Source organism: Atractosteus spatula, chromosome 3 (genome assembly GCF_055471065.1).
Source record: "Atractosteus spatula isolate fAtrSpa1 chromosome 3, fAtrSpa1.hap1, whole genome shotgun sequence".
Taxonomy (NCBI): Eukaryota; Metazoa; Chordata; class Actinopteri; order Semionotiformes; family Lepisosteidae; genus Atractosteus; species Atractosteus spatula.
This window is the reverse complement of record NC_142708.1, coordinates 54,348,108-54,467,260: the sequence shown is the minus strand read 5'-3', so window position 1 is coordinate 54,467,260 and position 119,153 is coordinate 54,348,108. Positions and strand designations below refer to the sequence as shown.

The following is a 119,153-nucleotide window of genomic DNA, read 5'->3' as shown; positions in this document are numbered from 1 at the left end:
ATTCAGTCACAGCACCAGCAAGCAAATGAACTCCTCTGCTAGATGAGTTTTCCCCATGCCCCTTGCTGCCATCACTTTCTTTCATGCCCAGCCAGGCTAAGTACAGTACAACACCCCTGCAGCTGCCCGCATCTGCCTCATGTCTGGCCAGCCTACAGTATTTACAATGCAGCTGCAGCCACCATGCAGTCAGGTTGCTGTCACTACAAGTGCAGTTCTGTAGCTACTTGACTTTACTTGGGCTCTACATCGATTGGAAACTTGGCCCCGGTTTGAGTGTGTGCCCTGCGATTAACTGGTAACTTCCTGCCTTGCACCAATTGCTTGCTGGGATAGGCTCTGGCTCCCTCTTAACTCTATTGGATAAAGCAGTTAGAAAATGGATGGATGTTCTTGTTCTCTTTTATTTATTTTTTTTACTTCATTTAAAAAAAAAATAAACATGGGACACATTTTGTACTAAGCCAGCCTGATTTCGTGGCACATCTATATTTTATTTTGCCGCTAATGCATTAATCTGTTCAACCATTCATTAAGTCAATCATTCATGCATGGTCAATCAATCAATCCAGAACCAAGAGCACATTCTCGGGCCCACACAGACTCTTTATTCCTTGCAGGGATTTCTTCTTGAAGAAGGTAATCATCTTTCTGTAGCTTGTAACCATGCTTATTGTGGCAGTCGTATAATCAGATTGCACCATTGCATTTATGCTCCTCAAGATTATAGGAACACTCGAGGACATAAATTCTCCATTCCTAAAACATAAATTACTCTGCATTACCCAATTTACCTTATTATATTTTACTGAAAACATCTCAGGGTACTGTGCAAAAATTGGTATTACAATATATAAGGAAATTCTGATTTATTCTGACTAATGTATCAGCTGAGTAACTGTGAAGAAAATCCTTAAACAGTTTTATTGAACAAATAACACAGAAAAGTATAACTCAAAAAGCCTTTGATTACAACTGTTCATCTCTTTTATTTACTGCTTGATTTTTGTACAGATACGTCTACACTGATATACTGTACAGTATCTACAGAAAGTCATTGATCATTTTCAAGGCTTAAAAATAATTTCTCATCAGATTTTTTTTCTTAGAGAAAATGTTAACAAGCCAAGTTGTTGTGTATCAAGTCCCTCTTATTAACTGGATCCTTGTGTTATTTTGCAGATTTACTGTATACTCCTGAAAATGCTGTATCCTTTAGCACATATACAGTATCTATGATTAAAGAAGAAAGTGTCCTTTTAGGACCAAGTAGACAAAGCAATTGACTTTGTCAAGGCGAGAGCAGGTGGGTGTCTTTTCTTTGTCATACAATAACATACTTCTCTGACAGCAGAACTCCATTAAGAAAAACCATGGGCTGGTGCACAAGGCAAATGCTTTGAGAAGAAGAAAATGGTGTCAGTACAGGGACCACTGAGAGGAGATTTTTACACTTGAATAAGCACCATAGGTCATATTAACAATAAAGCTCAGTAAAGCCTTTCAGACACAGAAAAGGTTCATTTGTCAGCAGGATGGCCATTTTTTATGGGGGAGGGTGCCTGTTCTCAATGGTTTTATGTCTCTGAAAATGCAGAAGTTCAATTGCATTTTAAATGTTTGAATAGGTATCTCCTGAGAGACATGCCTGGCTGCAGGGGCTTTTATTCCAATTATTAAAAGTTACTAAGGTTTTGAGTGAAGGTGCACTGACATAAGCATCACAGTTAATATTCCAGAGGGAGAACCCAAATAAAATCAAAATGCAAATGTTGCAAGAAGAATCCCTCACTACCAGCACTATAAACTCACAACTGAAGCTATAAAAGTTATTGGCATATTCAATAACCTTCCCAATAATTTATCCCACATAAAAGATACTCTCATGGCAATTGCTGTCTTTGCATATTTATAATCAGATTAGCTCAGTTTTAAAGATTTTCAGTTCAGTTTACCTTTTAATTCTAGCATAGAGAAAATGTATTTTGTAGATCATTTTTATTGAACAACAAGCTCATTTAAAAATCAATAAACTAGTCATCATATTCTTGGTAATGCTGTGAAACTCATAAGTGATATTACAAGAAAACTTTGTTTGCGAAGCTAATACAGTACATTTAATCTTACAGTATGTTTCTTTTAAGTATTCCAGAGAGGTGTTTGAAAAGTTATTCAGTTTTCATGTTTACATTGTGACATTTGTACAGTTCATATGCATTAATGCATAATATCAAGTTTATATCATCAACTGTGGAAGAACAGCAACCTTCTTTTCTTATCACAGTCATTAAATTATGGACTTTTCTTAAAGAAAAGTCCATCATTTAATGGCTAGGCATCTAATGTTTTTTAACAAGGCATGCAGCAAACACTGCAATGCAAAGCAAGGTCACTTATTTTCGGTGTTGGAAAATGTCTGCTGCATCTATTATTCCAATGTAGGAGTACAGTACATGTGAAGTATTTTTACTACAGCATCAAAGAAGACTTTTTGGACTACTCTAAAATGTGACCCAACCCAAGTACAGCAATATAACAACAATGTCTGATTGCTGAAAAAGAAGTTGTTGAATTAGTAATACAATATTTTGGAATTTCTACTGAAAAAACAATTAAACCATTATATATTAATGAATTATATTAGTTATATATCAAATGTTTCTACCATTATGAGTATAGATTACTCATAACGTCATCTTGCAAGATCGCCAGAGCAAAAACATATTGATTTGAGGGTTTTTAAATTACTGAAACAATTTGAAATTGGAACAATAAATTGAGAAAGTGCTTTGAAGGCTTTTAGGTAGCAAACATAATAAGAACCAGTCTCACACACAGATTCTAAATATACAATATAGAATTTATTGATACAAACTAATCTTGGATAGCAAACCAATATATTATTAAAAATAGTTTATTGGAGTAGTAATAAATAATGTATATTTGTGAATCGATATAAAAAATAAGAATTAATAATGAAAGATAGGAATAATGTCAGAGTTAAAATATCTCAACTATAACATTTGTAATTGTCTACCTTGTAGAGCTATATAAATCTCATATTGTTAATCACATTTGTATTCTTAAAGACAAGTAAATATTATTTTACTATTGTGAACTACATTTTATCAAATGTGTTTGGAATAACAGTTTCATTCTCAGGAATTATAATGTGACTACAAAAGTTTTATACTCAAAGATCTGTTTCAAGAGTTTTGAACCTTCCACTGAAGACAAAGTAACAGAACAGCAAGGCAACAGAGAGATTATTAGAAATCTTTAATAAGACTTAGTGTAATAATATGCTTTACTTGTCACGATAGTAATCCCTCCCCCTTAAGGGCGCTCCGGCTCTTGCACTTTTTAGTTGATTTTGCGCACCTGCTCCCTGTTCCTGCCTTTCCCTACAAAAGCCAGACGCTCACTCTGTTCCTGGCTCTGCTACGAACACAGACGCCTGGAGGCCCGCCTACCACTGAGTCGTCCTACATCCGCAGCTCGAGGGCATTGGCTTCCTATCGGTGTTCCAAATCAGCCGAGTCCGGGACCTGGAGCGCCTGGTCCCGTTCCCCCTTTTTCTCCCCGACCCTTCGCCGGATCCCACTCCAGTTTTTAACTTTGTCTTGTCTGTCTTCGACCCCTCGCCGGATCCCGCTCCGGCTTTTAGCTTTGTCTTGGATTGGACCACCCGGCTCTGGACTTTTGCCTGTACTGGATTTCCCTTCGGACTCCCTTTGGACTGTTTGCCTGGACCATGCCCCTTCGAGCACCTTCATCACGCCCCCCTGTTTGTCTACCAGCCCAGTTCCTCGTCTCCTCCCTGTGTCTGTTCACTCCCTTCCAGATTGTGCTGTCTGCATAGGGTCCTGAAAGACGCTTCGTAACATTACTGGTATAAAGGAGGTCCAGTAAGCTTCTCAACAATGATCCAGCAAAAGGTGGATCTCATATGGTTGCAGGTGATGACATGCCATGAGTTCACCACTGGAACACTGATGCAAAGGTGAAATGATACAGTGAAAGCACTCAATGTCTTCTTTCTTTTTGAAAGTGGTATTCTCAGTGGCCTCAATAGGCAAGATTATATTATTTTGAACATACAATCTGAATGATGATGGTTTCATGTTTAGCACTTCCCAGCACTCAGTATTAAAAGCTGTCACAGTAAACAGTATTAAAAGCAGTGTTTCAAGGGTAATGGCTCAAAATAAAAAAATAACAAAGGCTGGATAAAGCAAAAGAGAAGGGGCATAGTCCATGTGCTGTTATTCATATAATTTCTACAATGTAGAAATCTAAGTCTTTAAATACACTACACGTACAATATATCACCAATATCGCCATTAAGTTAAATTGTTGGGATGTAGTTTTGCAATGTTCCTGGTTCTGTTTGTGTAACTGTCTTGTTTCCCACCAAAAAAGTCTCTTCACAGTAACATAGTGAAATATTAAGATATTTGTCAAGTAATACATGGTATTTTATTCTAAAGAAGTACGTCTGATAAGATTTGTAATCTACTACTTGGCAGCTGAGTAGCATAATAATGTCTTAGCCAATAGATATTCCAATCTCTATTCTCCCTCAATATAAACTGAAGATAGATTTGTCATACAAATTGTTGCTGGTCTTCCAGTAGTCAATCATTGGAGCATATCGCCAAAAGAAAACAAAGGATTCTGTCACACGGAGAACATTGTCACTACAAAAGCACATAGCAATTATTAGATTACACAGAGATGTAAATCTCTAACAAAAACCAACTAAAATCACAGATTTAACATGGAGAAGCCTAAAGCCATTTCTACAGTACATGTAACATTTCAAGATAGTACCTAAAATTAAATATAGGCTTAATTTAAACCAGCACGAAATCTTACCATAGCATGCACTGGCTGCAGAAAAACAAATGTTTTTTTTTGATAGTGGAGTAATATCTGCACTGCCAGGAAATGCCCTAAATCTCATTGTGACATCATTCACAATGTCATTATATCAGATGAAAAGCCATCTGGTGAAGTCTGTGTGACAGCAGCACATTTTGACTGCTCATACCTGAATATTACTTCTTCTTGCAAATGCCATTTTCCAAATATGAGAATTACTCACCAGTAACTCTTGTAGACATGACAAATGGCCTTCTGTAAAGGCAAAACAAAACATTGAAAAAGGCAACATGGAAACACATCACTCTTTTTAGTGTATGCATACGTGCTTTTAGAAAAAATAAAATGTATGGATTTTGGATATCAATTAAAAGGTTTGGTGTCAATTTGATGAATTGGTAACTCATGACTGACCATGATACACTTGATTGACTTTGATGTTGCATAAGCACTAAATCACCTCATTAGTGAGACAGTTGATTGAGCCCAGGAAATGACCTTCTTATCTGATGAATGTCAAGCCTGGTGTAATAAAGAAATAAATAAATAATTTTTCAATAAAGAAAAGCACATAAAGAACCAATATCCAATATATCCATTTATCAAGAGAACATCAGTATGAAGGGTCAAGTTAAGTAAGCAAGTGTGGCCCAGGCATGCACAAAGATACGTCGGCTAATCATATTGTAACCAATCGATGGAGTGTCCAAGAAATGTCTAGTAGCTACATTTGCAGTGACTGATAGTAACCTGGCTGCAAGGCATTGCATTTATCAAGTTCCAGCAGCGCAATACAAATCCTCTTACTGCTCATATAACAACAATTTTCTAGAGAGATGAGAATACACTAATTAGATCTTTGGGTTACTATAATAGTTACAGCCTACCAACATTTATGACATGCACGCCCTACGTATCAGACCTGTGCCCCACTGAACATTTGTGGGATCATTTGTGAGATGACTTCTGGCATCTAGGTTTCAGAGAAAAGTGAACAGGCACATGTCCAAACTCTAAGAGAAGAATGAGACAAAATCTGACAGTGCAGCATCTGTGTACATTGCTTCGAACATTATGGTAACACACAATTCTAACCTGGATATTTTACAGTAGACCCCTCTATTAATTAGCCATGGTGATGACAAATGCTAACTAGTACAATAAACGAATCTAAATCATGTCCATTCAAAGACATGGCAGCTCACCTTTTACAAGAAAATTGTTATCATTTTCCTGGTAATGACAGAATTTCATGCATTCTTATAAAGTACCACATGTAGTTACAGTAGCAAACTCATGGTATGTCACATGGCAACATGTTTCTAATCTATACAGAATGAAAAATTCATAAAATAGTTGCCTGATCTGCAAATGTTGCGGAAGGCTACTTACCTACCAAACAAATTGAATCTCTACCATTCATTACTTCTTAAGAAGTGTTATAGGGTGAAGTGGTTCCATTCAGCGTGCATACAGTAGCAACAGTGTATAAGGCATTTTTAAGAGCTTGCAGGCAGAATTCTGCTTTGGCTTCCTTTTATACTTACAGTAACATGAGAGTAATCCATCATTAAGCACCTCAGAATGAAGCACACTTAAAGTGATCTATTTAGGTATTCACAACACTGATATAAAACCAAGGTTGAATGTGATTTGCAGTTTATGATGCATATTAACCAAGCACAGTGTAAATAAAGTTTATGGTATGTGTTTATTACTTGGAGACTAGGGCTGTATTTCTGAAACAAGACTCCGCCCATCAATCAAATGCCCAAATGCATATTGTCTATGTCACACTCTAAATCCACACATCACTGCTGTTTCATACCCTCTCCCTGCCTCACAGTTGCACAGCACAGCTTCTAGAAGCAAGGCATTCTCAAGTGTGAACTCCTCTGCCCATTGACTTCCATTTTCTTTTCATTTTCATGCGCATTGGTTTTATTGCACTGATTTAAAGAGCAGCACAGTGTTTGCCAACAGGCGAAGACCATGGGCCAAAATATATTGACATTTCTTTTCAGTTGTGGGAGTCACCTTTCATATAAAGGAAGCACATACTGTAGTATCAAAATTCAAGTGATTATAGTATTACTTAATATCTGTACAATAACAAGGGAAATAAGGGAATTCACTCAGTGACTCAGTGCAAGAAAACATACTGAGCTAGATCCGATGAAGGATAAGCAAGAATAGAGAGTGTTTTTTTTAAGTATTCTAATTAAAAATACACCCACTGGGAGTAGTTGAAAAATTTATTAGAAAGAGGATCAGCTCTTTTAGTGTTCATGACATTTTCAGAGTGAATTAAAGGGCTGCAAGGGGTAATGTTCTTAGCTCAGTAAACTCCTTTCAGCCTAGCTTTAAAAACTATCCGTGATGATGTTTCTTAAGGTTTTAGACACCCATCATTTTGTTAGTATCTAACCTTGAAGAATTTGGCTTTGAAAAACTGTTAGTACAGATAAAAATATAGATCATAAGATATGAGCTTAGTTAAGGACAGCTTCGTTTTTTATTTACTAGATGCAAGCTACTCTACAACCACAACTCAGATCCCATTTATAATCTGTAATAGCAATTATGTCATTCATTTAGGCAGTTTAAGTTGAAAACTGAAGGACTCCAATGGGACTAAACTTATCCAGATCTCCTTGCTTAATTTTACTGAAAACCCTTAAAGCAAAGAAAAACATTTATAATTTATGGTCTGATTGTTCATGTTTAAATTAGGATGTTCAAAAAGATAATCAACTGTTTAATATATGTTTAAATTAATCTGTGTTCTAAGAGGCTTATGAAGCTTAATTTAATTTCTTTAAATATTTTTAAATAAATATGCCGCACAACTTACTTTGTGATTTTAATTTGAGATGTGTTTTTCAGAAGGTGTGAAGTTTATTCAATTTACAGGTATCACAATAGGTAATCATCAAAGGATCAATATTTTTTCCTACTTATTATTTCATTTACTAACCCATTGGAAACATCTCCCCACTAAAGCTTAACAGAAAAAACAGCAATCACCATTTATACTTGCTTTTTGAAATCAACAAAACAAAAATGTCTTCAAGCAAAATATGGAGTCAGGTTATCAATTGTATGTGAGTTATATCTAACACATTGGATCAGTAAATACATTGTAAACTTTTTAAAAATGTGTTTTTAGAAAGTGACCCTTCTTTTTAAAAAGGTATGCAATATTAGGCTGCTGTGATAAAGAAGAAGGAATGAACAGCTGCTGTTTTATGACTTAAAGAAGATGACACATTGCTTCAGAAAGCACACAATATTAATAATAATAATAATTAATAATAATTGCTTACACTTATAAAGCGCTTTTCTGGACACTCCACTCAAAGCGCTTTACAGGTAATGGGAACTCCCCTCCACCACCACCAATGTGCAGCATCCACCTGGATATTAGAATGTCAGATGCATTTTCTAATTCTGCTTTCAATGTATTCTTCAACACCAATAACTAATCTTCAAGGCTGTAATCATTGCTTTTGGTGCATGACTTTATAATAGCATTAGTAGTAGGTGTCATAAGATACTTATAATAGTAATATGAGAATGGTTGCAGATAAGATAAGGCTATTTAGCCCATTTGGTAAATTAAATATAGGTCCATACCGATCAAACACTTTAAATGGGTGTTATTAGCACCCACTTATAACCACTTGAGCTAACCAGCTATGGATTGGTGGCTCATCAGGAAATTGGTAGTACTTTGTAATCATTTTTTTTCTTTTTTATGTTTATAACAATATGTAGTTTGTAAAAATAATCAAAAATGGGCATCACCATTTGATTTAAAGAGATAAATATTAGCAGTAAAGTGATGGCAAACTATATACAGTATAGAGCATATACTGGATTAAAAACATTGATGTTTTACTTTATCACTTGCTTTTATTTATTAAGAAATTAAGCACAATGCCATTTCATCCTTTACTTTAATTAAATAGTTGTCCTGTCATCCTTGCTTGCTCCAAATTCATAAGATCTGTGCCATACCAGCAGTTCATCTGTTCACAGTAATTATGGTACTATATTGGCTATGTTTTGAGATGTTGAATCTTATAATACCTTATAATATAATAGCTTATAATACCATATTTAGCTATCAAAAGCTAATAGATTATGTGTGCAATTTCACATAACCTTTTCTAATACCAACAAAAGTTGACATATATTCATATAATGTGTGGCTAAAATGAATCAAATGAATTTTAATGCTAGAAAAACTAATGTTTTAAGTATAATGCTAATACTCGCTCTTCTCTTCAATTTTACTTTTACCTCCAGTTCTGCCATTGGAGATTTTAAACATTAATTTGGAAATTTGGAAGAAGGGTGACTTCTAATCTTGACACTTTTTCATCTTTCTTCCTGAGCACCATTTTGCACATCTGTTCTTGTTCCCCTCTCGTCACCCCATCTTCACCTTTTCAGCAGCTCCCTGGCTCATTCCCCACGAAGGGACAAGGGGTCCTGTCAGCCATCTCACATTCAGGTTGCCCTTTCCTCAGTCAGGTGAGCCAGGCTATTATGCCAAATAAACTTTAAACATGCTCTCCCTATAAACTTTGTCATCATGTTGCAATAATAAGAGTTTGATTGAACTACTGAATTATTATTGTTAATGATGATGTTATAACTGATGTGCAGTTCAGCACTGTAGTATTTTTGAGTCATTACAACCATCCTTTTATTACCACTAATGTATTTAACGTTGAAATCTCAGGAATGTAACGAAAACCATTGTTATGATCAAAACAGTTGTTTTCTAGTCATTGTGCATGCTTCACATGTATTCACATTCGCTTTTAAGGTATTTTATGCTTTACTTGTACATACTGTACCTGTGTGGTTCAAAATGGTTTTGAGTGCAAAGAACCGTTAAAATCATGAACGAACTTGTATCAGGAATGAAGGACATCAACCAGGCCCGGTTACAATGGCAAACCACCAGCTGCATGATTGAATATGCTCTAAAACCCTCACATCACCAATGCAGGTAAGGTATGTCCTCTTGCAGTACATTAAGTGAAATCTGGCTATTTTTTAAAGTGGTTTTGATCTTTTGAGACTTACTTTTTACTGTTATTGTTTTTTTAAAGCTCCTCACTTGGATCTTTATTGTAATAGGTGAATTCAACGCAAAACCAAATTACAGTTGCAGAAATGGTTTCATTGATTCACTGGTGTCAGTGTATGGGCACGTCTTCACAGATCCTCTCATTCCTGCACTCAGATTCTATGAAGACCCATCCACTTTTTTTTTACCCAGAAACTACAAAACAACATTCCTGCATGGCTCAGGTAAAAGCCTTGATTGGTAGTGTAGAATGAGGACAGCAGAGGTTGCCATTCTAGAGCAACAGCACAAATTTGGCAAAACAAGGGACTGAATTGGACTACACAGAAACCATAACTTGTCCTCTGACACTGCTACTACAGTGACTGGTATAATTTGAAAATACATCCAGCTGGCACCAAAACCTTCAGATTTTCAGTCTGAAAGAAATAATCAGACTAACACCTTTCAAAGGGAATGCATACTGTATTTGGCGTTTGTTGTGCATGTTCTTGATTTGACCACTTAACAGCCTATTACTGCCGCTCTCATGTCTCTGTTGCTGGCAAGCCCTTTGGGGACTTGGCTACACTTCGCCAGCACAACATTCTCTGAAAGATTTTACTCCATGGCCAGGTGCCTTTATCTTTCATTTACTTTGGGACTGAAAACAAAAAGTTAAGTTTATCAAAAATGAAGAAATGAGATTCCAGGACCCACGCCTGCACATGGAGAAAAGTGGACTGACAGGCAGCCAGTTCTCCGAGATTAGTGAGTGCATGAGTGCATGTATGGTCAGTCATCATGAACAGCACTTTGGGATTCCAAATTTAAATTAAAAAGGAGTAATATGTAAAGGAGTAATATGAAACAAACAAAGGATTATAACAATCCATATTATTAGACTCTGTGGTCTGAATGACCTCCTATGTGAAATACTGTATAACATTACACACTTTCCATCTTGCACACCCCAACTGTACAGTAGAAATGCAAAAAGAGGGTGCAAATACAAAGAATTCTATATACAGTATATAGCCCATAGGTGCTTAAATCTTCATTGCTTCCAAAAAGGTCTTAAGCAGCAAAGTATTTTAAATGTGGGGCCTAAAGAATTTTGTTAATTCTAATGAAAAAGGCCTAGAAATCTTAGGTTATATTTTACCCTATTAATAGCTACTGTACGTAAGTCATCAGCAGCTTTTTATTTTTTCTGCTTTTGCTAAGGAATTCTCTTTCCGCAGGAAATAAAATACAAATATGGAAATGTCGGCATCTGAGAATTTATATGCAACTGGTAAAAGTACTTGTCAATATATTGAATGATGCCAGAAGGAAGTAGTTTCTGTATTCAGTCCATTTAATATATTGTACCTGACAGAATCCAGAGAAAGGAATGTGAGCCAATTTCGGGATCAGTGCTGCTAAAGGGATGTGGTGTCAGTCTTCCATAAGGAAAAAAAAAAAGAAATCTAATAAAGAAGGCAGATTTCTGGCGCTTTAATATTAATGTACATACAAGTGAAAATGGAAATCTAGACTGAAAGTTGAAGTATAGGATGTATAATTTGATGTCTATTATGAGTTATGTGAAATAGGCTAAATAAGTGACGAAAGAATGCCCTAGATCTGTTTTTCTTGTGATCTATTGCTCTGGGAGCAGGCATCCTCAGTGGATAGTATTTTTCTTAATTTAAAAAAACTGAAAACAGTTCATGGAAAGCAGATTGGTAATTAACTGATAAAAAATATAAGTTGATTCTTTCTTCTCTATTGAACGTACAGCATCACACAGAAATGTTTTTTAAAAAGTATTTTCTAGACGATATTAATTCCATTTCAGAAGAATCAGATATGTGTCACGCCCTCTGCAGCCAGAGGGCGCTCCTACTCTGTTCTGTCCCTAGTTTCCTGTGCTTTGCTGTCCTTCTGGTGTCTCTCTGTCTGGGGCTATAAATTTCCCCTTCGCTCAGCATTGACGTTTGGATGTCCTGAGACTCGCATAGCACCAGGTCGCCCCTTGTCAGCTGCCTGAGGGCATTGGTTTCTATACGACTCCTAAACTGCTTAGCCCGGGCTAGTCCCCCATTCCGCCGCTACATATATGGGTCTTTTTCTGCTCTCCTGCCAATATGTTTAAATTAGGAATTGGGTTTCCTGAATTTCATATTGACAAAATCATTCCTCTGCGAGTTGCAATGAGTACAGCTGTTGATATCTCAGTACTTTTTTTAAAGCTGTAATAAATGAATGTTTAAATGACAAATGAAAATCTCGACTCACAAGACAAAATCTTTGATATATGTAAAATAATTCTTTTGATATAGTCTAATTAATGAATCCCCCTGAAACACAGATTTAGATGGGTACCATCTTTTCATAATTGTGATGTCAGTTCAATTGTTCTCAAAATTGGACTAGTTCAACCAAGTGCATGTGGGAGATAGAACTTCACTTCCCACAAATAATAAAGCCTAATTTATAACACAGAATGTCAATTAAGTGCTTGAAACTGATACGCAATAACTTCTTAGTCAACTTTTATGACAGAAATACAATATACAATACAGTATATTATATAAATTCTTAAAATTTAAGAAATATGGCTGAATAGGCAAGGTACTGTAGAAAGCAGCACCTTGTCTTGGGAAAACTGAATTGGTATTAATTTTGGCTAAACTTTAGTTTGGATTTCAAGGCATTTCATACTGTATATTCAAATATTGTATTCCTACGCTGTTGGTCATATGTGAGATTTTAAACTAAAATGTCTTCATATACCACAGGTTTGGTCAACAATTACATATTTCCTGTGGCTTTCTATAATATCGCTTATTGCTGCGGGATTGGTATAAAAATTTACATTTCTTTTCATTTAGATAAAACAGGTAATTCATCATCTAAAACTTTGCTTTACAGGATAAACTTGCAACACCTATGATGCTCATAGTTATTCCACTTTGTAGCCTCAAGTCATTTTAATTTTTATTATTACCAATCCACTCTTGTTTGCAAATAATGTACTGCACATGAAAGCAGAATAAGGAATTTAAACTACTCACATCTAGAAATGCTGAAGCCTAGATTAATTAAACAACATTTTAAGGTCTTTTAGACAAAGTTGTCACGATTATAGTCCCCCCTCCTTAAGGGTGCTCCAGCCCTTTCACTAAGACTTTATTCTCTGCACCTGTTCCCTATTCCCAGCCCACCTTAAAAGCCAGGCGCTGACGCTCATCCGGGCTCTGCATCTGATTTCCATATCATGCGAGTCCGGGACCAGGAAGTGCCTGGTCCCGTTAAGGTTTTAACCTCTGTTCCCGTTCCTGTTCCCCGTCCGCCGGTTCCGACCCGGCCTTCGTGGTTTTTAATCCTTCTTCTGATGGATCTCCTGGTTTTGGACTTACTCGTGTGTTTTGGATTTTCCCTACGGACTACTCTTTTGGATTGTTCGCCTCGGCCACACCTCCCCCGTGCACCAGCGCACCTTGGACACGCCCCCCTGTCTTCAGCCCCGTTTTCCTGCATGACGTTTCCCTAGTGTTCCCCCCACTCCGTCGGACTGTGTCGTCCGCATAGGGTCCGGAAAGAACTGTTCGTTACAAAAGTGTATCTGAAGCCAGTATTTATCACAAATTTCCTGATACACAACATACAATCTAATTATCTGAATTGCTTTGGTCAAAACTGCACAAAGCCCACCACAGAGACAGCTCTTGATTCCTCTTTGGGTTTTTTTTTTTACCTCTGAGGGAGAACTATTTCATGTTGCAATATTTTTCCATTGCTTACAGAGCTAAATGAATCATTTAAAAAAATACCAGATGACAATATGCAAACATGAATTGTAGAAATTCAGGTGTGTTTAACACATATTAACACATACTGTATAAAATGAACATCCTTTAGAGAAGGAAATCATTATATTTCATATAGCTACATAATGCAACTATCATGTAAAAGTGAAGACAAGTTTCCGTGCCATCTACAGTATATGTACTGATTTATCCATTTAGTAGCATCTAGATTTTGAGCTATCATTAATGCATTCTTACTGGTCAAGCACTTTGAATGAACAGTTTCTTTCCTGCATTTTCTCTTCCTCTGACAATCTTTCTTTCCTATTCAGTTAAAACAATTGGTATTTGGTCATTCAGACCATGCTCTAGCTTCACAAACAAATCTATTTAAAATATATGATTATTGTCCAGCTTTTCTGAACATAGATATACAGTATATGAAAACATAATTTTCAAACTGATATTACAGAAATAAAAACTCAGTGCCAAAACAGCTCAGAGTTTGTGTCAACGTGTCATCAAATGAACAATATATTGTACATATTATCCATTTAGCAGTGTACATGAAACACAATACATTACAGTAATTTAAATAACATATACAACAATAGGTTAGTAAATGAAGTTTGATTGTATTGTTACAAAAATAGAAAATGAGAGAAACATTCTCAATTATCCATTTAACTGAGAAACTAAACATACAGTAGATGTGATGTTGAACACGTTATTTTAAAATGTTAACCGCTTGATTCAGTTCAATTTAATGTCTGTTTTGTGACTGTTTCTGTAAAAGCATACAAATTGTGTAACAACCAGATTTCAAGCAATCAATTACCATCTAAAAATGTAAGAAAAAAGTGGTTATTTAAAGCACGTTTGCTTATTCTTCACACAGTATGTACAGTTTCTAAGCAGGAGAAACTGGGGATCTATTGATTTCAGAAAGGTGAAGTCAGCTATAGTTAATGTCAAAATCAGTATCAAGTCTGCAGCCATATTTAGGTTCTTCCTACCAAGAATGAACAACAGTGTAGACTAGAACATGAACTTTGAATACACACAGCACATTAAGTCGTACTTGCAGTCCGTATCACATAAATTGGTAATTTTTTTTCTTTCCATGAAGGTACATAATATATTTCCTCCTATTATTATTAAGAATAAACGCGAGCGATGTAATTGTGCTCAGTATAATGTATTTGCCCGTTTCTTTATGATGTTCTAACTGAATGCGTGTTGGAATGCTGTCCGTAATGTGTCAGGCCTCAGTTGTTATGAACACCTCCTCAGCGGACACAGTTCTGCATGACCGTGAGCAAAACAGCTGTCATGTTTTCAAAACAAACCCTGCTCATCTCTATCCTCTGTAGAACAAATATTGTCTATAAAGGTTGCGATATAAACCTTAACAGCTGGCTTGTAATGTGTTTTATCGAGCCACAAACACAATCTGTGGTTTTCCGTCCAACTGCAGTCCTCTTGAGCTTTATGGCCATGGCTTATGACTTTGCTTGAAGTCTTTTGATTGTGCTGACTGGCACACACTCATAAAAAACTTGGATTAAAAAAAAACATGCAGTATCTTCCCTGAAATGCAAAGGCAGTTGCCAACCTACGACATTTCATACTAAATAGAAATTCTATTCATGTTTCAGAAACACACTAGTTCCTACTGTAAAGTAGTCTGAGAAACAATGTTAATGCCCTTGCCTCATACCTTATTGGTCTGGGTTAGATTATACAGTACAGGCGGAAACAAAGACAGTCAAGCAGACATGAGCTTTGCATAATCTATACCAATATGTTCTTTGCCTTAAACAGACATACTGTACATTTGACAAATTAAAGGTTAATACTGTAATTAAAATGTTATCATGAAACACTGCGAGTCAATATCTTGGAAAGTAAATTAGAAACCATGGCCCGGGAAAATGGAAATTGAAATTAAAGCTGGAATCATATATTATTTTCCTATTATTTTCTTTTGGTGTATGAACAGCAACTATTTTGGAGCTGAAGTGGGTACCTTCATGGTGTTTTGAGCTTTAATTAATAGCATGAATATGTACTCTGTAGTTCACACAAGGCTTTAGTTAAGTAATTTTATTTGGTTACATAAAAAACAAAGTAGTTATCATCAGCTATCAAACTCTTCTGAAGATTGCCTCCATCCTGATCAAATCTAATTAACACAGCAGCACTTCAAATCAGACTGCATGATCTCCATAGAAAATACCTGCGTGCAATCATAACACCATATGTGACAATAGCTGCAGTATGTTAATCTACTGTATAGTGTGACTAAATGTGTTTCATATTTATTAACAAATGTAGCTGTAAAAGAGGTGTTTTTCTTCCTATGATTGATGGGTACTAAATATTAAAATGGTTGCTGAACTGTTATTTCCGTACATTAGCACCTTTAGACATGAAGTCACATGCAACAGTCAGTTGCAGTTAGTGTTTCTGTTCTATGCCTATAACGGCAATGTGATAATGTAGAATTCATAAGATTCATAGGTGTAAGTAAACAAATGGAAGAGATCCCTTTGAGAGCATTGACGTAGTTATTTTGAAACTTAAAGTGAAGAATTAATGCAGACTGATGTGTTGACATAATAAATTTGTGCTTTCCTGATTTTAAGATAAGTGTGATTATAAACAAAACATACACAAACTGACTGAATGGCCTTCTCTCATTTGTATTTTTATGTTCTTATTTGAATGTAGCCAAACATTCAGCCCACCATAACCTGGGACTCCCGGAAGACAGACTTTGATCTGCCATGTGTTAAATTTACAAATACTGGATGATGTACGGCCTACATTTAGTGTTTGCAAGAAATCCAACCACAGTGCATTTGACCTAAGCCCTACAAGCCCTATTTCTCTAACGTTAGAGAGAAGGAGATAATACTGGCAGTATGCCATTAAGAAATTATATTAAAGCCAGTTAATAGTACTCAGAATTTAAAGTTAATAAGATTAAGAATATTGGTTTTCCCAAAGTAAATCTAGAAATTACATTAATATAATGGTGGTATAGGGAAATTCTGGGAGAAAGTTAGTGATACATGTATATTTTTAGACAAAAGAAAGAACATCATGTGTACTGTTCATCCCTAGATGGTTTTCAACTTGCCATATCTCAAGCTTTTCACAATACCCCAAAGCCAAACAGTACACAGATAAAAGACTGAATCTGGTGAGCCTGATTTTACAGCACAGTGGGTTGTTTGTGCCTTAAAAAACTTTTGAGGACTAGGCCACTATCATAGTGGCTCATTTTACTGAATGAGCCTAGTTACAAAGGCACAGAAAGGAAGCCATCTTAATAAAGTCAAAGCTAGAACTAGCTGTACTGTATTCCATTAATTCTGCAGTATTTCCTCTAAACATACATACAGCAACATCAAACTAATATAAAATAAAATTAAAAAACAGACTCATATTTCACCATTAAAAAGCTGCTGCCTTGGCTACCTTCCAAACTCCATAATGGACCTAAAGTTCAAGACCTTACTTTAATGCAAAAAGGTATGAATGGTCCTTATTCACATCTTCAGTCTTATACATTTAAAAGATTAAAAAACGTCCATTCGTAACAGCTACATCTTGTACAGCAGGGATATCTGCAATTATGTTTCTGGAGCGCTGGTCCATTTGCATGGTTTTTATTCCACCTTCACTTTTAACAAGGAAAATCGGCTCATTATTTGACTAATCGGACCAGTTTAACAGTTACTCCTAGCTCTACAGGTGCTGCTGCTTTAAAGAAATGTTGAAAACATGAAGACACCCCTTGTGAGGGTAGAGGCAAGCTGGAGCCTATAACCCAGCAGATACAGGGTGCAAGGCTGGAGGGAACTGGAACCGGAATCCATCACAGGCCACACACACACACTCGGACAATTTAGGGACACCAATTAAACCAAAGGAACATCCAAACTCTACACATGAGGCACCCAAATCTAAAATCTAACACAGGATTTAAGTGCTGTAAAATAGCATTGCTAATTGGCAAGCCATCATGCTGCCCCCCCCCAAAAAAAAACAGATGAGTCTCAATTGTTTTTTAATTACTTTGACAAATAAATAACTCTTTTATAAATTAGCAAAGATGCTCTAAAATGTACAGTGGTAATTCGATAAAAACTTTCAATGAAGTAGATACCAAAGGATTTGTTGACTCGAAAGATGTCTGAAGCATAATAGTAAAGACAGAATAAGTATTAGTTAACATTTAATTTTCACCCCATTATCATTAAATTAATTCAATCAACAAAAAAATTAAGAATACATTCATGAGGCTCCAGTACAGGCTCCTTTAAATATCACTGAATAGACACAAGAGAAGGAAAGAATAATAATTATAATATAAAGACATTTATAACATAATAAAACACAGATGGCAGATGTGCAAACTTTGGATCACATTTCAAAGGATCTATTTTCTATATTTAACTAAATTAAAACATGTAAGAAAGAGAACAAAATTGTCCAAGAACACCGTATAATAAATAATTTTCACTGATGTTGTGACAAAAATAGGAAGAAAAAAATTTTTTCTTCCTCGGACACAGCTGAAAAACCGTAAACAAATTTTACAAATGATTGTAGTTTCACAGCAGTTATCACATATTGAAGGAGAAATAAAAGCCTTTTTGCCTCAGCAGAAAGAGAAAGAAGTAGTAGTTCTCCTAATGCTGGGCATTAGAAAATTTCTAAAGGGCTGTTGCTTTTTCTCACCTACAGAAGACTCTTTGTGAGAATGATCAGTTCCTCCAATTAAATCCAACTTGTCCACAGGATAAACCAGTCGAGGGCCTGATTAAATATCATAGAAAAACTCAGTTCCTTTCATGTTTAACAGGGTACCTTGGCTTCTGGAGATTAAAGCAAACATTGTGAGATGCGCTTTTCAAGACAAAATCCTAGTTTCATTATAAAGACAAATAATTTTGGTCAATTAAATAATCCTGTTAACAAAGCATCTGGGGCCATGATTTTGTGGAGGACCTTCACTCATTCAGGTTGGACAAAAACTGCTAGAGATTATCTCATTGGTGGTCTGAGCATTTTTGGATCAACTATATCACAACAGAATTAATCAATTAAGCTCTCTAGGCTTTTCAAAAAAAAATCAATAACAAGCTCTTTTCAGGATTTCTCATGGTTGTGCAGTGACGTTGCAGTGTATGATTATGTAATATCATGGTTTCTGAGATGCCGGTTATTCCTGTCATAATAGCTTTTTGGACAAAGCCCACACACTGCAATCCTCATGAATTGATAACAGCTGAGAGGTAAACAAGCCGAGAGGACCTATTCATTTTTTCGGCCATTCAGAAGGCCTTTACAATCAGAGTATTGCTGTCTAAGAATCAATGCTTATAAGTCCTTCCTTTATGATGGAAATACATCATGCTGTTGCTGCTGGTTAGAAATGTCTATGAAGCACAAACAATTTCCATTGCATTACCATAAATGAACAGCACACCTACCTGGCACCTACTTAAAATGTATATTTTCTGTGATTATGCATTTGCTATGGTGTAATCTTAGTATGCTGCAATAACACTTTATCTCTCAGTAAGGTTGCTGAATGAAATGATTTTTTAATCCATAAGAATCCAGATATTAACATTTTCATATTGCAAACAGAAAGCTCTTATGTATTTTCTTTATCTTATACAGAAATATTTGATTTAAATACTTCTATTGTTAATGTTGTTATTCCAGTTCGGACTGACATTAACTGGACAATAGTAGACATGCAAAAAACAATTTATAAAAAAGAACTTTAATAAAAATAGCTTTTTAAAAACAAGATACATTTTATAAGTATGTATATAAGGACACCTTTCTCGATATCTTCATAAATTCCGTATTTAGTCATTTTGGATAATGGGTCAGGAATTGTACAGTATCTTAATCAAAGGTGAGAACACTACTGAAACAAAAAATGACTCATAATGTAAAATGAATAAATCTGTTATTTTTATCCACAAAATAATAAATCCATGCCTTGAAGAATAATATGATTTATTACAGCTGCACATACTAAGGCTTCAGAGCTTACCATGTTTTTTTGTACTTGTAATTCCCAGAACAGAAAAATAACTTCTGCACACTTCACAGCAGCACTCAATGTAAGTTTGATAAAAAAGGACTCACACTATATCGTTGTTTGTATTTGCTGAATAAATATTTTAAAAATTCCTACACCTACACATTTTTTGCTTGCCTTTTTTTTTGCAACACTCTGGTCTAAAACAGCCAATTTATCTTTTGAAAATGTCTTGGCCTGCTACTGTACTTCTGTTTCCACAAACGTCCTCTCTGGGTATAAAGCCCTGAATCTAGAATGAAGTTTAATCATTTGAAGGACGCAACTTCTTCAAGATATGAAAAGAAAATGCTATCCAAACCCAAGGCATAATGAAAAGCAATATGTCTAGGCTCTCTTGTCCATAATTGAATGTGTTTGATAGATCACAGGTTCTCCCAAGTACAATCTAAGATTGACTTCTCATAAAACTAGCCTGAAGGAAGACACTTTAATTAGACTTACACTTAGTTTATACAATCAAATTTATTTCAATTTTATACATTAATAAAAACGTTTTACAAAATAGTGACAATAATTGTTCACTTATCATCAATTTAATCCATACCCACATTTCCAAATATGGTCTATATATTCTATTTGCTATAAACATGTATATCACAGTTAATGGGAGACTAAGTTCAGTGGAAAAGCAAGTAAAGTATTTACCAGCTATTTATTTAGTGTCCCGGCAAATTATATTCCCTCTGATCCATGGTGATAGTGCAGAAACACTAGACATTAGCAATACATGGGTTTACAACTGAATTACAATGTGCTAGATATTAAAAGGACTTGTCATTTTATTTTACAAATTGCTGTGAGGGTAATGAATGGGCTGGGATGTGGAAGCATCCGTGTAATTGTTTTTCAAGAAGCTTCTTGCCATGATCATTAAGAATAAAGGCAATTTATAGCTCAGAACATTGTTTAGCTATAGACTTCATGTTGACTGAAGTTGCAGTTTTCATTACAGTGGCTTGTCTGCTTAATGAAATTAAATGTGAAACAAAATACATGTTTTGTGGATCAAACCATTCTTGATGTAAATTATGTCTTTAGATCAAGATTGCATCATTGATCATAAGTTATAAGAGTATTTTATTTAAAGTATTTATGCATTATGTATTTTTAACTACTCTGTCTTACCATTTAAAAGCTATGATTTCTAGGATAAAAATGGTCATCATATAAATTATATTTGTTAACTGAAGTTCGAATAGGATGTCTTAAAGTGTTAGAAAACAAAACAAGTTGTCATCAACAACAGAAAAAATAAATGTAAAGGTTTAATCAAAACAGGACTTGTATTATTAAATGTTATTTTTTGGAAACATTTTTACATTTGTTATACAATGTCACCATTTCCAAGCAACTTTATACTGGTAAAACCTACTGTAAAGATAACAATGGAAAAATTCTACTTGTACATGTACATCTGTGTTTCAGATAAAAAAGTAACTGTTCTGATCGTTAATTGTTCCTTACATTTTTAAAAATGCTTTTATCCTATCACAATCCTTGACTTCAAGGTTATTTGTCTGCAAAGTAACAGTTTTTCACACCAGTGATTAGAATCTGCCTGTACCACATTTTTCACTCGGAAAACTGATGACCCCGTAGGGTGTGAGATTTAGTCTATAGAATCTTGGGAAGTTTTAAATTTACATATCTCTCAGCCATGTAATCCAAGCAACTATATTTTGAACACACAACATACAAAAATCTGTGTGGTGAATCTGATCACTTCATCCATTCAGCAGGAGGAATTTTTATGATATGGGAAAAATTGCTGGTGCTCTCCATTCAAATCCGAAAGCTGGGCAGAAAAACATTGACACTAGAGTGGAGACATTAAAAATATATTAATTCAATTAAGATGTCATTTTTTTATTCATTCTTCTTTTCTGTTGAATTGTGTCAAGAGCAGCAGAGACTTTTTTTCCCCACAGGATACATCTAATCAACGAAAGATATTTATTTGCACTCTCATTAAATTCTTTGTCCTAATCTTCCCAGTAAAAAGGCTGTGTATGAGGGTGATCTCCTTGCCTGATGTTCAGTTCTGTGCTGCATGCTGAGGACATTTATTTAATCTTCTGCTACAGGGTAAGTAATAAATCTGAAAACTACATGACAGTTCAAGCATTATCCCAACAGGTCTTAAGCCTCTTAAAAAGATATCTCAACAAGGCACTTCATAACACACCTGAGCGTGTCCTGCTTTGTTTCACAATACTGGACCTACTGTATATAAGTACTACCTGTACTTAGTTATCTCTTATTGAAATATTATTCCTCTTAAAATTCAAGTAAAAATTATGTTTACATACTGTATATTTAAATACAGAAAATATCATTTCTTTCTCTCACAATATTTTCATAAATAAAACTTGTGACTTATCACCAATCACATTTGATGAGTGTGAGATTTATGTACATAAGAAGTCTGGTTCTGAGAAAAATAAAACTTACTAGATGCCCTGGTGCAATTTGCTATGAAACATTAGCATGTTCTTACATAAAGCCAGTTCCAAATATGAAAATATTAGAATTTAAGAGAGGGTACAAATGAGATGAAGCCTTTCAACCTGTATAACTCACTGGTTGCTAACCTCCTCCATTCTCCCACAACCCTTTGTTTAAAAAACACGCCTCTGTTTTGAGTATTAAATTCACTTCCACATATCTTGCATTGGGGTTTTCTGGTTTATGTTTCTCTGTCAATTCTGAAGAAATCCCTCATTGCCTTCTCTGTTCAAGACCAAAGTGATACAGTTCTTTTAGCTTGTCAATGCAGAATATTCCTTTAAGCCCAGGAACGCATTTTGCTGCTCTTCTCTGAATCTAGGGCAACAATTTCTTTTTTTGTAATATGGTTAAGAAAGTTGTGCATAGTATTTGTACACAGGCAGACATATTCTGGTTAAAGATCTGTGGTCCTAATACAGATCATTGTGGTACACCACTTATTGCATTACCCCAATTTAAGCACACATCCTTTATCTGTACACTGTTTCCTATCCATTAATCATTCTCAATCCAAAGCCATACATTACTGTCAATGCTTTCAATTTAAGAATAATCTTTAATGAGAAACTTTATCATAAGCCTTCTGAAAATCTAAATGTACCTTATCAAGGTATTTGTATCCATTACTGATGTTGCTTGAATGAACAAAACTGACAAGTTAGATCTTGTTTAACTATTTTTTTTTAAATCCATGTTATCTTCTATGTTAAAAGAGAAATATGCCATTATTCCATATGAATATATGATTAAGTTTTATTTAGAAATTAATTAACTGATACTAATAGAAGCAAGACCATTAGAATTTGGACTGTAATAAATAGATTTGATTCTATGTTCTTTTTACAGATTTACAAGATTTACGCTATATCTGTCATTTTCCAGTCAACAGGTATTATTACCCAATTTAAGTGATTGCATGTACTGTAGAGTGTTATAGTTCCAACATCCCACCACCAGAGGACACCCAAACCAAGAGCAAGTACTTCATCTACTCTGGGGAAGCGTAGGTTAACCACATTGCGTTAAGTCATCACCACGCCTCCCCTCCAGCCTATTTAAACCCTGCTTCCTGTTTATTCAGTGCTCAGTATTGGTTCAGGTTTTGTGAGTTGTAGATATGCTGTTGTGATATTGTCTCTAGAGTTCTTCCTGGCTTTTGGACTTGGCTACCCTTTTGGCTGTGATTTTTGGAATTTGTCTTGGACTCCTTTTGTGAAGTTTCTCCTAGTATTTTGGCTTCTTGACCCTTTTGCTAGTCTTTGACCATGACCTTGGATTTCCCTGTTGCTTGGTTTGTGATACAGTACCTTGCCCACATAGGGCCACCCATTTGCTAATTTCTACTCTACAGTGTAACATAGTTAAGTTAATAGCATATAAAAAGCACATCTCTGAAAATAATTCCTAGAATACCATCTGGCTCTTTAAGTGTTTTAAGTATTTTTTACACTTTTAATACATGTCTCTTCTATGTTAATACTAACTTTCTCTTTGCTTACAGTGAGGTATTTTGTTGATTTATTCATTGGTAACATCTGGGTGATTTCCCATTGTTCTCTCTGAGGCATTATTTGCTCATTTATTTGTTCACTGTCACTAAGCCATTTATTCCCAGTTAGGGATATGACAAGCCAAAGGCTATTCCATTAATTCATTCCTTTTCTTTTACTGGATTCTGTTTTTTAATTATTTTATATAGTACTTTCTTTCTCCTCAATTTTCTTCATTGGTTTATTAAATAATATGGAATACTGCTCTCCTGCCTTTGATTTACTTATGGGATAAATCTTAAGTGTTCTGGCATACTTTAGATCTTATAAATCAATTCAACACTGATTATTTCAAATGCATCCCATTGTACTTCTCTTTAACACTGTCTCATTTTTTCATAATCTGCTAATCTTAAATTATAAACCTTGGTTTAGTGTACTACTTGTTTTTTTTTACACTTTAGAGAAAAGATATTGCTCCTGTGAAATCAGACCACAGAAGAGCATCCAGACACATCTCAGGACATAAATGAGTGTCCTACGCTTTCAGGCTGAAAATATTTCATCTTTTTTGAACAGAGAAAATTATGAGGGGACTTGATAAAAGTATACAATTTCCTCAAAGCTGTTGACAAAAACAGTGCAGTGAACTCCCTCAGAATAAACAGTAAATACATGAACCAGAGGACACAAATTAAAATTATATGGAAATGCATTTAAAATGGAGAACAGAAGGCTCTTCTTTAAACAAAAGGTTGTGGGAACATTGCTGAAGCTAATACACTGGCCTTCAAGAAACTGATGAATGAGATCCTCAGATCAAGAAACTAATAATTGCCAAAGAGGTAAGTTGAGCCAAATGGCCTCTTCTTATCTGTGACCCGTATTATGTAATGTTCTTATGTTTCAGACTCTACCTGTTTTTCTTATTGTTTCTTGGTTGTTTGAAAAGCCTATACTGTATAATACAGGCACTCCCTCTAGTAGGAGCTCTGACAAATTTGAGGAAGAAAACAGTGACTAGCCATGTCTGCCTTCAGTCATTCTGGTTCCTTTTCCACAATGTTCTGTTTGAACTATAGGACTATGTCTCTTCAAGAAAATGTATCTCCACAAATATTATATTCTTTATTATATCTCATTTAACATTTGCAGTTAATCTGTAAACACAACATATGGCTGATTGGAGGTTTCAGCCTCTGGAGATCTTTCTAAAGCAAAGGCTATCTGTACAAACATGATGGATTACAAGGTTACCACTGGCCCAGTTAAGAACATCCCACATATCGCAGTAAAATTCCTTTTGTTTAGAAAGAGACAAACTGATTTTTTAGCAGAAAAACAGTCACTCTTGACTCCACAGTGAACTGCTATCAATTGGAAAGATTGTTATTTTGGATTGAACCAACACAGAGTTGAGGCACAATTTGCACCCACCCTAGACCACTAAAGGGGAAAGATAATTAGTCTTTTGGTGTCTTTCTATTGTCTTTTCAAAAGGTTATATTTAAATTAACCACTTGCATGACACATGGAGGCTTAATGGTGATTACTTCTTTACTAAATAGGATTTAACAAGTTTTTGTCAATTATCTAGAAAGCTTTGTGTAAAATGGCTTTCACCTTGCATCTCTTGAACAAAAGAAAAGTGAAATATAGTTATATAGCAATGTAAGCCTACTGTATATATAAAATGACTGACAATGAAAAGGAACCACAGATGTTTAGGGATTTTATATTCAAGACTACCCGGCATGTCATTTCTTTGAGGACAAAGTTTAAACTTCATTTCCTGATTGGTTGACATAATAAAATGTCAACCAGCTCAACAAAGCCATGGTCCATTTGAAAGGTGCAAAATCAATTATACTTGCTAATAAAATGCTATTGCTTTAATTGTAATTCATATTATTCACAAGTGGCTGAAAAAAAGGAAAGAAGGCGTGAAAGGAGGTGTTTTGTTTTACAGTGCAGCATTTGGACTGACAAACGGAGACACTGCACAGTCTGTACTATAGTCAATGTAACAAAAAGAATCCAATACTGACTTAATTCTGAGCCCCCTTTTCAGTAATTGTTCTTTGTCAGTCAGACTTTGCTGGCCACCCTTTAGGGATCATTGGATTTCCACATCAGCTGCTTCCATCAATACATTATCAATGGGAACAATTTTTAGTATGCTCCTACTTATGAAGGGTGGCTGGCTCACCACTTTTTTCTTTTGTCACCTATAAAGATTTTATTCCTACTCTAACAGACAATTGTTGAGCATATTCCTCATCTTCTACTCTGGTGAACACAGTGTTTGCACTGTTCTTGTTAGCACGTCACACCCAATACTATTTATTTGTACTCTGAGCATCACTTGCTGTATTGACAGTTTGAAGGCAGCCAATGATATAACTTAAAATTAGCCTTAGCAAATTACAGCGGCATCCCACAAATGACAGGTTCATGTGGGTACATTTTTCCAAACCACCAATCAACTCCAGCACATACTGTATGTCCTACTGTTCTGTTCAATAATGTAGCCCTCTTCACCTCTTCACAACAGATCTCAGGAACAAGTATCTGAAACAACTACTGTACATCCCCTACATCTGTATAACTGTGTCACTAAACCATTATTTATCAGGATAAGTCAATTGAAAATTGATTTATGTTAAACAAAAGTGCTATAAACAAGAGGCCCATACTGCCACAAAGAGATAAAAATCATATCTTAATAAAAAGGGTGACTCACATTAAAAACATTAAAAATAACATCCACATACTCTTCCTGGAACAAAGTACAGTAATATATCTTTACCCTGATTATTACAGGGTACTAGGACTCAAATAGACAAGCTGTTAAATTTGGGGTTCTATATTATGAAACACATGTCAAATATACTTAATATCATCCTATTTTTTACAGGCATTGACAGACATGTAAAAGATACATATACCCAATCTTAAGCACGATCACTGATAGATTAAAAAATATATTAAATAATCAATTATTAGGTTGTAATAATCTCTGTGTTGCATGGACGATCACTGTTATGCTTTTTATCACAGAATTATAAAAGTATTTTTTTAAATCTTCAAGAGACAAGATTAATATAATAAGATTTTGTTATCATTGCTTTTTGAGCTTGATACAGTAATGCACATGCAGTATAGGTTTTGGCTCAGACATGCTCTGAGTCAGAGACTAATTGCCTTGCTTTTACGGCTTTGTAACTAAACCTTTAATCAAAAGGGTTGTGGGCTGGAACAAGCAGTGTCAATATCTATGAGCACCATTGCTCATCAGTTCAAAAAATACATTTTCAACTCTTTTGTTATGGTGATTGCTACAAAGTGAGCTCAATCCTTCAAAGTCAACATTTCTTCTTCTGAAAAACTCGCAACATGTAGAGTTTGTCATTTCAGTCTTCGGACATCTCTACTTTCATTGCTGCATAGTTAAGCTAAACATTTGCAAAACTTGAATTTAAGTGAACTTTTAAACATTTAAAATCACAGCTATTATTCCTACTTGCTGTCATAGCTGCAGTAATCTGAGTATTTACAGTACAAATGGACTAAAACAGTTTTGCTACCTCGAATAAGTGGAGAAAGGAAGCAAAATAAAGAGAGGGAGCTTGGCGACCATTTTTGTTTCTGAGCGACAGAAATAGCTTTTCTATGATTTTCCCCACTGTTCACAAGTCTGCCTGCCACCTATGATCTAAAGTCTGCACCACAAGTCATCCATCAGGCTTCCCGTAGAATGCTGCCAAAGTAACCTCTGCACAGCTGCTCCTTTTGTCTCTCATTCACTTACATCTCCAGCAGGTTTTCTGTAGATTTCACCCTTGAATAACGCTAACAAGAAGATTAAACTATAACTACTTATCTTGGTTCAGTTAAAAAAAAAACTTTAGTCGGAGTTCAAGTTCTTTTTTGCTGCAAGTGGTACGATGAGACAAATATTACTGTAGGTAGAGATGGATTTCTAAAAGATTTTAAAAAATATCCGTACAAATATGAAGTACAAAACTGCAGTATAAAACGGTTACGTTTCCGCTATAATCATCTGCTTTTCAGAATGAAAAAGTTGGAACATTACTGAAGAGCAATGGAGAAATGGTTAATAATAATTTTCTAATCTTTACTTTTAAAGTCGTTATCAACACCAGTGACATAAAAACTGTTGCATGACGTCTAAGATCTTACAATGAGAAAGAGAGTATAAATAGCAATAAGAAAACAAGCAAACCTAAACCGGTACACCGCATTTACAACCGAACTGCGTCCCTCAATCAAAAGTCGTTTTAAAAGTGTTGAGGGCAGCTACTCCTAAATATTTTGTTTCTAAAATTGCAATATGTATGATTACTAATCGTTCAATATCAAGTACTGCACGTTACTGATTTAAATTCTTAATTTAACGTTATTTTACATAAATATTTGCATAAGTGACATTTATGGAAGACAATAGAAAACGTCATTGTACAGAGATTTCTTTGCGGAGAAAAGGTACAGCCTGTTCCAGTCCTCTTAGTTTGTTTTCTGTAGATTTCACCCTTGGTGTACAGATGTCTGAGAAGGATACCCCTATCACTGTGCAATTCTCCAAAGTATTTCAGTACCGCCACAAAGGACAGCTCCACTGCATCAACACTAGATAGAAATCTCATTCTAACACCAGTTAATGACTCACCTCCGAGCGAGCAGAGATAGATGTAAACAAGCAACAGGAGCTGTAGGCAGCCCAAATCCAAACCAGGATCACCCAGCTTCCACATCATGGCACACTAAATGTTTACTTCCAAAAACCACGAATACGATTTTATATCACTATGCTTTTCCACATTTTCAGTTATTGCAACAGACCAGCTGTTCATCCATGACGTCATTTAGATGGCTATTCCGAGAATGCTCCACCCCTCTTCACACTGATTGGATACTGGACACAATTGTGTCTTAATACATTGGATAATGTTGGTGTCAGTCAAGAAGTGTTGCAGAGGCGGCTGCTTGCTTTTCCTTTGTACAACTGCTTGCAAGTGCGAGAGAAACCGGTGTTCTTTGTGATTTTGTGATGGACAGAGGAAAGTAAATTATTTCCCGGTAAACATAAACATATGCATGTTCTAAGACTGTCCAAAAACACCAATAAAATAATAAAGCTGGTACAACTCAAGTATAGCCGTGGATAAAGACGAACGTACTAGTAGTAGCAGAAACACCTTTTCACTATCAACTTGGAATACTCACGTGTATGGTATAATTCATAGAGGAATGCGAATATCGCTACAGTATTATAAACTGAACGAAACAAAATACACGCTAGGTGTATTTATATACACACTCAATAACTGCAAAGACTAGAATTCTTAGAATAGTTTAAATTAAGGAGCGTGTCAATAAACGGAAAAAGTCATGTACTGTATTTACAGTTTTTATATGAGGAACAAGTGAGAAAGTTATACCACATCATCACAGTGGAAACTGAGTGTTCTTTATTTTTAATTCTGACATTATTTCCACTTGTTTCAGGATCAAACACCTCCCTATACAAGGGGAAATTCATCACTGAAAATCCTAAATCCATCCATCCATTGTCTCAGCAAGCGCTTTTTGCTTGGAGGGGAAGTGTATTGCTCCAAGTCTTCAATGGCCAGACCTCGGGGGAGGTTATAGGTCTCTTTTAAACGACCAACAACCGAACGTCTTCGAAAAGCGTTAAACTGATCTAATTAAGATAATGATCAGTTCAAGCAGGTCTTTCAGACCGGAGATGAGACGAAAACCTGCAGACACTGCGGGTCCACAGCGACTGGCTCGATGCACCACTGCTTCAGAGCAGTGCCTCCCGACCCTATAGACTGCTTCGTTTCATGATAACATACAGTAGCTCGTAATCCCTGGTGCTAATTGATGCCTTTAATTAATCTGCTTGATTATTCATACTTTTTTTTTACCTGTACGTAAGCCCTGAATTAAAAAACACTCCACTTCATGTGTATTGTAAAACTACACTCGGTTTCTCCTCAACTTCATAATTAAGATTTTGCTCCCTTACGTCCTTCTAAGCGGCTCTTAAAAGACGACCAATTTATGATGAACTGCCGCGGGTGAAAACGACAACGTATTCATCTTTTCCACAATGATTTTTTATGCAGGTCTTAATGGTCACCTGAAAGGTCTCACCTGAATGAGGATCATTCTGCAAATCAGAAATAGGTACAGAGTGCATACCAGTTCCATCCCCATTCAAGTACTGTATGTAAGACCTGAAAGCAAAATTGAAAACGAGTAGCAGATAGAAATTATACTATAATGAAGAACTCGCTTGGAACAAAAACCAGGAGACACAGGGATCTCAAAACCCTGTGTTTTGAGATCCCTGTCTCAAAACACAGGGATCTGTCCCTGTGTTTTGGCGCTGCCCAGATCGGTTGTGGGACTACAGACGGTAATTGTGTATCCTATGCAGCATGTCTTTTGACTGTGGGAAGCGCGAACACCTGATCTGTAAATTCTGCACTGGCATAGCCGGATTCGAACCCTGCACCCTGCAGCTGTGAATCGACAGGGCTACTCACAACCTTACCATTCTCACTGTACTGTATATGGTCGAGACCCCTACAGTTTATACAGTGACAAATTCTATGATTAAGAAATCAAATTGCGTGAGATAACACCCATTTTTTCTCCTTGTATTTTGTATAATACTGTGCATCGCTCTGGATAAAAGTGTCTGTTCAGCAAGGATTATTTGAATAAAAGTATAGAAAAAACAGGTATATGAAATGTTGATCCTAATCAGGTGCCCAGAATCTTTTTACATTTGGAAATTATTTTCGAAATTAATACGAACCCCAAATTGTTACTGTTTCCTAATGTTTTTGTTTGTTTAGCTGTTTTAATTTCACGGCGTTCAAATAATATACTGTATTAACACCTACAATATGTGCACACTTCAGTCATATGTAGATTCCTATTTTAATATTCAATAAAAATATATAGTCATATGTCCCGTCGAAGCATTATACTGTAACATGACTCTTTTAGGAAAAGGAAAGGGTGCCCTCTTGTGAATATTATAAGAAAACACTTCACATGTTTAACCCAAAGTGCAATTACGGGAGAGAGAGCTGTTTTTCTGTACGCAGAAAAAGTTGTTTTTTATTTTTTCGATTTAGACTGTGCTATGATATTTTAGTGTATTATTTTCATAACGCTGCTATTGAATGTGATACGTTGAGTATTTTTCAACTGTTTACATTTTACAAATAGACCCTTTATAAGAAAGTCCTAAGAATTCGGTTATTTAATCATATTTTCAATATGTTCAATATGAAGAAGTCTACTGCACTGATGTTGTCAATGCCTATGAGGATTTTTAATATTTAGATCAGGTCTCCTCATAGTAAAAGGTTTAGTTTCCTTCAGCTTGTAAGTGTAGGACATTCCTTTAAGATAATAATGTAGTGTAACTAGATGCTTTTCTCTGGACTGATTCCCAAGCAGTAGTAAGGTAGTGAGCTCAATTGTACTCAATATTGTACTATAAATGTCTTAAAGTGCATTTAATCATTTTAAAAATAACATCCCTTAATTTACCTTCTATGGTTTTAATGATATATTCTCATATTTTGTTTGTCTTTGTATTTTTTATTGATGTAAATTACAGTATGTGATAATATTGAATAACACTTATGTACCATGTGCAAAAACAGACCAGATCAGATTCTTTAACAAAAACTCAGTTCTTTAAAATTGCTATATACTGTATCATAGTTACAGTAGGTAAAGAAGAAGGTAACGTTTCATCTGTTAAAATCTACTTGCGTTTACAAAATGTAAAGCTCAAAATATAAAAATGAGATCACATAAGCCTAAATTGGCCTTGTTTCAAGCAACACATTATTCATCTCAAATGAAATTAGAGCACTTGTCTTTGGTTACTAACTTGGCATTTTTTGACTGTTAACATATTGCTATTCGACTGTTTGCCACTAACCCTCTTCAGTGTTTTGCCTGAAATATTCTGGATTAATATGAGCTCTTATTTCTCAGAGCAAATGTAACATTGTGATTGGGCATGGGACACAATAAATCAACAAAAACAGGAGGTAAATACAATTTTAGCAAACAAATCTTTTCAATAGATTTGTCTTACCTTAAAGCAAAATCTAAACAAAATTGACTGGAGTGAGATTTTATGCTCTACTGCCACAGATAAAATCTCACATAATTACACAGTCATGACTAGCAATTACTGTACCTAGTGCTCTTAGTGGTGGTGAGGAGATGGACAATATTAAAGATGCATAGCTAGCAATTTCTTAGCTTTTCTGAGCAGGAAACCAAATTATCGTTTAGAGAGATTTCTACATACCAAAATTATCTCTTGATATTTCTAAATGTTTTAAAGATAACTGCAAATTATTTAAAGATAGCTGAATTAATTAAGTAGTATCTCTTAATGTTAATTTGATTTGTCATGCCTTGTGGGGGAGCTTGATGTGAGAAGAAGGTATAATACCAAATAAAGAAAATTATGTGTGTCTAATTGTACTCTTCAACACTGAAAATGTCGACCTTCCCAAGTTCTGATATTTCTATACAATGTTTCATCTATGCCTTGCGAGAAATCTTTTAATTTCTTTATAGACAGTTGATTTTCAATTAATCCATAAGCAGGTAGGTTGTCTTTGTACTGTACAGTATGTAATCTGATCTGTTTAGAATAGAAGTATAAGAAATGGAAACACTTTGGCATTCTTCAACACCATGTACTGTTCCAAATATCAGTCCTCTATAAATATATACAGTATTTACTGTTACTCCAGCCTTTATTCCAACTTGGTTAGAGTAAGAGTCAAACCTCTACATCTAAAGTTTTCTGTAAAACAACGTATGACAAGCATCAATCCAGCTGCACCAGTTATCAGCAGAACAGTCTTCAAGGGATCTAAATGTTCCTTTCACATGGCACTGTTGTTAACCACATGCTTCAGGTTTTCTGCAGCAAACCTACCACACAGCTGGAGCAAGGTAGGTGCCACCATTCACAGTAAATACAGAGTATTGTGCGCCGATTTCCAGACTGCTTGTTTCTATTTATTTTGTTTACTTCCCAAGACACCGATGCTGCAAACAGATGAAGGAAGGTACAACCAAGAAGATATATACAAAGTATATTATACAGTATATAGTTTATATGCTCACCCTGTCTGAAATAAAATATGCAATAAAAAACACAAATGAAGAGGAAACAGTAACATTTTCATAAAACACCAGCATTGAAAATATCAAATATTATTGTGACCGAAAGCATCACTATTCCTTTCCATGCTGCTCACATATTCTTGGGTTATTACATTTTATGTTTCTATGACAGCAGCTTTCTCCCCATGTCACCTGTCAAGTTCTCAGTGGGGCTGATGTCCGAGAATGTGTTCTAGCCAATATGGTTGCATACCAATCGTATCCAGTTTCTCAATTTTTCTTCACGTATAGTACCAATCTTCTGGTCTGAAAACACTTGAACACATCTGGGTATTGTCTGTTTGATGAGTAAGATGTAAGATGAGTACCTCTCACTTCCTTCAACCATTGCTGGGGTTGGGTTGTATTTGTATTATAATGATTCAAGACATATAATTATGTACTGTAACTGTTCTGCCATCTGCTCTGACTTCATTCACCCAGTGCTAGTTTTCCTTTACAATGCAATGCTTGAGAAGAGCATTCAGATGATAGCTCTCAGAATTCTGAATCTTTGGTTTGCAACTGGACACATGCTAGATCTCTCTCCACCCTCAATGCCATCCCTGACCCTGGAACACCCTGACTTACCCTTACCCTGACCCTTTGGGCCTATACAACTACCATCCAGGAGTCGCAATGCTGGGTGAGGAACTGCACACCCTCATGTGCACGGTTTTTTGAAGCCCATTTAAAGCACTGACGGACGCACATTGTGGAGGATATACACTACATACAGTATTTAGGAATCATTTTTTTTTTTATTTATCACATTCTGTGCAGTAACATCACAAACCCAAAAATACAGTACCAGTCAAAAGTTTGCGTACACCTCCTTGAAACCAGGTTTTTCATGATTATCTGTGCTTTAAACTGTAGAAACCTGTCTATAAACGCTTAATATTTAATTACATGATATGTTTACTTATAATCTTAAGTGAACTGTGTTGAAAATGTTAATTTTTTGTTTTCAATAAAATGAACACCCAAAGCAAGAGGATTCCAGTGAAGCTGGCCTACCAGGAAGAATTGTTGCAAAGAAACCATTGTTAAGAGTGCAGAATAAGAGAAAGAGACATGCCTGGGCCAAGAAGCATAGAAACTGAACCTTTGAGACCAGCTTCACGCAACTTCCTCTGAACAGTTGATGTTGAAACATCTGTACTGTACTTCTAGCTGCATTAAGCTCAGCTTGTATTTCAGGGGCAGTTAGTCGCCGGTTTCACAGACTTATGATTCTAATGAACGTATTCTCTGATTCTGAGGTCATCTTTGGCCTGCCTGACCTTTTTTGGTCCTCATGAGTGCCAGTTTCTTCGTATCATTTGATAGTCTTGGCCACAGCAGCTACTGGCACTTGCAAAGTTCTTGTAATTTTGTCTTAAAGATTGACCTTCATTTCTTAAAGTAATTATAGACTGTTTTTTTTCCTTGCTTACTGAGCAAATTTTGCCATGTTCAGTCAGGAATTACAAACTTTTGCCCATGCTCCTTATATTTATAGTAATCGTGGACCTCACCTGTTTACCAGTAATTGCTGACAAAAGGTAAATGAGTTAATGTGCTAGTTAACTGTAAGAACATCTGACAAAGACAATTTTAAACTTCTTTTAGTGTTCTAAAACCATGTTATACACATTTCTGACTTTTTAACTAACCTGGGCTTCAGACTGAAATCCGCTTGTTTGGGTGTTCATTTTCAATGAAGTTCACTTAAGATTATAAGTACAAATATTATGTACAGTAATTAAATATTAAGCATTTGTAGACAAGTTTATACAGTTTAAAGCACAGATAATCATAAAAAACCTGGTTTCAAGGAGGTGTACTCAAACTTTTGACTGGTACTGTATGTTTAATACTCACCCGTGTTTCTTTTGTACTGTCATTGTTACTTTGTCTGTCGTCTCTGATGAAACACATTGTCTTGTTTTTTATTGTTAACCATATTTTGGAGTTTAATATATTACCATATCGTTCATATTGTAGAGGTTATAGACCCTCTGTCTGGTGTCTTGTAAAATGTTCAGAATACTATATGAGATACTATTAAATATAGACCTTTCAGTTTGTTCATCCTTAGACGTTTCTTTCTCGATAAACAACACAATGAAATATTAAGTTATTAGCCATTTCCCTTTCACTATGTAAATCTAAACATCTAATGGTTTTCTGGAGTACCCATGAGATAAGTTTACCTCATCCTTTTACCTGCGAATGCAATGTTTTTATTGTACATCTCTTTTTATCTGTTAATGAAATGTATTGTTCTCTATTTAACTGAATCCTACATTCTTTAATCATTTACAAAGTGTTTCCCTAGCATTCTCCCAACACTATGCTTGTCAAAGATTTTTTTTATGCTGACTCATAAAGAGTAAGGCCCTTGATTCATCTACTGTAGGTTATGTATCTGAAAACAGTTTTTTTGACGTACAGTACTACACCTCCACCTCTTCCGCTTTTTCTGTCTCTCCAGAGACCTGTGTATCCACTAATGTTGTATTCATCACCATCGCTCTCTGTTAGGCATGTTTCACTAATTCCAATTAAATCATAATTGCATGCTAGTGCAGTAGCGTCTGTCACTTACATTTGGTTCCAAATACTCCTGACATTTAGGTATAAGCGTTTAATTACTTGTTCCTCTGACATTTTGTTTATCCCTTGAGTTCTCTTTTGTGACTGTACTCCGTATGTACAGTATCTCATATAGTAATGGGGGTAGTAACAGTACATTTTATTTGAATATGTAAACACTTCTATAAATATATAACACGTGTTATCACTTAAAACTATATAGAACTTATAAACAAAATCCGAAAGGGCTGCACTATAAAACACAGATAAAACCGAAGAGAAGTAAAAGAAAATAAAATAATAAAGTGTAAGTACAGATAAAATAAAGGTATTGATTAAAAATGTCCTCAGTGGCAGAATCACTAGTGGATTTGGACAATGAGTACAGTGATTGTGGAGTAGTACAGTGGAAAGCTTTGTGTGAAACTTGGTCTTGGGTGGAACAGGGAGACCCGAATCCTCATATCTGAGATTAAGTGCTACCCATGCAATAAAATCAAAATCTGATTTGGAGCTAGATGATTCAGTGCCTAGCATGTGCCTAGCAGCGCTGAGTAAGCAGGAAAACCTCAAGATCTGATTTGAATCTTACAGGGAGACAGATTTTCAGAGAGCTAGAGTTACAGTGCACGTTGAGGCAGAGCAGTTTTCAATAGCGTTGGAGCTACAAAACTCTGGACATACTGAAGCTTATTTATCACTTTACTATATACAGTACCCCAGTAAGTAAAGTAGTAGTATTGAAGTAGTCTCATTTTGATTGAGCGTGAAAAAGCATGAATCAATTTTTCAGTATTTCATTTCAGCACCATCAACTATGACACTGAAATCTCCATCTTCACAGAATGATTGGGAACCAGTGTAAGACTTAATACAGTTTGCTGATAGATTGAAGATTTTCTTTGGATTATTTTAACATTTCACACTTGCTCTTATTCTTGGTACTTAAACTGATACTGATTGATGAAGCAATGTTGTCATAGCTCAGGATGTGATTGAGGACTGTAAGAATGCTTTAATCCAATGGTCAGGAAAAGCCAAAAGGCCCAAAACAATTATAAAGTATTGGCTTCTTTTAGCATAATATACAGTATCACATACACGTACCTTTCATTTTATTAATAACATTCTAGAAATTAACTGCAGATAAATCACTCTTGTGATGAAGCCATGGACGATCCAAGTCCCTTTGTGAGGAGGTAATGATTTGAAACTAGATCAGCTCTCCCTCTCTACCTCCACTTTTTAAATTGGAAACGCTTTTCAAAAGAAGCTTGTACAAAGATTGTACAGTGGTTTCCACAACTGGCAGCAGTATCACATGCCTACATGTGCCTGGGGGTTTTAACTGCTTGAGTTGGACACCTCTGTAAAGTCAGATCACAGTGCTTACATTTGCAGTATTCCCTCAGGAAATACCAAAAGAAGTTCTGCTCTGGTAACTGGGAACATTATGCTGTAGGAGATGCCTTCTTTCATTTGAGGTATTAAGGGTCCTAGCTGCGTGTGGTCACTGAACCTGCCATTGATTATGAGTGCTTACAAACACTGCCTTGGGTCAATTCCACTTTAGCCTTCCAGACATTTACAGGGTCCAACATAGTGCAGAGGAATGGAATTAAATACTTCCACGCTATGAGTAACTGACAAAATGGCTGCCATGCATCAATTAAAAAATACTGTATGTTCACTTATGTGGTGAATGAAACAAACCTCTTAGATGAATAGTGATTTGGTGTTTGTTTTCAGTAAAAAAAATTATGGACCCTGATTAATTAACCTCACATGAAATCAATAAGTAAAAGGGTCATTGCATTTTTCCCGCCATAATTTATTAAATGGAGAATACAAGAAATGTTTTACTTTCTCCTCAAGGTGAATAGGTAACATGCATACCATCTTTCTTTTAACGTGGTTTATTAATCCCTCCATCCTCTATCATTTTGACCTAGAAACAAAAAAAGTGAACATTATACAAAACTAGTCCTAAAGAAACTTCTATCCTTATGTCTCAATACACATTTTTTTTTCAGAGACAAAACTCCACACACATACAGTATTTGAAAAATAGATCAGAATGATAGGCCCTAGAGCTTTGCCCACTAGCATGTGTTTTTATTGATCCTAAAGCTGGCATAACAAATGTGATCAAAATTTCACCGATTGCAATGAACTACAGTATAACTTGTCTGTGACAGCCACCTTCTTTAGTCTCATCTGTCCCATAACTCTACAGGTTTATTTATTTACTTTTTACCAAACTGTAACCTGGCCTTTCTGTTTTTTAAGCTTACCGGTGGTTTGCATCTTATGGTGAACCCTCTCAGGTTATGCTGGTGTATTCTTCCCTTTATGGTAGTCTTTGACACATCTATGCCTACATCCTGCAGAGTGTTCTTGATCTTTTCAACAGTCGAAAAGGGTTTTTTCTTCACAATTGAAAGTATTCTTCGGTCACCCACTACTGTGGTCTTCCATGGTCTACAAGGTCGTTTGCTATTGTTAAGCTCACCAGTGGGTTTTTGCTTCTTAACAATGTACCAAACAGTTGATTTTGACACACCTAATGTTTTGGCTATGTCTCTGATTGATTTATTCTGATTCTGATATGCTTTATTCTGATTCTGATTCAGCCTCATGATGGCCCGTTTTACTGGCATCAACATTTCTTTGGTCCTTATGTTGAGAGACAACAGCAACAGACTCCAGATGCAAATGCCACACAAAGAATTAACTCTAGACCTTTTTTTAGATCTCTTGTGCATGAACTAATGATGCAACAACACACAGCTGGCCAAGAAACAACTGAGCAGCCAATTGTCCAATTACTTTTGGTCCCCTAAAATGGGAAGACTATGTTTAAAAAGGGCTGTGATTCCTATATGGTTCACCCAATATAGATAAAAATACCCTCGAATTAAAGCTGACATTCTGCAGTTTAACCTCATAGTCATTGTTTCATTTCAAATCCAATGTGCTGGAGTACAGAGCCAAAACAGCAAAAAATCTCTCATTGTCCAAATACTTATGGACTGCACTGTATATTCACAGGGTATTGTCTACATTGTTGATGAGCAGTTCAGCATTTTAAAATCTATTGTACAGAGGATTTACTCTTCATTCCTTCATATTTAAAAGGCAGACCACATGGGTTTTTATTTAGTAGACTAAGAGCCTTGTGGTATGCGAGACAGCTGGACTTTGGTGAGGTTTCCAAAGATATCCAATTCAAATGTCCTTTCTAACATTATATTTATAGTAAAATAAGAAGTCGTTCATGGCTCTCTAATTTATAAAAAACACACAAATGCCTTTGCTTAAGTTCAGCTAATGAGTATACATTGGTATCTCTCTGTTCTGCTTTCTAGGGGCTTCTACAATAAACTTATAACAAAACTGCCAAAAACAGTCCTGTGATTTTTTTGCATCCTTGTACCATAATCAGCTTACTGCTCTTGTACACCAGGAAAATAGCAACATTGGTTTTGCTCTTAAAAAAATGTGCCAGCCAGCTTTTAATACTTTTACTGAGATGAACAAAAAATCACGTGAAGCTATTTTCTTTGTATTAGATACTTTGTTGTTTTTTATGGGACCTTTAGAGCTTATTGTACTTACGGTTTTAAGTTGGACACTAACAATAGTCAGTTTTGACCAGCTCCCCTTTGCAGGACCCATTTGAGAGACCCTCAGTATTGCAAATGCGAAATCGGGTGCGACGACCACCTGCACAAGCAGACCAGGAGGACCAACACGCCCAGTTGCCTTCCTGGACAACTGGACCCGCTGTGAAAAAATAAAAGTTTCTTATTAACACACCCGTTTCTATTCTTGATTCTGCACCTGACAGGCACAAAGCCACCAGGTAAAAACCACATACTTGATTTTCTTCCAGAAATCAACTTACAGTCTATAGCCTCACTCTTTCTGTTCTGGCAAGCAATTCCCTCAAACTTGGGTGGACACAAACATAGACAGTCTCCATCTATCAGAGTTACTGTGCCTCCATTTTGGCATGGCTTGCATTTGCACACATTGTACTCCTCAATATAGTCATTGATGGCTGCCTCCAAATTTGCTTTCTTTTCATTGGCATGGGTCATCGTCAGAGGAACCAAATTATAAATTGCTTCTGGCTGCAGAGAGATGACAGAATGACAGTTATCAATGTATTATATGAGGCTTTTACTTCAACAGCACTCACTTACTCTAAAGAACTAAAATCAATAGCGACGGGTCAAATATGAGGCATGAATCCCATGACACGAGGACGAAAACCATTACTGATGGAGCCTAGTACTTTTCTTACAATATTTCACTTACTGATACACTGCATTATCAACAAAACGTAACAGGGCTAAAAATGTATGTTTTTGTTTCTTTACTTGTCTTGTGCTCATTGGTTTGAAATACATTATTTATGTCTAGTATCATTATTTTTTTTAAAGGTTCTATAAATTAATTACTACAGTATAGATAATTGGGAATAGTTATTTTTAGATTATTGGGTGGTCAATAGAATAAGTGCACTTTGTAATGTAAGAATTGAATCAATTAACAAGAATGGCTATCTTATATTGATCAATATAATATTTTTTATATTATTATTATTATTGTTATTGCAATATTGTGTGATTACTTAATACTGTACATAATAAAGTCTCTAAGCTGTCCTGTTCCTTTAAATGCAATGATTATTTGTAGCAATTAATTCTATTTTTTTACAGATTGTACTTGTTTCTACAGAGGTGATGTCCTGAGTTCTTTAAAATGAAATTTAAATGTAACCAAAGCTCCTCAACCATAGTATGGGCCATACTATCCTCAAAAATAAAATGGTCTGGTAACAGATAATGGTCAATCTAATGTACTGTAATTAAATATTATACGTATCTATGGACTTACCTTGAAGGGGAAATATCGCTATTCTATACAACAGATCTTTACTGAACAGACATTATTTTAAGAAATAATTATTTCTGAAGACGTGATTAACAGATGAATGTCTTTGCAGTTTTATAGATACTAGAAAAACTATAGCAAAATTATAAGATCTGTAATGTTTGTCCATCACATTGTCTATCTTTATCTTGTTACCTGAAATATGCAGTTGACTCGTAAAATTATAATTAGGATTTTGAGTAGCACATAAAGTCAAAATCGCGTATAGTCAAATTTTATCCTATTATCCTTGTGGATTATAATATCTTTGTGGTATATACTGTATATGCTGATATATTGTAAGCTTTGTATATGCTTTCCTCAGTTTGCTATGTTGCAGTTTCATTCAAATTTTGTGTTCATTGCCTGCAACGGTAAATCCAGGATCAATATATAAAAATATATTATTTGGAAGCTTTTCAGAGGAAACTAGAATGTCCTGAAATAAATGTGCCGCCAGACTGCATTGCAGAGTATACACTTTCAGCGACAAACAAGCAGCCTGACAGATAAAGGAGGCATGAAATTAATGAACCCATTCCTTGGTTATATAACAGGCTCTAACTGGGTATCACAACATTACGAGACATAAGATCTTTAACATTTATTTGATGCAAGAAATGTACTTCCATTAGTAATTAATTTATCCGATTTTTTTATCATGTGTTGATCCAGTATTTGAAAAGATGAGAAACCACTGATCATCTGTACTGGCAGTCTAGTGCTTTTAACACAACAAAAACATATCCCCAGCAAGTTCAAAGACCTTTTGAATCAACGAACTACCCCTGCCACTTGTATTTTTGTTTTTTTGATGGGTAACCCTTATCTATTTTCTACCTGTGAAAATCTAAGATGATTCCTACTGTATAAATGAGATTTTCTGAAACTATGAGATTAATAATATATACTTGTACAGTACAGAGTACAACTTTCAGAGCACATCAGAAAGATTCCAAAGTGGTTCTCTTTATGGAATTAATTTAAGTGATGGGACGGAGGTTGTGGTAGTTCTGAAGATTTACTGTAAAGTCATTTCGTACATAAAAAATAATAGTTTTTATAACTGAAATATTTAACTGGAAAGAGATATGTTTTCTGCTATTTGGTCAGAAAGAAAATGTGTTTAAAAGACATCTAAGGCTGGCCTTAATAAGATAAAGAACATTAAAAGGTGGGGCTTTCTTAAGTAATTTCTGCACTTCTAAACTCATTTTGAGTACATTTTGATTTTACTCAATTCATCTCATTATCGTCCCACAAGAAAGCATCATGATAGGCATGAGATTAAGAAGATTTCTCTCTAATAAAGTGTCTGACCTCCACAGATCACTGAAGATAACTGCTGCAAGAATAGTTTAAAACAATGTCGAAATGAGTAGAATCATTGTATAATGATTTCATAATACTCCCTGATCAAAACCTAATCACTGATGTTACTGGAAGTATTAGTACCTACATTGCTACAGTACTCATAAGGATGAATCAATATTCAATAAACTCTAAACTAACTGAAGTAGTGAATATCACAGTTTAAATTAAAGCTTGTCAACACCTTGAACTGTTTTGCCTAGGCTGACCAGACAGAACAGTGTTTAGTAATACTACAGAAGGAAGTTTCAAAGCTTACCTTACTCGTTATCAGTACAGGTGCAGCATCAAGAGACCTAGCCCATTCCACATATGCATTTACATTCATCACACCCTCTTTTTCTATCTGTCTCTTTAGAGCTGCAGTGGATGCAAGAGTCCCTCCATTGACAAAAGATATAACGTTTTCTAGAAGAGCTTTGCTTTCGTTTGTAGCTGAAAAAAAGACAAAAGTCTTTAAAAAACATTCTCACCCTACAGAATTGTAGGACAGTGTTTCTGAAACATTTTTACATTAGTAGAGATAAAGTAAGTCTGAGGTTTTTTTTATAATTTGAAATATTAGTTTATGTCTTTTTTAATTAAAAGAATTAGGATAGCAATTGGGATAGCAGAACTCATTTTCAAAAATGATCAAGAAAATAAAGAGGAAATCTTGTACGGTTGCATTGTTATCAAATTAAATAGACAAAATCAAAGGCTGAAAGGCTGTAGAGCAAGACTGTGACATTATAAAAGTTTTACTGTAAGCATTTTGACTTTGCTGAACTTCAATATATTTGCTGCAATTCATATTTTGACCACCATGTGTGGCTGAGTTGTCTGCATAGTTGTGATCTGACATGAATATTTATATATGGCCTCAATGGATGTATGTGAAGCTGCTTGAAAACCTTTGCTGAGAAAATGAAAGGCTGAAATTGGCAGCAAGAATCAAAAGCTTTGAGATGACTGTGTGCGAAAATGTATCTTACTTTGTTAGAAGTAGCACTAAGACCCATATATGAAGCTAAGTCAATATCAAAATTGTTACTGGATTACTGTGGCTATCTTGCAAAGGACATACCCTGGGTATCTACAGTATAATGTCTTCTGGAGAGGGTAAGCCCGGGCCTCAAACGCTTCTATTAAGACCAGTTTTTCATACCTTGTTCAGAATCTGGCATTCAGCACGTATTGAACTTTATTTCTCAAAGTAATCAGCTTTCATCTCAATGTTCTTTGTCCCTTTGGTCTTCCAAGTGCAAATTGGACAATGGAAGTGTACAGTATTTAAAATAAGAACAGAAGGCACTTTTTTATACAAAGTTTTTGGGTCTTTAAACAACCAACCCAGCCAAGCTGTTGAATCTGTTACCCTGGCTTCTTTCAAGAAGCAGCTGGATGATATCCTGAGATCAATTATCTGCTGACAATCAAGTGGGCTAAACATACTGTATATTCTAAGACATACTCTATATTTCTATGAAATTCCCTGATACTAGAAAAAATCCAAATTTGCAGTGCATCATCAAATCCTGTCTTCCAAATTTGATGATTACGCTTTGCTTTTAAATTTTGAAACCTCCAATAGTCTCTTTGTCATATTTAGGGGAAAAGTACACAACACTCCGTTTGTCATTTTACAAACTGGTGAGGTATTAAAATGCTGCAAGTGTAGCTTACAAAAAGATGGAGGTTTAATGCAGAAAAATACTTCAGCAGATCTCATGCACAACACCTGGAGAAAACAAACAAATGCGCAAAGACACATGGGAGGTAAATTAGATGATTGGTAGCATGAAATGCAAACAAATTTGGGAATGAGTGTCACCTGTCAGCCATATTTTCTTCACAAAAAGAGTAGACATAATTAGCAGTACAATCAAGAAGACTAACTTTGTTTCATAATTATTGAATTAAAAAAATTATTGAATTTCTGTTAAAAAACAGAAGCCCTAAATGTAATGCATGCACCTTATTCATGATTTTGTTTCTACATTAGACAAAAAAAATAAATACATTAATGCTATCAGAAATACTTGCCAGTTGAACCAGTTTTCAGATTATCACAAAATTTGGGTTTTGCATGTAGGTCCAGATCTACACCAGACGTTTTGAAGTCCACGGATACATCAAACCCCAGGCACTTCTTAATTTCTTCCTCCTTCATTCCTGAAATATATATAATATAGAATACTATGCACTATCTGGTTTCAAATGAACACACTGTGTCAGAAGGATTTTGGTAAGATTACTATTTCTGAGAGATAAGCATATTCACATACATATACTATGCACATACTACACAGGTATGTGTGTCTACATAATTGACCTCTTTGGTATCACTAAAGCATTCTTTTACTTAAAGAAGTGGACAGCTTTGAGTTTTTTATTTAAAAAAACATTTTTCATAAAACTTTTTTTTTAAATGTACAAATTTTCCAGAGAGACTGGACTTAAAAGCCTACTCTTTTTTGTAACCTTAAAATGTATAGGAGTTTAATTTATTGTGTCTTTGTTAAGTTGTTTTTCACACAGGATATCCTACCATGTTTGAGACAATAATCAGTGTGTTACATTTGGAATGGTGTTTTAGGAGGGTGACTTACTAGATTTCTTTAAGGTTTCTTTATCCATCACATATACAAGATCATATTTGCCTCCTGCTGTCCCAGAAACAGTGTAGTGGGTACCATAATCTTCAAGAAAATCAAAGTATCTGCTCTTTGAGTACTCCAATGGCAAATCTATTAAATCGTCCAAAAATGTATCAGACAGACGAAGGTCTCGGGATCGCATTCTGAAAGTGCTTAGTTGGATTTTTCCCTTCACCCGCATGAAGCTTTTGGTCTAGAATTCAACAGAGATGAGCAAAATCTGTTCACTTGTGTCTCATGGATACTCTAAACCATTTGTTTGCTCTCAAACAAATGTTCCTGCCTGAAAACGAAGGCAAAAACGTAATAGTTTTATTTATTTTCCTATTATTATTGTAAAATTCTAATGTACTGTACAGTAACACTCCGTGGAGTTTGTACTGTATGTATGCTTCGGTTTTTGCCTGGTTCTCCTTTTTCCTCTGACAGTCCAAAGATGTACTGGTATGTTAACAGTCTTCTGGGAAAAAATTGCCCCAGGTGTAAGTGTGCGTGTATTTTTTTTCTGTGATGGACTAGTGTCCCATCCAGGGTGTATCCTTCCTTGCACCAATTGTTTGCCAGGACAGGCTCTGGCTCTGACATGTATTGGATAAGCAGTTAGAAAATTTAGATGTGGGACCAATTTTTTGGGGCCTTGCAGAAAAATGCAAACCCTTCCAATGATGTCCTGTTTTGCTGAATTACAAATGGCACTGTACACAGTTTTTGCAAAGTGAATACTAAAATTGATTCCCAACCCAGTACTGACCTGGCCTATCCTTGCTAAACTTCTAAGATGAGTTCTGACTCTAAAGTACATACATGTACTGTACATTTGTAATGGTGCAATAAAAATATGAATTTCTTCACATTCAAACACAGCTCACAAATAAATTTATAAAATATGACATATCAATCTTACTTTTGTTCAACTTACCTTAACAGTAGAGTATTCACTGATGGTCTTTATTTTTTCACTAAATTCAACATTAGCTCCTAATTTAAATCCACCACTTGTGTTACTGTCAGCACCCTCTTCCTTTGGACTTTCTGTGAATTTGAAGGAAAATCCTGCATCGACTGACACTGACTTTTCAGTCAAAATTTCTCTCACCAGAGAGCTGGCTTCTTCATAAGTCTCCTTGGAGTATGATTCTTCTGTAAGAGTCTGACAAAAGAACACAAGATATAAGAACCTAAGAAAGTTTACAGATAAGAGAAGTCCAGGTGGCCCATCTAGCCCACTTGGTAGATAGTAGTTACTAACACAAACTCTTGTAGAACTATTTGACAGAAATCAGTAATACATTCAACAAAAAGAACAAAATGCATATTTTTCAATACAAACTGTTAGCTATTCAAACATTTATTATACAAGCATATTGGTGTAATAGCTTGCTGTCTATCTGGTGTTCTTCATTTTTTTTTTAAATACAGTGCCATCCAAAATTATTGGATTATGGATTATAAGGGTGACAATAGTTCTGCAGGGCACTGTATAAGGATAAAGTGGTTATGTTCAATATGTGCATGATGGGCACAAAAGATTGATTTAGCACTAAAGATATCACATAATGGATTTAAATGACAAAAATCTAACTATGCTATAATCAATTTAAATAGCATTGTTGTTTGGAGTAAAATAATTGTTTAAGGACAGAGCAATAACAATAAAGAAAGAAGGAGAGAAAAGAAAAATATAATAATCGAATATTTATTTCTCCCTGCATTGTTAAAGGTCCTCCTAGCTTTCTACACTGTGAGAATTTTACTGTTTATAACAGTTTAACCTGCAGGTGGCATGGTAGTACAGTGGTTAGGATTGCAGCCTCACAGTGCGGAGTGTGGATTTTATACAGTATGTTCTTTCTGTGTTCAAGTGGGTTTCCTCTGGGTGCTCCAGTCTCCTCCCACAGTTCAATGACATACTGGTAAGTTAATTGACTTCTTTGAAAAATTGGCCCTGGTGTGAGTGTGTGCATGTTTGTGTCTCTGAGTGCCCTGGAGTGGACTGGCGTCCCATCCAGGGTGTATCCTACCTCACGCCCATTGCTTGCTGGAATAGGGTCTAGAATCCTCCCAATCTTGGATAAAACAGTTAGAAAATGGTTGGATGGACAGTTTGAACTCTGTCAAACATGAGAGACTTACTGCGTATGTTAAAGCCACAACATTCCAAGGAATGCGATTATATTCCCTGGTGCTTGGATCTCTCACCCTGTTGCACACTCCATTAAAGAACTCATTATTAAATGGATTGGCTCTGGGATGTGACCCTAAAATATTGATGCTGTGAAGAAAAAAACAGTATTTTCATGAAAAGCAGTACTCTAACATAAAATAAACTTTTACACACAATTATGAATACTGTAGCTCTGTTGTTCTTAATTACTTTAATGGGCAAAACAGATACTAGTTTATCAAGTTCATGCTTAAACTATAATAATGCAGTTTCAAAGTATTTATTGAAAACATACATGAAGTCCATTCTAGGAAAACTATATTTCTGTATAACATAACATAACATCACGTTATTAGCCCTATACAATTTCTTGCATTAGGAATTCATCTTTTCGCATACCCCAGCTTGCTCTCGATGAGACACAGACATATCAACAATGTATTTTATGACTAGCGACTGCTGTTTGTTTTGCATAAGAGCTTTTGCCAGAAGATGATGAGTCCTTGCTTTCAGGCCATATTGACTGTAAAGTAAGCATACCCATATCCTGCTGTTCTTCCTAGTTCTGACAAATCCACAAGTGATTTTCCACAAGGAGGGCGATGTGGTTCTTCACAGTCCTCATCAGACAAATCCCCACAGTCATTGTCTCCATTGCACTCCAGCCTCTTTTTAATGCAGGTGCCTACATAAAACAAAGCATCTATTCATTGGGAAACTACAATAAGACACAATGAAAAGACTTTGCAATCCATATTTTAGTGCTACACCATGTTTGGTTTGAATAATCTCTTATGTCCAATTAGGGATTTTAGAACTAATTTTTATTATGGTAAGCGTGCTGCCCATGCTTCAGGCCCTACTCACCAGAGATGAGGGGTTATAACTAGACTGACCTTGATGTTTAGGTAACTACTTCATTTCAAGGCTTATTTTAATGTCACATTGTACACTTTTAAATTTTAACTCTATTTATAGGTATGGAAAGACATATTTTGTTGCTTTCTGTGTCTATTCAATATTTTTACATACTGTACATTTTGGATTTCTATTTTTGCTTTGAGATTAAGAACACAAATGTAAAAGGAAATGAGGAATTCAGAAACACACAGGAGAGCATGTGGTCACCCTCAAAAAGGAATACCCCACTGTCCAAACCCATTCAGGAAATCCATCCAACCACTGTCAGAAAGCCACTTGTTCTGATAAAACTTTAGGCAACCTAAAGCCTATTCTGGAAGTTTAGGGTGCAAAGAAGGATTGAGAACACCCTGTATGGGATTCCAGTCAGCCACAGAGAAAGGAAAAAATATTAAATAGCTAAATATTGCCAGCATACCTTTAGGAGGTTGGAAGATTCTGGAGGACCCATAGAAACATACAAAGAATAACATACTGTACAAACTCCATACAGAAGAACTCTTGTCCATAATTGGAACCTGGACTTAAGCGCAAACTTCTCTTTAGCATATTTTTGCAAAGGACATTTGTTAGAAGTTCTGACTTACCTGATTCACACCTAAATTCAGTTTCTGAACATTCTGGCTGAACTCTGTCACATGCATCATCGGTTGTGCAGGCTTTTTTCTGCCCCAGTGGTTCAAAGCAAGTCTGTCCTCCAAACTGCCCAAACACTTCAACACTCCTAGCACGAAACTGGCAATAACAACAAAGAGTAAGGCTTCCCTGACCATGACACTCTAAAATTGTTGACTGCAGTTTTGCTTATTTTTGTAATGACATTTTTACAGTACAAGCACAAATACCCAAAAGGCTGGTTCTCGTGGTATGATGTTAAGAGGAAAAGACATGAATGAATATGGTTTCAGATCCATTATTGCTTCTACCATTGTACAGTTTACTATATTGTACATGTAATTTTGAGACAGTACTACAAATCACACATTTTCTCTCTCTCACCATTTGTTTTGAACAAGGGTCACATTTGCTCCATGATGACCAGGTGCTTAATTTGCAGTCCACTTGAGCTGGGGCACCAACCTCTCTTGCCATCCGCTGTAATGGCTTGGAATTGTCTCTGAAAAACCGAAAAGGCAAATCTGTTCATACTAGTGTACATGCATCTAAACACAAAATACACCAAGGATGTGGCCTGGTTTAACTGCAGAATGAAAGGACAGTAAAATATCAGAACAACATAAAGTACTGTACATACTCCCAAGATAGTATTTAAACTCTATTAACTATCAATTAAAATAAGAAATAGTGTCTATTAAAAATATATATCTTATTCAAATAATAGAAACTTTTTCTTGACAGTTGTTCACTCTTGAATAAACTTCTGTAAAGTGCTATTGGAGAGTTTTATATTTCCATTTAATAAATTATACATATAAAATGAAACATAATCAAACTAACACATTTTATGTATTTTCAAGACCGAACTACATACGTACATGAAGTCACCTCCATCAACAAGAATAATGCCTTGTAGAAGGCAAAGAGTTACACTCAGAGCAGCCAGGGTCTTCATATTTTGCTTGTGTCTGCCTGCAGCACACAAAAGGTGTCTCTATATTTAAAGAGAGGAGCTCTTGGAATGATTAACCATTCTTAAAGATCAGAGGTAAATATTGCAAAAGCAAATCAACCAACATGGTAGTTTTTGAAAACCTTTGGGAGTTGGTGAGCACACTGAAAAAAAGTAAATTAAACAACTGAAAGTGGTTCCACGTTCAAAATAACTGCTAATATCTTCAAGACAGCCATCTGATATTGGCTGCATGAAATTAGTTTTCATGATGATATTGAAAACCAATATCACGAAAAAAGCACAATAAAAAATGAAAAAAATAATGATCCACAAATTTAACAAGAACCTGTTCTGTAGTCTGATAACACACTTTTGACCTTTTGGGGTCTTAAAATACTGTTGGAAAAGACAAGAAATGTATTACTGTTTTTCATCTTCAATAGTTTTTCATGTTTTGGACAAAATTGGGAGGCACCCGTTTTTCAACTAAAGGTTCATCTTTTGAGCCGATGTATCTTTCATTTTAATTTTCTAAAGAAATTATATAGATTCCATTTGGAGATTATGGAGCTGTTAATTATAATCTCGTGATCTCTGTTTTAATCTTTTCCTCAGCTTTATTATACATTAAATATCTTTAATACTGTAAATTAAAGCAAATAAATTATTTTTGTTTTCAATTTAAGAAGATTTTTGCCCAATTTATCTGATGTACACATTTACCATGGAGTGTAATTAAAAAGCAATTTACAAAACCTTTTGAAGGTGGGATTTACCTATTATCTCCATTATAAGCTGTTCACCTCCACCTTTAGTTATGGTTTTCATGGAAAAATACCAGAAAATGAAAGTACTAATGTGACAAGAGAAGCCACTGATGGTTGCACTCGTAAATGTGTATTGGAAAGAAAAGAAAAACAAATATTTACTTTGTATGTAGACGCTGCTATTTTGTCAATAGTTTTATCCAAAAGACAAAGTTCTGTTACACTGTCCACAAAACATTTTGGTCTTTATTCATTTTCAGAATGCTTCATTAAAGAAATGTAGAGTAAGGGAATTCTAAAACAGGACTTAAAAGTGCTGACTGACTTGCAAAATCTAATCTGGGTTTGGTAATTATTCTCAACTCTAGGAGTAACAGAACAGAAAGCAAGGCCTCCACCTTTTAGGAGCCTCAAAGCTAACTAAAACAAGTTCAGATTCCAAAAAGTGCAAACAATATGTAGGTGTACGGGGGTAACAGTTCACTCAGTAGTCAGGAGACAAACTATACCAGCCCGAAAAGATGAACTGCAGTATTTTAAATTTTATTCCGAAATCCACTTAGAGTCAATGTAAGGAAGCTGAATTAGCTGATACTGTAAATACAAAGATCCATGCAGCTGAGTTCTGAACATGGTGCAACTTGTTTAGAGCATATCTTTGAATGCACCAGAAAGCACTGCATTACAATTATAAAGCTTGGGAAAGGAAAAACATTAGCTTTTCTGCATCAGATTGTGTAAAAAAAGTGAGATCAGAAAGAAACAGACACATTCACACACTAGTGAACATGAGCTACATAAGAAAGGTTGAGATCAAAGATACTGTAATACCAAAATTCCTGACCTGGGTAATTGGACTAGTTTCAGAACTATCAGTAGTCAAACTATAGACAAGGAGTGCCAATCAGCATGAACGTTAAACCATTTTTTAGTATCATCTGAACAATGTGACAAGGAAGATAGTGCTTGATATGTGTGCTAGATCTTGTCACCAGCACAAGAATGAGTAGTGAGGCCACACAGTACCTATGAAGATGCAAGATGCCAACTTCGTGAAGGAGAAACAATAACCAAATTAGTTTCTAACACTCTTCTATAACATTTTAACCACAATAAAGCACTTCCAGTAATAACGACTCGCCAATCTATTCAGCAAGATGGTACTGTATGATTAAAAGTTTCAAAGGCAGCACTAAGTTTCCAGCAAGACAAAACAGATAAAGAATGGATAAGAAACTAGGGTTGGCTGCCATTTATTATCATTAACAGATCATATGCAACCTTAAATGAGTTGTTTTTTTATATGAACCCAGGCTGATATGACTCATGCAACTTATTGGCAGATACAATAAGTGAACTTGAAGATAAGTACTGTAGCAATAGACAATTTTCACCCACATGCCAGAATTGGGAAGCTACAGTAGACATTGGCCAATATGTACTAACCTCGGTGGTATGTAAAGTTTGTAATAAACTTTTTGTGATTAAGCCAAAACTATTTATGACAGCACAAAAAAAGAACGGAGTGCAGAGTCAACATTGATATCAAATCTATTACAAATTAAGGTCCTTCTTAAATCAGGCACAAGGGAATTAAAAAAATATACAAAAAGGCCTATGTAAAAAGCACCATTGTTAGCTTCAGTGCCATGCATTCAAATTATTTAAAAATTGGCATGGGAAATAGTATCAAAGAAGTGTTAAGTTGATTTACAGCTACCTTCCCACCTCCTCGATCAGATGCACAGGGTTTCTGTTAATAAGGGTATCCAGAGGGAGGAACCTAATTTAGCAATGTCATTTTGATGATGCCAAGTTTCAGTTCAACATAAAAGGTCTGGACTTTTCTCAGTAATCAGTTTGCTCAATAGTAATGCCTTGTTGGTCATGGAGCGAGTACTAAATAATGCTGCTTTAACAGAGTCAGAACTGGCACATGATAACAACATTAGAAAGGCAGTGTGAATGCTTAAATCAATACCACTCTGTTCTAGTAAATTAAAGGACCTACAGTAGCTGTCTAAAAGGAACTGATATTACCATTTAACTCTGTATTGTAATAAAAACCAGAGCATTTAAGCACATATCTAAACTTGCATTTTAACAGAAAACAACATTCATTTTATACTGAAAATGTAACAATTTAGTAAGACTGAGGCATTCCACAGTCAGAGATACTGTATATTGTACAGTACACCTCTGCACCACAAATCTCTGATATACAGGAATCCACGGTGGCATTCATATACAATTAACAGATCTCATTCCCATCGATATGAATTCTTATGTAGGTGAAATAATCTCAGAATCACGGTCACCCTTTTGTAATTTAAAGATTGCTGGTCTTAAACAGAACTGGCTGCTAGTCATTCATCTATTCTACTGTTATGAACAGAGGACTTTTCTTCAGATTTCCACAAGGTGGCAATGTGGGCCAACACCAGTACTATCAAAGTAATCTCTAGAATGTGAGACCGATTTAGCTCTTGAAACTTTGGACTCTGTTTTATGACAAGTGAAAGGGTTTAGGTACCCAAGGATAAGTTGCTTTCCATACCAAAAATGCTAATGCTGGGCAATTACAACGATGGTTTTAAAGAGACACAAAGAAAAATGTACAGATTAAAGATTTTAGAATTGGAATAAAGTTTTAGAACCAAGATCAATAAGTTTCTGATTAATCCAGTTCTAACTACTGTGTGCATATCATGTCTAGAGCTAATTAAAACAGAAGGTGTAGTTCTGTATAGTAGTTCGCAATTCTTTTCTTAAGGTGTACCGTGACATTGTACCATGTATAAATTTAGTATATTTAGTGTTTAACTCTAGGTTATGATTAAGTGGATTAATCTCTTCTTCATGTAATCTTTTGGCCACATCAATCTTCAATCCACCATTTTAAGACTCAAAATTACAAAGTATAAGTAAAAGGGGTAACTATTTTCTATTTGCAATAATCTCCTAAATTTGTCCATTCTGAGTATTTTGTTCTCTCCACTCCTCACAAACCACACTAGCTGATGTGATCAATTTTTAGAAAATTCCTTAAGATTCCTAAACCCTGGCTACTTTCAAGATGCAGCTGGATGAGATCTTCAGATCAATTGCTATAGTTACCAACAATAAAGCTGAAGACCTAAATTTGCTGAACATCTTCCTTATTTGTAGCCCTTATTATTTAAATTTTCTTATGATTTCCTTATGTAGCTGCATCTTGACTGCAATACCAAGTGTAGAGATTAGCCTCATTTAGAACAAATATGGTTTAAATGTCTAGTGTAGAGAAGGCATCATAAACAATGATTTTTTTGAGTGAATAGTTGATTCTTGGGAGGAAGGGTGGAGTGAACATTATGTTGGTTGTCTGGGAGTGGGGGATATTTCGTCTTTCCTGAAAATATTTTTTATACAAGGGAAATGATTTCTTTTTATAAAATGGTAGACACTTCATGGGGGAACAAACACTGGTTCCATCCATTCCTTCCATATTGTAATAATTTCTTCCAATTCAGGGTCATGGAGGAGTGGGAGCCTATCCCAGCAAGCCATGAGTGCAACGGAGGGTACACCTTAGACAGGATGCCAGTCCATTGCAAGGTACAAACAGGCACACACTCACACCTTGGGCTCAATTTCCCTGAAGCCACTTAACCTACCAGTATGTTTTTGTGGGAGGAAACCAAAGCAGCTGGAGGAAACCCACATGAACGTGGCAAGCACATACAAACTCCACACAGAGAGCACCCCAGGTCCAGAAATGAACTCAGGGCCCCAAGGCTGCAAGACAGCAATGTTAACCACTGCACCTCTGTGCCACACTGCACTGGTTACCATAGATGTAAAATTCATCTCACTGGAATCTTGACCAAATCTGGTAATCATATAAACATTAACTTTATAACTTGAAGTCATTTTAATTCCCTGGCTTTGGTGACTGGTAAGATTTCACATTTACTTTAAAACCCTCACATCATATCACTTACTTATCAATAACTGCTTATCCAAAAAGGGGTCACAGTGGCCCAGAGCCTATCCCAGGAAGCATGGGGCACATCAGGGTATACACAGATACAAAAACACATAAATTGATCAATTTTCACGGAAGCCAATTAACCTACCAGCACATTTTTGGACTGTGAGCGGAAACTGTAGTTACCCCAAGGAAACACATGCCAAAAAGTGGAGAACTTGCAAACTCCATGCAAATAGCACCCCAGAAATTTAACCCATGGGCCCAGACCTGTGGGCAGCAATGCTAACCACTTCGCCATCTTGTTGCCCACTTTCTGCATAATTCTGCAAATTTATGCAGGGTCTGGCTTCATCATATCTGTCTTGAAACCTGGATTCCTTCCCCATGCTTGAAACCTACAGATCGTTGTTTCCTTTATAATTCCAACTAAAATTCTGGAACTCTAAATTCATTGGTGTTTTTAACTGCAGTTTAAAACTTATTTTTACTCTCTTGCATTCTCTAATACTGTTATGAAGCCTTTTCTTCAACTTGAGTACTAATTCGACACATTTATCCTGCATATCCAGCATAAGTACAGCACAGGACATAACTAATGCAGACGTTGACAAATGCAGTTCCTATAGAGGTTTTTGGTTCAGCTGTACCACCTTTTCCCAAACTGACCTCAAGACCTTTAAGGAACCAAGGACAGTAAATGTATAATTTGGCCAATAGTAATACACTGCTGGATTAATGAGATTTAAGGGCAGAAAAGAAAATAGCTAGATGAGAACACCCTACACTCATCTGCAAACTTCATTGTGTTTTTGAAAATAAAGTGTTCACAGTGGACGTAGTTCCATGATTACCTCCTTATGCTTTTGCTTTCTAATGAAATGTCTTCATAAATAATTGACACAATATTTTAACCAGAAATGTTGTTTTCAGTTAATTGCAGTGTTAGTGATTTTTACACTACTGGAAAAAAAAAACAGTTCATGCTTACAATTATCATGAATTGGGACCACCCTGCTGGCTTACAAGTTGATTCAGCAGCTTTGAGCTCCCGATTATTCCCTTCTCAGCTGATGACTGCAGGAATAGTATCTGAAAACAGGAAAAGGCATTTGTCATTCTGCTGCTGAAATGAAACATATAGTTCATATGTGCTAAAGGAAATGTGAAGGTAAACTTTCAAACAATCTTGCTTTATAACTACTGTATAGTAAGAAGAATCTGACTTCATAATAAGTAATTTGCAGTCTGGTATGGTATGTGGTATTAGATGACAGATGACTATAGGAACATTTACAAAATTCCACGTAGTAATTATTTTAAGGTTGTTGATTGTACAAACATGTTCCTAAAATACCAAATATCAGGCAATGTGTTGTACTTTCTTGGGGTTATAACACAGAACATTTTCATAATGGGTATGTCATAGACTAGCAGATGTTTAATGTGGGGCATAGGGAAGATTTTCATTCAGCCTGTAACTACCAAATTAAAAAAATGTACACATCTACCAACTCATCCAACAGGTTAAAGATCCACCAGCTGGGTGAAGATCTGAATACACAGTACAGAAATAAGTCAGAAAGAAGCAGAAAGTCTTTTGTGACCCTTGTCATGCACAGGCAAGTATTATTATGCTGAATTAATAGAGGATCATATTTGCTTTCCTGTTGCTGCAACAATGTGTGTGTGGTCTCAAGATGTTGTCAAAATAGCGCTTGCAGAGAGATTACTATCAACAAGCAGATTCCTAAAGTTGGTATTTAAGGCCCCTACACCAAATAATTACAGAGTCCTCAACTAGTATTTCGTGGTTTTTACTGCATACACATTCTGTACAGTATATTCATTATCAAGTGAAACACTGAAGAGCATTTTATCAAAAGTTACCACCTTCAGTAATATGGAGAGGCTCATTGTCTACATTGGTGGATAAACTGCAGTTGTTTAGGGTAGTGACACTGAGTCATTCTGTTACCATTGTAACAGTGCCTGCAAAAGACACTGGAAGGTAGTTATCTGTAGGCCAGTTTATGAATCTTCTCTGATGCCCAGTTGTGTCAGACTGTATAGGATGGCTCAGGTCTCATCAGTCTTCCGCCAGCAGTTAGCATTGCTAGAAAATAGTTGGGGGAGGTAAAAAGGAAAATTGGTTACCTCTTAGTACCACCAGGCTGTGGCGTTTTTGAGATGTAATTTCACACATATTATCATTTAATTCTCAGTAGGCAAAGAGGAGAACAAGAAGCAGGCATGAGCAATTTTGTACATTTTATGATATCAGATTTGCTTAGTATTGTGTATAGTTCGGATATACAGTACAATATGCAATGGATTTTAATGTATGCTACTGTAAAATATGACCCACACAGCAAAACCTTGACTAGATCAGTAATCTGATGGTATACTAAAACCACCAAATTCTGGAACAGATACAGTGAAATATAAGGAAGAATTCATTTTTCAATGGAAAATAATTAACAAATTCATCAAAATATTACTTTTATGCCTTTCAATTAATCCATCAAGTTCGGAGAAAGATTTCTTATACTTAAGTAATAATACTTCTATGTATAATTATTTGTGACAAATATAGAACAGTACTGTATTTTAAGGGAAAATGAAAAGTACTGTGAATGGTCACACAAGACCTGTTAAAATAAGATAACAAAGTAACCTTCCTCTGAAAGGAAGTCAGTCAATGGGCAAGGAAAACGAATCCTGCTGACCTAGCAATCATATGACCTACTGCAGGAAGTTTAATGTTTGGACAACCCAGCTGAATTTGCTTGTGTGGAGAAATGCGATCTCAGTAATTCAAGAATGAAAAAATCTAGTTGCAGTTAGTCCTCTGGTTTTCAAGGTAACATTCACCTTCAGGCATGAATAATAAAACTAACACACACTAAAGAAAGTGATATAAAACATCCTAAAGTAACAGGTACTTCTGACTTTAAATAGAACATGCTTAAAAATTGAAATCCAATGTTGATTTACAAAACCATAATACCAGAGGATAATATTCAGCATCTAATGGTGTGTACACTATGGGATACACTTTGAATGGGACACAAATCCACTGCAGGGCACATACAGACGCACACATACAGTACACACTTATACCACTGCCAATTTTCCCAGAAGACAATTAACCAAACAGTATGTCTTTGGATTGTGTGAAGAAACCAGAGAGCCCAGAGGAAATCCATATGAACATAAATAGAACATACAATCTCTTCACAAATAGCACCCGAGGTCTGGAAATCAAACCCTGTGAGGAATTATTTTTCCTCATCAATTCCGCCTTTAAAATGATATTCCTCTTGACAACACTGACTTGATCTGTAGGCAACCTAGGAATGTGAAACAAAAAGCCGTGGAGTACCTGAAAACAAATGTTCCAGATCTGTTGTGGGGACTGTGTCAATGAATAAGCCCCTTGGGACTACACACAAAAAGAAACGGCATGGCCCTAATGTTATGTATACAGGATTTAGCAATTCAGCTTCCAGAAGAATTAACAATCATAACTGGCACAGGAGGAGGATTAATGCTAAGTTGTCTGGCTGGCTAGCACTGCCTAGCACTGTCAAGACCAAACTTTCGGGTGGGGGATTGTTTCAGTAAAGCAATTCTCAGAAAATGCATAAATAAACTTTCAAAATTGAATGAAACAGTTATTCATCCAGCATTGGTAACAGATTATGAGTGAGTCATTCAACCAGATGAAGGCAGTATGTTACAGAGATGCTTTCTTTGTAGCTGTGTTTCATTTAAAAGAATTTGGTCTATCATACAGTTTTATAAAAGTTATTTTTTGTAGTTAATCCAGTCATATTTAATTGTAATCAATGTGTTCTCAAATCAGCTTTAAAAGCTATATAGTATAATTAAAATAAGGGATATTAAAGCACCTTTAAAACATGCAGTATGTACAGTAGATCCAAGATGAATTATCTATTAGGGGGTACATTATTGGTACATTTTGGTACATTTTTATGATGTCTTCACATAATCACGGAATTTGCAGAGTGCTATGATAAGAGCAAGCTGCTGCTTGTCAGTGAAAATTACTTGAGATTTAATATTACCACTATTACAGAGTTGATTCATGATCCAGGTTGCCCGAAACTTCGGGTGAACCAGAGGAATTAGGAAAGACATTTGCTCAGGATAGTGACAAGAGATAGAAAAAGAAAAAAATAGGTAAACACACAAATATGAGCATGTGACATCTATATGAGTGAAGACACTACTTTAGAAAGGGGTGAACAAGGAATTATTGAACTGTATCCCAATAGACAAACAACAACATACAGTAACTGAACTCTCCTGTGCAAAGCTGGTGCAGTCAGTAAGTTGTCACAAGCAAGATGGATAACAATAACTGAAGACAAAATGTCCCAGGTCAAACTTGGGAAATGCTTTCATATAATAGTGGATCAACAGGTATTGAAGAAGATACAGATAACAGGTGACTGAAGACATCAGATAAGATGTATGCTTGCTTAACCTGGTACTTGGGGAAGAAGACAGCAGGTGATAGCAAAGTACTTCACTGTCATCTACTGTACAGTACATCATGCGCTATTCTTAACTTTTTAAAACGGATTTGCTTGTGTTCAAGTTTGTGGAATGATCAATTAGTCCACTTGGCCACTTGTTTTAAATCAACTTTGAGACAATGTGACACATTTAAATTAATTAATTATCTTGAGCCGCTTTTTCAGCGGAGAAAAAGCACAAAAGAATCATGTAACATAGCTTTAAGATTTTGGAACTTCTGAGCACAATACAGCAACACACCAGTGACCCTGGTTATGTTGGAGCCAAAGAATATTCATGAATGCATGATGAAAGTAACTTCCAGGATGAAAAAAAAAACATGATGGCAGAACAGTGTTACCTGGTATGATAAAACGTACAGTGTTCCTGCAAATAAAAATCAAAGCAGTTTAAAATACTGTGACCTACTGTAGCTGTGGAGAGTTCAATTGAGTAAACCACAATAGTCCTAATTCAAATATTTTCTAAAAACACTTTATCAATTAAATTAGAAATAGGTTTAACAAAGGGGTAATCCAGTCCATGAGGGCTGAATGTTATTCACATTTTTTTTCTTTCAAATTAACATAACAGACCACCAGCTTAAGTGATCAAAACGAAAATGTTTCCAGGTCTTTAGAAACCATTAATTTAATTGTTACCTGGGTTGGTCCAACCAGTTGAGTTTCTTTTTTATGATGAAAACAACATTTTAACCAATCTTGTAAAATATGAAAGGTAAGAACTGAAAAACCACTGCTGGACTTCATTCATTTTTTTAATTTTATATACAGTAGAGTTCATCCTTTGTGTAACTGCTTTAATCAATTCTGGGTCATGGCAGAGCCTGAACCTATTTTCTATGGAGTCGTTTGTCATAATCTGTATCATCACAAAGCACTGGAAAGAAAAGATCTTGACATTTTTCACTCATGGATGTAATTCTAGTTGCTTTATACTTCAAAATTTCCAAATTAATATGAAAGGATTACTAGTTACACATAATATATATTCTAGATTTCTGAGCCATTTAGAACATCCGAAAAGAAAAAGGTTTGTCTTTATTAACAACATCTCTTAAGCTATTGATTTCACAATCTTGGAGAAAACTTTTGTTGTGATTCAGTGAAGACCGGCTGTAGGCATTAATGTAGAATTTCCTAATACTGCTGCCAAAGAATTCTGCTGAGTTAACAGCAAATAAGCCCTGTGCTTCAAGAAGGAAAAAGAATCTCTGTCAGACATCATTTTTTACTGCCAGTATGAACAATATGGAAGTTGACCTTCACAGACGTGGCTTGAACCTCAACTTTAGCTTTGATAAAAGAGTGACGACAGAAAAGAAACATGTGTCTGACATTTTCTGGTTCAATCTTTGAGTTTTTGAGTGGAATATGTGCTTATGTAACTGTTTTTCGCTTTTCAGCTTCCTCCAGACTTACACAGGAAGAAGGGGATAATGAGAAGGGATGCAGCCTGTGTACACAGGCATACCACAATTATCCTAAATTTCACTAGAAACCTTCCTGTTTTTAACATTGTTCTGAGAACGTTAGAAGAGTGCAAAACTGAAAATGAGCTGACCATGACCAATTCTACATTCCATATGAATTAAAAGATAAAAACAAGCTCCTCATATTCAGTGCTTAGTTGTAATAGGCTGCCCTTACTTGTCTGAAGCTGAAGGCCGGATCCAAGAGCAGGTACTGTAAGTAGCAACCGCTGAGGCAAGTGAACAAACAATAGCAAACACAGTCCAGAGCTCAAATCGAAAAACAAGCAAGTGTTGTAGCCAGAGAGACTCAAAATCAAAGCACCACGGGGAATCCATAACAAAGGTCACAGAGAGTAAGCAAAGTCCAAAAACCAGGGAAAACTCGAGCAAGTAATCCAAAGAGAAATCCACAAAATTAGGTTGAAAAAAGCACAGTCAGGAGACAACGTAAATTCACAGAGAAGGCCAAGACCAGGTTTGAATCTCTTAGACTGAGCACTGGAATATCACAGGATCAGGTCTTAAACAGCCAGGTGTTTTAACTCGCACAGGTGGGACTGACCTTTTCATCGGGATTGGGTTGTCACAGCAACTGGCTGATTGAAAGGTCTTGGCGGTTGCTGTGGTGATTCAGGTGCAGTTTGTGATATTTTGGGTGGAGGTACTGTATGATATCTTATTTATTGTGATCATTGTTTTCTAATATAATTTTAAGGATCACTAACATAAGAAGGCAGAAAATACCTCATGAAAAACTGTAGGTTATACTATTGTTGTGGACGATGGACATTCTGTACGCTACCCTAGTCCTGACCATATTAGGACCAGGCTGTAAATATGATCTACTGCTTGTTGGAACTCCAAGAAACATTTTCAGTGTAAGACATGGTTTTTCAGTCTTGATTAGAACACCTGGATTGTTTACCACTTCTACACAAAATATTAACTGTTGCTATCTTGCATAAGCCACAGGTAGTATCACTGTATTTTGTCAGGGTAAGCACAGTTTCAGAATGGAGTTTCAGTTTCAGCATCCTTCCAAGCTTGGATATCTGTTTCCTTATGATAAGTCTATATTATTCAGGATTTTATTACATTTATGTACTGTAAAGTGTGCAGCATTTAAATCAAAGCAGTTACCAAAGGCATTGTATAACTGTTACACTAATTTCACAATCAGATATTTGCTGATATTACATAAAACCCAGTTTTACTTGGCTTTTTTATAAGAAGAAAGAACAGGGCAAGAGATGAAAACCTTAGGTTTTGTTTTGCCCTTACTTTAAAAAGAGTAAAAGAACAGTGTGATGTAAAACTTGAAGTAGCAGACATCCCAAAAACAATACCCTATCCACCAGAACAGCTTTATAAGAGATGGCATAACCAGTTGGATTTCAACAGTGCAGCTGGATTATTTAACTTTAGGTGTAAGGAGTCACTGTAATGAACAATTACTACTGATTACTGGTTATTACTGATTATTGAAAAAATTACTTATTACCCAAGTGCTCAAGTTTGTATTATCTAAGTGCTATTACATAAATGATCAACTTTTAAGTTTTTCTTTCATTTTATTTCAGTTTGTATTTACTTGATTGTTTGTGAGCCTCTCTCAAGTTACCGTATCACCAAGGTTGCCTGTGGAACAAATGCATGATAGCTCATCATATCTGTCCAATAGTATCAATGTAATGCATTGTAAGCATATTGTTGTTGAATTACTGTGAGATCCAGTGCTTTTTCAGAATTCTTCACGACACAAAGAGAATAATATTTATTTGATACTTCCAAAGCAAACTCTTTCAAAATCATGTTTAAATTATTTTTTTAATTTACATTACATAATTCCTCTCTACATAATTATAATTACTGTAATAACAATAATTATAATTATAATGCAAGTCTTTTTAAATACAGAGAGCACAGTGAATTTCATAATTATATGAAATGCTTAGACAAGCAAAGCTTGACATGCAAAGCTACCAATAGATGGAAATCCTAAAGTATCCCACTGCTAGTCCAAGATTACAGTAAATCAGATGACGTGGAAAAATATTTCATAATCTTTAAACTTTTAGTCTCTCTACAGATGCTGCAAACAGATAAATACGTATACAGTATCATGGCAAAAAATCATGTCTAATTTTAATCAACTGAGAAATAAATCCTCTTGGTTCTTATTGGTGCTGTACAAAATAACAAAACTTTTGGGATTAGAAAAATTGTTATTGAAGTTATACACATGTGATCATAATTACTATTTAAAATCTCAAGGAAATCCTGACAGAATGTGTTTAAAAAATCTGTACATTATTACCACAATATAGCAATCCTGTTTTCTCAAGCTTATTATTTATTGTTTGAGCAGACATAACAAAAATGTAAAGTAACTGCTGAAAATAATGTCTTGTATTATTCTATCCGATAATACAAGCAGAGCTTTTCGTTTCTGAAAACAAAAGAGAAAAAAAAAACACATGCAAATATATTAAATCATGACACAGGGGATGAAAAGTATTATTTTCAGTCTGATCTAAAAAAGGAGTTTAGCTGTAACCCTTCTATAAAAAAAAACTTATAATTAAGACTTGAAAATAATAGTTTGTAGTAGGTGGTAGTTTTTTTCTCCTTTTGGTCTTGGTTCTGTACTATCCAGTAGGACTGCCTGTAAACCCTCGAGTGTTTTAAATTTAGGTAATGTGTATTTTATAAAATATTTTTAATAGAAATACTGTACCATAATGACTGCATGGTTCAAATGGCATCCTTTCATTTTTTAACCTCCCACAGTATATGATCTCTCTATACATGTCTTACTCTCTCTCTCTGTGTGTCTCTGTTTTGATTTGGAATATTATGATTCATATTTTAATTCATAAAATTTAGAAGAGTCATAAATTGTTGAGTCAACACACTATTGTCTCATTCTATACACAGGGACACACAGAGGTTAACTCCACACTGAACAGTAGGTCATCTGCCTCCTTTACATGTTAAATATTTAGTAACATCCGTTACTAAAACTCTTGTGTAATCCAGATGCCACATTTCAAGTTTTAAAGCTGACAAGAGGAACATTGTAGAATGTAGCAGCAGGTCTGTCAGGGGGTGAGAGGAGCTACAGTACACCATATTGTACCCATGCCTTCAAATGTTATATTTTGAAAAATATGAAGATGTTTAATTCAATATAGTTACAAAAGCCGTTATGTGTACCATGAACATTACCTATCCAAGTATTTAAATCACAATTACAGTAAGTTGTTTTGTGCATTGAAACCCAGGAACATGATCTTCAAAAGTAAAGCCCTTATTTTCCATGATGAAGCAATCTATGTTCATTATTCTGTCAAATTTACTACTCCCTAGTTCCACTGAGAAAACCCTGTTAAAGCAGCTGTAAACTGAACAGTTACTATTTCATTTCATTCCTATGTGCTCATGTGCTCATTGTTCAAGGGGTTAATTGACATTTTAGGGGGTCTATTTATAACTTCATGTGGGCCTACGTCTTAACTCAGATATTATATTTGTCTTGGACTCAGCTGTTTCTACTCCACCAAATGGAGTAACAAGTTCCATATGTGGATTTTTTTAGAACAGATTTTTGTAAGCGAAGAAATGTTTTGAAGGATCAGGGCAGAGAGTGACTGAATACCGTTATACACCTCATTTAGCATTCGACAAGGCAGGCACTGTTAAAACCTGGGCAACAGGCCAGTTTCTCCTACCTAATACTGCAGTAACTAGTCTTAAAAGAAAAAAAAAACATTTTACAGTATTGTTTCTGGGTTACACATACAGTAAGAAGCTGGAGTCTGTGCTGTCTTTTGAAATTTGCGTATTCCGTTGTCACTTTGGCTGTTTCTCCAAAAGACAAATGAAGAAAGCCTTCTGAGCTGTAAGCCACATCTCTTTGAAGTTTTTAAAACAGGAAATAATAAGACAAGAAAATAAAGCACCACGTTTTCTATTGCACAGGGATACTGGATAAAACAATACATACGGTAGGTGGAAAGGTTGGAATTGCTATGGTCTGGTTAAATTTGTATTGTAAGTTGTCATTGTCACATTAATTGTGGATAGAATTGCTTTGCCTGGCATTGGGGGCTATTTGTAAAGTACTGTAACTTTTCCTACAGTAACTCAATCAGTGGAAGAAGTAATAAGGAAAGGCATGTCTCTATGGGTATTCCCCCTGTTTCTATGCAACTTTTACATTACTCTGTTTGTTATTGTTTTATAAGATTTATTTACATTTTCCTTGAATGTTTCAAAATGTAGTCAACAGAATTGCTAATATAAATGTTTAAAAACTACATAATAAAACCAATCATGGCTAAATGGTATAAAACAACATGCTTAACTATTTAGTTTCTAAGGGAATACAATGTAATGAATACAGTATTAAAGACATGTTTGTGTACATTCTCTATGTTAAAGTACTTGGTAGTTTATTTCATTCCTATTAAGTACATGGTTTTCATGTATGGAAAATACAGGATAATTTCCATCTTAACAAGGTTTAATTTGTTTATTTCGAGACTGAAAAAAATAAATCTATGATCAGTTAATTGAATGCTTAAAATAATTAATGAAAATTGTGTAATCTAGTAATCTTGGCATTTTCAATGTTAACATTACTGTTTTCACAATATAAAGCATTAAATGAACCTCAGAAATTGCACAGATCATCATCCAGACAATAAAAGAGATGAGGGATAACAATGATCTTTGTGGGTAAACATAATTGTCACTCCAATTTACATACTTAAGAGGAGACAGTAGGGCAAAGAAAGGCTGAGGTGTCTTTGTTTTTTTATTTTTACAGCTCTGTGCTGCAACAGCAGCTTAAGCTGAGGTGCCGTCTTCCTTAAAAAACCTTTACATTCAGGTTAATCTCTAGGATCCCTGTGTCATGGGTTTGAGCCTTGGGTTAACAAAACAAATCCTTGTGTAAGTGTTGAAAGATGATTGTCTCAAAGGGAGAGGTCGGGGGGAGATTGTCAGAGGTGTTTGCCTACAGTACAGTTCCTTATTTTTCCCTGTGTATGGTTGGGGGTTTGTAGGCGTGAGCAGCAATATGAGAATTTCCAGATTCGTACGATATATAAGAATATAACTGGAAAAAATATTTATTTTAAAGACAGAGATTATGCACATACAGTAGTAACATGCCAAACTTGAACTGTTGTATTCAAATGCCAAGTTGTTTCACATGTCCGAGTCACTGTAAAAATAATAATTTGCTCTTGCTCTTTCTCCCTTCAAGGTGCCATTTTGGCAACAGTTATTCACCCTAGAAAAAACATTGGTCATAATAATAATGAGGCTCATGTACTAAAGATTTAATTTCTCAAACTACCAATGTGCATGCTATTACCAAATGTTTTGGACTGGAGCAAGTATAAAATGTTACACTCTAATGATAGAGGAAAGAGTGGTTAAGAATCCCTTATTTGCTTCTCCATCATACAGTATAAAGCAGGAGTGCTTCATCATATGACATTTTTAAGACCTTATCAAATAATATTTATGCTGACCCATAAACCGCCAGCAATTCACTTAAAAGTATTTTAGCAAGTTTTTTGACTGTTTGCTTCTTCCACATACTGTATACAGTAACACTATGACTAAGATGTCAAAAATTACTTTTATTTTAGCATGTGTAGCATAGAGCTTCTGGATTTGATCCCACACTGGGCTAGCTGCTGTGAGTTTCACCCTGCATCCGGCCACATGGGTCTTGTCTGGGTGCTCTAGTTTCCTCCCTCTTAATTGTCTGTGTGTTTATGCATGGGCCAATGTTGAAGTGATATCCCACCCAGGGTGTTGTCCCATTTTGTGCCCTATGGTCCAGAATGCTAATACCCTTACTAGGAATAAGCAGATTTCTGCTGGGTGAGTTTTCAACATAAAATGCCATTTAAAATATGTCCATGTTTGAATCATACTAAGGTCCTTAGCTAGAGCTCTGTTTGAATTAGGATAGACTTGGATATATAGTTACTTTTTTGTCACTCTCTTGTGCCTACTGTACTTATTTTCAAACAATACATTTGAATTAATTTGAAAGTAGTTACTGTACTGGTACCTACTGGTTTCTTTCAAGAAAGTGCTTGTTGAGATCATTGGATCAATGAACTGCTAACAACCTAACGTGCTAGATGGCTCTGCTTATTTTCTTCTGTGTTTAAGTGGAGTTTTATTGAAGGTTCGTCAGGGATGACAGTAACCAAGTGTTACTTAACCTCTGCTAATTTAATTTGTAATCCTCCGTGATATCACTTTCTGGAAAGCTAGAAATACAATTGTAAACGTCTCCTCTCCTTGCATCTGTCTTTCATCTCATCCCCACCCCTAGACCACCTTTACAACTATCCTTTGATTAACTCACACGTACTGTAGTTAGTCTGAGTTTTAAAGTAGCTGTTCTCAACCAATTTTGTCTTCAAAGTTAATGTCTCAGTACCTTATAGTTTATAAAGGCCAACCAATCCACTCACTACACTCAAGGATTACCTTAATTGCCATGCTATCATTTAATGCAACTCTCACAGTGAATTTTAAATTGTTACAATAGCTGTATGTTATACTGTAGTTGTATGCTACTGAACTTACAAGCAGTACTATAGTGCTATTTCAACCTAACTTCTACTGTAGTTGGCCAAACACTTTAAGCTTTAATATTCAACTCATCTCAGCTCATTCACCTTATTACTAATTGTCACATTCCTTCTTACTGGATCTTGAAGGATCTCAGTTGCACAATACAGCTTAACTATTCAAGCATTATCTCTTATCCATGAAAAAGAACATTCCCTTGCAGCAGTTATATAGATTGTATTACTAATATTTCACTGCATTGTATTGGATGAAGTATATAATTAAAATAATTGCATAATTGCATTTATTTAGATATTTTAATTCTAGAGAATTCCAAAACATATGTAGCACATACAGTATACATCTACCTCATCCACCCCTGTCATTATTTGCCAGCAGATCAGAAAGAGGAATGAGAGAAGTAATTTTAGGTAGGTCACATTGTGCAAGCCCAAAGTAGAATTTAGCAAAAACACTGTGATTAACATCTAATACCACTCAGTGTTCTGTGTGAGAACATAAGATGATAAGAAAGATAACAAAAAAGAAGAAGCCATTTGACCCATCTAGTCCATTTTGGAATTACAGTACCATCATTATAAGATAAGATCACTTTATTAGCCATACACAATTTCTTGCATTAGGAATTTGTCTTTTCACATACCCCAGCTTGCTCTCCATGAGACATACAGGCAAGGAGAGGGAAGCTTGGGTCAGAGCACAGGGTCAGCCATTTATACAGCACCCCTGGAGCAGTTGGGGTTAAGGGCCTTGCTTAGGGGCCCAACAGAGTAGGATTCCTCTGCTGGCCGCAGGATTTGAACTGGCAACCTTCCAGCCACAGGCACAGATCCTTAGCCATATTGTCACCGCTCCATTCCTATGACATAGGAACCTTAATAATAATCACTGATGACATAGTCTTCATTATTCACTGATAGACATGCCTTTCATATATTGCTTTATAATCTTGTTGTATATATAGAAGTAATATACAAATATATTGGTTTTTTTTTCTTTCATACAAGCCTGGAAATGGGTAATATCTTTTGGCATCTTTAGAACTGTTAGCCAATGACTACTTTTACTCAAATCAGATGTTCTTTTTCTTACGGTACTACCATGATGTGGAGCTCTATTGTCTCAAGGCACAACTTTAAAAGTCTATAACGGCAGATTGCAGTAATCTTAAAAATCACCTTGGTAAAATTTTGGACAGTTTATTCAGGATCTGCATAGATTGATTACAAATTTGTTATGGTGCTTGTTGCCCCAAACTATTCGGTCAAAACATGACTGAATGGCTCCTGAGAGACTAATGAGCAAGTATATTTGCTGGAAGAGGAAGGGTTCTTCAGCCATAATTCTTCCATTGATTGAGAACACTTGCTGTGCTAAATTCTGAGTCACAACTTTTGCCTTTCCCCAGCAGGGACACAAAGACTGATTAAAACTCAGGAATTTGGCCTGCTCTGTTAGACAGTTATGTAGAAAAGATATCTATTGTATAAATTCAAAGAAACATACAAGATGTACTGTATTCTTCATCTCTTTTAAAATGGACCCCCTTTTAAAAATCAAGGAAATGATTTGTAAACACTATTTTGCACACAGATAGCTATTCTTGCTTCTAGAAACTGAGCAAAGAAATCATCCTCTTCATAAGCAGCTGCAATGAACTGTTGTACCTACTGTAGGTTCAACTTTAAAAGCAATTCAAAACTGAATTCAAAATATGAAGCATAAGATAATAAAAATTGGAGCCCAGGATAGCTTTATACAAAAACGTCCTATCATGAACTTCCCTCAAACACATGCTGTATGTTAAGTAATAGTTACTGTGTTCAGTTATTTCACATGAAGGCTTTAATTTAAGATGCTATAAATAGGGGAGACCTATATATAAATAAACCCTTTAATTATATATAAACTACCTTATAATGTAAAATGTGTTCAAGGAAGACTAGACACTTCCAAAGTGATGTTGTTTCTGTTTTCTAAAGGTCAAACATGTGGAGCTCTAATGAGCCCTATCAATGAGGAAAACCCAGTGGAGTCCTAGGTAGTATTTGCTCACAGACTATTATTTATTATTTTGTACCATAGCTTTTTCTTCATATTATGTTCTTCAGCAGTATAAATACTCGGTATTGGAGAAGGCAATGAGGAAACTAACACCATTCTTTATTATCAACATAAATGAAATCCAAGTTTACATTTTTACTTTTTCCCAGCTTCACTTTTTGGCTCGCTTACTCATTACCTCTACACTCATTTTAATATATGAAGAATATATTTTGAGTTAAAATTGCACTCTGGCATAACATTATCCAAAATAAAACTTTGAAGACACTGGGAACAACCCAGCTTGGTCCCATGAAAACTCTCTTGATTAACTCATCCTGCATCTCTATATAACAAGACCAGTTTTATGCTGTTGTGAACCAGCACTGCACTGCTCTCTTAGTTACCTGCACTTTCTGATCTAATGCTTTGGCAGACTACTATAGGGCCCTAGCCAATAGATTTACTTGAGTAGGCACCTTAGTGAACTATGAGCAATGCGATGTCATTTGCCAAACCGCTTTAAACCATACTGTATCGCGGGAAGCTGGTCCATCACAGGGCAAGTGCAAGTCAATCACACATGGGAACAATTTGGAGGCCACGGTAAAGGCTGAGGGGGAAATTGGGCCCGGACACCTGGATAACTCCCTACTCTTACCAAGAAATGCCTGTGGATCTTTAATGACCACTGAGAGTCAGGACCTTGGTTTAACGTCTCATGTGAAAGACGGGCTATGAGCAATGCTCATGAAAGACCTGTGCTGCTGTGGATGTCATATTCTGCCAATTATTTTTTTTATTTAATTGTTTTCAACTCACTACATTTGAAAAATTAGTCACTGATATACAGTACATAAACTTAAATGTCAAACTGGCTTTGATTACTTTCTCAATGTTCTAAGAAAACATCCAATGTTCTGCTAACCACTACAGTAGGTGCAAAACAGAAATGAAGTATTAACAGTATAAAGTGCAGATTAATACAAAAAAAAAAATTTTACTATTCAGAGGGAGGATATTAATATTGATGGATTTATTGTAGTCTTTTCCATCCATATGATTTCTTAGATATAAAGTACATGCATTTGAACATATTCTAACAAGTGCAAGTGATAGCAGATGTACTACTCTCATTAGAATGAAGTAGGTCATGCTTTTACAGAAGGGCATTGAGTAAATTCTTATATTTAATTGTTGGCAGATGTTTTAAATGTATAGCCTCATCCATAATGTAAAATATTTCATTTCATGTAACAAAGACCATCAGTGTGCTTGGTTCAGTGCACAGAAAATACAATGTGGACCACCCATCTCCTGAAAAATGCACAACTGGATCAGTCTTGTGAATGTGCCCTTTATCTGTAAATTCCTACTGTTAAAGAGGTTTTTGTGAATGAACTTTTCAGAAGATGTGACATCATAATATAAGCAATAACCAATAAAGAAAAGGAAGAAATATGACATCCTCTGTTTCCAAGATTCATAGTCCCATTCACTAAGGATGATTCATGGCAAATAAACATCCAGAAAAGCTTTTCTTTTGCCTGCTTTGTGTTCTTGCTTTCATTTTTTTTAATTACAGCTCATGACACCTTCAGAGGTCTAGCAAGCCAGTAGTTGACTTTGAATCAGAGCTTCTGTTTAAACAAGCAACTGAAAAGAGTTGTAAGAAGTTAACAGCGTTACATGCTCATTACCATAGAAACGGAACTCCACATTAGTCTTAATAAAGTGTGCCCTCAGCCAGGCCGCAATAAATAGATTGCTGCACTGTTTACAGACATGTCTGGAATGCCCTGAATTATTGTCCTGAGTTTCAATTAGTTGTTTAACTTCAGCTGCTGCTATAGCTTTGAGGCCAGACATAACTCAACACCTAATAACTTTTCCTTAAATTCCAATAACAAAGTTTGCCTGAACTTTTTGAGCAGTTTTGAGTGTTAAACTCCTGAATAGAGGGAGATTTAACTAAGTATGTGTAACTACAGAACTAAGTCTGTATCAGTAACAATAACAGAGTTTATGGCAAAGTATTTTAATAGAGAACCTATTAAATCATGAAGACTCTGTAACTTGGCCTCATAAGTTATTCATTAAGTCACATTACAAAAATGTAACAGAAACCGCTGCATTTGTTAGTTGTGTATACAGTATTAGCTAGAAAGATAATTTAAGCAGGACAGGAAAAGCATTAAACATCAAACCCGGTACAAGGTTTTATTTAATCCTCTGTTCACCATATGAAGATATGACCATCACTGAAAATTCAAAATTGACATCATTACCCAGGCTAAATTTTCCTTAACAGCTTGGGCTTCTGTATAAAACTACATATTGTATGTCACTACATATACAGTAGATAGTGACCACATGATCTGTTATTTTAGCAACATAAAGTGTTTTGCTACAGTAAATATGGCTTTCACGCAATATCCACAATGAGACACTATAAACTACAATACAGTATATTGGCATAATAACTTGTTGAAAATGTGTACTTTTTAGAACTGTTCAAGGTTAAGTAAAAACAGCACTAGTGTACAGTAGATGGATGTTTGCAACTCTTGTCCTTAGTCAGATAGGCATTTGAAGTTAGCTCTTTCAAAGTGAGTAGATGATATAGAATGAATAAAGTGCAGAAATGTAGGGTTTTTCATTTTGAAAAAAAATCTTATGACCCTGAGTAGTTTTGCTGTCTCTGAATTCCAGGATATGAGGGAACTCATTGGTAAGACCATCTATCCAAATTCAATATTTAAAATGAATACAGATGTTTTCCATTAGTTTCCTTTAAGACTCACAGGATTTGGTATTCGCTCAAATGGGACTGTGTGAACACTTCCCAATTGACAGTGACACTGGACATTGAACAGGTTCATGCAGCTATGCATAATGTGCCCCTGTGCATGCAAGTAATCAATGTAAGACCATGTGTTTTAAGTTGTCCAGGTGAGTATATTCCTAATGGTCTTGTTTGTTTGTGCACCACTTTGCAGTATTGATTATAATACTGTTTGACTAGGCCAATATTATAATCTATATTTTCAGTCAAATACATTTATACTTTTAAATACCATATTTCAGTACTGGAATGACCTTTCCAACTGAAATTCTTTCAAATAACCGATGGGTAACCAAGTGTATTTCATCTTAATCCAGTTAATCTTAGATTTTAAATACTAACACAAATACAGTACACCACACTAGTCATTAAATAGGAAGTAAGAGGCATACAGTACTTCACAGATAAAACATTTATGTTGTGTCAATACCCATATTCAGTTAAACAAACAGGTATTTCATGTTTTATTCTAGAGAAATAAACAATATAATCTGCTAGTGTTTAATTAGTGAAGTCTTTCACACGGTTCTTACAGATCCCTCTTTTGAGGTGTTAGGATTTCAATGCTTTGAGTAGGTCTATTTTGAGGTGAAAACACACTGTTCATTATAATATTCTAAATTACATTGAATTGAAACCTATTGGGAGACAATGTGTCTCATCATCAATCAGTGTCTAATGGCATTATTCAAAAGTATAACCCTCTTTGAATTGAATTGTCAGTCAAGAAAACGACTTGAAGACAACTATCCAAAAAACAAGTACAAAAAAAATGGAACTTATGTTATTCTTGCCATCATATTTTGTTTGGAGGAGATTATGGATTATCTCAAAAGACAATAAGTGCTCAGTATCTGACAAAGCTTTTGGTTTGGTCTCATTTAGATCTCCTTTGTAAATACCTGATCAAAGGCAAGAACAGTTCATTGACGTCCATTCCAGAAAGTATTGATAGTGACTAATAGCTATGAATCCTGCAACACTTGCTCATTCACAGTAAAGTAAGATTGTATGTACATTAGTCTGTGCAATGACCGTAGATCTACAGTATGATGCCTAACTTGGTTCTGGAAGGTGTTTGGAACATTGTCTGGATTGTCCATTGTGTGTTTGTTTTAACACCAGTTGAGCTTTTTTCATTACTGCAGTGACTTCTGAAAACACCTCAGACCCATGCACAGTCTTAATTAGCCCTCGGGTTGAGAAAAAGGTATGAATGACAGAGTGGGAACAGAATTGTGTATTCAGAAGTCTGAGGAAAAGCATCTTGGATTGCATCTTGGTGAGAATGAGATAAAAATAATTTCTCATTCCAAAGAGAAAAGGATGAAAATGATTGCAAGACAATTTTAAACTCTTACTGCTTTCAAACTGGCCTATATCCTCTTGTCACTGTCAGCAAACCATGGAAAGTATTGCAGGGAGGAAGGAAGACCTCTTCCTCCACTCAATCTCTTTTCCAAGGCTAAAGTCAAGTTATATCCCTTCTATTCTTTGTACTAGGAAATCAGAGGATTCACTATATAGCTGTCATCCATTCCCTTGGAGCAATTGACACACATCAAAACATGCAGTCAAGGTTTAAAAATATCTGCAAGGCTTATTAATTTAGTAGTATTTTTATTTTTAATATTTTTAATTATATGGTCTCCGTGGAAGTTTAATTTGGATGGTGTGTTTTCAAAGGTAGCTCATGGGACATATCAGAAGAGCCTCCAAGAGCTGTTGGCTGAATTGCCATGCTGCTGCTTAACTCTGCCATACAGTATAACACAATGTATTCCCAGAATAAGGAAATTTGTACAATACTGATAGATAAGGGAAAAAGAAAACCAGATCACTGGTTAGAGTTTTGGGATCCTGAAAGTCTGGTATCTTTTACTCTAGTATTTCACAGAAGCAACACTGACTCTAGAAGATTCAAAGTCTCTGACACCACACCTCACAATTGTTTGGTTGGAACAACTTAAACATCACCTCCAGCTTGCTTCAAGTGGTAGTAAATGCCGACACTGAAAAGTAAATGTCTCTCTCATCGTCACAATAAATTGTCACATTTTCCATTAAAGCACAATGTTACTGCACTTTGAAAGACCTAATAGGCCAAAGAGACACAAAATTCTATAGTAATGGGAACAATCACAGCAAAAGAAAAACATGTTTTTGTCTGTGGATTAATCAGATGTCAAAGACTCCAGCAATGATACTACTTTGCCTCCAGAAGTGCAATTGGATTCTGAATGTTAAATTCCAAAAGACAAAGACATTTCATCTCCCATCCAGGTGGAAGGAGCACTCTTCCATGTTTCCTCACTTGGCCCAAATAGCTTGCTTCTTCACCATGCCATTTCTGGCAACCAGTGCTTTACACTGATTAAGTGTTTTAAATGCAATAGTAACATTTGTAACTGTAGTTAAAAAGTTTATAGTTAATTGCTTATAATTGTTATTGTTTTTGAAAATAATAGGCCTAATATTACATTTAGTTAATAATGATTACATTTAAAGCTTTAAAACTACTACTTTTTTGTCTCTATATCAGGTCAAGTTGGACTGTAGGTAATAATTCACTGGATTGCGGATTTGGATAGGGTTCATTAATATCAGGTCAAAGTCGAAACCAGGTCTTTCAAAATCAGACCTGTGCAGGACTCTCATGCCTGTCAAATTAAGGGAGCTCATTTTTGCACTGTGTGCAATGTTGGAAAGAAGTAAAGATGGCAGCAGCCAGCTGGCAGCCTTCTACCCCCATCATGCCCTGCAGTTAGCTGTACTTGCCAGGAAGAGGAATAGTAAAAGGTTGGATGGATCAATACAAGGATACACACTGTAGCATTACATAACAAAGAACAGCTATGTAATGTATAATGGGGCTCAAAGTGTCCTTGCTAACATGCCAACATCAAATAAGCTCTCGGTCACAAGACAGAACAATGGTCACAGGATGAAAACCCTATGACTTGACATGTCCTAAAGATCTAACAGGGATCTCTGTGGAACAGCCAACCAAACCAAAGCAGTGCACAAGCAGAGATATTTTGCAGCTGGAAGTGTCTTTGGGTCTCAATGTGTTCTGTCAGGACCTAAGACAGAATTGTTGAGGTTTGAAATCTCCTTGAAAGAATGGTTGTCAAGGTGTGAACTGTAACCATGAGGAGTATCAAGGATGAAGCTTAAATCATCAAGTCTTGGACTAACAAAAGAAAACTGAAGTCAACAATGCTCAAGCTGAAGAGGCTCAAGGAGGAGTTCTCTCAAAGTTGCCTTCAAGGTCAGGCCTTCAAACTGCCGCCATATGCATGTCGACTCAGATCAAGACTTTGTCAAGGAACAGTAGTGGTCCAGACAAACAGCTGCCATCAGGTGCATAAGGAAATTTTTTTAAGTCAGAAGACCAGTTTTTCCTAAAAAGAAAGTAGGAAAAGAAAGAAAAGGAAAAACTAGCAGCCAGCTCTCACTAGTTCTAAAAAGTTTCAAAATCCACAGAGCCCAAAGACCCTGGAAGAATTCTTGGCTGTGTACACAGCCTGGACTAGCAAGTGCAGGAGGAAGGTAATTTAAAAGATTAGGTAAGATGATGCTACTGCTTGATAGAGAGACAATAAATTATGACCTCAACTCAGCTTCATAAAAGATGAGGAAGGAACCAGGTGACATGGTAGCGTCAGCATAAGGCACAGTGACGATACACTTTCCAAGGAGTAATGGCTACATGGCACCTGTATAGTATTTGTGGGCCTACTGTCTGAATATGTTGCCAGGAACAGTTTGGTAATTGCATATGATGTAATTCTGTCATTTATATCACCCACAGCATTGATTTGGCAAGAAGATGGATACTACAAAAACCTATTTTACAATCACAATAATTTAAAAATCAACTACAGAAGGAGAGAAATTTACTAAAAAATACTACTTGTTTGGCAGCTTATCAACCCTACCTTACAAGCTGTTTATTTTGTCATGTTTACTTTTTGTGGTAGTGTCTTGCTAAACACTAGGTTTTGATATATTTAAAGTACTGGAGAACTGCGAGAAAATTATGGCATTCAGTATGTTCTTTTCTGCTGCCATATGCTGAAATCATAACATTTCAAAGTCCCTTAGAAATGTCTCTCATAATCGTTACCATATGTTTCAAAGACATATCTATTACATTCCTTAGTGCTGAATGTAATAGAAATTTAAGTTGTATGTACTAGTTTTTAAACATAACTTTGACTTGGGGAACAATTAATTTCCTTCAGAGTACAGACATTCCAAAAACTAATTTGTATCACAGCATACTTTCACTGAAAAACTCATTGTACAAATTTTTAAATGTATTTATTCCAAAAATATGGGGCACAGACATAGGTTAGAGGTGAGTCATACACTAATTTTTAACAAGGGTACTGCAATGTGTTTTTCTGATCTCTTTGTTAAATTAGCAATAAATGAATAGTTGTAACTGACCTAAAAATCACAAAGTATTGTGTATGGCAACAAATCTTGCCTAAATTATTACTATTTTAAAATTTAGTGAGAAATTAATACAAATCAAAACATTCCACACAACAGTTGAACCAGTATCAATGTTCATAATACAAACAGCAGGGGGCCTCAACATGCTTTAAAGCATATTCTAGTCTTAACGTTCTAAAAATAAGATAAAGCGCTAACTTAATTTAATATGTGGTCAGTCTGTGGTTTTCTTTGTAGAGATATAGAGGTCTAGCTCTAACCAAATATATGTGACTGTAGTAGGCCAACAAAAAGCAAAGTCTCCCAAAATCATTCCAAGTAATATGCATTGTAAGTGCCTTAAAGGTTCATCAAATCTACCTCTTCAACAATTCATGGTATACACTATTATTGAGTTGTTCTTGGGCAGAATATTGTTCCCATACAATCATCTCTCAGAGCATGTTTGAACAGGTCGGAATTTTCTTTTTCATTTTTAAGTTACACTCCTAAAGATTTTTCTGGATACTAAAAAATATATTTGATATTGTGCCATTAAGCCCAACCTTTTGATCACTTACATACCACAAAAGAGGGTACCATGACTGACAAGTTTCTTTTACATACTCTCTATTTATATATTTTTTCTTGATTTCAAATTTTTGTTCCACCAAGACAGTCCGCGCCACTAGTTGCATGTTAAATGGCTTCCCCATTTTCCAAGGATGGAAGTCTGATAAAGTAATAATTACCGTTCAATACATTCATATTTAAAGTTATAAAAATCATTAGCATATTGAAAGTGCTTATTTTTGTTTATAAATATAAATTATCCAAAGATTTCACTGTTCACTGCATGAAGATTTTGACTAATTCATTTTTGTCAATATTTTTTCAAGATCAATCCAGGCTACTGTACAGTATATTTCAGATTGTTGCTTGCTAATAAGAGAAGATAAGATCACTTTATTAGCCATATACAATTCCCTGCTTTAGGAATTAATTTTTTACATACCCCCAGCTTGAGACACAGACACACAGCCAGGGAGAGAAGCTTGGGGTCAGAGCACAGGGTCAGCCATTGTACAGTGCCCCTGGAGCAGCTGGGGTAAGGGGCCCAACATAGTAGGATTCCTTTGCCAGCTGCAGGACTTGAACCAGCAACCTTCCAGCCACAGATGCAGATCCTTAGCCACAGTGCCACCACTCCACCCCCAACAAACCCTCAGGACACTGATTGTACAGTACAGTAATGTACAGTAAATCAGTTTACATTTCTCAGCTCTTTAAACCCTTTTATTAAATTTGCATCCAAATCCACAATTGTCACCATTAATGATAGACTGTGCCTTGGCACAAGGTAAACAGTGCCTTGCAAAACTATTCACCCCCTTCCCACACTGTCCCTTTTTGCTGAATTATAAATGATCTATATACACATATTTAAAGTAATATTCTAAAATCAAAATGTAAAATCTCAAACTGGACATTTCTATGGGTAAAAGAAGATAAATGTCATCAGAAATTGCCAAGGAAAATCCAATACTAAAATATGTCGATTGCCTAAGTATTCGCCCCCCCTGGAGTGATGTAAAGCAATAGATGAAAGCACTTTTTGGCAGCAGCTACAGCTGTGAGATGTTTTGGAGAAGTCTCTACCAACCATACAGGACTTTCACTCATTCTTTTCCGCAAACCTGGTTAAGTTAGTTGGGGTGTATTGACGAAAACTTTCAAGTCTTGCCGAAGACAGTCCACTCAAGGATGTGATGTTCTAGGATCAATTCATTCTAGAGCAGTTCTGGCCTTGTGTTTTAGGTCACTGTCCTGCTGAAAGGCAACATTTTTGGTTTTATCAGACTGACGTTTCCCTTAAAGATTTGTCTGTACTTCTCTTCAGCCATTTTCCCTTCAGTCTTCACAAGCTTCCACGTCCCTCCTGATGCTACGGAGCCCAATAACGTAATGCTGACATCACCATGCTCCAGAGTAGGGATAGTGTTGACTAGGTGATACACAGTGTGTGGTTTGTGCCAAATGTATCATTTTGCACTTTGACCAAAAAGTTCAGATTTTGACCTATCTGACTAAAAAACTTTTCTACCACATGACTGTAGTACTATTTAAATGTTATATAGCAAACATCATCTGGGAAATTGTTTTCAGTTATGATTTCTTTCATGTCATTCTGCAATTTAATGTACAGTAGGCTAGTTTGGTAGAGTGACCAGTAAATTGTGGACTCTTGGATATTTTCTCACATGGACATCGAACTAAAATATTTTTTTCAAAGTTGCTGGCCTCACAGTGACACCAGTTTTCTCCTTGCACAACTGCTCATTTTAGTAGAACAGGTTGATCTAGAAAGTGTCTGGGTTGTACAATATGCCTTCCGTTTCTTAATGATTGACTTCACCATGCTCATAGGGATGGACATTCAGTGTCTTTGAATTTTTTTACCCTTCTCTTGATCTGTGCCTTTCTACTACCCTATCCCTACGTTATTTTAAAATCTCCTTAATCTTCATAGTTGAATCTTTGTTTGAAATTTACTGCCTGTCTGAGGGACCTTACAGAGGCTGGTGTACTGTATTTATTCTGAAATTGTGTGAACCTCTACAATTGCACACAGACAGAGACCATTCAAATAGCTGTGAGACTTTTCAAAGTAATTTTCTGCATCTGAAATAATTTCGGCCTGCCATAGCAAATGGGGTGATTACTTAGGCAATATACATTTTAGTTTTTGATTCTTCTTTGCTGTTTTTGGTAACTTGCAATTTTGGGCTTTTCACCCATACAAATATTTGTTTTGAGCATTCAAATTTTGATTTTAATTATTTGCATTGGCAAGATGTACTGTACATGTTTTATAATTCAACAAAACAGGACAAGATTGGAAGGGGGTGAATTTATTTTGCAAGGTAACTGTGATTATAATGTTTCTAATTCAAACTCTTTTTTCTGTTTGCATATTTCAAAAATGGATTTCGACATTTTTCCTGGAAAAATAAGGAATGTACTTTTTAAGCCAGTGAGGGATGAGTCACTCAGTACGTGTTGATATAACCACTTTTTGAGCAACATGTACAGTATTATATTGTCCCTACAGTACTGTATATGCTGATCTTGAATGACATTAGATATTATGTTACATCTTTATAAACTAGGCATCCACATCACACACTATAAAATAATAATTTTGTTTGGATACTCGTGCTTCAATAGGAAACTATGCTTTCTTAAATTAATAGTGTATACAGTACAAATACAGTATGGAGCACAGATTACGTGCTATTGGTCACTGATGCACTTTTCCTTTTTACAATTTATTCTTCTTGTAGTTATACAGTAGGTGTCTGTAGGTAAACAGCCACAAATCTAAATGTTACTTGAGGACATGGTTAATAAAAAGCAATCTAAAGATCAATACAGGTACTTAACTTTTTTAAACCTACACCTTATACCATAAAGTGGTAAAAATAAATGGCTGATATATCTGTGAAGGTTTAATTGCAAATGCAGTAGGTATTGAACTTCCATTTATGGTTTCGGATTACCTAAAGTTTAGAACATGAATTAACTACTTCAATATAAGAAAAAAGAACTTGTTAAATTGACTTTAAAAAGGTTTTAACTTAGCAGCTACTTCTAAAAAGAAAACTACTTTATTAAATGTGACTAAACTATAAGTCTCAGGTTTAGTCGCCTTGGAGTGAGCGGCTAAAGACGGTAAAAGAAGCATTTTGGAGTAGGTATGGCGCACAGCGGGTTAAAATACTTAAATAGCAGCAGCTCCACACTGTGGGGGAGTAACCCGGCCCAGGCTGCAGCAACATCACAGCGCATTCCTGGGCAGTTCTTAGCTGCCAACATCTGATTAGAACCATATCTGAATCGCTGAGAACTTGCCTTAATCCACATCAGGGAAGGGAAACGACTTAACAGGGCCCCCGTACTGTCTTATCTGCCGGCCGGGAGACCCCTTGGAACATGTAGAATCAGTAAGCGAAGTTAGTCACCGGTAAGTGAAAACTGCAACGTTTTAGCAAGTTTGTAACAAACTTATTTTTAGGGAAACTCGGATTGTCTGTTAAATGTGCTCGACTCGAGTATTTATGCAATTTTGTAAAAGAGCAACAGTGTTTGTTTGTGGTGCATGGATGTAACTAGTGCTTAAAGATACATAAACTACTATGTTTGGGTTCAATCTGCTAAATTTAACAAGTGGAGACGTTAATTGAGACATTGTGAGTGTATAAAATTAAATTTTCCAATAAAGAAAATTCTTAGTATTTTTTCCCCTTTCTATCGTTTGTATTTGTGTTGATTTTGCAGTTGTTCATAGTTGACAATCCCAGGTAATTACCGAGATTCAATGGGCACTCTATTCAGATTCAACACATGACAGATGAGATTTTACTGCGATTCATTTTTTAAGAGTTACTGCACTCGACTTTATTTACATGTCGATGAGCCCGACTTGATAAACGGTAAAGAAGAAACGCGATACAGTCTGCAAATAAACGTCACATAATTGACAAGAATAATCCTGGAATGTACAGGCTGTATTTAAGTAATCTTCATGGAGCCATTTCATTACTTTCCCCACGTCGTGGAAGAACAATTAGGTTCGGCTCCACAGATTTTATCACCGTTTTCTTTGTAGCTGCTGTGCAGTTTTTAGCCTTTTTAGATGTACTATCCAGCGTTCTAAATGACAAATTTGGATGAGTATTTTCATCAGTATAACATGGTTCTAAAAATCAGTTTTAAATCTGTCCTTTCGCAGAATTAAATTATATTATTACCAAATTATCACTTCCGCACTGAAAATCACTTTGCATCTGTGTCGACTGAAATGATGCCACAACTAAGCCGATCGATTTTTTTCCTCTTCACGTGTGGGATCCAAATTTAAAAGGCGCTCTAAGACGTTTCCTGTACCCACTGTGAGGTACAAGTGATTTAGTGTTTGTTCTCCACTGCTGAACGGTACAGCTTTTTTTTTGCCTTTGCCTCCAAATTCACAGGCGACATGCTAAATTAGTGCTGTGGATTATTCAACTTTAAAGTCATTTTACTTTTGCTTTGTTTTAAGAAAACTTGGAACTTTTAAATCTACTGTATATAGACACTATACTGTACGTCCATTATTTTCTCCTTTAAAACAAATACGTCCAATCTTAATGTCGTCAATATTAAGAACAAAAAAGATTCAAGATTAAAATAAAAAAGTTTGTCTTGTTAGTTTATGTGAATTAAGCGGTTTGTCAAAAGGAGAGGTTATATTTGCGTGAGTACACTCTGACTATAGAATGGACTCTTAAGGGAGATGATATTTAGCCCACAAGAGAGGCACTCAGGAGAATATGTACATTCTGAATAATTTCTTTTCTATAAAAGTATATACTATCTTGAGAGGTTGAGCAGTAGTTGATCATAGGCTTCCTAATATTCCATCCCATATAGTATACCAAATATATGGAATATGCAGTGTTAAAGGAATATTTTAAGTAGCTGTACTTTTAAAATATAAACAACTGTAGAAAGTGAAACTTTTTTATGTACAGTAGTATCTACTAGTAGTATTATAAGTTCCCTTGTTTTCTGTGACATGTGTTGGGGCTGAGATGTAAGGTTATCCATTCTATCATGTAAGCAACATATCGAATGAGATCCTAACAGTATTGGATTCCTCTTGATCCACATGGAATATTTCACAACCCCTTGATCAAATCAAGTGGTTATGCAGGCTGGTTCAGAACTGATCCTTTTCCTATTACAAGTCTGCAGATACTGTAGCTTGGCAATGTGGTTCAGACAATGATTAAGCACGTTTTAGTAGCTAGAGAGCTAAAACAGGCATATACCATTATGGAACCACCAACATACTTGGCCATTGATGCAGTGAACCTTTCATTGTATGAGTGTTGTAAAAATTAAGACGGATAATTAGACTGTAGGCTTTAATATGCTTTAATATACTATGCTTGTTTCATAGATTTTCTTTCAAGGTTTGACAAGTCTCTGGAAGTGGTTTCATCCCTGTATGACGTTTTTGTGCTCAAGAAGCAATTCAGGTTTTTCCTTGTCAGAACTTCAAAGGGTTTGTCTCTGCACATTTTAGCATATTGTAAGATTTAAAAAAGCAAAAGTAAACCAACCTGAGACTTGAATATTGGTCTGTGTGTATTGGTGCCCTGTTTGTTCCAATCTCATTTTACTTGACATTGTATGAAGTGGTTTTTAGATAGACCTCTCACAGTTTTTACTGTAATTGTGGCTATATTACCCATGTCTTCCAAGTTTGGATAGGTTCCTGTCTGTACTTCTTCATATTTATTTCTAGATAATTGAACTTTCTGTACTTGTAGAAATAAAAGGCATTTCTGTCACAGTTCTTTTGTGTTCTCCAAACTTTGTCGTCTTTGCCTGATTGTATATCTTCAGAGCCTGGATTTTGCATCACACTCTTGGAAGAAATCTTTAGCTAACAGGAAGCCTATCGATTTCCATACAATCAAAATTGTACGCAGAGAGGGTTTTCCACAGGGAAGATTCCAACAATTCATCCACAAAGAAAAAAATATTCTCCAATATGCAGGATACTATGCAAGCTGTTTCGACATTATGGTTCAATAAGGGGCACAGTATTTGTCTTAAGAGTTCTCATTTTAACTGTAAATTCAGATATTGGTTTATTGCAGTGGTGTTTTTCTCTTTTAGTTTACATTTCAGTGCATACATTTTGTCTACTAAAAAAGTGTAGTTCTATTTTTCAGAAAGACAGTGCACTTGCACCATCTAATGCTTTGTTCTTACTTTCCAGGAAGGGCCACTGTAAAATAATTATTCTTCTTTCGGGGAAGATAAGGGTAGAAGGAATTATTTTGCTATCTTTACAATTGGTTAACTTGTAAGCCTTAGTAACTAAAGTACTGTTGGGACTGCTGAGACTGTCTTTTTTATTTTTATTTTTTTTTAAATCTAGCTGACACAAGAGCTTAACAGGGCAAAGTGACACTTAATCTGGGTTACTAAACAACTAAAATGTATGGTAACTCCTCATTGGCCATTTACTGTCACTTAGGAGTTAAAGGAGAACTGAGCTTTCAAAGTTCACTCCACACTTGCCTGTTTTTTCTTTCTGGTTTGTTTGAGCACGTGCACATTTATCCAAAATGTATAGAGCCATTTTCCTCACTTGCCCTCAGCACTGCATGTCGGTGATCTTTGCCAGCTGCTCTAAACCCTTCTGTTTCCTGTCTTATCTGCAATCTTATCTTGAGTTTTTTCTGTTTAGTACCCTTCCGTTTAAAATTCAGAACTCTGCCACTCTAATATGAGCTTGTTTACATTGAGAATCTGTGTCTAATAAAACCTAAGCAGACACAAACACAGCATGGTGTGTTATTTTGGTCTGGTGTATTATTCCTATCCTGCTGTACAATCTGTGATGCGTTTTGGGAAAGTCCACTGCTCACTTTAATTTGGAAGGTCTTTAGTTAGCATTACAAAACAACGTATTTTTTCTTATGAGCAGCTTGATTCATTTAGCATTGCTTGCCTTTTGCTTTTGTGATCACACCTTCTTTGAGCAAGATTCTCAATTTGTACTGTAAAAATAATTTACATGACAGGAAATCTTTCCTTTTGTGATTAGGATCCTATAAAAAAACATGGAACTTGAGGTTTTGGTGTTCCATTTTTTTGTCCAAAAGTGTGTGGAATCTGGAGAAGTATTTTAATGAGCCTTCCACTGGTGATATGAGAATGGCATAAATAAAGATGCTGAAATAAGTCTGTAAAGAATGCTAGACTTGGACTTTCAAAGACCCTATGCTATTGGGTTTCTTGATTCGACCTGTTTTTGCAGGTGTATTTTGAAATGAAGTTGTTGCCGTACTGACTCAGCACTTCAATGTACTGTAAAAGCAGTTCACTGACCACAGCACAAACTCAAACCAGTGTGGGAGTTAGCATGGAAACATGAGGTTTAGGTCTTGTAAAGAAATACAAATTCACATCAGAAAGACCTGAAAAAGAAAATTATTTGTTCCTTTTGTTGTAAGGCAGTCTTGAATGACATTGGGTAATAAGGGCTGACTTTAGCCTCAATGCCACTTAATGTCTCAATGTCTACGTTGTGAATAATTACTTGGAAAGAATAGATTTATGTTTTACTTGCATGTTTTTTTTTTGTTTTCACATTTGGCACATAGTGGTGATGAATCCATTCATTACAAATGCAGTGGGAATCCTATCTTTTTCTGTGCTCATAGGGCTGTTAGGTAATACTGATGCCCATTTCCTGCTCATCAGCACTACATATGATCTTGTGACCTAATGCTGCCCCTTGAAAATACCATACATACCAAGGAAAAAAAATCTTTACATAAACCCATTGTCAAATAATCAGATGGAACTATTCAATTTTACATTGTTTCACTTAAGTCTCAAATAATGTTAAAGATGTTCCCTGCAGAACTGCTGTCATCCTCTTTATGTTTACAAGTGGAAGTGGATGATTGGTATAAAACTGTTGGTGATACAGTAGTTAAATTACTTAAATTTTCATCAGATACATTGCTGCTCTGCAATAAACAGCAAATGTATGTTTTTTTTATATAGAGTATATATAGATGTATACATCGTTTAACAAAAGGTTACAATAATTTGTAGTTAATGGCTCTTTTGTTATTTATTGAAATAGTAATTCACAATGGTTTGGCATTAATAATAAGTATTTGGAGAGTGTATAATCTTTTGAGACAGTGCAGAGAATCCTTTCAAAATGAGTAGCAGTGTGATTACCAAGAAATGAAACTTAAAATAAATTAACTTGTGATTTTGCTGCATTATTAAAGCAGCATTAATATATACTGTATTGGACTTTAATATTTTAACTATCGGTATCAAACAATATCATAGAAAGCAGAATCAAAGAATCCTACGTTTTATTAAGTTTTCGGTAGAAAAACTTGATGAAAAGTAGGAAGTATCAAAAAATCCTATTTAAGTGTATGAAAACTTTTAAGATGCACTGTCAAAATGAAAAGATGACAAAGCTAGTACTGAGTATGACCTCTGTGTGTATTAACACAGTTCTGCCATTTCATTGAACTGATCATCCTTTTGTGGAATGTTCCATCACTATTCCTGTCTCTCAGCTGTCAACATGTTACCCCTGGACAGCCTCTGAGCATGGTGATCATTTTCAAGCAGAAAACAAACTACAATCAGTCTGCTGATGCACAGGCTATTTCTGACATTTCTAGTTCTGGACCAACTGCAGTTGATTATACAGAAGGATCAGGAGGCTGTGACAGACTTGGGTTGGCGTGGTGACCCTCTGCTTTCCTGGTTGTGGCCTGTCTCTCGCTGAGCCAGTTCCCTGTTTTCTCTGGAATAGCCTGCTGTTAGATGAAACGGAATATCTCATTCTCCATACAAAGTCTCTGAGAGAGACTGCAGATAACCTGAAGATATCTTCATTACTCAGTCAAGGCCTGGTCATCTCTTTAGTCATGTTCTGACTCTGGAACTTTATTATCCCGTGAGCAGTGCTTCTCAAACACACAATAAACCTCTCTGCTCTCACTTTAAAATGTGAATGACATTATTGCAATGAGCTGTTGTTGTAAAAGATTGTTGCATTTACTATGAATTGCCATCAATATTCATGTGTACCCCACCAAAGGGTTTTAATCCATCTTATTTTAGTGCTTTACAGAAAGAAGGCTTGCTAAATAATTTAAGGAAAATGGCTTAATTTTTCAGTGTAATATCACCATTATTGATTCCTGGTATCTAGGTAAATCCAGATGGTAAATTATATTAATATCTGTTAATATCATCAAATATCTAGGTATCACCACACCATTAACTTAGCTGTACATAACACTTTCATGGCAGATCACAGATGCTGTGCATAGGGCAAAACTAAGAAAGATTATCCATTACAGCATGGTGGCTTTTATCCTTTAGGTGCTATTTATCTACTTTGAGATAGATGTGGTCGGAAAATATGAAATAAAATTATATTGTAGTCTCATATTTGTGCTGAAAAGTATAAAACTATTTCACTTTCTTTCTAAGAAAGTTAATGAGGAATTGTTTTGGTTAAAATAAGGTGTCTTGAAGGTTTTAAAACCTTAAAGGTTTACAGTTTATTAATGGAAATTCCATTTCCTTTATCTGCTTGTGTCATTCTGTAAAGTTATAAAACAGGTAATAGTTTCCTGTTTTGTGATTACAAAGGGTAACAGTACAGTAATTGTGTTAAGCTGATACATGCTCATTATCTGTGTAATCTAAAAGACAATAAATAGAATTGCTTTTTACCAGGGGTTGAATTGTAATATTAATCTGTATGACTTGATGTGGAAACATGATCCCTAAGTGCAATTTTCAACAACACAAGATACATGTCTATCATTGATAGACTCTTGACCTTTGCAAAATGTTGCTTTGGAGAACAAGCTACAGATGATTTAGGCCTTCATTGGTTACGTGATAAAGCTTACCGTGTGGTAGCAACTGTTGATCATACTTTATGTAAATGAGCCCTTCAATACAAGATTTAGTATTTGCCCTTTGAAATATATGCCTTGCAATATGATAAATGAATGTGTTTACTCACCTTAGAATTGACTTGGATATCAACAATATCCCCAGGAAAGGTTAATGATCAGTTTGTCAAGAGTACATGTTTTTTATAAATTAATTTTTTTAAGTTTCAATTTTAACATTGAAAGGTGATAAAAGAACGAAAAATTGAAGCTAGAGATGAAAAGCTCATGCCTGTGTGCTGTAAATAACTGGTTTGGGCGGCACATGGTCTCCTCTTTGATGCAGTATTTTAAAGACCAACATGTAAGGATTGTTGGTCTTTTCGATTACAGTATTTTAATTGATCTCCATTTTTTTTGACTGCATGTTTCACTGTCATTTTTTTCAATCAATGGGTTATGCTTCTGTATTGAATGACTGTTGGAAGAGTTTTGTTATTGCTCCACTAATAACATGCTCTGTTGCCAAATTACAAGTCTGGGATGGAAGAGCGATGTAGCTCTCATGAATAACATTGCACACTTGTGAACATCTACCATGTTTCAAGGGCTGCTGTTGCATAGCAAAGTGGATGCGAGTACTTGTACTCCAAAAGAGACTCTACCAGCCTGGCCTATCATTGTTCAAGTTTTTCTGCTTTAATATAGTTAATGATCCATTTTTTACTATGTTTGTCTGAACATGGTAAGGGTTACATACTGCATGCTTTAGAAGTGCTGACTGCTTTCTTGACTTCTCATTTCATTTTCTTCATATTCATTTATATATACAGTGTATATATAAACATTTTTTTTCTTTATTGTAGGTATGTTAAGAACGTTTTTCATTCATCCTTTAATAATCCTTTCTATGGACAGAATGTTTTAATGTGTTTGTGCTTTGATTAATACTTTGATTTATCAATTACCATGGAAATAGGCACTGAATTATATCAATTAAATGTCCTGTCATCATCATCACTTAGGATTTGTATCAGTAAATGGTAACAGCAATAAATGTAAGAATAGGAATAATATAAATTACATTTTATTTAATACTGATACTGGTGGTGAATTTGGCAACATTTATGTTTTAACGTTTCTTAGTCATTGTCTCTAATAATCAGATACAAACCTCATGTTTTACAAATGGAGGCAGGAAGACACTTTCGGATGGATTGCATGTCACGTAAACGTCAATATCTGCATCTGTGGTACAAGACAATGCTTCAGGTACATATGCATGTACACGAACTTTAAATTTAGTTCCAGAAGACTTCAAGATTAACCTACTGTCAAAGGCATAAAACTATGGTGACCTAATCAGTTCAGTTTGAGGTAGGCTAAATAATAATATCAACAATATTTTGGTTCTACAGTAATGTTTAAAAGGTGACTCGACTAATAAGGTCACAAACTGTAGGTAGTACATTATATTTTTGGACTGGCTAGAAGTGAATTTCCAAGGTTTGTCGACTGTCAGTGTTCATTTTGTCTTGCTGCAGTGATTTAATTAGTCATCAAGGACCCCCGCTGTACTGGTACATTTTTGCTGGATGTTTTGAACACTGTTGTACAGTGTGGTCTCCATTCACCCCAGGCAGTGCTGAATTCTGGCACAGTCCTTTTCCTCTGCCCCTGCCCTCACCCCTTTTGATGTGAATATTTACAAGTAAGACATAGCTTTCGTGCAGAGAGCCAGGGAGATAAGTAGGGATGCTGGCTAAGCCAACGGCACCAGAACAGAGGAAAGAAGATGTTTACATCTATTGTTCTCTCACTTTATATTTTCTGAATACTAGTACATTTGGTTGTTTTTTTTCAGAGCCATACACTGTGCAACTGCGCATGGCAGACAGATTTAATGTTTTTTTAATTATCAAGAGAGTTTGTGTACAAGTACAAAATATGTACTATTTTGTTCTTCTGGAAAGATTTTTGAAGGCTGGAGCTTTGTTCTTTCAAAATTATCAAATTAATTAAGTAGCAGTAGCGACCTTTTAAATCTGTCATTTTGTTTATTAGATAATAATAATAATTCCCATTATCCAAGCTGTTAAGTCACCTGAAGCAGATAAATATCTAATATTCATATACACAGTAGATGGTAGTGTGACCTATACTTTCACAGTGAAATCCTGCTTTATTGCTAGAAATCCTGTTTTGTTATTCAACCTCAGTTCACCCACTTATTCCTGATGCCTGGCAATTAAGCAGCAGAAAGGATTTCTTTTACTTGATTTCATTTTGGAATACTGAAAAATATTGACCTTCAAAAAAAATGTAACTTTTATAATTATATATAATAATTTGGTATCCTTCAAGATGAAAAGTGTTATGTTAATACAAGGAATTAATTTTACAGTTAGTTAGTACGTACTCTCTGTAAATTGAAAACATCTGCTTTTAAAAAAAGTTCAATAAAATAACTCAAGTGGAAGCAGTTAATGATTTGTTTGCATTGCACTCTTCTTTCTGGAAGACCCCAAAGCACATACGAAAAGGGAGTCACTTGATTAAATACTGATGACCTATACAGGAGAACAGATGGAGAAGTGAGAAATTACCTAACCAATGGAATAAAAGTGAAATTTGAGCAGGAGACTGTGGTTAACACCTCTACCCAATTACTCTTACAATGTCACGGGATCTTTAATGACCAAGTAGCCAGGACCATGATTTAATGTCTCTTTCACAACTAGGCATCTCCTGCTACACAACATCTTCAATCACCATACTAAGGCATTGGTGTGGGAATTCTGTTCCAAAGGGAAGAGTGCCCCTTACTGGTCCACCAATACCTAGACATCTGGTACTACCTAGATGTTTTTCATCTCGGTATTGAATGGGTCCAACCTTGCTTGTATTCTGAGATTTGGCTACATACAGGGGATGGACAAAATAATGGAAACATTTAACAAAAAAGAAATCATATTTTGAGGTTCTAAATTGCAATTAATAATGATTCTATATGTGTTTATTATATATGCATGGTAGAATTACCGCCAAGAAAATACAAAACCATTTTATGGGACCAGGTGTCCCCTATGGTGCAAACATTCTACTTCAATATTCATATTTCAAGATGATATCAGCCCCATATTAAAAGTTTCAAGAGTGAGTTTTATACACACCAGGATGAAGCCAAACACCTTTCACGGCCTACCCAATCGCCAGATCAAAACATCATTGAACCTTGATGGAAAGTTCTTGAACGTAGAGTGTGGATTAGATTTCCACCTCTTTCATCTCTTAAAAACTGACTTCCCTTCTTCAATAATGGTGCCGTATTCTGCTAGAAACTTACATAGCAGTCTTCCATGAAGGACTGAAGCTGTTCTGAAGGCAAAAGGCAGATCAACTCCTTATTAGTTAATAATTTCTTCCTATGTTGCTTTCTACTATATATCCTCCCCTTGTAGCACCTTCATTTAAGACATTGTGAAAAATAATTTCAATAAAAAACTTCATGAGAATGAGTTGACCCAGTCTCGAATGTTAAGGATTCACTAGTGAAAGTGGTTCTGGAGATGGATTATTGGAGGTCGCCAGGGGTTATGCTGTAGGCAGCTGACTTCACAAAACATGCATGAAAACTTTGGTGAAAAAAGGCTGATCTTAGCTCTTTTTTTGTGCTTAAACCTTCACCCCTTTTCTCATTATAAGTTAATATTAACGCGATTACTAGAGATTATGACACTTCAAGGAACAAATGTTATAAATGTCCTGTGGAAGTGGTCAGCAGGTTGATGTTGTGGATGCAAAATCAGTGGAATCCTTTAACATTTTTTTAAAGGTGTTGAAGCTCTTCAGGGATTTGTTTCTTTAAACATGGAATTTTTTTTAAAAAAAACTTTCTATGGTATAGAAGAAAAATGATCACGTTGGTTTAGATTGTTATTTGAGAAATGCTCAGTAGTTTTAAAACAAAATAGATGTACTGTAGCTTAGTCTAGTCTTTTTGTGTGCTGTCAGATAGTACAGGTATGTGTACGTGGACAGGTTTAGATCTGTCCACATTTTCTCTTACCTCCAGGATGGTCTTGAATAATAAATACCTGAAACAAAAGCTGCGTATACAGTAACCACAGGAGGCTACTGAATCTTCTTGGCCTTAGTCTTCATTTCTGCTAATGTACTTCAGTGGGATTGTATATACTCATTTAATAATACAGGGTGACTTAGAAAAGTTCTGTAACATAAGTGAAACTGTTTGCAGTATTCAGATTGTTCATTCGCAGTCACACGTTCGCCCCAGGAAGCCATGAAAGACGTCACCTCTTGGACAAAATTATTAACTTTTTTAATAGCTCAACCTTTGCACAATCCACAACCTTTGCTCTGCAGACTAGTTCTTTTCTCTCCTTAGTCGTCGAAGAATAGAGCATCTGGAAGTCTCTTAGAGGTATGTTTCCACTGATGTAAACTGATTAAGAATATATGCAGTTACTGTATGCATAAGGTGTGCTCATCCTGTTCAGAATCTTAATTCAATGTGCATAACTTTCTTTGAGAACCTTGTCTCTGCATTTGTGTCCTGTGTCAATCAGTATTATGAGGAAATCATTTTTTTCTGTAGTAATTTACACTACAGTGTGTACCTGAGATCTTTCTATATTAAAGCAAATACAGTATGTTTATATTTTACTACTGTGATACTACAGTAGTAACAGCATGGTGCTTTTGTTAAAATGATTAAAATACTGTATTACAGTAATGTTACACATTTAGTAATGCAGACTATCTATTTTTCCTTTAAGATAAGGAAAATGTTGTTTTTATAGTGTTTAATAGCTCTTGTACTTGCAGCATAGGGAACTGTATGACATGTTTACTATTAAAATTATTTTAGAAATAATTGTAGCTTTTCCTCTCACTGTATTAAAAATAGTTTTGTACTAAAAATAGTATGGATGTTCTAACACTCACTTGGAATCTAGTCAGCAGAAATGGGAAATGATTCATAGTACAAGTATCCTGTATTATTTCTTGAGCATTTATTAAGATTGTTTGCACTTTTAAAGTAGGAGACTTTGGCTCAAGCACAACACATTCTGGCATGTTTGTTATTTCTTGCGTGTGCTAAAGAGGTTAAAAATCCAGACCAATTAATGAGACTCATACAGACAGTGTTTCAAAAAAACTCTTGTGATGCCAGCCAGGGTTTTCCAATCACATGATAGCATCATGATAGCATGAGTTACTTTATTACATCCTTTACCTATGAGAGCACAGATTCCTCTGTGACCTGAGCACAGCTGTTCCCATAGGACAGCAGCTGTTACTCTTTGCCCTAATAATAGACTGACTTATTAAAGCTTTATTTTACCCTCCAATTACATGTATGGGTATTTTAGGATTGCATGTGTTGAATGACATTGTTCACTTAGGGTTAATACCCCTCAAGTGAGGAAGGTAGAATTGGAGGCTAATTATAAAACACTGTTTTTATAATGGTAGGTCTACAGTGTAAGCCTGGAAACATTCTCAGTTCCATGATTTGCTTCATATTTATGAATGGAAAATTTTAAAGATGTTATTGGTGGGCAGCAGAGAGTTAAGAAGCAGCTGCTCTATTTTGAAATAGTAAATCTTATTTAACGAAAAGTATGGTTACTAAGCAATAGTATATTAAGCCTTTACCATGATGCAGAGTACTATAAATATTATATTGTCCCTATGAATTAATATCTTTTGAAGTGGTAATCAGTGTCATGCTCAAGCCTCTACGGTCCTGTGTCATTCAGTTCATTTACATGCTGGTCACACCTCAGTTTGTTTCCTGGACAGTCTTCTTGGGAGACTTAATTGGAGGCATAAAACAGTGGATTTTAAATTCTAGAATCAAGTTTCTATGGTGAAAGGTTCATTGAAGCAAATTTAGAAATGCAACTATTTTAAAACCTTGAAAGGAGACCAATTTGGCTTATCTCACTTGTAAGAATCTGAGAATCTCGTGTACTGTAGGTATTTCTTAATAGGTACACTGGGGCCAGCTTAAACATGATGCTTGTGCCATGAGTTTCAGACACCTGCAAGTCTTCCCAGTTTGGAAACAACAATTCTTTTCCACCTTGGTTCACTGCTACAACTCTTCAGCCAGAGCAGAGGATCTGAAAAAAGCAGACTCAGTTTTACATACGTACAAACATTCAATCGGTCCGTCTCGTTATTTTCATTCTGCAAGTCAACAGTTCCGACAGTAGAGTTACTGGTGGAGGACTGGTGCACCTCTCATCAAAAACAAGAGCCCAACAGTTTGGGGAAATCCTTGTGTTCTTCAAAACCATCTAACCCTTGTGGCATTCTGCTAGATGTGCTGTGATTTACACACAACTGGTGCCACTGAATCCCAGTCACCATTCACTAATAACTTACCCACATTGAAAACAGCAGTCTCCAGGGCTCAGTTCTGCCTAGTTTTTTCTTCTCTTACAGAACTGTAAAATGTAAAAATCTTTAGTTTTGGCAATGTTAATGTTTTTTTGAAGTCATTTTCAAGCCTCCTTTCTTCCATGGGTGTCTATGGGAAAACGTTTTATAATTATGCCAAACTGGCCTTTCTACTATCAACAGTGTGGTTTTGCATGGCTGGACAAATACACAAATGCACAAACACATTAGTAGCTCATAAGAAGTTTACTCTTCTTATGGAAAATGGTTTTTGAAAGGCAAAATTTATTTGTACATCTTGTTCTCTTTCAGCATTTACAGTATATGTACTATAGCTGCAGCAATTAATTGTATGTAGATTTCATTTTGAAGCATCTGTTTTAGGTGGTATGCTTTGATGTTCACTCAAATTTACATGATCCAAAAACATTTAATTGTGCTGTTTTCTCATTCTGTGTATGTTGGTCCTCTTGCATATTTCTTTCCTTGAAAAAATAGCTGTGTAAACTAAATTTAGGATTATGTGAACATGATAACTGTACAGAACACACAGAACTTGGCAAAACTGAACCTCACTGTGGTCTGGAGTATGTTTGTAAATATGTGGTTTAGGCTTTGGATTCTGGGTTTGAAGTACAATTTCTGCTCTGTCCTGTAGCAGCTGCAGTTATTGGAGGCTTCTCTTTGAAATATGACTGCAGGAAAATACTTCTGTGCCAGCTAAGATTTCATTTATACATTCCAGGTTTGATTTAGTTTGTATATATTTTTAATTCTGTTAGGGTCCCAATTTGCCTTTCCTTCTCCGCACAGGGGTACCTTTTATTCATTTGACCATTGCACATTTATAAATTACACCATGTAATTATACTATCATTAAACTTTAGATATTCATATCCTGTTTCCAAATAAGTTCATGAACCTCGTCTGTTAAATGACATTTCCCAATGCATTCTGGAGCATGTCAGAAGAAACTGAATAATAGGACTTAAAGGCAGCAACTTAATTGTATGTGGTTTAGCCAGGAATACTTGATCTCATGACTCATGCTTCCTACAAGTAAAATCATTTGGATTCAGGGCAGGTAGCATGGGTGACCAAACAATATCTCCACAACTCGGATGGTGTTTTAGCTGAGGTAAAGGTGCTGAATAAAATGCTGCAATACTCTTACAGGAATGATTCAAAAGCCCCATTTGGGTGGCTAGTGTAGGCTTTTCTCCTGGTCAAACATACTTCCGTTCTCAAATCTCTTGATGTCCTCAAGGTGTGGTGGTGCTTATGATCTCAGTGGTCAATAGATTTGAAACTTACTGTATAATTGTCTACATGTATTTTATCCAGTTATATAAGAATTCTGTCTCTGATAATTGGTTCTCACTCTATTTTCAATATCCTACACCATGTAAGGTATAATGCTATATGTTAGTGATACCGTATTACCATTTTATCACTCTGGAGCCTTTTCACTGTGATTTCATGAAAGACTTATCTACTTAGCCTTATTTCCAGATTTGTTTAATCAATATTCCCAGATCATTACAAATTGCTATAATCTTCTTTGAAAGTTCTTTGAATAAAATTGCAATAATGAGTCGGCTTTATCCACATAACTAGAATGTTGGCTACACGATTCTGTGTGTCTCCTGTTTTCTCTTAATTGGCCATAAACTTGATTTCCACTTTTGTCCTTTGGGTCTTTGTGTTGCTGCTGAACTTAAATAATTGAGTTGACTCAGCCAGTGCTGCTCAGGATTTTGAATACCTGAATCAAATTCCCACATAATCTTTTCGTGTTCCAGACTAAAAATATTCAATTCCCTTTTGTACGTCTGGGTATGGTATTCCCTTCAGATCTGGAATTGGCCTGGTTCGTGTTGGCGTATATAAAGGTGATTGTTCTGTGTGTCTGGCATACAAGGCTGCATAGTGAGAGTCTAATGCTCATTAATCTAAAGATAATAAAGCCGTGCAGTGGCTGAGCATTTAACCAATCGCCTTTTTCCACTGTGTCCCCACAGGCTCCATTGAGTATGTGTCGCTTCTGAGGTCTGCTGCTTTCAACAACGTTCTAGAGGAGCTGCTTTTCATTTAGACACGTCTGTGCATTGTGTGAGGCTGGCCTTCAATCATGTCGACAGAAGTAGAGACAAATGCAAACAACCAGGCAGATCTGGCTGCTGTGAAGACTCCATCTAAAAAGGAAAAGAAGAAAGGTAAGGGAAGAGGGCATCCAATATTCACGTGGAGACGTACGACAATTCACTGATCTGAAAGGTGTGATTCATAGCTCAGCTACTGCAGATCTTTACAGCCTTTTGGAGGTACACTTAAATACCTGGCCGGTATCTTGAAGAACAGTACTCCACCTTGGATTAACATAAAAAAATTAACTTGTTTGTAACAGGTATGCCACCACGATATTTTGCTCACAGTCCAATGCAGTATATTTTTATTTTTCAGTATCGTTCAGATATCCCTAAATGAACGTGCTGGATTTGCTCAGCTCATACTTTATTCCATATTTCTTTGTAGCTTTCAAGTTAAATTCCAGATTCTCCAAGTAACAACACACAAGTAACAAACATAATGCATCTGAACAGACAACCCCTGGATAAATCTCATTTACTTGTGAGTTTGAAAACAGGAGTTTGAAAACAGGAAATCCACACCCAGATTTATATAGAAGCATCAATTTTCGTTATCTTGTGTTATTTCCTTATGTAACAGTACATTACAAATTGCAGTGGAATAGGCCAGTTACAGTATACTAATGTGTGCCATCGGAATGGCATATTAAATTGCTGGTTAAGTCTTCGCAACCGAAGGCAAAGACAATTGACTGATCCTAATCTACAGTCTATGTTGATGTTATCTGGAACAGAACTCTAGGAAAATGGAATATTCTATCTATTTTATAGAAATGTAATTTGCTATTTTTTCAGCCCTTACTTTATTCATTAGAGTTATTGAGTTGTGAAATGAATTAAAATGTTATTCAGCGGTACAAACAAGTTACCCCAGCAATAGTGATTGAAAAATAATCTGGGCAGCAAGAAGAAGAAAAAAATAATTAAACAGGTCATTTCAATTTTATTCAGTAGTTTAATATTACAGCATTTTAAACACTTTAACACAAACCAGATGTCACCTGTGTCGCTCATATCTACTTTTTATGTCAAATCTCACTCTTCATCCTTTATTTGAATAATGTGATGTGGATTTTGCTGGTAAAAAAAGACCAGTCATTTTCATTTGACTGAAGAAAATGAGTATGTTATCTTGTGATAGGATTTTTCAAAACTGAATCAGACCACAGACGAAAATTAACCAAAGTATGCAACGTTTCCAGGGATGCTCAAAACGCGCATTGCTGGGGTGTATGTCCAGGCATAAATTACTTCTTGCCCACTTCTACCTTACTGTATGTGATGTGAGCTTTGATGTCCTAGCAGTTTATGATATCTATGGAGTGTGTGACAAGGCCTGAATAGAGAAGTTATTTTGACTTGACAGTTTGTGAGTTTTCCCATTTGCAGTGCAATATGGCAAACAACTTGAAACTTTTTGTTTCCTCTGTGTTGAAATGTCAAGACTGTGTCCAGCATTCCAGCACATTCCTGGAGTAATATTTGCTTTATTTGTTCTAACAGAATTTAATTCCCTTGACATGAAATGTACTTTCTCATTACTAACAACAACTGCAGCTCAGTTTATATTCACTTGTATGACAACATAAAAACATTACGTGGTCATGATACTCATATGAGACTTTCTGACTCTGCAGTAACCTTGACCTTATAATAGTAGTTATCATGGTTTTCATAGAATGACCCACTTGCTTAAGAATACATTATACTGTAACAGCAAACCTTGTTGTATTTAAGAATTGTCAATCCATGCACACTGCGGAGCTTGGCAAACTAGTTTACCAACTTCTTATGTTTATATGTGATTTGAAAAAATGTACAGATCAAAACTTTGTATATTAAAAGGCACTTGGCTGTTATGATGTGTGATTTCATATGATCCAAAAAACCTTTTATTAAAGATGCATTTCTAATATCTCTACTGTTTGTGATGAGCAGTTGTGAATAGAACAGGAGGAATGTTTAGATAAGATGTTTGCGCAATTTTATATCTGAAGGAATGTTCTGTTTCTTCAGTGTTGAGTGAAATTCAACAAATGGATATTTCTCAGTATGTGTGAGCAACCAGAGATACTATAAGTTGAAGTTACTTGTACTTTTTACCGATATGTAGTTGACAACCATTATGTAAATTAAACAATATTTTAAATAGTTCCTTTTTGCTAGATATTTAGGTGCAGTGTTTTATAGTAAATACTTTGTAAAATAGATTTTACTGATGAATATCCTATCACTACCAGGACAGCTTTTGGTTATAAATGTCTTTCAGTTGTCAGTGCTTTGGTGTGCTAGAGTGGTCATTCAGTCTAGGGAATGGAAACTTTCCATTTCTTCCACTTCTGCATCATCTGTTCTGAATTAATCTGTTCACGTCATTTTGCTGTAGTGAAGAATGCCTTCTCATGCTACTCTTCAGGAAGAAAGGGACTAGAATTAGGTTTTTCTTATAATTAGGTTTTTCTTATAAATAAAACTACAGTAAAAATATATTAAAATAGTTTGTTCTGTGCTTTATGATTCAGTGTGGAAGTATTTTCATAACTAAAGAGTTATTTTACTATGTGATTTCTGTACCAAAGCATTTCAAAACATTTATGAATGATAAACTTAATAGTATCTACTGTACTGTATATATAGTTTTGACAATACATTTTTGACATTGCTACCCTTCATGTAATCCCATGCTGAAAGACTTAAATTCACAATAAGTTCCTTTGTACCATTTTATAATGCAGAAAAGTGACTCCTTCTGATAGGACATTTCAGAAACCTATTTTTAACTTAAAATAATGACATTGCAGAGTTTTAATTCCTAAAGGCAAATTTTCAGCTAAATTCTCTACTTTCACAGATCAACAATTTCCAAAGAGTGATAAGTATACAGTATACATTAACTCAGGTTTTAAGTATTTAACATCAGTATGTTAAGACAAAAGCTGCAGTATTTACTGCTGTAAGTCTGTGCCAACTGTAGGATCTAAATTCATCCTTAATAACTATTTACCACTGAAAAATTGTAACAAATACAAATGAGACAGCAGATGATGTATTACCTGTGTGAGAGCTTAAAAGCATGGAGAATTAGATTGAACCACCTGCTGCAAAAACATTCATTCCTCTCTCCACAGGGACAGAGGGTCTTTGTTTGCTGTTCGCTGTGGATGTTACTGTACTGTATGTAGAATATTATTTCTTATTCTTAAAATATTATTTGGGGGCATCGGGCAAAAAAAAAGAGGTCATTTCCAGTGATGGGAGTATTTGTCTTTGCCTTGAGTTTCCAGTGTGATTGCATGCTGTGAATTTCAATAACGGACTCATCTTCTGACCTGCTGCGGGGGTTCTTTGCCAGTGGGTCTCACCCAGATTGTGCAAGAGCTGCCTTCTGCCTGGGCGCTCTGCCACCGAGCCCTCTGAGGCCTGCAGCAGGCAGCATCTTCCGGCAGCTTCGGTCAAGTGCCAGCTTTGTAGCGATTGAAACCGCGCTTGTTTAATTGCAACCGTCTTCTAATTAGACAAGACTTTGGTGCAGTCATGTTTACATGCCTTATGTTGGGTCAGCTTGATTTTTAAAATGTGTACATGTTTATTCCAAAATTAAGATTCTTGCCCCACTGCCAGCGCACACATTCATAAAACGATGGTTTTTCCACTCTGTTTTTTCTCTGTTTCCCATTATCCGGAACTAGACTCCATCAGTTCTCAAAATGGAATATTTAGGTAAAAGATCACGTCATTTCTATTTCACATCAATCTTATCGATATTTTGGCTTTGAGCTTTTGCCAGCAATATTCCAAATGTATTCCAAATGTAAATAAAAATTCCAGAAGTTTTTTTTAGATGGGATTTAATGCAAATCAAGAATTTTGAGGTTGCTTTTTATGAATTTAAAAATTCGTAACTATTTATCCGGTTGCGTAGTCCTTACCTTTCTTGGGGACTGTGGTAGGACTTTTCAAAACATATATGCCAGTCTTTGTTTCACCGTGAACTAACAGTGAACACAAATTCACAGTCTTAGGCTAGTTTTCCCCTTGCAGTTTTTCTGGCACTAAGCTTTGAGAAGTGTTTTGAGAGGCTTTTTTTCGTGCACTGAAAAAATTACAAAATTATGTGCAAGAGGCAAAAAGACCTGAAGAAAACACCTGAAGAAAAAAAAGTTTCAATTTTAAAGAAAATCAGATATGTTTGAGTTTCCATTTAAATTCATTTGAATGATTTAAAATTCCATTTTAATCCTGGATTTTTTTATTTCCTATGCACCTGACATAATGGATATTTAAGGAAAGGAATAGTTTTCTTTTTCCAAGGACACTGTGTCTACTGAGGCAAATTCCTAGCAGTTTCAAGCATGTTTTGTGAAAAGACACAACATCAAAATGATAATTTACCTCAGCCATAATAGTGCATTCCAGAGTTTAACAACAACAGTCATTGCCAATCGAGTCAATGAGAGTTTCTGGATTTAAAAGTTTCCTTTTTGCTCATGGGAAAAAATCACAAACACCCCTCCCAGTAGTGCCAATTACCCTTGGACACTAGCTACTCCCTTCCTTGTGTACTGTACATAACATACTTACTGTAAGTTTAAAGTGTGTGGATTTTTGTTTTAATGATAGTTATGTTATGGAGGGCTGATTAAGTTTAGGTTTAAGGGTTTTTCCATTGTAATATAACAACTTCTTATTCCTAGTTTTTTGTTTGTAACTTGTGTGTTCCAAGGAAAGCCATTTGTAGAAGAAAAATATGATCAACGCCAACTTGGCAGGTTTTTTCCAGGCAATATTTGTTGTGTGTTGTTCACACTCGTCTAATTTATCTGTCAACTGGAAATCAGGGAATTGAAGGTGATCCTTTAATTTGAACGTATTCCTTCTCAAAACACCTTAATGAGAGATATTTGTAAGAATTATACTTGAGCTTTTGTTAAAATGAGAATGGAACATAATTAGTTCCATTGTAATGCACTTATCACCCTATTGAAATGCAATAAAGCTGTTTGGAATGCCTTTAAGACTCTAAATTCAAAAATGGTATAGTGTAAAGCTTCCTTAGATGCTAAAAGCATTAAGAAAATACTTAATTTCACACACAGAAGATCTTTTCTTGATAATAAACAGTTTATTGCACTGTACTGTATTTAGATAATTGAAGTAAGCATGTTACTGTAAAGGTGCACAGTAATTCAGCAGGTATTAACACAGCTTAATACAGTTTGTTGAACACAGCTTCCATTGTACAAATGCTTGATACCCTGTTTCCTGCCTTCTTTTATAGTTAGCCTTTTGGGGAATGTTTTCTTTCCTATAATTGAGGTTGTCAGTTGTGTTGTAAATTGAGATGAAACCAGTAATATTGCACCCTGAAGCAGGGGTTCTGTAGTGTTCAGGACAAAAAAGATTTGTTTTCCACAGCTTGTCTCTATCATCTAGCCCTAGAAAAGCTCCCCAGGTATTCAGAAAATCAAATCAAAATGTATTTTTTTTAATAAGATGAGAATCCAAAGTGGTTTTTCATTGTTTTTTTTATTCTTTGAAATTGTCAGGTAAGCAGTATACTGTATGTCTTCCATTTTTATGTCTTATTAAGGACAAACTTTTAGCAATGCCAACTCAACAGAAAATATATCAGGTTTACCATCTTGTCTCGGAAGCTAAGCAAGCTGGACTTGGTCAGTACTGGGATGGAAACCTTCTTGCTGCTGTGAGTGGTGTTGGTGAGCCACCAGGTGGCATCATTAAGCATGACCTCTGGTTCAGAATTTCCAAACCAATGTTCCTGTATGGTGAGAGGGCATACAGTACTTTACTGTAGGAGCTGCTGCCTTTCCGATGACAGTTAAGAGGCCCAAGGTTTTGGCTACTTGTGGTAGTCCTTGCTAAATTCAATTTCAGGTTTGTTTAATCTAGACTATCTAAATTTTGCCCTTCAAACAATTAGTGAAGTAGTTTCTGATTTCTCTACTTGTGGAGTGGTATTGCTGGTTACGAATTGCTAATATGCGTTACCCAGGCGAGTACTGCACTTCAGCAGATGGTTTGCTCCTGTATGTACATATCTGTGGTATGGTTTAGGATGAAAAACTCTATACATTTATATCTATAAATGCAAACAGTTAATGTTAGTACTAGTACAATATGGAGAGGCTAGATGCTCTGATAATGATAATGCAAGTGTATGTTTTTTTTAGGTTCCTCTATAACCATTATGCAGTTGAGAAAGCCGTCATACATACTGTATGTGCTCATTATTTTCAATCTACATTTACCTTTGGCTCTTTATGCTTGGTAGGTGCTCAGTCTCTATTTTTCCCTTTTGTACTAGGGCCAGAGAAGACAGATGAGTTCCTGCTGGCTAGGTTCAAAGGTGATGGAGTTCGGTATAAGGCCAAACTGATTGGAGTGGATGACGTTCCTGAAGCAAGAGGAGATAAAATGAGCCAAGATTCTATGATGAAACTAAAGGTAGATAAAAGTGCATTTTTTCAATCACTATTTGTATATGTAATGAAGTAATGTAATGAAGTTCTTGTTTTAGATTTTCTAGTTGGCATACAGCTATATGAAAAGAATGAAAAACTCTCAATGAAAAACATTAACGTAGGATGAAGTTGTTTGTAAAGAAACTTTATTTTTAATCCCTAACATACTAACAAACTATTCCATAGTATGCCTTTTTATTTCATATCAATTACATATTTTATTCTTATAGTTTCAGACTATAGGTTATCTTCTTAACAGCATTTTAGTGCTATTTGTTGCAAGGTATAGTTTGAATGTCAAATCAGTGCCACAAACGTACTGTACAGTTAATCATAATGAACAAGAACTCGATAGGGATCTTTCATCTTTCATCTCTCAGTTTACTACAAGAGCTAAGTGCTACAGTATGACTCCCTCTATTGGTAAACAAGCAAGTCAAAGTGTCTTACTCATGTCAGCTGAATATTTGAGTATTATTGGGTTAAAAAAATGGTCAGGGTTAAATGACAAGTGACATGAACCGTAATCAATATAATTAGTATGTAGTAGGAGTAGACTATTACAGCCAATAGTCAAATACTGTATATGACTCTGTGAATTTACATATGAATTCAAATATAAAAAGATACCATATGTCACATTTTCTTTTTTTCTAGGGCATGGCAGTAGCTGCTAGGTCCCGCGGTCAACACAAACAGAGAATTTGGGTGAACATATCATTGTCTGGGATAAAAATAATTGATGAGAAAACTGGGGTGAGTTGAGAGATTTTTTTACTAAGATTGGTTGGTTTAGTCCTTCCTTGCAAACTACCATTGTGGTAAGAACAGAAGACTGGATATGTGCTGAATATTAACACACCTTGAATATGTGGCTAAAGGGTGGTTTTGGGCTCATAACTGGAAAGTCATGGGTTTAAATCCCAGGCGAAGCAAGATTCTTCACTCGGTTTGCTCCAACATGCCCAACTATATAAATGGATTCAAATGGAAGTTACTTTTAAAGAACCATTCAGCCAAGTCCATAAATTAGTAGCAATGATGTTGTATGATAAGGGGTTGCATTGTTATGGATAAGATATCATCATTTTGACATATTTGCATCACAGTAGAGGAAGACTGACTTGCAGAAAACACTGGACGAAGTTTAATGTTGCATTTTCTGTTTTTGTTCTTTTAAGGTAATAGAACACGAACATGCTGTAAATAAAATATCCTTTATTGCTCGTGATGTTACGGATAACCGAGCATTTGGCTATGTTTGTGGTGCTGAGGGCCAGCATCAGTTCTTTGCCATAAAGACAGCCCAGCAGGTAAGTAAAACTGTGTTACACAAAAGGCTTTAAATTTAGGGGAAAAAAGAGAGAGGAAAAAAAGATATTTCAAGCCTCGTTAAAATCGGCAATATCTCTTAAGGGCCATTCTGTATCCTTTATTAAGTAAAGTTTATTTCCATTAACTTTATTTATTTCCAAGTTTATTTCCTGAAAAGTAGAAAGAAGAAACGCTTTGTCTGTTCAGCCTTCTTCGGAGAGAGACAAGAAGGTACAATAGCACATACACTGTATAAAGCACAGTAAAAAAAAAACAAAGTAGGTGTGAAAAATTGAACTCTGTAAGCCAATGGAGAGCATTTAAAAATAAATTAGTCTATTGTTTTTTCTGGAGAAGGATTCCTGCAATCCCTGTAAAAGGGGAGAGAAAGGCCAGCAAACTTTTCTTGGATCTCTGATGCTCACTGCTTTGACACGTTCCCTGAAATGGTCTTCCTGTCTGTCATGTAAATAACAGGGGATTTTCTGCAGTCAGTGAGATTAGTAGATACAAATGGTGTTCTCTGGGTGATTTTGAAATAGCCTAAAGAGCCACATGTATGCATGATGCTGATTATACAGTATCTTTGCAGGTAGTGGATGTGGGCAGTTTAGGGAACTGTGGACAAGAAGGTTTTACAGATTAGGCGGTAAGAGATGATTACAGGTTCTGGGGAAAAAGGTTCCAATTGAGGTGTCCTCCTGTAGAATATTTGCAAGCACTGCCTTCTGTTACAGCAAAAGGTGTCTGACATGGATGGTGGCTATGGTCCTTTCAGGTATAGTGTTACTTAGTTCATTTACAGGCAGCTGAATGGCATCCTCTCATTTATAATCCCATTATAGTGGCCATGTTTTCAGGTTTGGCATTGTAGGTACTGTATTGCTGTAATTACAAAAGGTACAGTATCTCTAGTAATGTCATTACATTTCGGTTTGCTAATATGAATTATTTTATTTCTTTAGGCTGAGCCTCTAGTTATAGATCTGAAGGATCTTTTCCAATTAATCTTCAATCTGAGGAAAAAAGAAGCAGAAGGCTCACAGAAGGTAATTATAAACCAATGTCAGTGGATTTTGTTGTTCTTTAGATTTATTTGTAAAAAAAAACTTTTTTAAATAAAATCCCTGGGATTGTGATGTAGCAGATATCCAGTCAGTGTTGAGGTTGAAAAACTGAAATTGTGTGCTTGTTTACTGACAGTCTGTCTAGAGAACAAGTTGTACTGGCAAAGTTTTTACCACTTTTTTTCTTTAATTTACTACTAAATCTTGTATACTGAATTTTTATTTATTGTGTATACAGTCTGTTCTAAATTCAACTTTTAGTTTTAGTTCAGGGAGTCTGGTCACTTACAATTCAATGGTTCTGATGCAATTTTAGGTTCTTGATTAAATTCTAATGTGTTTTTGTAAGATTCCATTCTGAAATTGTTGTTGCTTATATTGATGTAAGACAGTACAGAAAAAAGCTTTTTTCCATTTTTAATTTTATCTAAATAAAGTATATACTGTACAGTATCAGGGTATAGGGATAGAATCATATTATGAAAGACATTGCTTACATAAAATTAATTGTAGTCATCTAGGTAAAAGGTTAGTGTGAAACTTTCTGTGCCTTGGTATTCAGTTTACTGCATGTGCATGTTTTAGTCTCTCGTAAGATCAGTTGGATCAATGGGATGTCAGTTTTTTAACTCCTGAAGCTAGACGTTTTAAAGCAAAATTCCTATTAATGATTATAGAGAATGCATTACAGTATTTTACTTAGAGGGCTTTGCAGTTCTTGCTCTTGTTCTTGCAGTCTTGCTTTAAATATTTAATATCCTGGAAAAACCTAAAGGTTTTTGTTTGGCTAGTAAATAGCTGAAAAGTAACTTTATTTGATCCATTGTTTTGTGATTTTTCTTAAACCTTATTGGAATACCTGACAAGTGTTTTATTTACTGGTAAAAAGATATACAGTACTTTGCATTTTTAATTTTGCATTTCTTTTACAGAATGGAAGTGATGCCCTGTTTACCATTGAAAGCCAGGTGGATAAATTAAAAGTAAGTATGTGGTGCCGTTAAAAATTTACAGATTAATGTGTGGAGAAGAGGTTAGGGTTTTGACTGATGACTACACTGCTCATGGATTCAAATCACAGATCAAGAAAACTCATGTGGTACCCTTGAGTAAATTACACTGCATTTTTTAGAATCCCATTTCTCTAACGCACCCAGCTGTATAGGACAATAGATATTTGTATATTGTGTACAGTAAGTTGCTTTAGATAGACATGTCAGCCAAATTAGTAAATAAGATGGCACAGCTCTGAAATGGCTTTTAATCCAGTGAGAAGTTTTACTCTGCTTTTTTTAACTTCCAATAAAATCTGGTGTAATTTGTATGTACTGTGTTTAGCTTAAGTCTCTTGCTCAAATGGCACCTGTGATCTTTTAAAATATTATCTGTAATATTGAAAATACCTTAAGATCTATAATGTTTTGTGATATGCAAAGTACATTAGGAATTATCCAGTTATGCTGAACATGGATTTGTTAGTAACAATACCCAACAATTGTGTTTGTCTCAATGTCAAAAGACAGAGGCAAACATATATTAGCTTTTACTTGTAAAATCTTAAACATAAAATAACCAATTTAATGCTTCATATTGTTATAAATTCAGTAATCATGTCTTCTATTATTTTGTTTGCAGTGTAAATAAATTTTAAATGAACTATGACACTCCTTATTTAGCGAGGTTTCAGTTTCACAGTCCACAGTATCTTCCACAATACTAAAATAGAATTAAAACCAGAACCTCTGTCCCAGGAGGAAAGACACCAGCTCCTGTTATAGAGAGACGGTGTCAGGCTCTATCCTGTCAACTAAAAAGGTTAATCCATTCGTGAGAAAAGCCCATATGTTCAACCACCATTCAGTACTCCCCACACCACAGCAGTCTCATGAGTCTGGGAGCATGTTCAGTTATTTGTCATCATTCTCTTTGTGAAAGATTCTTTTCCCTCCTTGTCACAGGGTGTTGAGCAGCTGGATTTGTTTGGAGATGTGTCAACTCCTCCTGACTTGCACTCTCCCACAGTAAGTATATAAAAGAGCATGGCGTGTTGATGATGTGTACTGTAGTAACCTTGAGCCAAATAATGTATCAGAAGGGTGAACCCAAGAGGATTAGGTTTCAGAGGAGCTGAACATTACAGTTCTTGTCTGACCTGAATAGTAAAAATGTGTTTTATTATTAATATTGGTTGCTGTGCAAATGCAAACGTGATTTGTTACGTTGTGAACTGAGAGAGGAATGCTTCATTTTTCATTGTGCCCTTGGGGTTAATCAAATTTATGGGACTTTGCCTTTTTAAAGCAAAATTATGCTTGATATAAACTAAGGTAACAAGCTAAATATTATCATACCTGTAGCATTACAAAGGTAAACATATTTTACATTTTGCCTGTAAGATTGATTTGATACTCATTTCATTTTTTTAAATAACATCATTGTTCATAGAAAACCTGAATTGAAGCCCTACAACAGAAATGCCCATTTTTCTAACAAAATTAGTCAATATTAAGAAAAATAAACATCAAGGACGGTTTTTTGGCCTTTGTCATGATGTAGAGCTGTATATGTAATGAGCTTGAAACTGAAGAAAAGTTCAGAAATGTAAAGGCTCGTGCAAAATGTTGACATTTGTCACAGCAAAATATTCAAAAGTAAAATGGATTCTGAGTATTATAAATTGAGAGTGTGTCAGCCTAGGAAAGGGCCTGGTACACAGGGTAGTCTGTCTGGAGTCCCACCTGGTCACCACATCAGGTTTTCCATAGCTATTTTCTCAAAATTAACCACTACACTGGATAATGTTCGTGTGGAAATAGTCTCTCTTACACAAATGTGCTTCTAAGCAATTAAGCTTATATATGCCCCCCCAGTTCACACAAAGACAAAAATGTGTGGAAAATGGTCTGGCTTTATCACTTCAACATACAGTAGCTATAAAACTTAATATATTTGAATTTGCATCTTCATGTTAATATTTATCTTTATATCTATATATTGTGGTTGGTGTGTAATATTCTTTTTGTTCAGCTGCCCAGTCACAGCCTACCAGGTAACCATTTATTAATAAAGGTGCAACATTTGAAGAATGCTGCCTGCCATGAACTGAAATTGTGATACCGTTTATGGAATACCAGAATAGAATAGAACCATGTAGCACAGATTCAGGATGTCAGTCCACATGAATGTTGAATGATCTAATACAGTATGTAAAATTCCCTTAAAATTTTGCATGTTCTTAAATTTAGAATTGATCTATTAATAAGATTGGTTTCATTTTAAGATGCTGATGTTTAAATAAACCTTGTAATTCCTATTTTGTCTTTTAAAATCTTTTTTTTTCTTTTCTGATGATTAGGAGAGTAAAGATATCCTCTTGCTGGATCTGTCCACTGACACTGACAGCAATCAGAACTGTGTAAAAGGAAATCCCTTCACCTCCTGTCCTTCTGTACCTCGGCCAAGGCCACAATCAAATGTGTCACCTGAGAATCCCTTCTCTTCCCAGCTCAGTTTCTTTCCTGCACCTACTCCAGATCCTTTCAGTGATGATCCTTTCTCGAAAAATAACCAATCGGCACACCCTGACTCTGTAATTGTCCCCCACAATTTCAATCCGCACAAAGAAAATTCAGATCACATCTTCAGTAATCCAAAGGTAAACGCTGGTCAGAACGGTGACTCTGACTACATCGGGGAGCAGTTCGATCAGATCTCAAATAGGACTGTTATTCAGGCATTAACTAACGGCCAGTGGCCCTTGGAGAACAGGATGGCAGAAGTGGCGACTTGGACTCAGAATGGGATTTCTGAGAAGGACCACAATGGTTTACACAGCAAGCCTACCCAAAACCCTTTTTTGGAAACATCTGACAAAAGCTTACCTCTGCAACTCGGAGTGAAAAACAACTCGATGAGCAAGGCAGATCCTTTGAGTTCCCCAACACAGGAGTCTGTGATTATTAGCCCTCCACCCCAGAATGCCAAGGCTGGACGAGGGAGGAGAAGTGTAAAGGTGAAAACTTAAGTACAATATAGACGCTCAGCTTTGCATGACTGCATTTTTCTAGTTTATTCAGCTGCTTGTTTCAGTTGCTTAAATATTAGCTGCAGCGTAATCACTCTGTAGCCTGGTGTGTTGTCAGGTACTGGAAACTAAGTAAGCTGGGTTTGGAAAGTACTGGGATGAGAGACCTCTGAGGAAAACCGGTTTGTTGTTGTAAGTGCGGACAGTTGCCCAGCAGGTGTCACTGTTCCCTGGGCAGCCGAAATTCCAGGATGTTAAGCTGAGGATCTGACTATTTGGTCATTAAAGATTCAATGGCATCATTTTTTTTAGACTAGGGGTGTTAACCCCAGTAGCCTTAGTAAATTTTGGATTTGGGGCTTTTGCAGTCTGACCTCCTTAAATTCCTCCCTCCTTTCAATTGGTGAAGCACTTTCCTACTTCTCAAGCTGATCCACTGTGTAGTACAGAGGGGCTACCAGTACATAATGGCTGCCTCGCATCACCCAAATGGTGCTGCAGTTCGGTGGTGGATTAAGTGAGTGCCATTTTTATATGTACAATGCTTTGGGGCTAAAACCACTAGACAACATTCACGGCATGTATTCTTGTTGTTATAGCTTGCAGGCTAAATGTTTAGATTATAATGAGCTTTGCAAACTAACCAATCTAATTTTTAAATTGTTGTGTGACCGTGTAGGTTATGCTTTCAACCACTATGTGCTTAGTAGACCTGCATTATTAATATTTTTATCTTAAATTTTAATGCATCAGTGAATCACAAAAAGGTAAGTGCTGACACTGAGGTTTTTATTTGTCTTATATCTTTTTAGCTCTCGGCCATCTCTTTAAGATGCTGTTGCTGGTCTTTTGTCCATATTGGAGGGAAATTCGTAGTGGGTTTTTTTTTCCTTAATACTTTAACAAACACATTTCAGTACCAATATTACCATTTTCGTGCATTTCTTGATACGTCCTCAATCACATTTGAGAAGTGGATTTCTTCTCTCCCCTTCTGTTTTGTAAAATAATATAAGATTTTGTTTTTTGGGGAGAGCATGCTGCTTATTAAAGCACTTTCCATTATGTTTAAAACTGTAAAGGTTAATTAGTTTTGTTCCAACTTATTTTTTGCTCTCCTCACAACAGTCCCCTACGAATGACCTGTTTGGAGCTGACTTGTTCGCTCCAGCCAGCCAGCCAGAGACTCCATCCCCACCACAACCCGACGCCATGCCGACCAACCCTGTTAATCTTTTCAACAGCTGCCCGGCCACCACTGCCCCTCCTGTGCCAGGTTTAGGTGAGACATGAAAACCCTTGGAATAAAAGCATCAACATGCATACAGTAGTTTCAGAGGATTTCTAGAAATGGCTGATTTTACCTTTATTTTCTGGAATAAAACTGGAAATTTTTTTTAATGAATTTTTAATTTTTTAAACTTTCAATTAAAGGTTTAAGGTTTTAATGTAAATAGCTTGGAAATGTTAGGCTCTCCTTTCCTTGCTCTATGTATGGACTGATTTGAACTTCTAAGATTCAGCACCTCGAACAGAAAATGTTAAATTAATTCAAATCTCTGTGCTGCTTCAGCTTTGTGTTTGTAAGGAATTGAAGCTCTTTTTCAGGTGTGAGGTAACATTTAAAGAATACTCATGAGTTATAGGTGGTAAAACAAAATTATGTATGTATTTCCCATGAGTTTCTGAAGGAGCTCCTTGCTCCTTTACTAATTGAGCCATTTGGGAGCCCACACACTTCATTCTTAGTTATTGACTTACCTTGGTTGTGTAACGTGTATAAAGTTATGCTGTTTTGCTGGGGGTTTTTCTCTTGTCTGTCCAGGGGCCTTGTCACTGGGAGCTCCTCAGACAGCACCTCCAGTAGGAGCAGCACCATGGAGTCCAGCACCTTCTCCCATGTTCCCATCTTCTGGTGCCCTGTCACAGGTTTCAGTACCGGGTCCACAACCCCCATCTTTTGCCCAGCCCGGGGCATTTGGCACCCCACCAGTCCCCAACTGGGGGCAGTCAGCAGTATTTGGGGCAGCCCCTGCACCTCAGCCTCCAGCCTGGGGCCAGACAGTAGCCCCCGCTGCCCCTACAGCCTGGCCTCAGTCTGCCCCCCTTACTAACCCCTTTCAGCCTCAGATATTTCCCACCACTGTTCCTGGGCTCATGACTGGGCTCCAGCAGTCAGGCCCTCCACCCCTACCTCCCCCACGACCTGCTCCCCAGAAAGAAGCCCCCAGGGTTGAGAACAATGCTTTCAGTGCTTTGGACCCTCTGGGGGAGAAGGAGAAGAAGAACGTCAAGGATATGTTTAAAGACTTCCAGATGGCAAAACCACCAGCAGTCCCAGCCAGGAGGGGTGAACAGCAAGCAGCCTCTAACACCAGCGGAGCCTTCACCCAGTATTTCACTAGCAAAGTGGGCCTGCCTCAGGATGCTGCTGATCACGATGACTTTGACATCAACCAGATATCAACCAAAATCAATGGTAAAAAAACAGTATGAACTGTTTGTGATCTTCTAATCTGTACTGCTTCTAAGAACTCTTTAACTTGAAGTGGGGTGTAAACTGATATTTTGTTGCTGGAGTGACTGGTTATCTTTTTGATTACCTTTAGGATTACTTTTTGCATTATTTTGGCAGGTAAACCTCACATTTTTTAATAAAACAGTTTCATAGTTTTTTGTGGTTATTACAAGTACCTTATCTTACAGTGATTCAAGCTAGAATTGCAAGACCTAGACATTGTAATACATTTATGACCCAGCAAGAATTAAAATGCAAAACACCACTTGTCAGGTTGTTGAAAAGGGTAGCACAGTGGCATTGTACCACTGCCTTATAGCTTGTGCATTTTGGGATTGATCCAGGACAGAGACTCCCTCGATGTAACATTTACTCTACATGTTCTGGGGGTTTGTATGAGTTTTTGTGATTTGACGTCCTCCCGCCTTCCGAGGACATGTTGGCTAAGTCAGTCAGTGTCCCTAACTAGTCCCTGTTTGCCTGCGTGTGTCTAGCCTGTGTTGAACTGGCAGTGTCCTGTCCTGTTGCACGTCCTACTTAAGGGATAGGCTCTGGGTTGATGCTACACTTACTAGGAATAGGACTTTAAGGCTTTCAGATAGTGGGATATAAGAGGGATAATTCAGAAGTGCAGTGCCTGGAGCACAGAGACTAATAGACATAGCACTGCTTGGATGAAATTGTACTAGGTGGTGCAGTGGGAAAGATGCAGTTTCCCTCTTCACCACTCCTTATGCTGACTTGATTACTTGCATCAGCACCTTTGAATATCGCCTCTCCCCTAGCTCTATTAGTTTGTTAGCTATTTTATGGCTATTATTTTAAACTGCAAGCTGTAGATTATAACTTACTTTAATATACAGCACAGAGCACAGATTGTGATATGTCTGAGCCAAAAGGTATTATGTTTTGCAGAAGCTCCAAAACCTGCACCCCGGCAGTCTGCTCCATCTCCTGCTAGTCCTCCACAGCACCTCTTTGATGATTCCTTTGGGTCTGATCCTTTTGGAGCTCTTCCTGCTGCAACGGTACTTGTCTTATCGCCTAATGCAGTCCATGACCAGCTTTGACGTCTCTGAAAGAACAAATACATTTGAGATAATGCATGGCAAAATTATTCACCCTCTCCTGATGTTTCCACATTTTCTTGCTGAGTTTGCAGTCTACCAAACAGCTCTTTCAAATAGGACTTACTCTAGAATTCACACAATGTAATCCAACCTTATAAGGGTTATAATATTATCAATATTTCTCAGTTTCATGAGCCTTCACCCCCTTTCCTATAGCAACCTTAAATCAGTTCAGGTGAAAAGGTCATTAAATTACTGTAATGGTTTCTGTGCACAATCAAAGTAGTTTAATGGCACTTCACAGCAATTAAATATGTATTTGTGAGTTCCCTCAGATATTCACTTTCCAGGCAGACTTTCCATCTCAAACAGAGATATAACAAAAATTATAAATCATAAACTGGGGATAAAGTGGTATAGAGGCACAGATCAAGGACCAAGGTTATTATCCTTTGGAGTGCACTGAATTTGATTATTAATAAGTGGGCTATCATACCATTCATACAGGCCACCTTTCCAAATTCAGCAGTCAGGCATATGGGAAAATGCTGATGATCTCAGTTTTAACCTAAAACAGGTGAAAAAATTGAGAGATTTTTTACTGAGACAGTGGTACTTCTTCGTACATTGACAATATTTCCCATACAAAAATGGCCCATATGGGTTATAGGCAAGAAAGCCACCTTTACTGAAAATCCTATCTTAAATCACATAAGAGATATACTGTACTGCTGACATGTAGCAGAATTTTTTTGGTTGGATTATACAGAAAAAAACGTTTTTTTTCTGTAAATGCAATGTTTTATGTCTGGTACTGTACAACCCCAACACAGAATATCACTCAGGCAGCACTATCTCACCAGTCAAGGGCTTTTTAAAAGCATATTGTATAGTTTTACATATTAGTATACTTCTCGTAGACTATTGCTAATTAATCACTTACTGTACCTGATTGATCTAATTTGCCTTATAACATATCTATCCTTTGTTAAAGGGTTGTGAAGATGTTTATTACCCTGAAGTATGAAACTTTATACTTTGTGGTTACTTTATACAGACTGGCAGTGTTGGAACTTGGATTATATATTGTATACTGTATGAAATGCATATCGTATCAGCACTTTATAAGCAATGTACGACCATTATTTTTCTGCTTTATGCCCAGCTTAGGCACATCTTTTAGTCATATCTTTTTATAGGTACAGGTGTCTGCGAGCCTTGCTCCCCAACTATGGAACTTAGTCGCTGCCACTCTGAGAAATTTAAACTCTTTCACAGTTTAGGTTTTAAATCAAGATTCAAGACATCTGTTGAGTCAGACTTCCAATTAGTGACTGTCTTTTCTCTCTTTTCCATATTTTATATCTGTCTTTAAACAGGAATACTGTTATATTGATTTTATTTTTCTCTCTTTTGTGTGTTTTTGTTTTAGTGAGCTTTGCATGGTAAAAGCACTTTTGTTGTACTGTACATGGGCACTGAAATAAACCAGTGTTGTAATCTGTGTATGGTTTCCTTTCTCCAAGCTGATTTGTCTAAATATTGAAACATGCATTGTGCAGCACTGTAAGACTGTAATATAGAAAAAAGTGCTATGGTATTATACCATAGTAACAAAGCTTGAAAAATGATTTGATTTCTACATTGACTTTAAATTTGTTACCTTGAAAAAAACGAATGCTCTTTTGCTAAGGGATACAAATTTCTCATGACAACCATTAAAATGGTTGGAAGTATTCTTCTTTTCTGAACATCGTTCTGCTGTTTTACTGTTTGGTCATTTAAATAAACCATTAACAGTGAAATGGTCCTTTGGCAATTTACAGACACAAGGTTCTTTTTATAATGACCACTGCAGAAGAATACCAACCAACATAAAAAAATGTTTTAGAACTGCTTCTGTGAATGTTGCATCTTCCAAGATGAAGGAAGGCAGTGAGGAAATGAGAACTAAATGAATTCATACATCTTTATTTTTATGATTTTCTTTTTGTTTGTCCTGTATTATACTGCAAGTAAGGAGTATCTTTGCTTTCAATTTAAACAGAAGGCTCCAGCCCCACAGCCAGCCACATCAGATCTTTTTGGAGATGCCTTTGGCAATCCGTTTGCATGAACATCACATTGCATCATCTGGCTTTGACATTATGTGTGAGTATTTAAACACTTCATCAGCTGTTTGTTTGATATATCATGCACAGGCCTTACGGTTTGCTTAGTAGGGTATAAAATTACCATGCCTCTTCTATGGTATAAATGTAAAAAAGTTTGAATGGGAGCTGTGGAGCATGGAAATTGCCAGTTCAAATCCAGGCTGTGCCACTCCTTCATTATGTTTAAAAGCTCCCAAAAAAAGGTTTATATTTGGCTAAATAAAATACCACTGGGGCTTGGTGGAGAACAGAGGGTGAGTGATCTTGCATGTGCGCTAGTGACCCCTGAATTTATAAAGATATAGTTTTTAGTGTTATTACTAAAGGCATTTTCCTTTTTCAGTTGTTCACACATTGGTATAACTAAACAGATGGAATTCACAGTCATATAATGTTTGGGATGTTAAACTATGTAAAAGTATTGAAATAGAATATTTACCTGTATGTCTAGTGCACTTTTCAATCAGAAAAATCTGAAAAGTCAGGTATGGCTTTTCAATTAGAAGCAGGTGTCATCACTAATCCTGTATTTTAATCTTATCTGATACATCTGCGATGTTTGTTATAAACCACACATTGACCACACATGTCTGTGAATCATGGTGCAATATACTACAGTATATAAAATATTTTCTTGCTCAACTGAGAGATTTTGAAATTGAAGAAAAACATTGTTTTGTTTTTTTCAGAAGTGCCTCCGGAGTATGAGAAAATCAAGAGCTTACTTATGAAGAATTATAACAATCATGAGAAGCAGTTCAGATGTCCTGTTGTCACAGGGTTTCACAGATTCATCTCAAGATCTTGTGATGTTTCACTTATTTAAAGTCACTCTGATCCATGCTTGCTGAATCACATACACTAGGATACAGTTTACGGTTTTGGAACGGTTTTTTCATAGTGTCCCATATATAAATGGAAATGCAATTTATTCCAAACAAAGGAAGCTAATCTTGGATCTAGGTACATACTGTCATGATTACCTTTTATTCATGATTACCTTTTATAATGAACATTTGATTTTTTTATGACATGTACAAAGGTAAAACTCTGATGATGCAGTGTTTTCTAGCTCTTTTTGAGATCATTATAAAATCCCTTAAATGTTTATGGTTTCATGAAACATAAAGGTTTTAACTCTTTAAAGTCTGTCAATTTTGGTACCATTCAGGACTTTAAAGTAGAAAACCCCTTCATTGTACAACATTGTAAAACATTTTTGTGTTTAACGTACAGCTTCACTTGGGTAATGTCACTGGTGTGTTTACAAATTAGTTCAGACACTTGTGTGAAATTAGTGATGATTATGTTGAAAAATTCATTTTTTCAGGGAACAAAATTAAAAAATCTTAATGTATACACACGCACACTCGTAACGTTTCCTGCCATTGTGAATTCCCCAAGGTCACTCATTCTGTTTTTGGCAATTATTACAAATTCTACCCTACTGAAACATGGGGTGAAAATACACAAATACTTTTGGCACTTTTAGATGTAAAAGCTGATGTCGTTTAGGTTACAGGGATGTCCTCACATATTCTTGTCAGGGGTTATTACTTTTTGGAGGATTTGTTTTCTTTGATTTTGTTTGCAGATTGATCGCTGTATGTTCCCACAAATCGAGTTCTGCTTAAAAAACAGATTTCCTTTGGTTATAAACAAGACACACGCACATGCATCTTGCTGATTTTGTTTTAAGAATGGCTGTAAACGTTGCAACTGATTTTTTCTTAGGTTGCCATTAGGTTGCACAGCAGTTTATGCGTCTAGGAACATGGTCTAAAAAAATAAATGTAAACAAAACTGATGCTAATGAACATATTTTAAAATTGTTAGTTTCTGGCTATTTTGTATGGCATACCATTCTGATTTACAGTACATTGAAATGTGTGTGATTCAATAAGCCTCAGATCACTGGCATGGCTTTAGCCATTTAGGTTTTCCAGCAACAATAGTTCAGGGAAATGTATTTTCCAATATTTCTAGTATTTAGATCTCAACATGATTTAAGCATTTACCCCAGAACACAAAACAACTGACTTTAAAAACAAAAGGTGTATGTACTGGTATAACCTGAGATTATCCAATCGTGTTTATGACACAGCTGTTGAAACAATTACACTATTACTGGAAATGAAAGTATGCTTTTGTAGAAACATCTTTTGTCCACTAGTCCTCTTTATGTTGGTCGTGTAATGACAATGAATTTATTATCAAGACTTTGAAATAAACTGGAATTTTAGTTTGACTATTTCATACATCTGTATAACACAATTTGTATCAAAAAGTATGACATTCAGTTATGCCTTACAATAAAGCAATAACATTCTGAATGATACCAGAGTATTTGGTTTCATTTGCCCTTTAGCATTCAGCCATTTATACTGATGTGAAAACATGAATGTGAGTCTCAGACATTATTTAGTAAATTTAATTTCACTCCACTGCCACTTGGAAATAAAATTATAATTTCCCAAACTGAATTCTATACTTTCAGATGAATGAGCTTGTGTTTTCATTTTGGCTATGGGCATCTAATGAACAGTAAAGATTTCAGTGCTATTAGGAAAGAAATAAGCAACATTGTACTTGGTCTTTTTTTAAACATTCCAACCTGTTCACTGTTTGCATCCTTTAAAGGTAGGAATAGAAGCACACAAGTGAGAATGTCATTCCATCTGTGTAGTTTTTATGTATATTGTTGGGGTTGTTTTCTAAAGTATTAGTCTACATCTATTAACTACAGTTACAGCTTATGTAATACAGATAATTATAAAAAAAATATGGAGAAAGACTACAAAATTACTAGTAGTAAATATAATCAACAGTTTAAAATGGTTAGTCATTAAAAGACTTATGAGCATGAATACAAATAATGTAGAAAAATACTGTAATTTAAATTTAAAGAATTATGGCATATTTCCAACAAAATATCAGATATCTTAAATACTGTAACAGTCATACTGTAAGTACAGTATATGTAATAGTTTATTAGAGGTTTAGAATTTATTAAACTTTCTATACAAATCTAAAAAAAACATTTATTATGGAAAACTTAAAAAAGGGCAATGACCAATACTTACAAGTAGTTGAATTAGCCTTATATTGTGTTAATACCTGATCACTTTTGCTATTCAATAAAGGAAGTACAGAATATAAAAGCCTAATCCCAGCCCATACAAGGGAACCAGCATGGAGGGCTGTTAAAGTCCTCAATGACATTCATGAATTATTAACTGGTATAAGTGTTGTTTCACTACATAGATACAGTTTTAAATTAACATGATTCAGGTTCCCAAAGAAATAAATCTGATTAGGGCCTACATCACTAGCATATGAGCAATAATGAGAATCTCAGAAATTTGGATTAAGATTCAATCTGGATAAAGACAAAGAGTGCAATTCTTGCTCTGAGCAGGAAAAGCAAAGATCTCGATTACACGCTTGAAAAATATGTAAAAGTACCTTGACCACGAATGCACTGTATTCATATAACGATTGTAAGAAAATTATACCTTCTGTTTGTGAGATGGATATTTACAGGTGCAGTATAAGAGGAGAAATCCAAAAATCAAAGTAACGTACATAGCTTACAGACTTGTAAAAAATGCTTGTAATGCTTTGAAATATCCATGCTAGCAAATATAACAATAGCATTCATCCATTTTCTAACATCTTTATCCAAGAGGTCTTACAGGGTCAGCAATAACAATGTAGGAGTAGAGTTACATTAATCAGGGTTAAATTAATGCTAGCAGTCTTTTGAGACAGTGTTCACTAATATGTTCAGATGCTGTTAGTAATTACACGATTGTGTTAAAAGGTGCAAAACAATGGAACTGTTTACTAAAAGAATATTAAATTGTGTGCCATGGAGACCTCTTGTGGCTACAGAAAAAAATTCCACTTAATCCAATCGCCATCTTGAATCCTTGCTCACCTCATCTGCTCACCTGCTGCTAGTTGTTCATCTTAGCTCCTTTGCCTCCTGTGCTTCTCCTTTGCTCTTTGGTGGTGAAAGCAGGTGAACACAAGCACTGTGCCATCTCAGCCCATCTTGTCAAGATCCACCTGTTGAGACCTCACCTTTGCCTTCTACGATCCTTGTCTTAGTGTGGTCTCTGTCCTTCTGTTTTTTGTTTGTGTTATCATAGGCACAGTCATGATTCATGTCAGTATTACAATTGATGAAACTTGCATGGTTCCTTTTATTTTTTTACATTGAATTATTATAACTTGTTAACTTGGTTTTATTTTTGTTAATACCACTTATAATGAGTTTTTGCAGTTTCTTTGGAAAAGCATTCAATTGCCTTGGATATTGGCATTAGGTAAATTAATGACTTATAATTGCTAATAACACTTTGGTAGTCTATACTTCCCTCCACCTCAGGCTACAGCATATGTAGGGTCTCTTCAGAAAGTTGGTGTTAAAGGGTTTGCATAGTTGTAGTAAAAGATATTTAGCAACATTATCAGCTTGATCTAAATGGGGGCAGGTGACTAGACCTTGTATCATGCTGGAACTTTCAAGAAAATGACCAGTTGCTCATGTGACAATGTGAAACGCAAAAGATGGGCAAGGAACAGAAAAGGAACACAGAGAGGAGATTTAAACAGGAGAGGCGAAATTGCAAGAGCAAGCAATTTAAAGTCAAGAACTTCTTTGCCGCTGGATTCCTCCTTGATGAACTGAAAAATACAAAGTATTGAGCCCTGAAGGGACTTAAAGTAACTTTACAAAAAGTAACTTTGTTTTTAAATTTGTGTCATTTTATTTGTAAATAAAAGATTGATTTGTCCACTTTGGTTTGCATTACTATGGCCTTGCTCAATCTGGCCTCCCTAAAGCTCCACATTATTCCAGTTAGTGAAGAAATTTCTCACTTCTTTAACTGATCTGCTGTTGTGTCCACAAATGTGTAGGGAGCATGTGGACACAATTTACACATGGAAAAGTCAGGTGGTACTTGTGTAAATACAAGGAAGTATTAATTTTTCTAAAATGAACTGGCCCAGTGGAAGAACACTCACATCAACTCCTCTATCACTAGGGTTCTGACGGCGCCGTTTAGCTAACCGAGCAGGACACGGATAAATATCGCCACACCACATTGGCTATGCCCCCCATTCTCAAACAAAACAGAACATGAACAAGAGAATGGAAAAAGGAAACCCAGGGAACAACAATTTTTTTTAAAAAAACTTTTTGGCCTTGGACTCAATGACTACTGCACTAATTTAACATGTCCAAAACCTTCTTAGACCAAACCCATCTTAAATAGGATTAATTTAATGTGCAGTGTTTCCACTATATACCAAATGATTTACAATAGGTGTGAACTGCTTTCTTGTGAA

The 119,153-nt window shown here is 35.7% G+C and overlaps 2 protein-coding genes across 4 annotated transcripts; one reads left to right on the top strand and one right to left on the bottom strand.

Moving 5' to 3' along the window:
• Window positions 1-37,543: 37,543 nt before the first annotated feature.
• c9 (complement C9) lies at window positions 37,544-49,351 on the bottom strand. The gene is made up of 12 exons (XM_088909830.1): window positions 49,260-49,351; window positions 48,763-48,880; window positions 48,351-48,498; window positions 47,383-47,527; window positions 46,812-46,950; window positions 45,598-45,828; window positions 44,631-44,871; window positions 44,065-44,193; window positions 42,299-42,474; window positions 39,635-39,863; window positions 39,346-39,513; window positions 37,544-37,675 (listed from the first exon to the last, which is right to left on the bottom strand). Exons 1-11 carry the CDS (start codon window positions 49,334-49,336, stop codon window positions 39,362-39,364), a joined length of 1,785 nt encoding a protein of 594 aa, XP_088765956.1. The 5' UTR covers window positions 49,337-49,351; the 3' UTR covers window positions 37,544-37,675; window positions 39,346-39,361.
• A 14,542-nt stretch (window positions 49,352-63,893) lies between these two features.
• Window positions 63,894-116,125, top strand: LOC148837951 (disabled homolog 2). Of its 3 annotated transcripts, none has more exons than XM_088911307.1 (14): window positions 63,894-64,120; window positions 95,039-95,233; window positions 101,493-101,632; window positions 102,307-102,405; window positions 102,831-102,962; window positions 103,929-104,012; window positions 104,963-105,013; window positions 105,989-106,051; window positions 107,386-108,042; window positions 109,183-109,336; window positions 109,880-110,533; window positions 111,488-111,600; window positions 113,690-113,793; window positions 114,485-116,125. In XM_088911307.1, exons 2-13 carry the CDS (start codon window positions 95,149-95,151, stop codon window positions 113,756-113,758), a joined length of 2,301 nt encoding a protein of 766 aa, XP_088767433.1. In that variant the 5' UTR covers window positions 63,894-64,120; window positions 95,039-95,148; the 3' UTR covers window positions 113,759-113,793; window positions 114,485-116,125. The 3 variants fall into 3 exon arrangements, with proteins under 3 accessions (XP_088767433.1, XP_088767432.1, XP_088767434.1); XM_088911306.1 differs by lacking the exon at window positions 63,894-64,120 and adding an exon at window positions 79,924-80,095; XM_088911308.1 differs by lacking the exons at window positions 63,894-64,120; window positions 95,039-95,233 and adding an exon at window positions 98,300-98,341.
• Window positions 116,126-119,153: the final 3,028 nt, after the last annotated feature.

Bases quoted from the DNA above. Each gene is read 5' to 3' on its own strand.
- LOC148837951 (XM_088911307.1), top strand. From the start codon at position 95,149: ATGTCGACAGAAGTAGAGACAAATGCAAACAACCAGGCAGATCTGGCT. The intron at 101,633-102,306 runs GTAGATAAAAGT...CTTTTTTTCTAG, and splicing joins ATTCTATGATGAAACTAAAG to GGCATGGCAGTAGCTGCTAG. The intron at 106,052-107,385 runs GTAAGTATATAA...TCTGATGATTAG, and splicing joins CTGACTTGCACTCTCCCACA to GAGAGTAAAGATATCCTCTT.
- c9 (XM_088909830.1), bottom strand. From the start codon at position 49,336: ATGAAGACCCTGGCTGCTCTGAGTGTAACTCTTTGCCTTCTACAAGGC. The intron at 48,881-49,259 runs GTACGTATGTAG...TCGGTTTTTCAG, and splicing joins GTTGATGGAGGTGACTTCAT to AGACAATTCCAAGCCATTAC. The intron at 44,194-44,630 runs GTAAGTCACCCT...TATATATTTCAG, and splicing joins AGAAACCTTAAAGAAATCTA to GAATGAAGGAGGAAGAAATT.